The sequence below is a fragment of the Clarias gariepinus genome, chromosome 2, assembly GCF_024256425.1.
Source record: "Clarias gariepinus isolate MV-2021 ecotype Netherlands chromosome 2, CGAR_prim_01v2, whole genome shotgun sequence".
NCBI lineage: Eukaryota > Metazoa > Chordata > Actinopteri > Siluriformes > Clariidae > Clarias > Clarias gariepinus.
Genome location: NC_071101.1, coordinates 24,201,294 through 24,345,472, shown reverse-complemented (window position 1 = coordinate 24,345,472; position 144,179 = coordinate 24,201,294). Strand labels below are relative to the sequence as shown.

The window sequence follows — 144,179 nt, the reverse complement described above, 5'->3', positions numbered from 1 at the left end:
TCTGTAAAGATGAGGAAAATATGGTCATACCAGGAGAATATGAACTTAAAGGTGGCATGTGGTTAAATGTTAATTAATTAGCTTTATTTGACTTGCTACTAGAAAAGGAGGTTTACTTGATAGCGAACATGGATGGCATGGTAATTAGCTTTGTGAGACAGTGAGCCAGTGTTTGTGTTTTTCCATCGTCACATCTGAGGGCCATCTTAAATAACGTTTTTTATGTGTGTGCTATATAAAGTCTTCCTTTAAATAATGAATCGTAACAAATAAAAAAAATATTGTTTTCAGTACTCATTTTTGTATGTGAAAATTATAATAAGATGTATTTTGTGGCAAATGTACAATAAATAAAAACACAACTGACTTTAATGATCATACATACACAGGATGCACAGGATGAATAATTCCTGTAAATCATTTAGTCCATTTTACCATTTAATGAAAACAGAAGATCAAAGCATTTTTGTGTTTTCTTATTATTTTTCTCACGATTTACTTAATGAGAGGGATTGCTGTTGCACTACTAATCAGCACGACTGCCTATGGCTACACAACAACCTTGCTGATAACCAGTGCAAGAGCACAACTTCGAGTGTGATATTGCTTTTATACAACAGGTCTATACACAATTTATCAACAGATTGTGATTTGTTTGTATAACTAGTTAGGTTACTTGGCCAACCCACATCCTTACTCGAATGACGGAACTAACTAACTGCGACTGATGGAGAGCATCTGAAGGTGTAAATAAAAGGAATGAAACTAGTTTTAAATTCTTACCTGTACTATGTAGCCAAAAAGTAAGCAGGATATACCATGGAGATGTTGGACAGTTCTGTAAATCTCATAGGTTTCTCTTTATATTTTCACTTATTCCACTTGTAGAATATTAACTATGTTAAATTCCAGGTTTCAGGGTTAAATCCCAGATAGAATTAAGACACCTAGTGCACTATGTAAGGTGTACAATCATTTATAATGCATATTAAGTAGTTCCCTTGATAAATGGATGAGCGAGGGTTTTGGGATTCAGCCTTGTGTTAGGAGGTAGTTAGCTGTAGGTGTAGGTAGTTAGGTGTAAACAAAACAGCGCAGCGTTTTAGTGTAATGAGCGGTTATTAGAACAACTAGGATGTGGAGTGATGCATATAGTTAATCGACTATCACCACTCCTAAAATGTCTTTTGTCAATTAAAATTGCTCGATCAGAACTAATTGTTATAATATAAATATGATATCATAACATGATATGAATTACAGTTTCCTTCACCATATAATGTACACATAAATCGAAGTTTGTATTGTTCAATGATTACTCTTATATAGTAATGATACTGATATGATAATTGATACTGATGATACTGATGATAATTTTTTTAATCTTAAACAGCAAAAAGTCAAAATATTTTAATCGTATTTTGTAACAATTTTCACCTGTCAGGTAAAGTGATAATGAGAAGCTACAAATTAATCCTTTGTTATGCCACTTTTTAATGAAAAGTTGTGGAAGTTTGTATTATTCATATTCAAATTCAAATTCAAATTTTATTTGTCACATACACAGTCATACACAGTACGATATGCAGTGAAATGCTTATTATTATTCTTTGTTGTCCTTTTATATTGTTCAGACTTCAAAGCGTTTGTACCTTTTGTACCAGTTTTGCAACTGCACTTACAGATACTATGCATACAGTTGTTGCAGTTTTTCAGAATGGTCAGACCTTTATGTCTTAAATGAATGACTATTGTTTCTTTTTACTAAATTACATAAATCATTGTTTTTTTGTTTCATGTTTTTTTATGTCTTCTTCAGTATTGTACTACAATTTAGAAAGTAAAAACACAAATATAGAAAAAACGTTGAATTAGAAGGTGTGTCCAAACTTTTAATTGGCATTGAAACAGCATTTGGCTGGCTGTAATTGGGTAATTTTTTATTAGGCTCTAAAGAACATCTCTCACAGTCTGGGTCGCTTACTGTATATTTAAAAGCCTTCCTAGGGAACAGTAAACCTGCTCGACTTTAGGCACTAGTTCAGGATAACTGTAATATGATTTAGGTGGAGATGCAGCGGAATTGAGTCACATTAAGGCTCAGCAAGCCTAGTTTAGTTATGAGTGACCTGCTAAAAGATATTAATGCTGGAAGACAGACATTAAAGCCATCAAAAGCTCTGGTTTCTAGGCACCCAATCTCTTGTCAAAACCAAGATTGCTGCCAAGATAGAGATTATATTTCATTTTGTCTTTTATGTTATAGTTTTGAACAACAGGAGTCAGCCAGCACTACAGAAGCTCGATTGCGGATGGAAGGAATGGAGTTTAAAGAGGAGTGGCAGGATGAGGACTTCCCCAGGTAATTAAGTATTGAATAATATTTCAAGTTTTTTGTGTGTTTCTTCCAATGCTTCTACTGTAAATTTTGTGATGCTTTATTATATTTGATTGATACATTTTTTTTATTTAATTTACTTGTGTAATACTAAGTAGCAGTATATGTGTACTCTGTTTGAAGCCCTATATGTTAAACAAATATTTAGTTAATTTTTTCACTAAATTTGAAGACCACTACCTGAAGAAGGGGAAATACATCCTGATGAACATCTCTTCACCCACTCATCTGAAGAGGAAGATTCTGGTATGGGTCACAGACATACTGGCAGAATGTTTTAAAGATGTGTAATTTATTTATTTATTTATTTTTAGGCATGCCTTTTTTTAAATATAGAGATGTATTTTCAAGAGTGCAAATTTAGGAAACCCTAATGTAGCTCTAACAAAGCCACCTTATTAACACCAGCTGACACCAGTTAACATCAGACCATTTTTATAACGTATTATGCAACTTGATGTTTAGCTTTGGTCTAATAGTCATGCTTAAAATAAGTTAATGTCATGTATTAGGAAATTTATTAATAATTCAAAAAACAGCATTGTGAACATTCCAACACCAAAACTAAAAAATGTGGGAGACCATTTTTGCATCACTATAAAACATTAGATTAAAACAAAAAATAATTGTTTTCTTTTTTTTTTAATAATTAACAAAATAAAAACCTTGTAAGGTGTAATATTAAGTATCCTTACTATTCTGTAGCTCCACAGTATGAATCGAACAAGGGGAAGACCAGAAAGAAAAGACTGTTGGCCCCAGATATCAGCCTGAACCTTGATCGCAGTGAAGGCTCTCTGCATTCTGATGATCTGGATGAAAGCACAGAGTTAGATCTGGATGGCATGGACACCCCGTCAGACAACAGCAATGAATTTGAATGGGAAGGTAAGATTGTAAGATTCACTATTATAATTCCTAAGAATAGATAAAAGAAAAAAAAAAGAGTTCCTAAAAACTCAATTGCTCTAAGTTAGCTTTAGGTGTGACTCTAGGCTCTCATGCATTCCTTAAGTTCTTCTCAAGTGGTCTCTCATCACGATAGTGACTCCAAGAAGCCCATATATATTACCTCTTGGTTAAATAGTGTTCTTGTTTTGTGTTTCCACTCTGCTGCCATCTTCTCACTGTCCTGGATGGATTGTTTCCTCCTAGTGGTTGGGAGTAGGCCTCTGGCCTGCCCTCTGTGGTAAGGTTCCCTGGGTGACTGTTCATGCCAAATCCATACCAAGCTGATTTTTGCACATTCCTGTTAATTATTTATTTATTTATTTATTTATTTATTATTTATTTATTTTTTTCACATACCTGTTGAATGATTAAGCACTTGAGTGATTCCTAGTTCAGTCAATGGTCCATACTGATTTTCCCCCCCCATGTTATTAAAATGTATCACTGTTGCATGAAGGCTAATCAGTATCTGTAAATCATCCAGTAAATTTTAATGAATTTTAAGTTCATGAAAACAGTTGGCTTGGGTTCTGTCTGTTTTTTCAAAGACAAAATATGAAAAGTTCAGTTATGTGCAGCATTCTTTAAAGACAAATCTGTCATTAATATCAGTAGGTTTACACTAGTTATTTGTTCCTTGCAGCAGAGCTGAAAGCATTAGAAATTATAGCATTTCTTCTAAAATCCTTCTGAAGTGATGCCAGTTAAATGAATTTCCTATTGATTTAGGCAGCAAAGGTTTTATCGATTAGCAGATGTTTAAGCAAATTAAGTATTTCTTAGTTGTTAACTCTGTTAAATCTATTAACATCTATTTGTATACATAAGAATCTATTGTAGTGTTTGGGGAATTTGAATTTTTCATGATATTAAATAATAGCAGCAGTGGTTTATTAAGAAGTAGTAACTACATGAGAAACAGTTACAGGTAAAATCAAATGCACACACGCTTGTCTCTAACTTATTATCCTGCCTTTCAGATGATCTCCCAAAACCCAAAAGCACTGGCATGCTGCCAAAAGGAGTGGAATCAGTTAATGAATATTCAGCCTATGAGGAGCGGGATGATAGCCGGCACTGGAGGGTCTTCCGTATTGGAGAGCAGGACCACCGGGTCGATATGAGGGCCATTGAGCCCTACAAAAGAGTCATCAGCCATGGAGGTCAGTAATAAAATCTGGCTAAAAAAAAAAAAGGCTAAAAAAATTTGATATTTAATTATGTATTTATTTATCAAATTTCTATATCTCTTCTGCCCTCACAATTACCCTCATGGAGCACTTTATTATTTACACTATACTAATGTCAGTTTGGGGAGGGTAGAAGTATATTAGGTTTTCAGGGGGCTCAGAATCTGCCCCAATGTTGTCTATTCAGTTCAGATACAGTGAATAGGATGGCAACTGAAGACCACTGACTCTGATTTGCTAACAGATGCCCTATGTTTGTATGTATCATAAAGACATTTAAGGAAACTTTTCAAATCTAAATGCGTAGAGAACAGGGCCAAAAAAAAAAATTATGAATAAGCATGATTTCCTATTCATCAGACATCACTTTTACAAACCATCATGCTTCTGTATTCGGTATCGTGATGTGGGCTCGGGAACACTTTGGTAAACCTTTCTCTGTTAACACGTTTCTGCATTTACAGATGCAATTTAAGGTTTACGGTAGCCATACATCAATATGGTCCAGAGGTGTCAGATATAAAAGCCAGCATCAGTCGTTCTCTGGGGTGTGCCAGAGTCATGTTAATTTCTCATCAAAATTTCGAAGATTAATGATAGGAGAGTTTGACCACTTTGTGAAGCCCTCTCCAGCACATCTCAAAGATGTATAAAGATAAAGATGGCCAGTCCATGTATCAAAATGACATCTCGTACTCCTTGAACCGCTCTTTCTCGATTTGAGCCCGATAATCTGGCATTGTTATCTTGGAATATGCCCTTGTCATCCCGAAAGGGAAAAAAATCCATTGATGGAAAAACCTTGTAATTCAGTATATTTAGGTAGTTAGAGGACATTTTTTGGGCACATAAGGCTGCTGAACCTCGACATGGCAACAGAAGCAAACCCAAATTGTACTTTAGGCACTAGGCATGATGGGCTGGAACCATATTCATCACTTAAGTAATTATCCAATGAAAGGCTTTTTAACTCTTTGCTTAGTTAATTTTATTTATTTATTTCTGGCTGGGCAGTGCCTAAATGCTTAAACTGTTATTAACAGAAATAGTGATGTTACACATTGGTAAACAGTCAACTGTCCCAACCTTTCTGGAGGATGCAACCAGATTTGAAATTTGAAATGAGTGAATATTTTCAACAAACCAATTAAATATACATGGTAAATCTCAAACAATGAGTTGTTGTGGAATATTTGTTATAGTGTAACCTATATATAACCTTTTTTTTTTTTTTTTTTTTTACCAAATGCCATACTGTCTGAACTTTTTGGGAATGTAGGTTGTATTTTGTGCACAACTAGTAATGTACTATAGATAATTTATTCTGTCGTACGAATCGTTGGTAGCTATGTTCAGACTTGCTCCCAACTTTTGTAGGTTATTACGGAGATGGACTGAATGCTATTATCGTCTTTGCGGTTTGCTTCATGCCTGAGAGCAATCAAGCAAACTACAGATACATCATGGACAATCTTTTTAAGTAAGTTCATGTAAAATTATTTTACAACTAAAAGCAGCTAGTTTTTATGTGTTTTTATGCTTTATCAGTGTATTTGAGAATGCATTATGTGAGTTTGTGCATAAATGCCAAGAATAAAAAAATGTTTATTCTCTTGAAACCAGGTATGTAATAGGCACCCTGGAGCTGCTGGTGGCTGAGAACTACATGATTGTGTACCTGAATGGTGCCACCTCTCGCCGTAAGATGCCTAGTGTGGGCTGGCTGAGGAAGTGCTATCAGCAGATAGACCGTAGGTGAGTTTTGCTAATTCATTCTATCTGGTTTCAAAAGCTTTTCCTGTGTTTCAAAAGCTTTTTAAAAACACTTTTATCAAAGTAGAAATAAATTTCCTAGTGATGTGCAGTAAACATGTATAATAAAGTTTTTGCAGAAGAAGCCCTAATAATGCTGCAGTGATCAGCATGGTTTATTTTATCTCAAATTGTACGATTTTTTCTTTTTTCTTTTCTTTTTTCTTCTCCTTCCTCATTGTAAAGTGTCCTTGAGCTCTGGAAACTATATAAATGATAAAAAAAATATTATTTAACAATATTTTGTTATTTTTTCGTGTTCTTTGTGTCGTGTCATTGTGTTCTTTTGTATTATTTCTGTACTATATCCTTGTGTATAGATTGAGAAAAAATCTGAAGTCTTTGATAATTGTCCATCCCTCTTGGTTCATCCGCACACTTCTGACCATCACAAAACCTTTCATAAGGTTAGTACTTATTCCTTGCATGTCATTGTATTGGTTTACTTACAACATACAATTTACATACTCAGTCATTTCATTTTGTTTGTTTCTTTCCAGCTCCAAATTTAGCCAAAAAATAAAGTATGTGTACAGTTTGGCAGACCTCGCTGAGCTTGTGCCAATGGAATATGTATCAATACCAGAATGCATCAAGCAGTAAGTACATTATATAAAGTATAAAGTAAAATATAGAAGCTATGTTCTACCGTTTTTTTTTTTTGTTTTTTTTTTTTTTTGGGCTAATGGATCCTTTAGTTCAAGGGAAATTGAAATGCATTTGTGTATAACGGATGTGCACAAACCCACCAAGACCATCCCACAGTCAAAAACTGTCTTCTGCATTTCTTATGAATGTTTCCTTGGAATCATCTTGCCAAGTTTTTGCTAGATTAATGCTGGATCTGAATGATCAAGGTCATAAGTCATGAGGATCATGGTCATAAGGATCCCACTCACCTTAGGTATGTTTGGACACAATGTTATCCTTGTAGAACGTGCAGAGGGTGCAATGGTGACAATACAAGTAGCAGCAGCTAAGACTCCCTCTACTGGCATTTCTCTTAATAATACACATTCCTCACAGGGTGGCATGTTCATACAATAGACTTCTAATAGTTCTAGCTGGTTCTACCCTCATTTGTGTCTCAGTGGCATCATATTGTTTGCAGTTATTAAATTAATTATTTCTGATTGGAACATGGTTCAAAGAATAAAGACTCCAAGTTTTTTTTTTTTTTTTTTTTTTTACAGTGATAGACATGTGTCTGCCTGTGGTGTTTTTAATATAGCTACACTTTTTCAGAACTTTCAGAAGATGCTTTTTTCTCAATAGGTACCTGCGAATTTAAGATGTTCATGATCCTAGTGTACTTAATAAGAGCATTTTTCACACGCAGTTTTAATGGATTTATTCTGCAAGTGTGATAGTCGGAGAGTTCTGCTGCCTTTGTCCATCAATGGCAAGTGGTTAATAATTGGTAGTCCGAGTAACTCTATGGGTAAACAGTGAGCAGAATTACAGTAAGCAAGACCCACTCGGCCATAAATGTCACAAGCCTGATGCTTGTTAGATTGCAGGGTTTGTGGGACTGAGCCGTAGCCTTAAAAAGAGATAAGGGAATTCATCCATCAGCATGCAAAAAGGGTCAAGAGTTGGATTCCACTCAGATAAGGGAAAGTGGCCCCTTTTGTGCATGCTGATGATATCCATCAGATATAATCCAGGTGATATTCTCTGATCTGGTGGTTAGTATGGGTAAAGTTTCATTTAAGACTTGGCATATGGGCAAAGACTTGTTTTGCTTTTTTACTTTTATACAGTACTTCATTTAAACATAAACAATGTAAGCATAAATAATAAGAAGCCATAAAGAATTAGAAAAGCCATGATCTTGAAGAGTTTATCTGGCCTGCATCTATGTTTGTGATGCACATAAATTATTTAAGAGCTCAGATATGGTGAGCAAGAATTTTGGATTGCACTGTCAGTTTTAACCAGTTTTGTAAGTATTAAACATTTTGGTTAATCTGTGGAATGAAAGTCTTGTGGCATGTGGCGATATACAGTACTTGTTAACAAGCATAGCCACAAGCCATGTAACATGCAAGTGATGGGACGGATAGCATAAGAAAAACCCTTTAGTATACTATGACATTAGGTATGAACAGAATGGGTGGAATTCTTAGCTTGTGGTGTGGAAAATACTGCAACCATTTGTTTATTGCTTTTGTTCATGTATGAAAAGGTAACCAAAAGAGGAATATAACATTAAATGTTGAAAATCACTGTTGAAAGACTTCATTATTTTAACTTTGTAATAGCTTAACAGGAAGTCTGTGCGCATCTAAGAGCTTAAAGCAGCATGTCTCTTTTTGACAGTAGAGTGTGTTATTGTCTGCTGTTGGCTGTTTAAACATTTTAGAAGCTCTCTTGTACCTTAACCCTTCTCCCTGCCCTTCTTCTAAGGTTTGATGAAGAAAAAAATAGGAAAACACGTAAAAGGTATCTGTATAACTCACCCTAGGGCTTTTGCCATGTGTCCGTATCAATTACCTGCATTGCACAAACTAACCCTTACTGTTTTTAGGAGCATTATTAAAAATAACCACGCATGTCTCGTTTGCTGCTGGATGAGAAACCGCTGACTGTCATGTCCAGTCACTGCATGTTCATTTATAATGGATTATTCACAGATTTTATGTAATGCTGCTTTGAATGCTTGTACATTTTTTTGAAAAAAGTCTGACTTGAATCTGTTCTTATTTAACTTTACTGATTTATGGGCAAAAAAAAACAGTGTTGCAGAATTCCTTAAAGGGGCCTCTAAAGGTGACAGTGCAGACATGAAATGTAATTGTCACATATCACACCACTAAATCCGTATTTTGTAATACTTTTTTTTTTATTTTCATGAATTGCACACCATAATCTTTAATATTAAAACAAATTAAATTGTGAAATATTTTACTTGACGTGTAATAAATATAGAAATCTACAGGTTGCACTTGTTAAATTAAATTATGAAATAACCCACTTCTTTCCACAAGATTATTTATTGAGATGCACTGTGTATATCACCTTGCCCATCTTTTCTCTAAACAAAATATACAGATGTGGATGCTGACTTCATTTCCACAATGTAAAGTGTAGAGTGAATGGTATGTATAGTTGGAAAAAGAGTCTTAAAGGGCTAGTTTTATGTTTTCAATTGTGTCTTAAGTCTGTCATAAATTGTGGTGCATGTAAGTATATTACAGTCAGTCTTTTTGGTTGTTATAATTTCTTCTGCTCTGCACACCGGCAATGTAAGTAATCTTGGTCAAAATAAGAATTTTTAGGTGACAGATGAAGTTTGTAACCTGGAACATGAGTACAATGTAAGTAAAGTGATTTCACAAACCTTGTTCTATGCAAAAATGCATGTGTGGCTAGTTCTGATTAGCCATACGGCTAGTTCCAGGGTAAGAAAAGAGTTTAATTTGTTATAAATATACTGTAACTTTTAAAGATGCCAATTCGATTTAGAAGTTCCATATGAGTCTCAGCCGAACGTTGGAATGCGTTTTGCACAGAACGAGGGTTGTGAAATTAGGCCAATTACTTACAGTACATTGTACTAGCGCTTCGGGTAACAAACTTGATGGTCGGTGTGCAGAGCAGGAAAATTATGAACTATTGACCCTTTGCACATGACATCCATCATGATCCTGCCTAATTTCATTATTAGTTAACATTACCTGGCCATCATTTTATGAAGAGTAAAGAACAGCATATTTCGTTACATTGTTTCATTTGTAATTCAAACACCAAAGGAACTAATGCTAGCAAATGTACTCACATCCCGGAGAAATCACATTTGTACACCGTCTGAGATAAACACATTATGATAAAGTCCTGCAAATTAATTTTATTACTTTCTTTGTCTGTTTTTACACACTTATTTCTCTTTTGAATAAACTTTACTGCATAGAAACATAATCAGTAGAACAAAAGCTACCAATTGCTAGGTTGCTCTTTTATCTATTATAAGTCATCCGGTTATCATCAGCTAATCTTTATTTTTTTTACTCTGAAGTAATTATCAATGAAAATACACAGTAGCCTAAGGTTGGTTAACAGCACTTCTGCTGTTGTGAGTGATGTCATGATAGTAACATCATGGTGTCTGCAAAAGATCAGTTCTCAGTTCACTTAATTGCACCTCAATTTTGGTTTAAGACAGACTTGAAAACAACCCAAATTACGCCTTTAAGCAGAACCTTCGTCACAAATGGTACCTGTTGGTTTTCTGTCACATAAGGTATTTTTTTAAATTGCACACTCCACAGCTGGTTTGCATGCCTCACCTTTTAACAGCTCTACCCTTGCAGCCATCTATGCGTGTAGTTTCATACAGACCGTCCAATTCACCATGTATAGCAATAGGTTGTCCTCTTGGATAATCTGAATGCTTCTTTAACTGAACTGAACCACAGTAGGGTTAACCACAGTCATGCAAAGAGCACTGTTTTATATTCCATGCTCATGATTACTTTCAATATTTTGTCTGAGCAGGTCCAGTTAATGTCATGAATAGACCCTTTTCATGTGATTTTGATTTAGTAATATGTGATGGTCATCAGTTTTGTTTTGTTTTTACATTAATTTATTCATATTCGATTTCACATAGCTGCAAACGAAGTAACTGACTCTTAATTGCTGATATTAATCAGAACAAAATTTTATTTAAATAAGTGTTTTTCCAGGACTCAATACTCTGCACATGAAAAGGGTCAATTTAACTAATTATGTCTAATTATCAAAACATTTCAACTGATTTTTCCCATCTCTGCTTGTTTTGTACCAAGACACTTCTAAATCCAAAAATCAGCCCTGTGAGAACTAACATTCACTATTAAACAGCTTTGTCTGATTTGTTTTTAAATGCTATAATGTTAAAACAAAATAAATTTGACTGCTGTAGCTTTGGATGTCTATTTTCAAAAATGTTCATTCATGTAGTGTTAGATAACCAATGACAAGCATGTGATTGAATGGGAAATCTTCCCTACTCACATTGTAACTTTGTTCTTCTCTAGGATTGACCAAGAAATGCATGGCAAAGGGGAGATGAGAGGAGCAGAGTGAAGAATTTGAAGAGGAAATGAGAGGTGGAGGAAACTATTGGGGTTTTTGTGTCTCTCTCGACTAAAAAAAGAAAAAAAAAAAGAAAAAATTAGTGCCTTCCAAAACTCAATTGCCTATTCATGGTGGGACTTTCTATTCTTTATTGTATTAGTGTGCCAAACACGAGTTGAAATCTCAGTGCTGTGCTTTAAGTATTTTTATAATCTTACATGTATATGTTCTGAAGTAGTTGTCATTCTTGTCAGCAGTTCCTGTTGCTTCTCCTTGAGGTTCAAGACACTTGGTTTTCAACTTAGGTGATGCATGTTCTGCTATGTTACATTAAAAATATATTTATATACAAATGGTGATAAAGGATAAAGATTAATATATATATATATATATATCTTTTTGACAGTCCTTTATGGTGTTACTTTAATTTGTTGACATCTCGCATCACATGTTACTGTTTTTTGGTGCAAACATTTGGAGGAAAGTATTCTTCTCTCCCTCTTTGCCTTTAAAGAATGGTCCTAAATAGATAGATCTCTTCATAGGTTTACGGTTATAGTCACAGTTTGTGTTGTTCTCTGTTGCATACATTTGGGATGGGGTTTCTTTTCTGTTGTGCTTTGCAAGTAAAACTTTCACAGCACACAAAATGTCTTCCGCTTTGCCAGTGTAATGATAAGTACCAGCAGCTACTAGTACAGTATGAAATATAGGTTTTTTTGATGGTTACATGAGGAATGTTACACTTGATCACATCTAAGCTTTTAAAGATCATTGTTCACCAAGTAGTCATGCACTCAGTTTGAGTCCATATTATATTTAAAAAAAAATAAAAAGTAAAACTGATCTCAGTTTTGGCAGGTTATTTTGTTCCTAATGTAAAGTGTTTTACTTCTTTATGTTCTGACTCTTTCCTGTTGATTTATTTTATTGGTTCTGAGGATCTAGTCATTAAATAAAATGTAAATTAAATTTTAGCTGGACTGATGATCAATTTATCATTTGCAAGCAGTTTGATGAAAGATTTTTATAATAATTGTGACACTAAATCATAAAGAAACACTTTACTTAATCGCCACTTCAGCTTTAGTTCAGGTTGATGTTTAAAGTTTTCTCACAAATTCATGAATTTTGTAATGCGAATATTAAAGGTTATTTTCTCACTCCATGCACACATGATTTTTTTTGGTCTTCCTGCTTCTGTAGAATTACCTCAACTGTTAGTTTTTAGTTAAGATCTTCTTCGTCTTTGTTGTGTAATGTCCCTTCTTGTGCCTGACGCTAACTATGGCTACTTACCTTCATCTGTCATCAATCAAATCCTTCTGTTATCCGTGTTCTGTACAATGTTGCTGCATCATTGCGCTACTGAAGCATTGTGATAAATGCACATTGGATTGTTTTCTGTTGAACAGATCAGACCAATGAATGTACCACCGTTTGTGATATCCTAAAATTCTGTAGTATGTTTAAAGCACAATAATGTCAATAAACAAGTACCATTGCTTTATGCTAATTTTGGTGTTTAACCAAAGGACAGCGGTTGGAAAAAGGACAATCATGATGCAAAAATATCCACAATTGGTAAAATCATGTTCACACCAGACATGGATATTATTTTTGAGTCATCATTTTATGAACATTCTAAACAATTCTAGGATGTTATTCATACAACAACTTGGATTTTCATGTAAAGTCATTTGCATAATTGTAGTTCAAGATAATACACAGAGCAGCTATAAACTTAAAAACGTTTACAGGTGATGTAAAAAAAAAACATTGATTATCTCATAATAGTGACAATCGTCAAGCAGTGGGATATTTTATGTAGCAAGTAAATAATCAGTTCTCAAAATTGATATGTTAAAAGAAGGAAAAATGCTGAAGCATAAGCATCTTAGTGAATTTGATAAGTGCCAAATTGTGATTGCAACAATGTGTATTATAGGGTGTTCCTGGCATGCAGTGGTTAGCAATTACCAAAAGTGTTCTAACAAAGGACAATTGATAATTTGGTGACAAAGTCCAGGTGGCCCACGGCTCATTGACATGCATGAAGAGTGAAAGCTAGATTGTCTGGCCTGAACCCACAAAAGGGTGAGCTGGAAAAACAAGTCTGATCCTCAACATCAGTCTGGCACCCCCACTTACCGAAACACTTACAGAACCTAAAGGATCCACTGCTAACATCTTGGTGCCAGATACTACAGCATGCCTTTAGAGTGTCTATGCCTCCAAGGCTCAGAGCTGTTTTGAGAGAAAAATGAAGACTTGCACAGTATCAGGCATTTGGTTTTAATGCAAAGGCTGAGGGATATATATCTGTGTTTCAGGTGTTGTACTGTAACAGCAGACAACTGTTAAAGAGGCATGGGAAATTATTTTTTCTTGTTTTTTTGCTAAAGGCACAAAAAACATAACTAGCATTATTTTTACTTGACTTCTCCCTTTATTTTAAACATTTTAAAAAGGGTGTACTTTTTTTTTCTTTTTTTTTTTTTTTTACTGCTGCTGCTATTACCTGCCTACACCAGAGGAACAGAGCATTGTAAGGAAATATGCATTAGCATTTATTAGCAAATGTATTTGCTTGTCTGTCTTCACATGCATATGAATTTGAGTAACATCCACATCTTAATCCATAGGGTTTAATATGATGTAGTCTCACCTTTTGCAGTCATAACAACTTCACCTCTTCTGTGAAGGCTTTCTATAAGGATTAGAAGTCTGGTTATGGGAATTTTAGACCATTCTTCCAGAAGTGCATTTGTGAGGTCAGACACTGATGTTGGATGAGAAGGCCTGGCTCTAATTAATCCCAAAGTTGTTCTATTGGGTTGAGGTCAGGACCAAGACAAGTTCTTCCACACCAAACTTGTTCATCCATGTCTTTATGGACTTTCCTTTGTGCACTAGTGTGCAGTCGCGTTGGAAAAGTAAGGGACTATCCCCAAACTGTTCCCACAAAGTTGACCATAAAATTGTCCAAAATGTCTTGGTATGCTGAAACATTAAGTGTTCCTTTCACTGGAACTAAGGGCCCTAGCCCAACTCTTGAAAAACCACCCCACATCATAATTCCCTCTTCACTAAACTTTATACTTGGCAAATACCATTCTCCTGGCAACCGCCACACCCAGACCCACCAGTGGTTTGCCAGACAGAGAAGCGTGATTCATCACTCAAGAGAACATTTTTAGAGTCCAGTAGCGGTGAGCTTTACACCACTGCATCCAATGCTTTGCATTGCACATGGAGATGTAAGACTTTGATGCAGCTGCTCGGCCATGAAGACCCATTACATAAAGCTCTTAAAACACTGTTTTCTTGAGCTAATCTTAATGTCACATGAAGTTTGGATGTCTGTAGCTATCGACACCGAAGAAAGTTGGTGACCTCTGTGCATTATGTGTCTCAGAATCTGCCCTCCCTGCTCTGTGATTTTTTCATGTCCTACCACTTTGTAGCTCAGTGGCTGTTCTTACCAATTGCTTACACTTTGTTTTAATACGACTAACAGATGACTGTAGAATATTTAGTAGCAAGGGAATCTGATGACTGGACTCATTGCACAGGTGGCATCCTATCAGGGTACCACACTGGATTTCACTGAGCTCCTGAGAGCAACCCATTCTTTCACAAATGTTTGTAGAAGCAGTCAGCATGCCTAGGTGCTTGATTTTAGACAATTGTAACCATGGAAGTGATTGGAACATCTGACCACTGAGATATTATACTTAATAGTGTACAGTAGTAGTATAGTGTGTGGATATGTTGTACAGTATTTGTATACATTTTACCCCTTTTCATCTTATCCTACCTTCATTTTCTCATGCTTGTAATAGCTATAATATATATGAAGCCTCAAAACAAGCATTGTAACTGTCCCTTAGATTTTGTGCACATGACATAAACTTGGAAATTTGCACATAAGAAGGCACAATAAGACTTAGCCATGATTAAACATTAAACAAAACGATTAACATTTTACATTGTACCAGTTCTAAAATGCATTTCCTGTTTTAATTTGCAATGAACCCTTACCAAAGATGCCAATCTTTGCCAATATGGACTTTCCTGGACATTTTACTTACAGCTTGACATCACATTCTCTGAAATTGGTTTATAGGCTGGCTTTGTATCCATTACTAATTTTCAAGAATATGGTGTTTTAAATACACTGCAGTTTTTGACTTTGACCAGTAGATGGTAGATGGTGTGTTCTTACTAGTGGTTATACAATATACTGTACACTCACAGTCCACTTTCATGGGAAACATGTACACCTGCACATTTACGCATTCAACCAGCTAATCATGTGGCAAACACGATGACTACAGATCAAGAGTTTCAGATTCACATTACACATCAGAATGAAGAAAATGTGTGATCTCTATAACCCTGGAATGAGTGTTGATTCCAATATTTTTGAACTGCGAAAATAATAAGATGAAAAAACAGGCAAATAAAACAAAAAATGCGGATAATGCGCTCAGCTGATCGCACCACCTTCTGTAGAGCTCGGGAACAGCACCATGCAGGACAGACGAGCTCTACAGAGGGTGGTGCGATCAGCTGAGCGCATCATCTGCATCGAGCTCCCTGACCTGCACTCGATCTACAGCAAGCGGTGCTTGACCAGAGCCAGGAAGATCGTGAAGGACCTTAGCCACCCCAACAACAGACTGTTTACTCTGTTGCGGTCTGGGAAGCGATTCTGCTCCCTGAAGGCCAACACAGAGAGACTGAGGAGGAGCTTCTTCCCGCAGGCGATAAGGTCTCTCAACCACAACCACACCACTATGCAGAACTAACACAATCTTTTCATAATTGATCAAATCAATCAATCTTTTTACATCCATGGACACTATGGACAATTACACGCACACCTTCCTTCATATCTACACTACATGTTGTACGTTTACATCCTGGACCATTGCACAAAGACACTTTAATAACTTTGCACACCTACCTTCACAACTACACTACATGTTTACGTTTACATCCTGGAGCAGTGCACAAAGACACTTTAATAACCTCTGCACAAAGACACTTTGTTCTATGCATATTTGCACAGCCAGTACAGTATATTTCAATTTGTACAGTATATTTCTCAGTACAGTATATTTAAATTTGTACAGTATATTTCTATTTTTATGTACATCATATTTCTATTTTTATTTTTAGTTCTATTTTTCCTAGCACATTTCTATTTTTATTTTTTTAGTTCTATTTTTCCTAGTTTAATTTAAATTTTCTATTTAATTTTCTATCGTATTTCTTTTATTCATATTTATTTCTTATTTCACCACATTTCATACTGTGTATGACTGTGTATGTGACAAATAAAATTTGAATTTGAATTTGAAATTTGAAAAACAAAATAACTGAGTGATCAATAGCTTCTTTGGCCTCAGATTTTTGTACGTGGCTGAGATGAGTGGACCCTGACCTGGGTTTTATGCCCTGATGTTGTAGCTCATCGACCTCAGGATTCTATGTGTTTTATCTGCTGAGATGCATTTCTTCACACCACAGTTATAAAGTAAAACATGCTTACTTGAGTTCCTATAGCCTTATAATCTCAACATCTGATCTTTCTCATCTTTTTCATTTTGCAGAAACTCTACACATATAGTATTCTTTTTACACCATTCTGTGTAAACTCTAGATAAACCAGTCCATTGTTTCTAAAATATTGAAAGCAGCTCATCTGATACTAATATCCAAGCCGTGTATGGTATTGTAGTGTGTACAAAAATCAACAAATGGGGAGGGGGGCGGGGGAGTTGGGGGTACATGTTACTATTACTTTGTCTTTTCCGCTCATGATGAACTTGCTGGTGGAACAAGGTAATTGCACTCATGAGGTGAGCACTGTCACCTTTCACCTCCAATATTGGGATTTAAATCTTGTCCCTAGACTGTGTGTGTATGTTCTTCTCACACTTTGTGTTTTTCCTCAGGGTACTTCTCCTACAGTCCAAAGACTGTGGTTTCAACATTGTCATTTAGTGTATTCATATAGTGTGAGATTGGGTGTGTGTTTGTGTACCATAGGAGGTTCACAATTCTTTTTTATGTATGTGTGCTTGTGTCATAGGAGGTGCTGTTTCCAAATAGTTTGCTGTCTGATTGCCTGTAGTGTATGATTTGGTGTGTGTGTGTTTGTGCCCTAGGCTCCTTGGGACTGGCTCCTAAACACACACATGATCATGCACAGAATAGGGAAATGTGCATAGTTGGTAGGGCTGTAACTTAGTAGATAAGACTGTGTAAACAGTATGTACACAGTGATGTGGGGTGCCCAACCTGCAACCTACAGCACCCAAACAATCCTTTACTAGCATCCTTATGCCAGGCACCACAGCACACTCCCAGATGTTTTGAGAAGACAGGCACTGAAGGGTCAGAACTGCAGAGGTGACACGAGAGGAACCTACACAATAATGGGCATTTTTTCCCATTGTAATGTCATGGCTGATCACTGTATGCTGTCCTGTTCCTGCCTTGCCCAGTTAACATGGTTTCCTAATTGGCTGACATTTGCCTGTTGAATGTTTCTGATTCTTTGCGTCATTTTTTTTGTCACTTAAATGACTAAGCAGCATTTGTGTCCTCGATTACATTTCTGACAAACAAAAAGTGAGGATGCCTTCTTTTCATTTTATCTTAAGAGTTTAGAACAATTGTTTGTAAATTTCGTCACTCCTGAGTCATACACTGCCCAGCCAAATAAAAAAAGTCAACACATAGATTTAACTAAGCAAATAGCTATGAGCCTGCCATTACATAATTACTGCAGATTTACCCTGTTCCAGAGTGATAGGCACATCAGGGTAAGAAGAGGGAAATTAAGTTTTGCACCCATTACATGTAGTAGCTACTGTCCAAGCCAGTTATGATCTGGGATTGCATCTGTTGGTTATGTCTCGGCTCTCCAATGTTATGGGTAAACAAAAAAGCGGTTGATTGACTACCTGAGTATGCAGAATGACCAGCTTTTTCCTTGTACTGGAGAGCACTTTAGAAAACAGTCCGACCCCTCAATCCAAGAGTTTCCCATCAATACAAGAGTTTGGAGATAAATTAATGCAAGTCTGGATGGAAATAAATGTTGTGACATTGCATAGGCTTATCTAAATGATCCCATGAATGTGTGTGTGCTGTAATCTAAGCAAAAGACTTTTTTGGCCAGGCAGTGTGTTATTTTTTATTTTTTTCAGCTGTTGTGGTTGTTTATCTGCTTTGTAAAACGAAACAGCATTTCTTTGTTATAGTCATTATTTGTATTTGTATTTTATTTTAAAAATGTGTCACTCCTATGTAAAACTATGCAAACAATACAACAAAACTTTTATTCATTTATTTATTCACTTATCTTATATCTAAGATATTTGTGAACTATGTACGTGCCTTTCACATGTTATGCCTCAATGGTTTTATGTCACACCAGTTGTTATGTTTGAAGAGACACAATAAGACCAATGGGTGTTTGGTAACAAAAGGTATTTTCTAAATGCAGCACCTGCTGTGTATTCCCACATCTTATGAGGTCTACTTCACCTGGTGCCACCTTTATGAGATTCCAGTTTTACTTGTACTGTAAGATTTGTACCCCATCAGCTAAAATCAAGGTCGATGCTGACATGCAAAAAGCATTGAAAATGTCCATTGTTTAAAGCTTAAGAATATTATTTTGTAATATTTTATTCTTTGCTTGTTTAATGTATATTGAACATCTTCTTGGCAATGGAATTAATTCTGATTCTAATTCTGCTACGCCGTTGTGTAATGTTGATGAGCATGGTTCGGTGAGCAGATCTTTCTGGAACCTGATACAGTATATACCCGATGGTTTTGGCACTGGTGTGTAGTGTGTGGGGTAACTTAGGGTTGGCAAAACATGACAATAGGTCAATCAATCATTTTACATGGCAGTATATACTTTAAATTTTGACCACCACTATTTGATGACTGAAGGCATTTTAAGCTGAATGTCTGAATGTCGCAGGTGAAAATCGTTGCAGGTTACATGCTGGTTCAACCCACCGGCAGTAATAACGGTTTATAGAGTGTTTCTGTCAATGTTTATAGAGCTTCTCTTCGAAAATAAATAACTATTGTAGCTATTGTAATGTGGGTTTAAAAAGGTATGTATAGATGTGGTAGTTTGTTTTAAAAAGAACAGATTGTAGGTATGGTTCCTGTTGCTTCTCGGTCACGTAAGGTCACTTATTTTTACAAATGGCAAGCAGTACATGCAGTTGGTCTATAAAGAAAATAATAAAAGACTTTATTATTTTTACCTGACCTAGTACTACCTATCAACATTATTTGTGATGCTCTTCATGATCATCCAGTTCAAATTGTATTGTAATCGATTGTTCTCTCTTATAAATAAATATTATTTCCAAAATTCTTTATCTAAATAAAAAGTAAATGTTTTTACCTGCATTGTTAAAAGTGTTTACTGTTCTAAATTTACAACCAAACTGAAATTTGTCCAGTAAGTGTAATAAACATTTTGTTGGGATTCATTTAGATTTATTTTTATGAATTTTCCAGTGTGTTTCTGTAGAGTGGTAAATAACACTACTACAATTACTATGACTAATAAAAAGGATAATATTTTTTTCAATTGGGAAAAAATAATAAATATTAATTTATGGAAAAGATATTGTACAATCGGAAAAAAATACACCCTTAAAGTACAATCAAAATGAGGAAGAGTGTTCTTAAAGAGCATACCTACAGTCTTAGGGTAAAACTATAGTAATTCACCCAAGAAACTAAGTGATGTATTTCTTAACACCATATGATTTCATAGATTAAACTCTTTTGAACCTAACCTCTTTTTTGTCTTATATTACCTTACTAGTGTAAGTACCTGTCATTGATGGGAAAAAAGGTTGTAGAAATATATAAAAGGTTAAGGCTAAAAATAAGCTGATCAGCTTGAATTTAATCAGTGATATTATTATTGCAGGTTAAAGCCCATATACATGTCTGACTGTCTTTCTGTACGGTTAAAATGTTGTAAGGTTGAGCATCTTATGCCTTGTTTTTTTATTTTTTTTGTCGCCAGCCAAATACAATCCCTGTTCTGTAATCAGAGAGTAAATCACGGATGGCAAATTGTAAAACTGGATTAGATAAAGATCTAAAGGATAAAGTTTCCTCTTAAGATGACTTTAGTGCTTTAAAATTTACCTATACAACTTGAGCACTATTACTCCCATCGGGAGAATATGAAAGTTTTTGTTAACATTAAGCAAGTACTGTAGCATATTTTAATGTAAGTGATTAAATCTGGAACATAACTGTTCATAACATGGCTTTTAATCAACATTTTGATTTCCTTTATGGTGCAGGTTAAGCCATTTATCTGATTCAGTTTCCATAGTCTACTTTTCTTTCTTTCGAGTAAGCCATGTTATTGCACTTTTGTTTCTGTTTTATGAGAATTTGTGTATTTTATTGGTGCATTATGGTAGTTTCTATGTTATCCTCATACTCTGTGTACATGTCATAATCTATTATGTTGATTTGTTCTGTTAAGTGATAAGTATAGCCACGCAAACCGTGAGGGGGGAAAAATCTGGCAAACTACTTTGCATTTTATTTCACTTATGGTGCAGATTTAACTTCGGCAAATACCGAAAGACTAGCAAAGTTTTATTAAATTCGGACAAACAGAGAAATTATATGAGCGTCTACAGAATTTCATGCACACTAAATAAGCACTTTATTAGAACGACATGAAATTCTTAGTCAATTTTAATAATATAATATGATAAAATAAATATGAGGTCTAAGAAGAATAACCAGCTTGGGTTAGGCCAAAAATAAATTTTGGAAATCAATCTGAGATACAAACAAAGTTTTCTGTTTCAGTAACATACTGTACATTTACTGAACGCTTAGGAACACTACACTAATATTGATTAGGGGCTTCCAATGCTTTCATTAAGATATTTGTCCACATCAACATGATTGCATATTACACTTCCTACGGTTTTCATCATGTGCAATTCTGTAAATCTCCACTCCTATCACATCCCAAAGGTGCTTTATTGGATCCAGATGCAGTGACTGGGAAAGACCAATACCATAAAAAAACATAAACTTATTGTCATGTTCATTAAACCAGTTTGAGGTGGATTTTGCTGCGACAATGGTGGATTATAATGCTGGAAGTACCCATGAGAAAACGGAAAATTGTGGCCATGAATGTAGGGTCACGGTCAACAACAAAACACAAATAGGCTGTGATGTTTAAGCAGCGATTGACTATTATTTACCTGCCCAAAGTGTGCCAAGAAATTACAATTACAATCATTACACCACCTAAACCAGCCTAGATTGTTGCCACAAGGCAGGTTGGTTTAATTTTTACAATGTAGAAGAACAATGAAGACAATTTCAAAGCTTGAATTAACACATTGAACACGTGTTTCATTTTTGCTTAGATGACAGCTTTGTATACTATTGGAAACCAACAAGCTTTCAATGTACTGTATAAAGAAATGCCTTTAAGACTGCATAAAACAAATTCCTAATAACTAGATCATGGAGCTAGTTAAGAGAATGCTCAGTGTGTCCAAAACTGTCATAGCAAAAGTTGTAAAACATTTTTTTTGTTTGTCTACACTTTTTTGCTTATTACATAATTCTGTGTTATTTCATAATTTGTTATTCTGTGTTATTTCAAAAATGATGTCTTCCTGTGTAAGTATGTGTGTCCAAAGTTTGACTGGTATTGTATGTAATGGCAAAATCAAGGCATTCTACTGTAAATATCTAATCAATACACAATAATTCCTGTAATAAACGTAGGTGTTTTTTTTTTTAATACAGGTTGATAACTTAATTAAATATAGATAGTCTATGGTGCAGTTAATGCTCATTCCATGTATTTTGACATGAAGCTCTAGTTTACTTACTGTATAATCAGTATTTAAAGACTTCCTTCAAACTCAACAATTCACACTAAGAAAACTTAAAAATCACTAACAAAATTAACTTTGGTATATCATAAATAGCACTGTTTTAATATACATTGTTACCTGCCAATTTTAGTAATAAATATATCATGCAATGGTAGTTATGTATGATGTGTTTATTCTTTTAACAAATAAAGTCACGAAAATTTTGAATAAGGAATAAATAATGAACAAAGCAATGAGCAAAGCAACAAGTTTCAGCTTGATTAGTTTTAAAAATAGACTAAAAAGCTTATTAATAGTATGACTTCTATATTAAGGTTTATACACTTTGAAAATAGAATGCTTTCTTAAATTAACTACATTAGCATAAATATTGTAATATGTACAGCATGTGAAATGTACACAAGTGGTATTATTCTGTAAACAGGTAGCAATATTATTCATCTAAATTTGTTGTATCAATAGTTTGTAAAGACTGATCATAAATTGCTTTGTACCGTAAAAAAGCCTCCATGCATTTTATAGCAATATCATCCACTCCTGGGTCAAATTTGTTGGCAAAAAAATGTTTCTGCTTTAAAATCCAATTTAGGTCCCCTGCTCCATAAACACACACAGCATGTCTATGTGTCCCAGTGCATGGTGGATAGGGTGCTCCATTTTTAATGTTTCCCTCAAGATAACTCCACTTGACCAACCTGGCGACTGCAAGCATGTCGGACTCATCGTACTTTCCATTGGGTGGGTTGGAGCCAGGCACTGAAGGCATCCTCTGTAGTGTTGCCCACATGTGCTCATCTGGACTGTATGTGTCCTTCTCCCATTCCATAAAGTTCTGGATCTCAGGACTCTTAAAGACATATTCTACAAACGCTCTAGTAACGATGAAGTACGCATTCCCAGAGTACATAGGGGTGCTGATGGGTGGTGGGGTCTTCTTAATATTTGTTCGAGTCACAGTGGTTGTTACATTATGATGGTATTCCCAGCGTGCTCTTTTGTGTGCGACTGTGACTTCAGACTCCATACTATTCTTTCCATTAAGATTTTTCAAAGAACGAACCATTTCTATATTGGTTTTCAAGGGAAAATCTGCCCCGCATGTGTTAAGCAGATACCTCCATCTGACAGAAGACTTGAGAAGCTCCTCCATGCAGTTGATGTCTGCTTGAACTCGTGACCAGGAGGCATAGACGACATTCTCTAACTTACTGGCTACGAATACATTGGGCAAACAAGACACAATAGCCCTTACAGCCTCAGAGAAGATTTTAGGCGTCTTTTGGTCCACATGTACACAGTAGACATTCTGAGGAGTGTAAATAGCACGCAGAAGCCTCTCAAACATCTCAATCTTCTCATGAATAACCATGGAGTAAGCAATTGGAAAGTCTATTTCCTCTTTGCTCAGAGGAACTGTTAAAAACCCTCTGTCTCTGACAAAAGCTTGGCAGTCTTTCGTGGCATTTAGGTAAAAGGACTCAGGCAAAAGAGAAGTTTTTTTTCTCTCAGCAAGGAGTTTGCCAAAGTCTTTACTGTCAACTCCACCCATGTCGCCTTGGATGATGGCTGAACAAGCTTGCAGCTCTCCAACATCGCTCTTGATCAGGTGCTTCATGTCCAACCGCACCCCCTGTAAGCAGTCTTTTCTTGTAGAGATTATTATAAAGAAAATAAGTGCAAAACTTAAAAAAAGAAAAGAGAGATATCTCAAGAACCCTTTTTTTACAAAAGCCATTTCTTAGCTAAAATTTCTGTACATATCAGAAGTCAAAACATTCAGCTCAGGAAACCAGCAGATGACACTCAAAAAGTAAATGTGACTTTGCAGAAAGAAAGCAGCATTAAAATAGGGGAAGTGTGTAAAAACCGATGACTGGCCAGTCACAGAGTACAAGGGGCGGACTTAATGGAACATATTAGTTAATCTACAAACAGTATAGGTGTGGCTTGTCTTGAATTGAAAGCCTGTTTGTTCTTTAACAGGAATAAGACTAGTTTTACAGGACACACACACACACACAAAAAGGAATTTTTAATCCACTTATGTATATAAAGACAAAAAAGAAGAAAAAACTTTTAAAGTGTTTAATGTGACCTTTAAAATATACTAAAATAACAAGTCATATTTGTATAATACATAAAACAATAGGTATGTTTGGTAGGTAATAGAGAAAGTTTAAACAAACAAGAAGACAAAAAGTGACCGATCTAGTTTATTGTCAGTTATTTCATGATTTTGACTGCTGGGCAGTAACAACAACTGAAAAAAATTATGAAAGATTATAAAAATATATTTTATATATTATTTCAAGTATTAGTATTTCAAGACTTTTTCAATTGTGTTTATAAAACCTGATGTTACTGCCTAGCAGTCAGAATAATAAAATAACCAGATATGTTACATTCTCTTTCTGTGCTGTTTTTTTTTCTCATGTTCCTTCTTCCTTCCCTAGCCCTAAACACATTCTTAATTTTTTATGATGAGCCATGATAATGCATTATGATTATTCTTTATGCAAATTTATGTGAGTTGCCTTCCAAAGTTACAGTAACTTAATCAAAAAAAAGAAAGAAAAAAAAGCAGTGAAGTATCATGATCTTAAAAAAGCATTTTATTTAAAAAAAAACATTTTATTACCAACAGAACATTCTATAGTTGAAGTCAGAAGTTTACATACAATATAGTTCAATTTAAACTAAAAGGGTTTTTTTTTTTTTTTTTTACAATTCCTGACATGTAATCCTAGTTAATCCTAGTTAGATCATTACTGTATTCTAAGAATAGGAAATTTCAAAATAATAGTAGAGAGAAGATTTATTTCAGCTTTCATTATCTTCACAGTGGGTCAGATGCAGATAAATACACTCATGTAGTATTTGGTAGCGTTGCCTTTTAATTGTTTAACGTGGGTCAAACATTTCAGGTCGCCTTCCAAAAGCTTCTTACAATTGCTGGAATTTTACTGCAGACTCAAGCTTGTAGGCTTGCTCTCTCACACACACAAACACACACACATACTTTTTCAGTTCTGCCCAAAAATCTTCTAATGGATTCAGATCAGGGCCACTAATATCTCATCTTTATTAAACTTAAGCCATTTTGCCACAATGTTGGTAGTATGCTTGGGGTCATTGTCTATTTCGAAGACCCATTTCCAACCAAGCTTTCACTGTAACTTCCTGACGGATGTCTTCATCATGAGACGATGCTTCAATATATCCATATAATCTTCCTTCCTCATGATGCCACCTATTTTGTGTAATGCATAAAACAGTTACATTTTTATTTCATCAGTCTAGAGAACATTTCTTTAAAAAGTAAAATCCTTGTCCCCATGTGAAGCTGCAAACTGTAGTCTGGCTTTTTTGGCAATTTCAAGGCAATGGCTTCTTCCTTGCCAAGAAGACTTTCAGGTTATATCGATATTAATCTCGTTTATTGTGGATGAATACACCTTTGTACCCAGTTCCTCCAGTGTATTTAAAGGTCCTCTGCTATTGTTCTGGGATTGATTTGAACTTGGTGTTTATACTTGTGTAGTATTGTTGGTACAGATGAATATTGTACCGTCGGGAATTTGAAAAGTGCTCCCAAGGATAATGCAGACTTGTGAATACAAGGCAATTTTTCTGAGGTATTGGCAGATTTCTTTTGATTTTCCCACAATGTCAAACAAAGAGGCAATTCTTACCCATTAGAATTGTGATCCAGTAAATTATAAGTGAAATAATCTACTTGTAAACAATTGTTGGAAGTTTCATGCATGAAGAAGATGTCCTTACTGGCAAAACTATAGTTTGATTAACTATATCAGATGAACCTGATATTTGTTTTTCAAATAGGTCAGAACAGTTGCTGGAAGAAAACACATTAAGGTGTGTTGATGGACGTCCTGGTTTGTTCATTAAAATTCAGTTTTGGACTTCCTTGAAATAGGTTTAGAATTTTACTGGCAGCTTGGTATTTATACAATTAAGTTTTTATACTCTTCAAAGGTTATTAAAACCACTCATTTTCACATACAAAGAGGTAAAAGGCACAATATGGTTGTTGTTTACATAATAAAATATTTTACAATGAGAGAACATACACCCATTAGAATTGTGATAGAGTTATCAGTATTTGTAGAATTATACTGTAAGTGAAATAATCTACCTTTAAACAATTGTTTAAAAAAATTCTTGGTTTCATGCATTAAGTAGATGTCCTTACTGGCTTGGCAAAACTATAGCTCAACATGATTTCTGTGGAATGGTTAAAACTCAGCTTTGATGACTTTACCCAAAGTGTAAGTAAACTTTAGACTAAAACTGTATTGCTATATTTACCAGATGGAAACCTTGATAAACCTGATATTGACAGATGGAAACCTTGATAAACCTGATATTTGTTTTTCCATGTAAGACAGAATGGTTGTTCGAAGGAAAAGTGTGTTGCTGATTGTCCAAATATATTTTTTCAGTTTGTTCATTAAATTCAATTCTGCAAATAATTTTCTAGAGAAAGGAGGTTTAGATAAACAATTGAGTTTTTGTACCCTACAAACGTTTTTAATTAACCACTTAATTGTACATACAAAAAAGGTACAATATAGAAGTTGCTTACAAAAAAACATATTTTACAATAAAAAGAACATACACCGATCAGCCACAACATTAACACCACGGAATAACACACTATCTGAATAACATTGATTATTAATTATATACCAGTAAACTGGTAACAGGATCAGGCACACCCAAGGATCCTTGATGCCTGTGCGGACCAAAGGCCACGCCGTCTGGTCCCATCCGACAGAAAAGCTATTGTAGTGCAGACTGCAAAAAAGTCAGTGCTGGCCTCAATAAAAAAGGTATCAGAACACCTAGTTCTTCAAAGCTCACCACTTATGGGGTTTAGCATGCTAATAGTTAAAGGTTGTCGATCCATTCTCCAGATTCCTCAGATTTCCATCAAATCGAGCATCCATGGAATGTGCTAGACAAACAAGTTTGATTAATGGAGGCCCCATTTTTGCTAATGTCTTGATGCCAGACACCACAGCACACATTTTGTACAGATTTGCTGTAAGGGGTCAGAGCTGCTTTTTTGTCAAAAGGGGAACCAAAAACCTACAAAGCGTAGTTTTAATGTTGTATCTAATCAGTATATGTTGCATGCTTACCTCCTTTTTCATATAAAAATCAAACAATTACAATATTACATTTGACACCAACTAACTGCCAATCCTGTGAATTACCTTCCCAGGTAATCTTTATGCTCGGTTAAGCAGTGTGCACTCATTGGTTTCATCCACCTCCTCATCCTCAGGCTTATGCATGAATCCATAACGCCGATAGATGGATCCGTCTCGACTCGTGTATACAACATCTGCATCATCCCCGCTGTCCTCAGGCTCGGGAACTCCATGGGGCATGGGGCGTGAATTAGGCCTGGCACCCGCAGTCCCACTCAGCCTCTCATAACTCTGCCTCCAGCATAACTTCTTCTTGGCACGGGCCTGTGCCACTGCAAATATGATCAAAGCAAGGACTACAGCCAAGATCAAAGCAGCAGGCAGGGCAGCAGACGTGTGCTGATATATCCGAGACCTCAGATTCACGTCATCGTCCTCAGCCTGGTTATTTGGCGACACTGGAGGCTCCAAACACAAAGCTGTGAAAATAGCATCTTAAGAATTAAACCCAACATAATATGTTAAAATTAAACTGTGATAAACTATGACATTCATTATATAGGTCAGGGTTAGCTCAGTGGTTAAGGCATTGGACTACAGTTCAGAAGGTCCCAGGTTTAAATCCCATGACCACCAAGTTGTCCCTGTTGGGCCCTTAACCCTAAACTGCTCAGATGTATAATGAGATAAAAAAGTCGCTCTGGATAAGAGTTTCTACCAATAGCCTAAATATATATATAGACAAAATACAGTAGAAATATCTGAATACTGTAAACGATCATGGTGAAATGGTGTGTGTCAGAAATGAAACCCAGAAAATAAAGGCAGGGTGACACTGCAGACAAAAGGGGAAGAAATAATGATTGGACATATACAATTTAATTTCATCCTTATCTCTAAAGTTGTTAGTAGATAATTTGATGTGTGTGTATATATACTACCAATAAATAAGTAATAACTTTTTGTGCTTTCAAAATGTGGTGGGTAAGTTCAGATAAGAAGGCAAATATTAATAGACCAGATAGACCAGTATCACGACATGAGACAAAGTACTGTACATATTTTTTGCAGGGTGGCTTTTGGCAGATTCTGGCAGCAGTGTGATCAGGTTTTTTCCTGCATGGCTGAATACAATGTTCCATTTAAGACATGCATGTTAAAAACATGATGAACCAAACCGCAATGTAAGAAAAACAGAAATTAACTGTAAAAACTGTAATGTTTGAAATAAACTAGAGTAAACTTATTAACAATTATTTAATGATATTCAATGTGTAAACACAGCCTTGTCACAAATATACAATTCTTGTTAGAGAGTTAGACTGAGAGCAGACCTGAAGAAGAGTGACAAAGGCAGCAGTTCTTGGCTGGTTCGTCAGACTGGCAGCAACGCACACAGTGCCGGCTTACAGCATGCAGTCCAAAACCTGTGTGGCATGTCACACAGCTCTCTGGTCCAGGCCCAGAGCAGTGCTTACAGGATTGATCACAGGCCTCACATGCCTCCTGTTAAATAAAGTTCACAGACAAAGTTCGACTGCTTCATAAAATGAAGATACACTATAATATTTCACCAAACATACTTTATACTTTATATATTTATATGAATTCTGCAATAACCACACATGACATGTACATGCCATGCTGCAACATGACAAAATATGTTCTCTTCCTGTTTGTCTCTGTTTTTCCCCCTCAGTTCCATCTGTCACTCTTCTGCTTGCATTTGCTTACTGTTAAGGTCACCTTTGTTTAGTCTATTAATAGTTTTGACATAGCTTGTGTATACAGTCAACTCATGATTATTAGCACCCTAACAACAAATGCAAATCAACAATCCACTCAAACCACCATCCTTGAGGATGCATCATCAAGTCCCGTTTAAAATGCAGATTTTTGGTTTTTTTTTTTCATCTAACCTTTTTTCAAAACAGCTGTATGTTAACACTTTGAGCAGGTATTTCCCCTAGTATGTGCCAATGTTGTGCTATTGTGGATCATTTCAGCTTTTTCAAAAAAAGTTTATTATGAGGATAAAGAGTCAAAGTGCCATTAATGTCCTAATCGCTCCCGTCACAATGACATTTTATTTGCCTAATAAACACAAATTAAATAAATCACAAGCTCTAGAAGTACTGTACAGTAGGTGTTGCTTTGTTTGCCTGAATTTCTTACAAAAGATTACACTGCTATCATAAAGCCATTACTGATGTGAATTGCATTTGTTTAAACATGGCTACAAACATAGTACCATTTTATACTGCTAGCAATATTACTAAACAGCAGCAAGCATTAAAACACACACCCACACTGTACGCACATTTTGTGAGTAAAAGCAGCCTTCTTCACAGCGAGGATAACACACTCCTTCCTGTAAGATACTGCCCCAGTCACAAGTCAAACAGCTCCGAGGTGTGTTATCTGAAAACACACATACATTCACAAGAAGATAAACTGTACCATATGATTAGATAAGAAATTTTATAACTACGTATGAGGGGCAGTAACTGTAATGTTAAACCACATTACCAGTAAAAAACAGACACACCTTGTAATTCAGCGATAGATTTTCGACATTCTAGAACTATACTGATGATTTCTAAATTATAAAAAAGACATACAGCATTAGGTAAGTTGTTATTTTAAGACACGAATGTCAGCTGTTCTGGAATAGTTTTTGCAAGAACAGTATTGTCAAGTGCATTTGCAAAACCCATCAAGCACGATAATTAAACTCTCTCTCATGAAGCCCATCAAAGGTAAGCAAGACCAAAAATCACCTCTGCTACAGAGGAGAAGTTCATTTAGAGTTACCAGCCTCAGAAATCACCAATTAACAACATCTCAGATTAGAGCAGTTATAAAGGATTTACAGGTCATAAGCCACATCTCAATATTAACTGTTCAAAGGAGATAACTGTATATTTAAGATGCCTTTAGCATTGTTTTTTATACCGTAGATTGTGAAATAAAAAATCGTGAAAGGTGTGTAAAATGTTTTAACTAAAATTGTCTAAAACACTAACAAAATAAATCAATGTCAATTTTCTAAATGACAGAATTTAATTTCAGATTTCTTACATTATTATTATTATTATTATTATTATTATTAAATTTTTTAAATTATTAATTAATTAATTTATCTATTGCATCATGAAAAGTCCGAAGGCACATAAGCTTTAAATGAGACGCACACATATAGTAAAAAGTACTCAGATTTTACATTAGAACAAGTATAGTTGGTTTCCCTCGAGTGAATCTGGACATTAACTCACCACAATAAAATTTGTTGATTTTATATGTTGTATTTCACAACCACATGCTATTGAAACATTTGAAAGGAAACCCCCCCCTAAAAAATCACGAATGTAATTATAGTACACTAAGTGGCAGGTGTTTTAGAAAGGAGCAATTTGTATGTACAACCTTTAACCTGTAAACTCACTCATTCATGCCTTGGTGTCATCTGTCAAGCAACAATGTACAGGTTAAACACAGAAAGGGGGGAAACGTGTAATCTTAGCGACCATGACATGGCTTTAGCATTCTACAAACTGCTCATGTCTTGAGGTGTTTACACACAACAATCTTTACAGTTTACTCAGAACGGTATGAAAAACAAATCAACAAACATAAATTATCCACCGAGTGCCAGCTCTGTGGCCAAAAAAGCACATCTGGAATCAACAACCATGTCAAGTCTGATGACTGTTGGGAACAATGAAGAAAATTCTTAAAGTTTACCAGCAGTTAATATTTGTTTACAGTAGCTGAAAGGAAGCACGATTATTTGTGCACAAATAAAAATGTACACACCCACACACACCACAAATCCACACCCTCTCAGTAAGATTACATTTTCCTTAAGTCTGAAGTTAGATGTGAACATTATCCGAAGCTTTTGACCTCGTACAGTATCTGCATGATGTTATACCTAGTGCTGCTGACATGATAGAAGATTGACATGAATATGCAGATGTACAGATGTTCCTATTAAAATGGTTACTGAGTGTATTTACTGACTGCACTGTTTTTCATTTGCCTTTTATTCTCCCCATCACCCAAAAGAAACCGATCTATGACGACCACTAAAGCGTCATCACTTGTTATTGGACTAGTCTCAGCACAGCAGTTGTACTCTCTGTACACATACTACCATCATTTAACTTACATTTATTAAACCGCAGAAAAGGTTTATAGTCTCTATTAAAACAGATCCTCTGTATGCTACTACAGTACAAACAGGTATGAGAAACCTACCAGACAAAGCTTGTTAGAGAGGAGTTATAATATGTTACTATAGCAACATAGATAGTAGATAAGTTTTGTTACCACTCTTTCACTTTTATTATTCACAGTTTATCAATACGCAATATCCACTGTATAAAAATGGGTTCATACCCTGCTTGAGTCATGAGGACGCTTATACTGATCCTTCTCAAAGAGAATGTTAAAATATTACTAAACCAGGATTCAGGTCTGTATGCTTACAGGATCTTTAAATTATCTGCAGTCTTAATAAGCTGCCTGAAACTTGTACCTGTGCAGGTCTTGCAGCTAGTGTGACACTGCAAGCAAGTATGTGTGCTTTGGTAGAAACGGGAAGGGCAGCTATCCACACACACTCGAGTTCCTTGAACCTCCAGTAGAGGTGGCACACACACTGCGCAGGCATCCGGTCCCGGGCCTGAGCACATCTCACAGGACACGTGACATTTCTCACACCTTTGACCTGTACTGTAATACCTGGAAAGCAGCGATAAGTAGTATTACTGTAGGTCTACCACGTTTAAATTTCTGGCAGTCATTTCTAAACAGATTTTTAAGTTTAGTTAAAAAAAAATAAAAAAAAAAATATATATATATATATATACTGTATATATATATATATATACACACACACACACAGTACTGTGCAAAAGTCTTAGGCACTATATTATATTCTAAACCAATTTTGTTATATCATGCCATGTCTTCATAATTATGACAAAGTTACCAGACGAAGTCATATTCTCCAGCCAGCAAGCTCAGTAAAACCTAACAGCTGTTTTAAGTCATGAGTTTTTATTCCAAATATTGACTGTTTATTTTATTACACTTTATTAAACTTTATTGCTCTTTATAGAAGTTTCTTTTATACATAAATGATTTCAAAAGAATCTTCTGCTTATGCCATATTTTTGTATGTGTAAAATGTGGATTTTTGTACTTTTGCACAGTACTATAAGTAAAACAGTTGTTAGGTTTTACTGAGCTTGCTGGAGAATATGAGAATATTTCTGGTAACTTTGTCACACTCGCTCCTTTCTATTTTAATGCAAATCACAGGATCATACATTAGTTTTTTTCGTTTCCATCTGAAAACTGGTCTGTGTTGTACTATATATTTTCTTTACAGTCATGCTTATGTTCTTCTTTAATGTTATTTATTTATTCATTTTTAAATTATATATAGAAATACTGATTGATTTTGTACATTATTATGCAGACATGCTAAACTTATATAACAAAATTGATAGAGCATATAATATGGTGCCCAAGACTTTTGCACAGTACTGTATATACACTGTACTGTATACACACACACACACACACACACACACAATATACACACACATATACGCACACACCGATTCATAAAAGTGAGTACACCCATCAAAATTTCAGCTAAGCTCTACGGTAAGTGTCGAACATCCAGCAGCTCTGTAATATCATTAAGAGAATCCCAGCACAACATGTGCAGCTCTGGAGAATTCCATGCCAAGAAGGAATAAGGCCGTGCTAGATAACAATGGTGCTCAAACAAAACATTTACACTTTGGACACAGGTTTGACATGTTCACTTGAAATGTACTCATTTTCATTGCCAGTTATTTAAACAAGTCAGGTTAAGTTATTTTTAGAGGACAGTAAATCTATACTGGTTCACAAGCTGCACATTGACTACTCTAAAGTATATCAGGAAATAGAGCAAATTTCTGAGTAAGTGTTTCCTTAATTACATTGCTTTCATATTACTAATTAGGCAGAACTCAATGAACAGTAGAAAGGGGATCATCAGCTTATTTACCAATAAGCAAAAGAGTCACTCTGGGGTTCATGTTAGTATCAAATCAATCAACCATGTGCCAAAAATTCAAGAGCTTTAGTTCGTGTTCACATTGATCCAATGCAAGTCAAAATTCAAAACATCAGAATGATGAGTGTTATTTCTAGCTGTTACTTTAACAGTTAAAGTCTGGAAAACAAAACCTGTATCTATATTTTTAATCTCCAATGTCCCGGTTTCAATACGTCGATACAAATAATAGCCTCGAATTCCTGTTCCTGGCTGAGAGGAGTGGAACCTAATATGTTCTTCTGCTGTTGTAGCTCATTTACCTCAACATTCATTCTTTTGTGCATACTGGGATGCTTTTCTATTCACTAGAGTAATTGTTTAAGTTATTATATCCTTCCTGGCAGCTCAAACATAATCTAGACACTTTTTTCTGATCTCTTTTATTTCTACCCACAAAATGACTACTCGCTACTATTCTGCGTAAAGACAGCTCGTGTAAAAATTTCTGATGATTTATGTAAATGTTAACTGAAGGTCTTGTCTTTTACCTGCATGCTTTCATCCATTGTCCTGCTGTTGCATAATTGACTAAGTGTATAACTGCATACAGTAAATTGACAGGTGAACAGGTGTTCCTATTAAACCAGACAGTGAGTGTAAATAAGTTTTTTTCATTGCGGTGTCTTTTGTTATTAAAGAAGTTTCGATTTGCCTTTACTAAACTGATAACATACCCATAAAAGCTAATAGACAAAAAATTGTTGTTCACCACTGCTATAAATATTTAAAATAAAGATTGCAGGCAACTTAGTTCTACATACAGTATAAAAAGGGAAGCTTAGCAGAATTAATATGTGCCTTAATATGTGGCATTTCTTTTTTTTTTTTTAAGAATTCTTGTAAGAAACTCGCCTACATTCAGTCATCCAAGTGCGTCACAATGTTACACGGATGTTAAAAACTAACAAGGCTGTATACCTGCTGAGTGGCACACCAATATTTATCCAAGCTTACTCTTTGATTACAATGGCTACTGGCATGACATGACCTGAAACACAAAAGCTTTTAAAACACAAAAGAGAAATGATGTTTGCCCAGTAAAATTAATACAATAGAACACCTGTTATAAACTGGTCATTAGTTGACACTAGCCTCAGCAGGATCATGCTGACTTATAAAAGGAAAAGGTTTTTAAGAAACGTCTTGACACCACATCGCCCGTAATTTTTTCTTGCAACACACAGCAAACAATGTCACAGATTAGAAGTCTAATTAGTTTTAAACACTTTTAAATAAGTGTGCTGTAAAATATTGAGCCTTATATGTTTAGCGAGTGTTAAGTGAACTGAAGAAGTATGTTGTGTGGAGTGAGCATTACCCTGTGGGACAGTGGCGGACACACAGATGTGAGAGCAAGTGCAAGTAACCAGGGGAGCAGCTCAGACAATCTTTAGGAGATGCTCCAGAGCACATGGCACACACATGATCACATGGCATACAGAATCCCAGTTCAATGCCATCAGCTTCCTCATGGGCACTGTATGTGCCAATTGGACACTCAGTCATGCAAGAGCTGTCTGTGAAGACACAACATACCTAATATATCTTGTAGATAAATAGGTAAAGTATTATTGATAAAAGAGACTTTTTTTGGAGACCTTTATACTAAAAAAGGTCATTTGATTTCATATTCATAACAAGTAAATACAGTGGCGTAAAATCATAATCACACAATAGCACAAACATGCAATATACAGTACAGTGAAACCTTGGATTGCAAGTGATTTGGTCTGCGAAAGTTTTGCAAGTGTTTTTTTTTTTTTTAAATAATTTTAACTTGATAAAGGAGCAAGGTTTTACAATACAAGTACTGTGTAATAAGTATGTACGGCATCATACGTATACACTTTTTCTGCTGAGCACCACGTGATCACGACTAAGCCAATGGTATTTCTTTCTCTAGCACTGTGGGATTGTACTGTAACTGTCTCTCATACTTGGTCTCAGTGTGCATGCATCACTTGTATAGTCAACACCTGTGCGTGTGTACTGTTTACTATAATATTGTGACCAGGTGTGTGCACATAAAGCATTTTTTTTTTTTTGTGTCGAAGTGTACTCACTGTTCTTTAGTAACTGTACTGTAACAATGCCCCCTGTGAATTAAAAATGTAATTCTATTAAAACAGTTGTAACAGTACAGAAGATCAATCTGTTTCATGGCAATGCAACGATGCATTTCCGCTGAATATTAATATTTTTGGGTTCAACAACAAATCACTGGAGTGCTTTGGATTACAAGCATGCTTCTGGAACAAATTATGCTCGCAATTCAAGGTTTACCTGTATATACAATATATATTGTTACTGAGTGAAATTAATGTATTCTCACTATGGAGATATCGGGGCAGGGAACAGGTCTGGCAATCTGTAGGACTGGGGCCCTCACAGGACTGGCAGTAACGATGGCATGCCTGGCATGTAAATTGGTTGGAATGGAGGAATGTTCTGGGTGGGCAGTCTGAGTCTCCAGTCACACCACACATCATGGTGTTGGGGTCTAGGGCTAGACCTTTTACACACTGGGTGCACTGGGTGGGCTCTGGGCCCATACACAATGCACATGTCTGGTGGCATTCTAAAAACACAGTTTGGTTAATACTTCAAAATGATTCCTGCTAAATATGCAAATTTGAAACACACTGTTGACATGTTTTAACCATCTATTAATGTACAATTATCTCTTCAGAAATATATCATTCTGAACTCTGAAATGCACAACATATCACAAAGCATTATAATTTACATCTTTCTATACCTTAATGACTTAATCAGTTAAAGTTCAAATATTGTTGAGGGTAAATTGTAACACATTTTCCATGATTTTATACACTAATCAGCACCATCAAGGCATTATCAGCAGATATTGTCCTGCAAGTTTTAAGTTTGAGCCCACATGGATTTGACTTGCTGTAGAGCATGTCTCACAGATGTTCGATCAGATTATGGTCTGCGAAATTTGGAGGAAGTATTTATATATAAAGGTCTATCATCAGATCAGGCCACCTTCTTCCATTGCTCCCTCCTCTTCCACTCACTTCCTTGGACGCACCAGTTTTGTTAGGTACTGACCACTGCATACCAGGAATGCCCCATAAGACTTACTATTTTGGAGATACTTTGACCCAGTTGTCTATCCATCACAATTAGGCCTACCTAAAATCACTTGTCTGCTTTAATAGACCATTTACACTTTGTATAACATTTAAGGCACATTTAATTTTGTACTCACTAGCACTGTGGGGAAAAAGCACTTTCAGATCTATAGGTAGCACTTCACTGCCCAATCATACTCAGCTAGTTTAGAATCAGTGGGACACCCCGTACATATTGTACCCTCAGTCAAGCATGAGTCATGACCTTTAAGTTTCAAAATAAGTGATTTCAGCTGTATTGTGTATTTTAAAAATTAGGATAGTCCTATATTCTGCAATATCATATACAATATCATATGTCTTATTTTTCATGTTAATTATGTTGATTTATTTTGTATTGGTTGTTGACAGCAGAGAAAAGCACTGCAATGTATTAAGTCGCCTATGTATAGCTGTTAACTCAAGTATGGTTCAACACATTCCAACATTTGTAGTCATCTAAACACTTTCTTTACAGATGCATTAAGGATGTATGTTTGTTTGACAAGACTAGTACAAGTTATATTGGGTATTAGACAACAGTTAATAATAGGGATGCACCGAAATGAAAATTCTGGGCCGAAAACGAAACCGAAATTTTTGGATGCACTTGGCCGAAAACCGATACCGAAACCGAAAATGGCTTCATTAAAAAACATGTTTAAAATATTTTCTTTTTGTTTGTATAAAAAAAACTAAAAATTAATTAAGCAATCAAACTTTTATTGATTATAAATAACAGTAATAAGGCTGTTTAACAATAACAAAACTTGCTTCCAAGTGCTTCCAAACCGCCGACATACTCCGTGTTTGATGCGTAATGACAGCGCGAAACGAGACGGGTGGATGGGAGAGGCGTGGCGACAATTTCGGCTTTTATTTTCGGCGCTTTCTTACGTTTCGGCCGAAACCGATAATGCTATTTCGGCCGAAAATTTTCGGCGGCCGAAATTTCGGTGCATCCCTAGTTAATAACCAAACTGTCTAATTGGCAAGAAAGTGATAATAGACATAACAATCTCAAATCTCTCTCCAACCCCTGATTGAGGACACTACTTAGTGTGTGGGTCAAGAGATTATACACCCTAGTGCACTAGCCTAGGACTTTGAGAAACCCTGATCTATGACTTGGATGTAGGGGTGGACGATATAACCAAAATCTTCTATCATGGTAGAAGCAATTTTCTACCTCGATAACGATATATATCACAATATAGCAATTTGTATCTGAAAATGCATAAATAAAAATTCAAACACAAAGAAACTGTTTTACATTAATTTAATTTAAACTGTGAATTGCTGAGGTTTGCCACATTTTTTTTCTTTGGCCATATTTGTTTGGACTTAGATTTCAGATGATAGAAAAGGTTTGACGTGTTTCCACCGCTTGCTAAAACAGTGCACTTGCATACCTTGCAAATCACGTTCGTCTCATTCGTATCACTTTTCTTATACCCAAACCAATTCCACACCACAGACGATGCACCTTTACAATCTCCTCGTTGTTGGTTTCGTCACATGTAAGCAAACTTACTCCTGCTGAACCGTCTTCTTCCATTGTTGAAGTGTATGTGAAGCCAAACACATCAAAAGTGGGATGAAACCGTGGCACCCAATTAAGCCAAATATCTGCAAAGCCGAGTAAACAGCGCAGCGCGACTATCTGGATAGCGCAGAGATTATCTGGTTTGTTCGCGTGGATCGTGCAGCGCGGACCAACAGATTACAGTTTACCCACAATTCCCCGCTGTAGTTTAAAGTGCACAAAGTGGAAGCTGTTATTTTTCATACTTAGGCTATAACGATATTGGCAGACACTATAAAGTTGAACTTTATTAAATTCACTATGTTTATTTTTCCTTTATGGAAACTGCAGTGTTTGACGACAATTTATTTAAAATGTCAGGACTGTTTAATATTGTTTATGCCATGCCACGCCTGGTTTGTACGTGTGCTTCCCAGCGGGGTAAAATATAATTTTAATCTTAATCTCAACCGCGATTAAGACGATAGACCAAAATCTCTATTGGTTGAAAAATTTCTAACGGTTAATTGTGTCTACCGGTATATCGCCCACCCCTACTTGGATGTCTAATCACTGGAGGCTCAACCTTGGAATTAGGACTTAAAGGATCTGCTGCTAGTGTCTTGGTGCCAGATACCGAAGCACACCTTTCAAAGTGTCAGAGCTGTTTTGAGGCAAAAGGGGGACCTACACACTATTAGGCGGGTGGTTTTAATGTTATGACTGATCATTGTAAGATGGCCTAACCTAATGTGGAAAAATATATTTACCCTGACATTCCATGCTTTCAGTTTGGTAGTAGGTGCCAGCAGGGCATTCCTCTGAACATGTGCCTTCATAGAGCTTCGGAGCCCGAGAGGAGCAGCTCTCACAATCATCTGAGAGAGGCCCAGAACATGTAGCACAGGATTCATGGCACTGTACACACACACCCTGGTCCAAGTCTTCAAAATAACCCTCTGGACAGCTGGCTTTACACATGCCATTTAAAAGTAGGTAAAGAAAAGTGCATCCTGCAAAACACATCCACAAAGCATATACCGTACATGAGAAGAGGTGGCCTGAACACCAATAAGTCGAACACAAAGATAAATAGAGACATCACTTTTGTGTCCATAAATGTATTGATTGTTCCCTCACAAGTTTGATCCAATTACCATTCACAAGAACATTTTAGTTCATAACACAGATTCTAAATTTATTTTGCTGTATTGTATTCATATGGAGAAATCAGTAATGTTTGGAATAAATAGATCTCAATCTGCTGCAGTTGCATGTGTGTGCACTCACTGGTGCATGCGCTGCTGTCAGTGCAGGTGTCACAGTGAGGGCCGCAGCGTCTGCATGTGCCATCCTCAGCAGCATAGGTCCTCACTGAGCAGTTATCTCTGCACATGCCGTTTTCCAGGAAAAGACCATCTCTACATGTAAGACACTGAGTTCTGCTCCCATCACAGGTCGAACAGATGTCATCACAAGGCTCACACGTCCCTTCTTCTGTCTCAAAAAAACCACTGTGCAAACACACACCCATAAAAAGAACTCACATGCCATTAAATTAATTATTATAATTATAATATAATATAATAATAATTATTATATTAGTTTATCTATACTTTCTTGTGTATTGGACACTATGAATAGAGTTTCAGGTAATTTAAATTTAGCTTCCTATTTCCAGGTGGATTAGATAATGAATGTAACATTTGTTCACCCATCTCGAGCCGTGTTAAAAATCCCCTTTGCAATTATTACTCATCCTGTCAGCAATGACGACACCGGATTGCTGATACGACAGACTGTTAAACACTGCTTCAATTCATATAACTTCAATATTTTCCTAAAAAGTAGGCTCTACTGTATGTCATTGGTTAAAAGTGACATACAGCTAAATTAAGAAGCTGTTAATTACTCACTTTGGACACTCTGACCAGCAGCTGCCCTGGAAGAGAAAGAGCTGATAAGAGCCCCTCTGACAGCTCAAACACTCATCTCTGCTTTCACATGTCTCACAGTTAGGCGAGCACCTCTCACATTGCTGACTGGAGCTGTTCCCATAGAACCCTGATGGACAGTGCTGTACACACACTGCCTCCTGCTGATCCAGCAGGTACCCTACACAGAGACGGAGAGACACGGAGAGGAATTAAAAAATACAGTAGATCATTACAGACAACATAAATTAGCAAATCACACATTCAAATTTAGTCAATATAAAATGCAGCTATAGCCTGTTTACCAAACCATACAGGAATTAAAAAGTGAACCTTGTCTCCATTACCTGTAGCACAGGTGTTGCAGTTTTGCGCTGTTGGACCATAGCATGTCCTGCAGGCCACATCGCAGTAATGGCAGTCACTAGTGCCACCTTCAGACATAAAAAAATCATACATTACCAACTCTTCATGCTTCAATATGGTATTTTTTACTTTTGTGTTTCAGTGATACCAAAATTCTAATGTTGATCTAACGGCTGTCATTTTTAAATATGTGAAAAATGACTCGGTTAAAAAAATCAACACCAATATCTGAGATGGAAAGCAGCACGGTGGTGTTGTGGTTAGCACTGTCGCCTTGCACCTTCAGGGCCCAACCAGGCTTGATTCCCGTCTTTGTGTGCATGGAGTTTGCATGTTCTACCTGTGTTTGGTGGGTTTCATCTGGGTACTCCAGTTTCCTCTCACAGTCTAAAGATATGCAGGTTAGGCTAATTGGCATTCCCAAATTGCCCGTAGTGTGTGAATGGGTGTGTGAGTGTGTGTACAGTATGTGTGTGTGCCCTGCAATTAACTGGCACTCTGTCCAGGGTACTCTGTACCCTGCCTCGTGCCCTAAGTCCTCCTGGGATAGGCTCCAGGTCCCCGCGACCCTGAATACAGGATAAAGCGGTATAGAAGATAAGTGATAAAATAAGTCTGAGATGGACTGCAGGAAAAGTCCTCCTAACATCAACTAAAATATGGAATGAAACATTAAAGGATGTCCAGCAGAGGTCAGACTTGCACTATATGGAAATAAAATTTTTTTTTTTTTTTTTCGCCAAAAGTCAGGTGCTAATTATTGATGAGGCTTACTGTACCATGCTCACATATCTCTACAGAATACCATTTGATTTTATCTGCTCTGGCAGTCTTTTCAAAAGAACTGAAAAACTAACCTAGTTAACCTTAACCTTAACCTTAATTTCTTTTTTTGACAATTTTAGAACAGCAATTTCTTTAGTGTATGTCATTTCCACCTAATAAATGTACAAATACTGTATTTAATTTCCTTTTTCGGTTGGATAAAATGTAATACCTGATTAACAGGGCAAGCTTTTAAAGAATACAATGACTCCATATTATTTATCAGTCATATTATATGCTGAGAGTAAAAACTAGTATTTTTGTATGATAAGTGCTCTTATCACACTTACTATCAAAGTACTGGCCTTCAAAACAGCTGAAGACAGGACACGTCCCGTATATGGGCCGAGTCCTGCTTTTGCATCTGTCACAATCTCTAGGTCCTGGGCCATGACAGGTTAGACATGAGGCATGACAGGCCTGACAGCGCCATCCTCTGGTATCTCCAAATGTGTCCTGGGGACACTCATTCACACACACACCATCTAAAAGCAAAGAAAAGGAAACACATCCAAATACTGATCATGGTAAAAAGCAATACTACAAAGAGACCACACATTCAAAGATAATGGTCTTTCATTTATATTTTCTCTATTTTATGTTAATGCATGACTGCATGTTCCCATTGATGTATAAAATCCCAATTCTCGTGGATTAATTTCTTTTTTTGACATAGCATTACAATATTTCCACAGCACTAAACTATGATTCCACACTTTGCATTTTGCTCGTTTGCATCCAATCGTAGGTGTGGATTTCCAAGTCAAATGAATATCATGACCCCACCGCACTTGTGCACACTTTCACATACACACTTATAAACATGCCTGCTGGCTAGGGAAATCACACACATGATGCAGGATTCAATCAAAACATTGTTAAAAAAAATACAGAGCATGTAGGAAGTTGCAGACATCTGTAATGGATGGAAGGGAACTACTGTAGGTAAAATCACTCAGACTGATGCTATACGCACTGTGGAGGAAGTGGCCTGGCTGGCAGGTCAGACAGAGTGTCTCACTCCTGCAGTCTAAGCAGATCTCTGGGCAGCTGGAACACACACCCCTACTTGGCTCCTCGAAGCTCCTCTGGGGGCAGTGCTGGCGACACCGATTCCTGTACCTGCACACAGAGATGAGACAACAAACCTTTGTTCTTCAAACTTTACAATAATCGAATTTTAAATCTTTATGAAGCTGAACTGTATAACAGACATTACCCATTAGATTCACTGTTGGTATTTAATAGTTTATACTCATATCCTGAATAAAATTTTTTAAGAGAAAAATAAATAAATAAATAAATAAGTCTGACTATAAGGAGTTTAGCAGACATTATACGTCTTTCACAATGTTAAGCAAGTTAAATGTTCTCTGTAACAGTAAGCAGAAAGATGATTTTTATTTTAAAGGGTAAATGGCCAGCCCTCCTCTCCCAGGCTGAGCAGCACAAAGAGATGCCTAAGGCAGCCTGTTGAACTGGGTGAACAGTAACCAGAGAACACATACAGTCCTCCCACATACAGGAGAGCACACTCACACCTACTGTACTGAGCTACAGCACACCAACTTCACTACACTTCAAAGCTCAGTGTTTGCCTCTTACATAGTCTCATGATCATAAGCAGGGAAGTACAGTACATGTGGCCTACTAAAAGAATGACTCCTTCGACTCACTGAAATTCTACTGGCTATTGTGTTGCTGAACAGGCTAGAGGTTACATGAAAGAAAACAATGAATCCACGCACAATCACAATTCAGTGACCTAACATACGAGAAAATGTTAAAGATGGTTTCGCATTTCGGTTAGACTCGAGTGAAGGGAGAGCCTCAAGCGTGATGTAATGTCTGCTCTTTTCACTTCACCATGGGCAAAGACTCCAGCACTGCTTGGCACCTCCTGCTGTGTTGCCGTGTTATTGGAATTAGTCGAGTAAGAGCAGCCAGCACATCCATCTATTTTGCTCTCCACTGGACAGACGCACCAGAGGGACGAATCTCTTGGTGCAAATACTCATCTGCTCCTTGGATGAATAACATTTTTTTGCACGTTCAAGTTTCTTAAATGAAGCACTGATTTGTCAGAAAGGATATTAAAAGAATCAGTGCATGACATTTTGTGGCCAAAAAATGTGGTTTCTTCTGGTTTTTGATGTGAATGTGGTTTTCTTCACCTTTAACCAAACCAACTGTGTTGACTAAGCTTCCACAGCAACAGAGCAAGCACAAGACAAGCATGAGGAATGTTTGTTCTTCATTACACAGTGACTTTCAACTAAATAGAAAATAAAAAATAGGCAGGCAGATCTAAAAAGTAAAAAGGTTGTAATGAGAGAATCAGAGAGAATGGGCAGGTAAAGAGTGAGGCAAAAGCTTAACAAAGAGGCATGTTGATCTCGGGTAACCAGGCTTGACTATGTGCCATTGGAAACCTGATGCAGATGAAAGAAAAAGGCCATAACACCACGCAGAATCTTACAATCTGTGATTTGTTCGCTTGCTTATGCAGCGTGGTTGCTTTATTCCATACAGCAGAGAACAGTAAAAATACACAAACATCTAGACAGCAACAGGCTTCATATCTTCATACAAGTAATGAATCATCAACTCACAGTAAGTAGCCATCTGTGCAGCTGTTACAGGACTCTGGGTCACCTGATGTAGGAAACAAATTCATTACTGAGAAGCAAACATTTACAAAAGTCCATAATTATATCACATTACAGATATCTGCAGAGAAGGAACTAAATCATTACTAGTACAGAAACAAAATAGCGCTGGTTTAATAAGTAGAGCTACAGTAGATAACCTCAGTGAGACTGAGGATTGTCAGATTTACCAGGAGAGCAGGACTTGCACCCAGGCTCACAATCAATACATTCTCCTGAGCCTGGATCCTGGACCTGACCTGTAATACAATAGTAGAGATTGTAAAATAAAGAATGCAATACTTGTATAAGAAGTATTAATTATTTAAACACTTAGTTTAGACTTATTGAAATGTATATGCTGTAGTTATATATACAGTGAGGTCAAATAAGTTCTCTTACTTAGAAATCATGGAGGGGTCTACAATTTTTAGCATAGGTGCATTTCCACTGTGAGAGACAAAATCTAAAAGGAAAAATCCGGAAATCACATTGTATGATTTTTTTAACAATTTATTTGTGTATTACTGTGTCAAATAAGTATTTGATCACTTGCTTATCAGACAGATTTCTGACCCTCAAAGACCTTTTATTTTGCTTTTAAATAGTCCATATGCTTCTTACAGAGCCACTTCTTGGTTTTCCTGGCTGTGTGCTTTGGGTCATTGTCATGTTGGAAGAACCAGTCTCCATCCTTTCCTTAATACAGTGCAGTCGTCCTGTCCCCTGTGCAGAAAAACACCCCCAGAGCATGATGCTTCCAGCCCCATGCTTTACTGTAGGTATGGTATTACTGGAGTTAAGACTAAAAAGTTTTACTTTCGTCTCATCTGACCACAGGACTTTCTCCCATGACTCCTCTGGCAAACTTCAAATGGGCCTGGACAAGATTTTTAACCATGACGTATTAGTGTATTACTGATAGTAGCCTTGGAAACGATGGTCCCAGCTCTCTTCGCAGCATTGACCAGCTTCTCCCGTGTAGTTCTGGGCTGATTCTTTACCATTCTTAGCATCATTGATACCCCATGTATCTACTTAGACTTTGGCTGGTTGTGGGGTGCACAGGTGTCTTTATGACAGCTAACGACCTCAAACAGGTGCTACTAATTTAGAATCATGAGCAGAGTGTAGCTGGACTATTTAAAAGCAAAATAACAGGTCTTTGAGGGGCAGAAATCTGTCTGATAAGCAAGTGATCAAATACTTATTTGACACAGTAATACAGAAATTTATTGTTAAAAAAATTATACAATGTGATTTTTCGGATTTTTCTTTTTAGATTCTGTCTCTCACAGTGGAAATGCACCTATGCTAAAAATTGTAGACCCCTCTATAATTTCTAAGTAAGAGAACTTGATCAAATACTTATTGACCTCACTGTAGTTAACACATATTCGACAATTCAGATAAAATCAGTATCCTTTACAAACTTATTATTTGAAAGTGCATCAGGTCCCCTGTATTATTCTACATAGAAAATATTTCCATTTTAGAAAGTGTAGTCTTACAGCTAAATTGTTAAAATTGCACATTACTAGATGGCCCTACTGTGAAAATGCCACAATTTCCAATTAATAAAAAAAAAATAAATAAATTATCTGGAACTGCCTGCCTTGTTAAATTTTTTCATTAAAATAGAAGAATTTTCCACATCAGATTGTTCAATCAGATTTTTTTTTTTTCAATTTCTGATTGAAATTGTGACTCTGATTGAAAAATCTGATGTGGAAAATTCTCTTATTTCAAGGCAGGCAGTTCCACGTAAATAATCAGCGGGATGGGTCACTTTTAAGACCACCAAGGTACACACAAGGATGTGTACAGTATAATCAGCTTCAACCTCCAACCAATCTGGCCCATTTTACCCCCTACTCAACTCAGCAGTTCTTGCTCCACGTTCGTGACGCAAACATATAAGCAATGCAATCTCTTACCAACACCACAGGGCACTGGAAGACAGAGCCCACTCTGAACTTTATATCCGTCTCTGCACTTCGCACAGATGTTGCCATCCACACAGATGTCACAGTTGGTAATGCAGGGCAGGCAGGTGTACTGCTCTCGGTCAGGGTAGAACTCCCGCGGGCAGTGGGCTCTGCAGTGGCCCTGGTACAGGAAGCGCTCCCTTCCATCCTCATCTGGGAATGTCATTCACATCCAGTTAATGTTTAATATTTGCCTACTCAGTGATGCAAAGCTGCTGTCAAAACATGACCTACACCAGTGTGAGAACAGTAGCAGATTTTCTTACAAGAGTTAAAATAAGACATGGAGCTAAAGGGCAGTGTCTTCTCACACCCTAAGCCTTCTTTTGTAGTGCCTTTATCCCCCCAATTTCTGTGAAATATATGCTAAAACCTGGCTTCACATAGGTTTAAATGTTGTAAGAAGAAATGCCATAGGCAAGTGACAAAGATTGCCAATTCACTGAATGAAATAAGCACACAAACACCTACGATATTTTATTTAGCTCGGAAACTGTCATTAGTCACCACTGAATACTAAACACACAGTCAGAAGGAAATCATAAAACTGGCATTAATAAATAAGGAGCTTGATTTTTTAAAGTACAATGTTGTCATCTGTCTGTGTCAGTCATAAAGTTTTCTTTAAATAGCAACAGTGGGGGTGCTCTGCCTGGCAAACTGTGCCAGGACTGGAAGATAAGTAAACAAGGGCAATCAAGAGTGAATGCCATTGGCTGTGTGGTTTTTGTCTAGCAGTCTTAATGTATGGCCACCTGCCATGAATGCATCCTGGGGTATCTGAGAAAGCCTTAAAGCTATGCAGTCATTTTGAAGCAGGACTGCAATTCTGGCAGTTCTTTAAGGCTTCTTAAGAATAAGAAGAAACACAGTTCTGAATGTCCTGGTGGTTATTTATGGTCATGCTCACAAACTGTTGTGCCAGATACACTGGAGCTTTCAGATTTTTCGAGTGTTACTGACAGGCTAAAGATCTTGAAGGAACAAAATGACCACCATTATCTGCAACCGCTGTGAAACCACGTTTTTTTGCGTTTCTTTCCATTTTATTATATCACACTGGAATTAACAATTTAGGAAACTTTACTTTTAGTTGTTCATGTGCTTCTCTGATTAATGTCGCAGTCAAATAAACTTTATACAGTAAAAAGCAGAACTGAAATACTATTCATTTTATATGATTTGATTTGTCTGTTGTTTTTTAAGATACTGATAAAAACTGCAGAAAAAAACAATTGAGAAATGTATGGTCTTTCTATATATTAAAAGTCTTTTTTTTATGTGTTCTGTTTATTTGTTCAAGGTGCTTGGTGTGGTAACTGTTACTCCTTGGTAACCATAAGCAAATATGACTTTAAAATTCCAGTACGCTGTGTCACAGAATGAGTCTTAAATATCTTATCTACAGTTAGTTATTCATTTTTTTCTTGTAGGCTTCTACAAGAAAGAAAAAAAGATGAAGGCAGGTGCTCTGAGCAGCAGCACATACTAAAGTATCAGATACCCTGAAGGCTCTGCCTCTTACAATAGTCCTCTGTTTACTATTAACTGGACCGTTAAAGGAATACTTCAAGCTTGCTCAACCTAAAATATAACTATTGCACTGGTTATTTATTCAGTGATGAGAGAGTTGTATATTTTTGCAATCAAGTGTAAAGCGCTTTCTTGCTAACAGGTATTTGTCATGGAGTCCTTTTGACAGTAATCATTTTTCTGACTGTCCAATCATGCAAAGAAGTTGTTAAAATCAAGTATAAGATAACAGTGTAGGCACATTAAAATGTATTCAATCATTTCTGTTTCATACTAACACCCACATAAATGTTACACTTTATCAGAAGAACCTGTAAAACTGTACATTAATGAGGTTATCTTGTTAGCTTATAATAAAATGCAATAAAAAAGCAGCAAGACCTTATTATACAGGCTAACCACAACTGAACAGGTCTAAAAAGAACTCTCCACTCTGGATTAGTCTTTGCCAAATATTGAGTGAAACCCAATGTTTTCTTCTGCCCTTGTAGCTCATCTACATCTTGGTTTGATGCTTTGTGCATGCTAAGATGCTTTTCTGCATACCACAGTTGTAAAAAGTGATTGAGTTGCTAAATATTCCAAAAAAGTTTGAATCAATCTTGTCCTCTTTAAGGACAAGATTGATGTTTTTTCGCACCATTCTTTTTGAATTTAGATACAACTGTGTGAAATTCCCAGATCAGCAGTTTATAAAATACTTATAACAGCCGATCTGACACCACCAACCACACAGTCAAAGTTACTGAAATCAGTTTCCCCATTATGATGTTTGATGTGAACATTATCTGAAGCTGCTTCGCCTGTATCTGCAAGATATTTAAGCATTGCATTGCTGCAGTACTGTAAAATTGGATGATTACATGAATATGCAGCTGTACAGGCGTTCCTATTAAAGTGGACGGTGAATGCATTTTGCCCCTAGACTGCCATTATGAGTGAATTTTGAATCCTGGCTTTTCCCAGTTGAAGGAAAGGTGTTAAATTCCTGTTTATCATAACCAAACAGTCCTTGTCTCAGTCTATTACATATGCAATGGACTGAGACAAGGACAATAATGGTGGTAAAAGATATTTCTTTAAAGATAAGAAGGAAAGAAATGGGAAATTCCGACTAATTTAACACCTGCATTCCACTGTACATTAGAACAAGCACCGACACAATGATAAATTCGGACCTATTAGTACTAAAGACTAACAACAACAACAGAAAAGGGAAGGGCTCAGTCTCATTGTTTCGCCTGTGAATATATACAATAGTGATTTCCCTCCAAGTCTGAGAGGCAACAACCCCCATTCATCAACAGCTAAAAATACAAGTGGGCGAACTTTACTCACAATCTTAATACTGATCTGTGGCATGTGGAATTAAAATAGTCCTTCTGGAAAGTCTAAGTGTGTAAGTAAGAAATAACACCAAACATCCTCCTGCTACAGAGGAGCCTGCAAAGATGCACCTATAATTAAAAATAAACTATTTTAAAGCAACTATGGTCAGTTGTTTATGACAATGAGGAAACTTATAATAATAATAATAATAATAATAATAATAATACTGCATCGTGGAAAGACAATTAGTACGCTTTAGATAAAACAAACAAACAAACAAAAACAAACAAATCAGAAGTCTCGAGCGCATGCGCAGAGGAGTTCGGCAGAGATTTTTGCATTGTGCCCAACTCTATGAAGTTTGCAGGGGTAACACCTGCTTTACTCTTCCCTAAAAGACATGTTCATGAGAAACATCGCTGATGTCTTACCCGCTCCACACGCCGTACACTGGAAGAGCTCGTGGCCCTCGCACTCGGCGCAGGTGGGATGACACAGGACGCAGCGGCTTCTAAACGCGAACTGTCCGCTCGGACACGACACGGTCGACACCTCGGCTTCTCCGAAAATAAAAAGGCAACACAGTAAGAACAATAATACCACGTGTGTGGACACTATCCTCATCTTTTGCGGAGCCCTGAAACGCATTTCCACAGTGCAGAAATCCCGGAACCTCATACCGGCTCGGCGCGGCGCTGTGTGAGCTAACGCTCCCGCTCCATAACAAACCCGCCTGTGTGTGCACGACTTACAGCGGATTGGTCAGGGGAGTGTGTGTGTGTGTGTGTGAGTGTCCACCTCAGCAGTTCAGCCTGACTCGACAACACTCAACTTCACTTTCACACTTCACTTTTTAGCTTAAAATATAATAATTATTATTATTATTATTATGTAATTAGTATTATTAGATAAAAGATAATAATTAAGCTCTTGTACAGGCATGTGCAATCAAAAGTCTAGATAATTACTAAAACACTGCTACATCAGCGGAACATTAATTTACAGCTATTTCAATTGTCTTCATAAGTCTCCCTCGGATTAGATACAATTCACATTTCATATTAATTCATCATCTATACTGCTTATCCTGGGTACAGGGTCTCGGGGGGCATGGAGTCTATCCCAGGGTGCCAATCCATCGCAAGGCACACACCCCACAGTCAAAATACAGGGAATTTGAGAACACCAATTAACCTAATTTGCATGTCTTTGGACTGTTGGAGGAAACACACCAAGCACAGGGAGAACATGCAAACTTCACACACACAGACAGACAGACCCCTGAAGTGGGAATCGAACCCTCAACTCTGAAGGTGTGAGGCCACAGTGCTAACCACTACAGCATATTTATTTATTTTTTAACTAAGCAATTGCCTAATCCTTAATTGAACTCTTGTCGAACTTCAGGTCTTGCATGCCAAAACCTTAAACAGAGATCAAGTAATATTCATTAAATTTGCATATACTGCTTATCCTGTGTATTGTTCTCAGGGGAACGCCTGTATAGAGTGCCAACTCATCGCAGGGCACATACACACTCACACACTCACACAGTTATACATACACTATGGACAAGTTAAAAACTCCAATTAGTTCCAGTCAACACACTATTTAGTTGAACTGAGGAGAAAAACAGAATACCTGGAGGAAACCCACCAAGCACTAGGAGAAAATGCAAACTCCAGTCACACAAATCACACAACCCTCAGACCTAGAGATGTGAGGCAACAATGATATCCATCCATGATATATATATATATATATATATATATATATACACTAAAGCAGTAAATACAGTCCTCAAAAGCCGTAGGTAGGCTTCTCTCACCCCTTTTTTATCTAGGTACAATAAGTATGGTATTTTATATGATGAATTTATATTATATTTTATTTTCATAGAATGCCATAGGGCTCATGCAAAGTTTGGATTTGACTTGATTAACCTTGCAAGTCGGTAAAAGCCATCAGGTCACTTTATTGTTCGTTAATTTAAGTCAGTTTTTGCCACATTGTTTGTATCCTCAGTATATTGTGGTATAATTGTGTTTCCACAACATACAACTTACTGTTCATTGTAGTTGCTGCTAAATTAATTGGTTAATTGGCACATGAATTTCAGTAACATTCAATTTTTAAGCCATAGGGTTTAATATGATGTTGGCCCACCCATTGCAGCTATAACAGCTTTAACTCTTATGGAAAGAAAGACAATCAATCATCAGTCAGAAACTGATGTTGAATAAGAAGGCTTGGCTCATAGTCTCTGCTCTAATACATCCCAAATGTGTTTTATTAGGTTAAGGTCAGGACTCTGTGCAGGCCAGTCAAGTTTTTTTCACACCAAACTCGCTCATCCATGTCTTCATGGACCTTGATTTGTGCACTGGTGCGCAGTCATGTTGGTAAAGGAAGGGGCTATTCCCAAACTGTTCCCACAGAGTTGGAAGCTGAAATGGTTAAAAATTACTTGGTATGCTGAAGCATTAAGCTGTCCTTTCACCGAAACTAAGAGACCGAGCCCAACTCATCAACACATCCATTATTCTGCATGCTTAATTTTATACACCTGTAACCATGAAAGTGATTGAAACACCCGAATTCAATGATTTGTGTGGTTGAATAAATACTTTTGGCAATATAGTGTACTATAGGTTTGCCCTTGATAGGACAGCACAGGATTTAGGTTCAAGAGACAGGCATGGTCAAAATGGATCCTCCACATAATATCTTTTGGTCATTGCAGTCTGGTTGTGTGTTACAACAACAACCAGTGTTCCTTCTGCCTCAGACAGCAGACTTGTTGGTCTCTAAGAGCCTTTTGCCAACAACTTGGGCTGGGCTTTAGATACTTCTCCTCTCACATTTCTAAAATGTTTTGAGAAACAGACCCTTGAAGGCCAAAGCTGGTGACAAGACACTTGAAACCAAGTAAAATCAGCTCAAAGCATCTCTGATTGGACTAAATTAGATCAGGAGGTTGTGCTGGACACTCTCATTTTGGACCTTAAGGCCTCTTAAATTGGAAAAGTATACCCTATAGTTCTAAACAGGGGCTTCCATACAGCTTATGTCCTTAAAGAAGCAAGACACATTTTTTTTTTAATTCTAGATCCAAAAAAAAAAAACTTCTTGAGAGGATACGAAGTAAATAAATAACCTTTTTCCCCAAAAAATTCTAAGAGTATCAGATGTAGTTTATGTTGTACAAACTTATGACTGGTTAATGTCAGAGAAGCTATATAACAGTTACTCTCCTGTCCCCATCACCCTACAACACATATGCCAAACACATGTGGTAACAATAACAGCACAACACAAAACCATGAATAGCATCTCCCTTATGCTTATTATCACCAATTTATTCTATGTGCCTAGTATGGGACTTCCCCTTTGTGCTGAAGTCTGTAAACCCTGCCCAACCCCTTTACAAGACCATATAAGATGCTTAACTTAAATGGGTATTATGTTTAAAACCGCCTATTTGATAGTAATATCTTTGGCTAATTGTTGGGATATTGCACATTCAGCGAGTCAAATTTCCATGCATCAAGTTGCACTTAGGTGACTCTTGGCTAACATTGTGGTTGAATCTAGGTTTTCAAGGTCATATCACTCCGCCTTGTGTGTCAAATCTTGATTGTAGCTTTCAGTGAACGTGATCCTACAAGTGTGTTATTATATACTGTAGAAGAATGTTAGATGTCAACCATCCAACACTCGACCCACGGAGGCATGTCTACGCAAAGGCTGGCTCATAATGATGCCATGTGCCCTAAAAATCTTCTAGACAGCTGGCCTCTACTTTTAATTGCCATACTCTTAGAATTGCCTTCTACTCATGGGAACTGTTTAGAGGTGTACCATGTCCAGCTGCTACCTGTGTATTACACACCTTGCCCAGGTTCTATAAAGATAACCTTGCCCTTCCCTCTGTTATAAGTGTGTAAGTTAACTCTAAGCACTTTTTAGAGTAGAGGACAAACGAGACATAGATCAGTTTCACCAACCGTGGCTGGAAGAGGGTAAATACAGTGCTAGTTAAATGAACCTTCAATAACCTTATGGTTAAAACCTTATGGTTAATTGTATTTTGGTGCCTGTGCCAGGTTGGTAAGAAGGCTCTAGTGGAAAGCTTTTTAAAAGCAGTAATTGTTTCACATACTGCATCATATATCAATGTGTTGGAAAGGTTTTCAAGGTCATGTTTGCATGCACACAAAAGTTTCTAAGTTTTCTAAGCAGAATTGTGAAATACAGAAAAGTAGAAAAGAAAGGGTAAAATTTTATAAAGGTAAGAAACCTTACCTATCCAAATAACTCCTAAATAACCATTTCTTTCCTGAAAAGTGAGTAACTTTATCTGGAAGCAGAGGCATGGTCTAGGAAAGCAAGAATTAAAATTAACTGTTAAATCGATGCATTCTTAAACCCAGGGACAATGCGGCCTCTTTAAGCAATAAAGCCTTGCTGTTCCTGTGATGTTTGCATTGTGGTGTGGTGTATTTGTATGAATAAACTGGTCAGCAACAGTGTTACACTGTGTTATTCAGATGCTCTTCACTAAGTATACTGTAAGTGGCATCAGTCTGTGCATGAGAAACATTCCCCACATCATCAAGTTACCACCACCAGCCTGTACACATCAGAAAGATTGATCCATGTTGTTTTGTACAAATTTGAATCCTTTCAGTAGCTTGAAGCAATGCAAATCTGGGTTTGTCCAATCAGACAAATGGAAAGCCTCCATGTGATAAGCCTCCAAATGTAATATTCATAGGTCTACTGATGTTGTGCTTTAGTCTTCATCGGATTTGTAATTCATCCTTTTTGTTTCTGCTATAAAATATACCCAGGAAGCTGAATCTGGTCTACAGGAACCTGCTTTTAATTATATGAACAGCAGAGGGGGTGAGAGTGTTAACCTCACTGGTCCATGTCTTCTTTTCCTCTGCAAGTTTGTCACCAGTTTGCCAGGTTACTTATCTTATTTCTGTCTGTACAGCATACAGTAAATTCATAATAAATGCAAATAATTGGTTTACCATCACATCAACTTATCTTATCAACAGCCATGAAGGTCTTGTTCAATTTGTAATGCTATTTTAAATAAATGAACCAAGGATACTATATATATATATATATATATATATATATATATGTTATCCCCCCCCCCCCCCAAGTATACTTAGTATATTAAAGTATACTTGCATCAGGTTAAGCACTTAAAAATACACTGCCTGTTCCAAAATAAATAAATAAACTTGCCACACAATTAAAAAAAAAAATGTAATGACAAACTTTGTGGAGAAATGTGACATGAATGACTTAACATGAACGCTTAGTGAAATTGCATTGAAAGTGACTGAACTTTTAGAAATCACAGCAATGTTTAATAGCCTAACTGGAAAAAGGCTCAGGTTTTCTAGGAAGCATAAATATTGGACTTTGGAGCAATGGAAAAAGTAATGTGGTCTGATGATTCTAGATTTGCTGAGAGCAATATGGGTGGATCAGGGTAGAAAGAGAAAGGCATGGAGTAATGCATTTACGTGCATAAGGCTACTGTACAAGCCTCTTTAGGCAGTATTATGATCTGGGGTGACAATCAAATAAAGTTAGCAGACTAGATGAATAATCAGGTTATTACATCAATGTTTTTTTTTTTATCTTCCCTGATGGCACAAGCATATTTTAGGACCAAAGATTGTGCGATTTGGTGTTTCCAAATTTCCCGGCGGTCCTACCACAGTTGTAAAAATGGGAATAAATACAGTGACACGAATATATCATTAGCCTCCATGGTCCCTAGTTGGACTACATGGGTTCCTGGGTGGATGGAATGTATTTGAGTGTTTAAACGGACTTAACACAAATTTTGTGTAAACTTTCAGTACAAAAATACGCTTACGTCTTGATGTACGGTGAGTGAACGGAAATTGTGGCATCAGGTGAGAAGCGGTAGCGCTTTTACACAGTGGGCGTGGACTAAAATCTCTCACTGACGTCATGAGACGGAGCGGCCGAGTGGGCGTGGCTTTGACCCTGCTGCTGCATCACTGAGCAGCGTGAGGAGGATGAGGGGAGTATAGCCGCTGTTAGACGGAGAGACAGCTTCGGCCTGTGTCTTTTAACGCCACGTTTACTGGAGGGTTGATTTGTCGACGCGAAATGAGGACTTATGACTGATGAACGAAAGGTAAGAGGTGTTTGAAGGCTAACCGTGTGGTTGAATCACTGCGTACCCCAGGCAGGTGCACCTGTCTTCTCCTCTACGTGCTCGTGCCGCTTGCGCGTGCATCTTGCGGATATCCGAGGCTTTTCTGGAGCAAGTGCGCAGGAATTGTCGGTGTATTTCATTTTATTTTATTTTTTACAAATGTAAGGAGGACGCAGTTCCTTGTCGTTGCATTTGGGGAATCAGCCGGTAGCCGTCTTCTTTGTCTATGTAGACGTGTGGCATCACGGATTATCGGTGTGGCGTAACGGGGCAAAACGACATCGATATCATAAACAATGCGTTGTGCTTACATCGTCAGGGTTCAACATGTCAATCGCTTTTATTGCTGTCATCATTGAACAACATCATCTGGGCTTAGATTTCATTCTGCACTTATTGCACAACATCAGGTTGATTGGTCATTCCGCTTTGCTTTCATTATGCAGCCTAACTTCATCTCCTCTATAGATGCTCGAACATGTACCTGCTGTCTACCTGTAAATGTGCCATCAGTGAGCTGACAGCGTCCTTACCAACAGCAGATCTCAGTTATGCTTTGTCAGCATTACATGTGAATTCTGGCTCGTGTGAAGTTCAGCTGTAATACTGTACAGCCATGTCCATGCATGTAACATGACAGACAACTGATTGCACTGCCATCTGAATGCTTTTCTTACACCAGGGTGATATCTGGTCTCCTCCAGTTTCTTTAAAGTGTATCCAAAGAAGAAACATATCACAATTAAAGACTTGCCCTTTTTTTGGGTGAAAGGTAAAGCTAACCCATGAAAACCCTTACCGTAAGCACTGTAATGCAGGTAAGTGAGATTTACCCAGGAAATCATTAGTGTTTATTTACCTCTGGATATACACTGTAGTGTTAACCGAACTTTAGAGGCTATGTCATGTGCATTTGTTTTTGGCTTCTTTTTTGTCCGTGAACCACTTTGTGTACAAGATCTATGGGAAATATGCAGCATATGTTGAGGCTATGTGAGTAATACTTAGCATATGTGAGAGTTTGACCTGGAAGATCCTGAGTGACTCAGTTTCTCTGTGTGCGCTATGCTTTACCTTTCCGAATTGGAGAATTACAAGAGATTTAAAAGACTTCTTGACAGGGTGTGTAAACTTATTGGAAATTACGATGTTCACAGTCTGTGTGTCCGTTGCACAATATAACTGATGAAATAAACATAAAGTTTTATGCACCTTACAAATGCATATTATTTAGCAGTTTTACAAACACTATTTAAAAATTATACAAGTGGCACGAAAATCATAATTGCACAACTTGTGTACTGTATGGTTGTGTAACATGTTCTTTACATATAGTCTCTTGGCTCCACCTACATCTCTTTTTTTGTAATGACATTTAATTGAATACCATTAGTGTTTTATTAAAGCACATAAAAAGGATAGCTTGACCTGGGTGGCATGGTGGGCCATGGACCATGATTTGAACTAGAGCTTAGAATACTGTGTTTGTATGGAGCATGTTCCTTAATTGTTTGTGTGGGTTTTCAGCCAATAATATTACTCAATTGTTCCTACAGTAGGTGTGTGTGCATGTGTGTGCACGTGTTATCCCATGATTGACTGTCATCTCATCTAGTACAGTATGTATTCTTGCCTCATGCCTAGTGCTCCCAGGATAGACTCCACCATGACCCCAACCAGGATAAAGAGTTTACTGAAGATAAATGAATGAAGAAACGACCTTGACTTGACAATCTCTGATTTTATCAAACAGCCCAGTGAGACGTTTTGTCCCACACTGCCGGGGTTCCACTCTGCGTTTCTTATTTCATTACAGACAGAGATGAGCCGTCAGAGACATCACGAGACAGATGCAACAATCAGGGCAAAGCAGCAAAGCGGAAACACTGACCAGTGAGGTCACTGTAGGCCAGTGGGACCTATGCTGGGCTCCTGATGAGTTACTACATGAAACTCAGACATATTCAGAAACACTGAGCAAAAATGCTGCTGGTGTAGGGTTACTCAGTACTTAGGCCCAGGCATTATTACGTTTTCTTTTAAAATTCAATAAGCATAATTTTATTGTATAATTTTAATTACACTGATCTATATAAAAATGCATAAATTATATTGATATGCAAATATCTTGTATGTGATGGTTTTATCCCACCTCGAGTCTGTTTGCGTGCTTGGTGGAGTTCCTCCAGGTTCTCCAGTTTTCTTCCACAGTCCAAAGACATGGCGATTAAGATAAGTGGCATTACTAAATTGGCCGTAGTGTGTGTGTGTGCCCTCCAATGGATTGGCACTGCTCCAGGGTGTACCCTGCCTTGTGCCCAAAGTCTTCTGGGATTGGCTACATGCCTCTGCGATCATGAATGAGATCATGAATGCGATCATAAATGAGTGAATAATAGCTCAAAAGCTTTATGAATTAAAATATGAATCTTTAAAAATAGGTGCTCTGCAACAAATTAATGTCTCTAATATCTTTCATTTAATATTTGTGTGGATTAGTTTATCACAGTATCATTAACACAACTACAGTCATGCTGTGTATTTACAATATGGAACAGTTGTGTTGTATTGAACTAGTAACTCATGGCAATTAGTACATTTCTCTAACACATCGTTGTATTTTCTTTAAAAAAAAACAGAATGTCAGAATTATACATATGTGCAAAAAATACAGTGTAGGACACTGAAATGAAAATATCAAAAATGCAGATCATCAATTTATTTATGCATAATTGCAGAATCCGAGAGACTGCTCTCTTTTATTTTCACAGTGTGCCATGACATTTATGAACAATACAATTGAACTAAAATTCTCGTGTACTCTCATGCACACTGTCTCATACTGTGCCAGAATTAAAACACTGTTTGTGTTTTTATTCTGTTATTTGTAAAGAGTCTTCAAGGATTCAGTCCTATTTTTTTTAATCTGTGGTAAAAAAAAAAAATAAATAAAAAAACTGCTGATTTTCTTTTATGTTTGGTCAAATCAAGGTTAACCACACAGCAGAGTATGACTCTCTGGAGTGTCTGCGTATGCAGATATGAAATGATCTTGATCCTTTTTCCTCCCTTACACAATAAGTACAATCTATCACGGTGATGATCAAACACGCTTTAAAAGAGCAGCAATAAAAAGGCTGAGCTCATCGAAGGGAGAAACTGTCATTTTTTCTTCAGAGAATTCCATCTCCCTCCCACCTCATTCCCGGAAAGTTTAGTCCTCAAGATGAGATGAAATGAGTCAAGTGGCCCACAGCAATCAGTGCTCAATCACTGTATGGTGCTTTGAAGTGCTCCACATCCTCACAGGTGGGGAAGCAATGTTAAGTGCACTAGGGAGAGGTCACATTCAGGGCAGAATAATGAGCGGATAGGATTTGTGAACAAGGAGAGAGTAAGAGAAAGGAAAAGTGAGGGCAAACATGGGAAACAGCATTGTTTGCATAAATACAAAAAAGTCTTAAAACCTCACAGCTCCATAGTTTGATTGTACATTTTTTGCATTTCTACATGGATTACCTTTCACCTGCCAAAAACTTATTGGTTAGCTGATTGGCTGAAGTTAAAGACTTTTCTATAAAACATTATAGAGTTTATAATAATAATATCCCTGAGCCTTACATTTGATTACCACTAGGTGTGTATAGGTGTGGGAGTGTGTGTACTTGGTGTCTTGAGATGGCCTGACTTTGCATCCAGGGTGAATCTCACATTGTGCGTGGTGTTCCTGGGAAAGGCTCCGGATCCTGACCAGACGATGAGTGGTTGCTGAAGATAAATGAATAAATAATGCCTGTATGATTATTAGAAATTTTCTCCGGGTAAAGTGCTTTACCTTCATGGCTTAAATGAAGGAAATGTACTCATTAAATGTGATGCAAATTCTGTTTAATGTCTTTTATATACAAAACATTTGGATTGATATGTTCAGTTGACATATAAAAAAAAAAAAATATATGTTTGTGACTAAGTTTTAGGAGGGTGTTTTTGCTTTTCTGACCTGGCATTATTGTAGTTTCATCTTAGGAACACCATCAAGATATAGTTAGTTAATAAACACCATCATCAAGTCTTTTTCCTGGGGTTACAGGTAACACATTCATTGTCTATTTCACTTTATCACGTGTACAAGGGTTGCGGAGGCCTGGATCCAACCCCAGGAATTTAGGGCATGTGGCAGTGTACACCCTGGACGGGGTGCCAATCCATTGCAGGACACACACACATACACACACTTACTGTACACCCACTTATTCACACATTACGGGCAATCTGTTAACGCCAGTTACAGTATCCTAATCTACATGTCTTCGGACTGTGGTAGAAAACTGGAGCACCCAAAGGAAACCCACCAAGCATGAGGAGAACATACAAATTCCATGCACACAGAGGAAGGAATCGAACCCAGACCTTTGAGGTGCAAAGCAACAGTGCTAACCACTATGCCACCATGCTGCAAGCTCGTTCTTGTCATGTGATGTTTTATGCCTGTACATTTTATTAAATAATTCCACATTGATTTTTGTCTGTGTGCCCCATTTATATGTTCTTTTAGTGCAAGTTTTGACATATTAGAGGCCGTAATTGTTATAGATGGCAATGGATGGCAACTAAACGATCAAAAATATGATTACTGTGTCCTTGGCATCTGAATGTTAAAATCCTGGGCTCTTCATAAATGTCCATTATTGTACATATCATTATAATGTTTTCCAAAATCTGTTGTTCTAAGGTTATGTTAAGCAGCCTGCAAAATACAGGGTAAGGGTAATACTTTTGTCCCGAATATGAGAAACAATAAATTTATATGAATGCAAGAATGAAGGGATACACTGAACACTGAGACATTTTGGTAATTTCTACTAATTTTTGTTGGTAGTTTAAGAAATTTGGGAACTATTTAAACCATCTAGCTCATCTTTGCTCATCCAAATTTAATATATATGGACATACATTACTGTGCATGAGTCACATGCATATGCAGATAAATGATGTAGAGCAAGTATGCCTTAAAATAAAGTCAATATTTGGTGAGGCGATGCTGTGATTACCCTTCAGTATAAGGTACAATTGTGTACAATGTGCAGTTTTGTAAGAAAATTAGCTACCAATTTTTACTGAGCATCCTGCAGAACCAGGCACAGTTCGTTTCTGACATACAAGTATTTTACTTTACCATTTAATTTTGTGTTGGAATACTAATGTCTGGAATTCAGAAATGTTTCTGTACTAATGCAATAAAAAAGTCCTTAAATTAAAAAAAATTCATAGGAAGGTACATTTTGCACTGGATATGAAATTGGTAATTTTTAATATAACAGATACATACAGTGTGTAGTATGCCATGTATACTGTATGTGTATATACAGTATATATTAATATACTAATGTATATGCTATGTTGTCATGGGAATTGACTATTAAAACAAAACACTTAAAATATAAACACAATTGTCAACATAAAAATACAAAAACACGCTGCCTAGAACATGCCAAACCAACCATAAAGCCTGAAAAAAGCTATTACCAGGTACGTCACACTCCGACTTAAAACAAAGGAGCCAGAGGTCACTCTCACTCAGCTTTCACTGTCCACATGTAAACATGGAAAATGAGTTTCTGAAAAGGTCCAATTTCACTGACCCTCGAACACAGCATGTAGACAAGTAGTCAAACGCATAGAGAAAAAAGTTTGAAAATATCCATGTATAATAAGTGTGGGCTAGGCATTAGAACTGAATTCCAGTGCGACACAGACCGGTGTTAACTGCCAGCACAAAATGGTCTACTACATACAACCAACAATAAATACATACTGTACCTGTATAACCTTTGATTTCCCCAGTCCAAAAACATGCAGGTTAAGCTAAATGCCGCTCATCGTGTCTCTGCAGAGCATGCGTGACTGTCAGTACACCCGTCTTATTCTTTTAACCATTCACGATCGATTAATTTGTAGCGGACATTACACCTCTCTTATGCTACCACTCACATACCTGTTTATTCTGCTAGCGAGCAACTGTTGTACTGTCTAATTAATCTATTGCGGCTGGCATCATTTTTCCGGGCAGCCATCAATATACCTGGGCGGCCGGCCCAAGTATAGTCAATGTGTGGAAAACACAGAAGTCATACAGCACACTTCACTGATAATGTCATTCTAAATGTACCATTTGAAAGATATTTGAATAATAAATTAGGAACCATTTGCAAATCTTGATTTCTTGTAGAAATTTCTGGCATACTGCATTAATAACTGATTAAGTATGCTTTACAAGCTAAATGTACTGTATTCTTTCTATCTCACTTCATGCAACCTGGCTATAATATTATAATAGGCATAGTGAAACATTAAAGACTCAAGACAATTTGTAAGGAACTTGGGTGTGTTTTTTTTTTCTGGGCAAAATGTCTGTTTGTAGTCAAAATGGTTCTTCAGTTAGGGCTTCTAATTCCATCTTTACCTATTCTGGGTCTGTTTGTGTATGATGGTTTTGTGTCGACTGTCTCTAATTGCTAAACAGTTACAAATTAATTAATTGACTAAAAATTTCATTTAAAATAGATTGATAATTTTGATTATCATTTATGTACTGTATGTTACTCCAGGAAAACTTAATCATGTAAGGCACATTATCTTCCAGGTAGTGTGTGGATGGATGGATGCATTACAAATCTGCACTTGTGAGGGCCATCTAGCCTGACGGATCTAGCCTGTTTTAGGACGTTCTAACATGTTTAAACTAAGAATATATTTTTTTGGTTTATATGTACAGTGGAACCTTGGATTACGAGCATAATTCGTTTCAGAAGCGGGCTCGTATTCCAAAACACTCGTAAACCAAATTAAATTTTCCTATAAGAAATACCTTAAAAGTACAAGTAAATCCAGACAGATAAGTGTTTCCGTTTGTGCGTGCAGGCGCTGTATGTGTGTGTGAAGCCCCTCCTGTCCCGAGAGAGACACGGTGTCAAATTATGCGCGTTTAGAAAGAATCGCGACAGAGCAGTGTTTCTGTAAAAAGGAGAAAGTGTGTGTGTTTGTGTGTGTAAAGCAGAGAGGGGGTGTGAGACCAGGCACGGTGTGAAATTACGTGTGTGCACACACATAAGCTCACAGGCTGAAACAAAGAGGCTGAAGGAGAAAATGGATTTTTTACCTAATGAGACTAATGAGTCTAATGAGACTTTCTTTTGCTTTACACACGCGAACACGTGTATTTTAAAAAACAGTAAACGCGCGTTGTACACACGCGCTTACAAACACAAAATAAAATATGTTTTACACACACACATGGTCACAGTGTTATAGTAAACAGTACACCCATGCACGGATGTTGATTATACCAGTGAGAGAGCAGGGGAGACTATTATCCACAATTCTGCAGCGCAAGAGAGAGAAAAAACGTTGGCTCAGTTGTGATCACGGGACACTCGGCGTCAAAAAAGAAGCGCATGCGTGATACATGATACTCGGCACTCGTAAACCAAGACTTGCTCGTTTTTCAAGTCAAAATATATTAAAAATCTTTGCTCGTCTTGCAGAACACTCACAAACCGCGTTACCCGCAATCCGAGGTTTCACTGTATTTATATATTATTTGATTTAATATCTCCAACAGAAAAGTGTTTGTACATGTTTATTGTTTTCGCTGTTTATTTGCTGGTGGGACAGATTGAGCTAGACTACACTAAGTGGCATTGAGTTAAGACTGTCAGGGATGATGAGGAATGATTATTTATCATGCTTCCTACTTCAGACAGCATGTTGATTAGGAGCAAACATGTTTCCTGACTGAGTTGTTATTGGGATGTCACTGGGATGTCACCGGGATAATGCTCCATCGATGGAGTTCTAACAAAGACCTTTCAGGCTTGTGCTATGACTATAATAGCTCTATGCCACCTCTATTAAGTTCATATTATGTTTTTCTTGTGCTTACCATGTTTATGGTGCGCGTGCAGCAGGTTATTAGTACAGTATATCTATGTCACATTCATAGAATTTACTATAAATACTAGATCCAGATCCTTACACCATCACTGCCTGAAAAAAAGGACTGCACATGTAGCAGTATTTGTTCTAACCCACTGAACCATCCGACAACATTGTAAGTTCAAGTAAAGCACCTGGTAAGATTCGTCTGTTCGATCTGATCAGACATAGCAATAACGCTGGTCTGTCTCATATGACATGTTGAGCATGTGATCATGTGTGTGACAGGGACGTGGTTAGGAAGTAGTATAAACTTGATAAATGCATATTTTTCCACTTTGACCCATTGCCGCTGCGTTTTTCAATGTTTTCAGGATGCGGCGAGAACTTCATGGTCTCCAACACAGTGTTACGGGTCCTTAGGAAACGATGTGTCAGCTGAACCTGCTGTACAGTCTGTTATTGTGGGTGCCTTGTGTCTCCCTTTCCTTCCATCACAAAGCACCAAATGTGTATGAGTGTGTGTTTGTGTTCAGTATGGGTGTGTTCATGTTTCCACACCTGACCCTCTCAATATGAAGGTTGCACTCTGTTCTGTTTGCTCTGCACTGTGTATGAGACACGTGACATTGCCCTGCTTTTCCTGCAAACAAGGATCTGTCTGGTTTAAATGTTTGTTTTTCAGTTCCAAATAATAAAAAATATATATTTTTTAGTTTAGTGTGGTATGTAATGTAATAGACAATGTAATGGACATACATTTATGTGCAAAAATCACATGCACATGCAGATAAATGCTATAGGGCAAGTATGCCTTAAAAAATGATAAAGGCCAGTAAACATAATTAATGAAATAAAATTATTTGCCTAAATGCATAAGATTGATTTTTTTTTGTGTGATCAGAGATTAGGATATCCTTAGACTTTACTTAAATTTTGGGTTGGGTTAAAAAAAAATTCAGCATTTTCCAGAAGCACAGGAAAGCTCATCCTTCTCAAAGCTTCAGGGTCCTTGATTGTGCAAAGCTTTGCATGTCCACGCTGTGTCCGTGTTTGTTTCTTCCCACCTCACAAATAAGTGCCAGTGTGTGGAGTGACTACACTAGTTTCCACCTAGGTGAGAATGAGTGTGTGGATGTGTGTGTGTGCGCATGATGCCATGGACTCATACCCGGTCTTCTTGTACTTAGCTCCGGATCCAGAGTGTACTTGTCAGACAAAAGGGTGATATAATCCTGGTTCTGAAACCTCAATAAATCTATTTCTTATTTTATTAATGAATATCAAATAATTTCCTTAGTGATCTCTGAGTCGATTAATTGATCACAGCTAATTGTTTTTGATCGGCTGTGTCGATTGCATTCTAGCAGCAATAAAAACATTTCCACACAGATGCTAGGCAAAGTTGATAAGCCGTTTTTTGCTCCACTTTGTCTTCTGGAGATTACGAGTTTGAATACTGAACAGGCCATAGCCATCCGTGACCTGGAGCCGAAGAGAGCAAAATTGGCAGTGCTCACTAGATGGAAGGAATGGCATATTGTCCGCATTGTGGGTGTCTGTGACCTCATGCATGCATGTGGATGAATGTGTGTTACACAGTCCTGTGGCGTTGATTCAAAAAGGTTATGACAGGCAAGGGCTGACTAGGAAGCATTTTACCCTAAATCATGGAGAAAATTGGGGGACGCAATGTGCCAACGTAACTATTCATCTCAAAAGCAGCTGCTCAGAATGCACACTGAGTATAAATTAGCTTAGTACTCTAAGTAATAATGATTGTAAACAATAAAGTGAACAAATGGTATTGCTCCACAATGATTCCTTTTTAGGCCAGTTAATTCTCCTTCATCTCCAGATCACCGCTTCATTGAATGTTGTTCCCTGGGACAGTGCTGAAGCGTTAATTTTAAGTCATTCATGAAATTCATTAACTCATTGTCTCTCCACCTAATGAGAACACACTACACAAAAAAACTGAAAAAATTTAAAGTATCAGAATGGACAGTCAGGTTATATGGCACTGTTTACATACTCCCACTGTCAGTGAGATTGGAACTGATGTTCAAGATTTTATCTTCAGAGCTCAGGTTGACTACAAATTGGCTGCTTTTACTAGGCAGGTTAAATGAAGTAAATGCAAAATCTGCACCTTTTCTCTGTATTCTTCTTTGGTTTCCTGATGTCCAGTTTATCATTTAGTGAAGAGATAAAATAATATATTAAGATTTGTCTTGTAATTAACATTAGATGAGTCCTTTTGTCACAGCGAATGACAAGATATTGTTGAGTGTTTTCAAAATAAAAGACCAGGCTTTTTGACCTCATCTTCTCATCACAGCATGGCGTTTGTGCTACAGAAATTATCTTGCTCCTTTTTTTATATAACATTTATTCTGTAAAGGGTCAGGAAGTCTATCTAAGGATAGTCTGGGCATGAGGCGAGGTACACCCTGGACAGAGTGCTGATCCATCTTGGGGCACAGACAATTTGGAAATTGGAGATGCAAGGCCACAGTGCCAACCACTACATTACTGTGCCACCCAAACATTTATGTTGTTTAAAGTATTATTAAGTGCATATCTCATCCAGTACAATTATCGTCTAGTCAGTTTAGCATATTTTTTTTTTATTTTATAATAATGACAAAATTTGTATTGATTCATATTCATACACAGGAAAGCATAGTGGAGGTCCCTCCAGAGTGGCAAGAAATTATAAATCATATGAAAGGCAGGCTCTGTTAAGAACATACATAGTCCTATTGTCGAATTTGAAGTCAGTTGTTAGGTTTTGAAGAACAGACCTGTTTCTGAAGTGTTTTACCCACGCACATACTCTATGGAAGGATTGGACAGACACATCTAATGGGATTTAGTAAAGATCCAGTGTTGGACAGTAGTGTACCATTTGATGATTCTGTGTTTTGTTTCCAAGTGGGACACTGTGTTTGGTATCTTTGACTTAACAGGTAAGAACACATTTCTGCAAACAGACTTACTACCACACTAAAATATGTCCAGCGCTGCATTTGGAGAACTTGCTTGCTGATAGCAGGACTCTTAGTTCTAGAAGTATCAGCATTGCAGTTTCTCATGGTTTAGCCAACACAGCATGTACTGTATGCTGTAATTTTTTTTCTTTAGTGATCAGCTGATTATAGCTACAGAATTCTGTGCAGTAGTATTCAGGCCAACATCTTCATGCATGGTTTGGTATGGTGGCTCAAGGCAGGGTCAGTTGAAGATATCCAGCCTTTATCATGCAAGCAGTCGCCATCATGAAACAATAGCAACTTATTTTGGTTTCCATCACTGATGGACTTCTTCTAGAAACAAAAAGGAAGAAAATTTTTTTTACTCACTTTAAAAATGTAGTTTAATATGCATTTGCTTTTTTTTAAATTCATGGGTGCTGCAAGATGAGCTAATGCACTGAATAAAAATCTTATTTGAAAAACTCAAGTAAATTATGTTTAAATTGGAATTAGTTCATTTAATTGTAGTCAATTAGACATATCCATCTTTAAAGGCTGTACAAGGCCAAAATATTTTTTTATTGAGTGTGGTCTTATTTGCATTGGCTATATTGTCTAATAGGGAAGTGAAAAAACAGATCAATCATTAGTTAAATTTAGCAGACGCCCTTATCCAGAGCGACTTTCTTATCTCATTATACATTTAAGCAGTTGAGGGTTAAGGGCCCAACAGGGACAACTTGGTGGTCATGGGGTTTAAACCTGGTACCCTTCCAAACCGTAGCCCAGTGCTTTAACCACTGAGCTACCCCCGATCCTGAAATGACTGTAGCTCCTGCGCCTGCATGGTTTAATTAAAAAAATATTTACAAACTATATATAAATGATTGATTATGGATACATAATCTGTAATAAATGTGATTAATTGTACAGAACTATAGTGGCCACTAATAAGCATAAAAAATTCTAAGAAAGATATATGGTACAAAGTGTATCATAGACTTAAAGCTCTACTATACTAATGTAGGCGCAGTGGTAAAGTACTCACCCTATCATCTGGAGATCGCGGGTTCGCTTCCCGGGTGATGCTGTAATCTCTCGCAACTGGTGGTCTAGAGAGAGCTGATTGGCCGAGTTCCCTCAGAGGGAAGGGATGAGAGGTACTTAGTGCTCCCACATTAATCACGGCTCTACAGCCAATCAGGGGCGTCTGTCAGCTCAACGGTGCGTGAGCGAGCAGTTCGAAAAGATGTGGTCGGCTGGCGTCACATGGTCGGAGGAAACACGTGATAGTCTTCGGCCCTCCCGACTAAATGGTAGTAGTAGCCTTAATGTGAGAGCCCCCTAGTGACGGGGGGGGATCTTTTTGTCCCTTATCCTAAAAAATAATAAAAATAAAATAAAAGGAAAAACATTAAGAAAGTTTAGTAGAATTAACTGAACATGAAAAAGTTTTAACAATGTGTGTTTAAACATTTTAAGGATTATTGCAATTTTAGATGACATGCCTGCCTCTGCCTTTTTATAGAAGCTGTAATGTACAAATAAAACCGCACCCTCTAAAGCATACAGTGTTTTGCCTTAGCAAACTCAGTACTACTTATTGGAACATGCGGTTGTTTTGTCAGGTCCTGACTGTGGCGGTATGGCGGAGAAGTACATTGAAATGCTTCTTAAATGTTTGTTTTAAAGTGCTGTAGGGCAATAATGCAACAAATAAAGATTTGTAATCTCAGAGCCTCTTTTTTTATATTTCAATATTACATCTGAATTTGTTAACGATTAACATGTCAAGCTGCATGATCAATACAACAAAAATAGCATTGTACAGCTAGACAATATACTAGTTTACTATTTGGCAGACACCCTTATCCAGACTGATTTACATTATAATCTTATTATACATCGGAGCAGTTGTGGGTTAAGGGCCTTGTTCAAGGCCCCAACAGGGACAGCTTGGTTGTTGTGGGATTTGACCCTAGGAAATCCCACACTTATTATTTAGTAACTGGTGTCAATTCAGTAACTTACAGTCAAATAAATAGGAAAAGTGATATTTCTTAGTGTTTGTCCCTATTTTTTTTTGCGATTTTGACTTTTGTGTTTGAAATTATTTTATGTTGAAGCTTGTCCCAAACTTCAGTTCCCAGCATACACTGCATCACAGCCGACTTGTCTCGTACCTGGTTAAGTTTAATTAGCTAGACTATTTACACTCCCTGTGTCAGTAGCTCTTTATTTTGTGGATGTCACCTGATGTTTTAGCTGTTGAATTTTTTTACTATCCCTGTGTTTTTGTTCCTGATCATTTTATTGTTTGTTTTATGTGTTGTTGTCTTTATTAAAGTCTTGATGTCAATGCTTATGCTATGCTTGCAAACTCCCATTTCATGATAAAGTGCATGTAGGAGGAAATTAAAAGTTAACCCATTGCATATTAAGCCATTCTAAATGTTTTTAATATTTTTTTTATATTGAAGCCAAAATTAAGAGATGTTTAAAATACACCATATAAAAGAATAGTTTTTATGTGCATGCCTAAAATATAGGCTAAGGGCATTTTAAGAATGTGAAATTCAAAACTGAATATGCGTCTGACAGCCTTTTACTGTATATGCTTCCCTTGCAGCCCTCGGTGCAACTGAAAGCATCACCTTAAATATTTTCTTACTTGATAATTGTCATTCTGTCTCATTGTGTCTGCGGCCCTAAGGGAGCAGCTGGTGAAGACTTGTTTCCTTTTTGCGGATACAGGATGCTGGGAAATAGGACAGGAGTGAGAGAGAAAGAGAAAGAGACTCAGATCTGGCAGTGCTGCTTTGCCCCACCGCTGTGTTCAAACGTGTGTCTGCTCTGACTGTTCCTCTGCCAATCAGCAGAAAGCTGAGACATGAGGCTGTCTTGGAGCAGGGAAGTGCTTTGCTTTATTGCTAACAATTCTTTTTACTCATCATGCTCCCTGTGGCATGTGACTATTTCAGGTAATTCATTAAACATGATCCCATCACACTCACAGCTTCTTTCATGAATAACAATCCTGCATGTGCACAGTGCCCTTCTATACTAGTGAAGTGTGAAACTGTGAGTATGCAACTTATAGGACCGGTTTTAGCTTCTGGGTTGCAAGCAGTATATATTAGTCGGTGTCCCTGAATAGGTGTCAGCCAGGCATTAGTGTGAGGTGCTGTCAGGAGGCCCAGGGATCAGTTGGCCCAGCGAACACACCCGGCTGTGTGCGACTTGCATTTGCCAGCAATGACATGCAAACACACCAGCTCATAGGATTAACGTGTCTGACACAACACCAGATGTAATGGCTAGGAAGTCAATCCTATGCAGACATAAGTTGGAGTTGAATCTAGAGAACTAGAGCAACTTTAATTTTAGAGGAAGCTTTTATCGTTGCTGCTACATAATCCTGTATGATTAAATTAACCAAGAGCACTTTAATAATCATTGGCAAATAGGCATGTAATGTACCTTGGTTAGAAGTCACAGTTCAGCATGTTTTTTGGTACGGTCAAATGAAAAAGAAAGAATATTTCTTTTCATTTATTATGAATTTAAATTTTTACACACAAACTTGTATAAATTTGTAAACAGTGGCAAACTGGCAATAACTCCCTGAGCACAAAAGAGACTAGAGATGGGGGGAAAATTGATTTAGTTATGTTTCACAATGCTTTTGGGCCACAATTCATCTATTGCCACACTGACTCCAAATTTTTTTTTTCTTCTCCTCTGTCATCTTCTTATTATTTTATTTATAAATGTTTATATTCGAGGTAATAAAATGTTCCTCTAATCCTACAGTTGGTACATTTTAAACTATTCATACATTGGCAGACAGCACACATCCTTCGTGGTAGTTGGTTTTGTTTATGAAAAAATTTAATATTGAATCGGGGTATTTATAAATCATGTAGGTGCATGATGCACGCATGCATGGTGTGTCTGACTGAGGTTTTCTGCTTATTATCAGCAAAGAGCGCTTATTTAAGCTTTTGGCCAGGTGCATTGTGTCACGTACGTCCTGTACATCAAAAGAACAAAAAAAAGTCATAGACAGGCCTGGTGACAGATGATAGGAAATGCAACAACATTTTCCAGTTAAAAAGGTTCCAGCAGACACGAGCTGTTTGTATGTAATGTATATTCATCTGAACACGGGCTATAGGAACTCTTACCATTTAAGGAATCAGGAAGTTTAATGAGGGGGTTGTTTTATGCGAATAGATGCAAGGGAAAGTTCACATCATATTACAAAACCGTACAATGACTATACAGTTTACTATCTAAAAAGAAAAAAAAACATCATTTTGTTGAACATGCGGAAATGAAGTAATTCCAACCGACTGTAGGAATCGTTCATCTGGTTATTAAGGCTGAGTTTTTCTCTCATATGGGTTTTTACAGCAATTATGGATGCTTTAATTAAAAGTTTTAATGTATTTAAATATAAACATTAATGAACATGTAAATGTATCTCGTTTAGAACATTCGACAACTGTGAAAAAAACACAAATAAATAAAACAAATTTTTTGAGAGAATCGTCCTGGTAAATGTGTTGAACTCATTAAGTTTAAGCAGAAATGTCTAAGCCCTTAAATTTGCATAAAGTAAACTATATTTAAAGAACACGAAACTTCACCCTTCACAAAATAACACGACTCACTGATTTTAGTCAGTTATTATAAATTTGTGCCTCCAGGAAACTATTTTAGCTTAGTTAAACAACTGTGCTGAACCTAATGTCTTAAGGTTAGCTAGCATACTAATAACTTTGACACAAACTAATAGCTAGCAGTCACAATATAAAATAGCCTGATAAAGTCTGCAAAATATATATAATGATGTAGATGACTGTGATCGACATTACTCTTGTTGTCACATGTTAAAGGTTAGATTTAATAGGAATTTAGATCATTAGAATCTTATGACAAAGACACTTATCTGCTGAACAGTTAAGGTTGGTGTAAACAGCTTAGCACACTACACTTTTCATTAGGACTGTGCTTTGAAACATAGATTAATAAAGTTGAATGCAGTGCTGTGGTGTTTGACAGTGGATTAGATTGTAAAAACCAAAAGCAAGTAAAACTTAAGAAAAGATATATTTAAAAGCAAGCCAAACCACAGTAACAAAAAAACAACCCAAAATATGTAGTAAACTTGTTAAAAATAAAATGACTAAATGACTAAATGGTTCGATTCCCAGCCAGGCTCGATTCCTGTCTCTGTGTGCATGGAGTTTGCATGTTCTCCCTGTGCTTGATGGGTTTCCTCCGGGTACTCCGGTTTCCTCACACAGTCCAAAGACCTGCAGATTAGGCTAATGGGAGTTCCCAAATTGCCCATAGTGTGTGAGTGAGGATTGGCACCCTGTCCAGGGTGTACCCCGCCTTGTGCCTCAAGTCTCCTGAGATATGGGATTTTATAATAAGGGTGTTTATATGAAGCTCAAGCGTTTTTTTTTTGTTTTTTTTTGGTGTTATGTAAGAACTTACTCATTATAGTCCAGTGAACTGAAATTGATATTAGTCAGATTATTAATGTAGTAAATACTTATAGTTTCCCAAATTAATGGCTGTTTTTTATTCTGAAAATCTCCCACATGACATCATCACACTGGATTGCTGTAGATCGGTATTACAAAGGACAGAGAAAGTAACACGTAACATATCCTCTTCCTACTGCTCCCTTCCGGCTCTTTGCATCACTCTCAACACACACACAAACACACACACACTCCAGCAGCACAGGCCTGCCATTGTAGCTGTTAAAGGAGAGATGGGGAGTGAGTGATTGATTCCTGGTCTAAATAGCCTGTGCTTTCTTACACACTGCATTGAAATTCAGACACTGAATCTACTTCTCACAGGCAGGGGCTTTTAAAAAAGTATTTCTTTGGCCTCTTTTGCATTGTCTAACATTGTTATATTCCATTAGTGTTCCCTTTGTGCCATTTTTATTTCTAATTATGTACACTGACAACGCTACAATTATGGAGGAGGCAGGTTGCCATAAGTGAATGTATAAGCCACTGTCTGGTGGCATTGGGGAAATTAGAAAATTTAAAGTAATTTAAATGGATGATTTTTTTTTTTGAACTGTTACATTCCCAGGATATCTTCTAGCCAGGTCTTGTAGTTGAGGCTTGCATGACTTATAGTATGACTTATGTGTAATCGGGTAATTGAAAAATAAAAACCCGAAATGTGCTTTCTCTTTGCTGGCAAAAATCAGTCTATATTATACTGTACACCAGGTTACGCAAACAAAAATTTAGCAGTTGTATATTTCAGTGACATGACAACAATACGTAGAAAGAGTGAGGTAAGAGGAAACTGTTTAAAAAAGAACATGTTAGCTGATTTGATATATATATATACATCTATATACATATTAATTTTTTTATTTTATTTTTATTTTTTAAACTGTCTGATCAGTACTGTCGTGTGTAAATAACGGACACACCATTTTACATTCAGATATATACTGAAATCGCAAATTATGCATCCATTGCTGACAAAGTCTAACTTAGTCGTCAAGCACTTTGGGTTCTTCTTAACAGCATTAGTTCAGACTGAGTAACGTTTAACTATATGTACTACTAACAATCGTTTATTACACTGTCGGTCATATGTTTGGGTGTCAGTAGGTTTGTACGGACCGCAGTGCTGAGGTGAGAGCTGCCTGCTAGACAACACATCTGATAATGTTATAACATCTTAAACAACACGTTGTCTACATAATAATAGCTTCTAAGTCATTCTGAATGCTTTTCATCCTGTATATTTGCACGTAACATTTCATGCATGCACAAGTCTCCAAAAAATTATAGATAGATAGATAAATAGATAAATAGATGAATAAGAAGTTCAAAATCAGGATAATGAGCATAGAATGATGAGCAGGGGTTTCTAGATTATGTCAGCATTATCTCTTGCATGATTACAGAGGCTCATTAGCATGGCTTTTTAAATAAATTAATTACCGTTATCTGACTGAAAAATCATAAACACAAGACCTCCTCTAGTTGATTTAAAATAATTTACAGTTTATGAACAAACTTAAAAAAAATACAAAAGTTGCATTTTATGTTTTGATGATAAAGTACTGAAAGCTGAAAGTGATCCTGTCTGCTTAAAAAATACGTTTTTCTATTCTGCATTTTACATTAGCACACTGATGTATTATGTCACAAGATATCGTTTATTTTATTAATACAGTTATATCAGGGTATACCATGAATCCCAAAAATCTGTGATCTTACAGTTAAATACATCCCTAATTTAATCCATTCAAATGATACCATACGCCTAGAATTATACCTCAGGACTGCAATTATTTCCACATTGTCAGTACTATATTCTTTACTTTTTATTGTTTAGACAATAAGTACAGTATTTATTTAGATTACTGGGCTTGAGAAGGCACACTTTCATCCCTGCAGGTCAGTTGTATTTTCCGCTCAGTCTTTAAGCATTTTAAGCCACTGGTATATACCTAACTGTAGACTCTGTGATCAAACACATTCCTGCGAGTGCACTGAGGAGGAGGCCTGACCTGCACACAGTCAAGGGCACGAAGAGACAAGTTCAAGGAAAAGATAATTTTTAAGAACAGGTTTTCCCAGTGCTTTGTCTGGAGGGACTGTGAGATCTGATGCTGACTGCTTAACTAAGGAAGATTTTCTATGTGTAATCAAACACGGAAGGAATACATCATCATGCAAATAAAGTACATAGACTAGGTCATGCTATATGTACATCCTGAGCAGTAGGATTTCCCCTTTGTCCTTGTTCATGCCTCTAACAGAACACTGTGTTCTAGAATGAACCAAGCTGCCAGATAAATTGGGTTATGCTAACCGGTTATGTATTATACGTCTGAATAGCCCTAAAGAGTATACTGCTGCTTCTAGTTCTCATGGACTTGCATGGAGGACAGTTCACATAATCTTAAATCTAAGAATAAATGGATGAACAAATGGTTTATTATTAAGAAAACATATAATTTAGAAATTATATATATAATTAGATAAGATGTACAGTATGTGGAAGAAGTCAAGAGTGTCAGTGTTTGTAAAGCCATTTTTTTTTGTGCAAAGTTAACACATGTCTCAGAGGTCCCCAGAAGTCTGTCTGTTAATGTTCCAGCTTTAGATCATTTAATCTCAAAATCAAAAGGATTTTTATTTACCCTAAAGGGATTTTTAGATCTGATTTCTTACGGCTGTCTAAATGCACACATCTGATGTATTTCAAATCGGATCTGAGTCGCTTTCATATGTGGTCTTAGATTGGATCCAATACACGTTCAAGCGACTTGAAGGAGATTGGACAGATTGAAATCCATGCAGCTTTTTGCCCCTGCGCATGCCTAGGGCGCTGACGCTGTCAGTCAGGACGATTTAATAACAGTGTTAGCAATAGATTTTTATTTTATTTTTTTAAATAAGTAAGTGGTCTTACAAATGTGACAAGTTTTAACCCAGATGGTGCAAACAAAGATGCATCCATGTGTCTAGTTTCGGAGGACAGATGCATCAATGTTAGAGAAAGATAAAAGTCACTTGCAATTATGAATGTGAACGGTCATGACATGCAAATCTGATCTGACAAAAATTTTAATCGAACAATGATGCCTTTAATGCGAATTTAGCCAAACGCGCTTTATTTGACTTCCACTCCAAACCTGTCCCTGCCTATGAAAATTAGCCACTGCTGGACCACATCCCACGAGAGAACAGACATGCTCATCAAAAAAAAAAAAGGTCAGAAAAGAAGAAATATACAAGTGGTCTGTTTAATACCTGACCAGGACTTAAATGTATGTTTGTACAAACCCACTGGTGACTGTAAGTAAGTAAACAAATGTTCACAAAGTGACTACAGGGACTACCTTAAATGACTAAATGAACCACACCTGCTTATTTTTTAGCAATAAGTGTAAGTTAAAAACCTACAGTATGACGTAACAAAGGTAAGACATGTTATTCTTTCATAAATAAAGCAATGTAATTTTTGCTTATAAATGTTATATAAGAGGAATCAAAACATGTAATTTTTTATCTAGCCTTCCTGGGAGGATCTTCATGAGAGCCAGTTTCATCATGGTGCTTGAAAGGTTTTGCAAGAACTATTGACTGTCCTTGTTAATAACTGATGATCTAATGCCATATGTGTTACTCATAGTTTCAAATTTTCTAAAATGTAGAAAATGAACCACTAAACAAAAAAACATTGAATTAGAAGGTGTGTCTAAACCTTTGACTGGTACTGTATATTATGAATACAGAATTCTTAATATAAACCATCATTAATAATTTACGAAAAATTCTCTCATAGGCAAGTGCCTGCTTTTCAACCCAGTAGTCATCTAATTCAACTTCATTCATTTTAGACACTTCCTAAATCAGATCACAGTCTCTCTTCTCTCTCTCTCTCTCTCTCTCTCTCTCTCTCTCTCTCTCTCACTCTCCCACTCTCTTTGTCTACACAACATGAAAATGGACATGCCATTGGTCCGGAAGTGAGCAAGTGGATAATGTGTCAATACCGTAAGTCTGGGGATGAGATTAGCCATTACAGTAAAAGCTCAGACTGTTCAGCCCCTGACTGTCAGTTTAAAACCTGACCATCTGGTATATTTCTCTTGATGGTCTGTTTGCAAGCTATGGCACAGCCATCCTGCCACACATTAGTACAAGCGGAAAGGAGATACATTTTATAATGTATTTTAATTTGTATTTTATGTCTCTATGCTGAAGAATGTCAGGTAGATGGTGTAAATATTCAAATGCTTCGTTATTATTATTTGAGTAGCTAATCTATCAATCTGCAAAAAGTGAGTTTGGTTGCTACAGATTTATTTTGTAAGGCTCAGAGCACTTTTGAGCAGCACGTTTAATTTTACTTCTGTACTTCCTGGAAAAATGATTGCAAACTGTGATTTTTGTCTGGTAAAATGAAACAGTGCTCACACTGTAAGTGTTTGTGCTGTGATCCAATTGGATTTATTTGACATTTCCACTCTTGTTAATGAGGTTTGCAAAATTCAGTCAAACATTAACAAATGGAGTCATTATGCCATCAGCATTATTACACAGTGTTTTCGAGTCTGTCTGAAACGCTGGCACTGATCTGAGCCTGGTAAAGGGGGGATGATGCAGCATAGTGATCGTTCCATCTGGTGAGCTTGGCATCCAGTTGGTATCCGGTTCTATGCCCGGTGCAGCTCAGCCTACTCTCTTATCAGCAATCACACAGGCTGGGTGCCCTGTTTAACACATTCAAGACACAAAAGAAGAAGTAGAAGGATGATAGCTTTAGTTCTGCTTTAAGCCATTAGAGATTTGTGTGCATGGCTTACACAGTAATGTGCACGTTAAATGTAAGTAAGCAATAGAATTCATGCATTGTTTCTGATGGATGCTTCCTGGAAATGCATAAATTGCTTAGAGTATAAAATTTCGCCAACAAAAGGCCATCTGTATAAGGGAAAAAGTATGTTTGTTTGTATTGAGTCGACAACTCGTGAGGCGGCAATGTGCAGCTGCGTCATCGAGCATTATTACTCTGCAAAAGCCAGCCAGGTGCAGGAAGAGCGACAACTACGGAATCCTTCATTACAACCCACTTCCTAATCCTCCGCAACCCATTCCCTAACTCCCATGTAAAATGGTGCTGAGCATACTCTCAATTTATCTAGCCATTAAACAGTTATTTACATTTATAGCAAAGTGCTGTTAAATTTTCAGTTCCAAATATTAATGTTTAACTTTCTTTATATACAGTAACAGTACTAACCAAGTAATCTAAGTGGACAAAAGCTATTCCCTGAGTGATAGTTAAGAAAAGTAACAGCACGAGAAGTTTAACTATATGCATCACTCCACATTCCAGGTGTTCTAATAACTGTTTATTATAACTGTCGGACGCAGCATGAGTAAAAGTGGGTCGGTGCAATCCTCAGTACTGAAACGAGAGAGCAGCAGCCTGCCAAAACCAGACAAGAAAGCACTTCCAGCAAAAACACATCTGATCACATTATGTCATCTTTAACAACACTTTGTAGTCTCCTTAGCAGCTACGTCTTTATTTATACATAAGGCAAGCTACAAAGATAATTATTGAAAGATAAGGTTGAATCCCAAATCTCAATCCAACTCTTAATTACACTGTGACTCTTTAACTGTCAGTCCCCAGCTCCGCCAGTGGTTAGTTAGTTGTTAGTTAGTTGTCATATATAGACTTTGTCATATATAAAATTGTACATTTTATGGCTGCACTGCAACTAACCCCATTTCTCTTTTTTATTGTAATTTATATTTTTTTTATTTATGTCCTTTTTATATATCTTGTAGTTTTTGTCCGTCATTGCACTAGTAACACTGGTCAGTTCTCACATTACCCTGTGTATACTGACTGTATGTAAGATATACAGTGTGCAGTCTATAACCTGTCTTACTGTTATTGTCTCTAATGCTGCTGGATATCTGGAATTTGCTTTGAATATAGCATTTACGGCAGAGGAGTCATTTTAACCGTTTATTGCGCAACTGGCAACCCAGCCTGTTAGTTAAGAGGGCTGCGTTCCGAGCGGTAAGTAATTTCTGAGAAGTAGACTGCACAGGGAGCAGGAAGCACACTTTAAAGTACATTGCGGCACGAACAACTGCAATCGGCACTCCACTGCTCTTCCTGTGATATCCCGGATGTAAAGACGTGAATTTTTGCAAACTGAATTTTGTTACCTGAATTTTGTCACCTGAATTTGTAAGATTGAAAAATAATGAAGATTGTATTTTTAACACTTGAAAATATTTTTGAACTGCAATTAAGTAACTTAAATATTTTTGCATTGAATTTTAAATGCTTGAATTACATTTTTACGTAAAATATACAACCACAATAAATTGCAGTGACAAAAATTTCAAACATTGTAAATGCTCTATGGATTTTTTTCAATTCAGATTAAATTGCAATGCAGAATTTTTTTCTTCAGTTCATGTAATTCAACTTGCTATTTTGCTTTGAAGAATTTTGGCACTAATATACTTCCATACTTGGGTATTTTATTGTATAGCTAAAGGTCAATAAGAACATTAGCTTGGATGCTAAAAGAAAAAAACAGAAAACCACACCAAGATTTTAGCTGTGCGATGTTTGTACCACACTTACCAGTAACAGCATGGACAGTGGATCTTATCTATAATCTTAACTAAATAACTAACAAATAGTTCCTCTACATGTTTGTAATGCTGTGGTGATGTTCAAATACAGTAACACCATAGTTCACTTTTCCTGAAAGTGTGGACTGTCATTCCAAAAAACTATTTTTGAATTGAGTGTTTATAAAATAGCCAAAAGTACAAAAAGTACAGTATATGAACCTTCTATTTCTGTACTTGCAATTACCTCTACATACTCTGTGAGTTATGCTTTTTGCACTAGACAAAGCTAAAATATCATTAATCTATCGCTTTGAAACTACAGACAATGCAGGAGAAAAGGCTCACTGTGACATTTAGGCAACTGAGGTAAAAAAGAACCTGGGGCTTGAAAGTAAAAGGGCAGCAAAGAGTTGACAATGCCCGGATTCCTCCTTTTGATTTGGACTTTTTTTTCAGAAAAAAAGGTCATATATATTTTATATACTGTACAGTATATATTTTTTCCATAACAAGTTTACACAGGGCTCATAGATCCACAAAATGTGTTTGATAATGATTAAAAAAATTAGTTTTTAATAAACTTCTTATGGTATTAATGATTACGAACACACCTGTGTTTGTGTGTCTTTTGTCTTTGTGTAATGGTGGGTTGGTAATGGCTCTGTCCATCTTCAACCTCCAGCTTCATCTCCAAAACTGTTGGCCTGGTAAAATCTGTCCAGTTAGAACTCTGGATATGTTGGAAATGTTGTGGACTTGGGTATTTTATTGTATTCTCATAAAAAGGTCAGTAAAAGCATTAGCTTGAATACTTAAAGAAAAAGAAAAACAGAGAACCACACAGAGGTTTTGGCACAGGGCACAGATCCTCAGATAATTTTTATATAAGTTTTTATACCCCAGACTACCTCTGGGTCACTAATTTTCCAAACGTGATTGCCATGACCATGTAAATAAGCTACTGCTGAGCCATGCCCTATCAGAGAACAGTACAAGAGCTGAGCAACAAGCCGGGTGGGGCAGAATAACAAGTTGGGGAAGGGTTTCTTCTTATGAGGTCGCAAACCGGGAAAATCTAATTGGTTTGTACAAGATTAGGTTAATAGAAAAAGGGCAAAAGAGAGGGATTACTTTTTTGTTTTGCACATGCACATTGGAATCTTAACCTTATGTCTAAAAATGCTAGATATACTGTACATTGGAGAAAGTGACTTCTTTTCCTTTTTGCATATTCCAGTATAAGGAAGTCAAGGTCAGACCACTGCTTACAGTGGGTATGGCAAAAAAAAAACCCACCGTTTTAGTTTTATCTAGCTGCTTTTACTCAGTGCACCATTTAATATCCAAGTGAAAGATATGACGCCAACATGTCAGAAAAATTATAAAAAATAAAAAACTGAATCACTGAGTTGGGAACAGGATCGCCTCCTTGTGTCAGTATTTTGTTTAAACCACCTTTTACTTTAATTACAGCCTTTGTGTCTACTTACTTCGCACATCTTTTCTAATATTTGCTCACTCTTCTTTGCAGAACTGGTTAAGTTAAGTTAAATGTGACGGTGACTGTTTGTGGACTGCAGTCTTCAAGTCATTCCACTAAGTCACTAATCATTAATTTAAATGATATATTATTTTGTTTTCAAGAAAAAAAAATCCAATTTGATAGCACCAGGTGTAGCACCATAATTGGTGTTAAGTAGTGCACACAAAGTCAGTATTAAGTATTTGCTGTAATTAATTAAAACAGGTGCCAATGGGTGATATTGTGCATATTGTGATATTCTGAATAGAAGAGCACCCTTAAAAGCATGTAAGATGAGAATGTAATACAGTAATGATTGACCTCTTTAAGGCACTAAAAAGTCCTTCGAATCTAATAATAAATACATCAGAGCCATTGGCTTTTAGCACAGAAAAGGGGGTTTAAGGTAGTGCTAAAGTGTTCTCTGCCACATACTTTGCTAGCTAAATATTCAGATTTTCTGGGAGCAGGTGGCTCATCAGCAGCACCTTCTCCAAACTCCTTACACGATTCAAAATCACAATCCTTAAAAAGCAGCCATTCATTTCTGCAGCACAGAGTTGCTAGACTGTTTACCATGATGTGAGTCTATATGGGGACTGAAGTCACAGGATCTCAGGAGTGATAATAGCAGGCGATTTTCTACAGCTCATCATTATATTCAACTTTTTGTGGACTTTCCAGAAAGCCAGACACTGAAAAGCTTTGGTTTACTCACTTTCTGGCCCTAATCAAGTAATTGTGTACTTGTCAGAATCAATGTGTATTACGGCCACACACACACACACACACACACACACACACAAACCCCTTGTTATGCAGAAGCTATTTTGTTCAAGCCCCTTTCTAATTTAAAGAAATAGCAGGAGATCTTCCAACTTTCTTCATGTAACGTGTGATTGAGGTGTCATGCACTGTGTCTGTAGAAATCAAGTGCTTGTTACAAGCTTTGCCAGTTTTTATCATATCATATCTACGAAATTCCAATGCCCGTTCAGTCATTCTTGAAAACTATGGAAAAACATGTTTAGCACATAATATTGTTTTTCTGTTCAGAAAAAAGATCATTTTTATTAGCTGAATCAACTCAGCATAACAAATTAGTTTTTTAAATCCTACTTAAAATGATTTTTTATTTTTTTTGATAGTGTCCCCACTAGACCTGAAAAAGGCCTTGTCCAGAACAAAGCTTTACATTTTGAAATTACTAAAAACTATTTTTTTTAATGCAAAACACATTGCATGCTAAGTAAAATAAATACATATTGATTAATCACCTGTTATTAATGAAATAAATATATTTAATTAATAAATATTAATTCATTACATTATAACTCTATTTTTTAATATGCTGAATTTGTGTCCTGGGTTTCTGTCAACATCCTCAGATGTTTCTAAGAAAGAAATCTTTATTTTTAAAAAGGCAAGCTTGTGGCCAACTGAAACTAATAGGGAACGTCTATGACTCTCTATTTGTTCTATATAACCTGTTCAACTATTTAGGTCTTTGTCAATTTGATCATTTTTTATATTTTAAAGATTTGATATTTATACTGTTGTGGTCACAACCATAACATGTCCTAAAATGATATTAAATTATGGTAAAATAAAAAAATAATAATAATTATAAATTTCAAGCAGATAAAATATGCATGTATACAGAAAATTATGCAAAAAAAACAAACTGGCTTTTGTAAATTTCCTGTTGATATTAATTTATTGTTTTGTTTAAAAGGGCACACACACACTAAAAGTGTTTACCGTTGCATAAATGTTAAAAATAAAATTTGATAGTTTTGTATCTGTAAAACCCTTGATATCTGTGCTACCTGTGAATGGAGTGTGCAGTCAACTAGTTGCTGCTCCTCATGCTGCTCCGATGTTTTGACAGCCCTTACTTCTGATCCAGGATTTCAGTGGCCCTAAGCTCGGCCTGACTTTTCGCCACAGACAGCGTTGCCTACTGTTACATTTAGGAAAGCCTGTGACACGTACATGGTATGACACAAGAGCTGATAATTGCCTGTGATATGCCCACAACATGACATAAAAGCTGACTACCTGTGCAAACACCACTACTACTACCCACGGGCCATGCACGGCCTGCTGCCCACCACACAAACAAACATACAGAATCTTTGGTTTATATATAGATGTCAACATCGTCAGATGTGTGTCAGCACCGCCCGAGTGGAAATGTTTGGTGTTCATGTATTTATTTTTTCCAGTAAATTGTTCCCACAATAGCGTATTTTTAATGAAATATTATATATCTTAAGATTATGAAAGATTTTATTAATATTACTACTTTTTACTACTGTTTTTGGGGTAAAAAGCAAAGATGGATCTTTCGTAATAACTTATAGGAAGCCAGTTTTTATCTTAATTAAATGCTATTAAAAGTTGCTGCATTGAATTTGAAAATAATTATATAACAGCTACAAAGACACATGATTATTGGACAAAACCTATGTTTAAAAAAAATAAGTAGAATTTAGAAACATCTTTTAATGTCTGACGGTGTTGACAATAATCCTGTAATGCACTGAAAAGGTGCAATGCACTGAAAACGTACAAAAATGTTAACAAAAGGGAGGTTGTTCAAAAAAGTGTTTGATAACTCATGTCTCACGGTCAACAATATATATTAAATCTTTAGAAATTGTATATACAGTATATATATATATATATACTGTATAATACATTGGCCCCTGAGTGGCGCAGTGGTAAACTGCTCGCCCTATCATCCGGAGATCGTTGGTTCAGTTCCCGGGTGAAGCTGTAACTTCTTGCCGCCAGAAGTCTAGAGCTCCGCCGTTGCTAACCCAAAGGAGAAGGGTTGGGTGTTGGGCTAGCAAAAAAACAACCACTATGGAAACAGCGAAAGTCCTCTACAATGGAGAACTTTCGTTGCCCTATGCACCAATCGGTGCTGGTGGCCTTAAGGATATACTGTATAATACATAGTCTACTGACGGGCTAGTGTTTTATTAGGTTATTATTTTATAGTTTCATAGTCAGCTTGTTTTTTTTTATAGCATTATAAAAAAAACAAGCTTGACTATGTAACTATTAGGATTGAGCAGTGTATCAAATCACAAGTCTAATCAGTGGCATGTGAAGAATTGTGTGCTGTATTGTGCTTAGGCTGTACATTTAGAATCTCCATGATGATGGAGTAAATAATCCATCTTGTTCTCCTTCATTACAAACCCAATTTCACATGCACCTGCACTATCACTCTTTTTTTATCAAATCTTACAGATGTGCTGCTAGAATAAGGTGAAACATATTAGCCCAATTATATAGCAAAAGGGTGTTTTTAGTTGCTGTCTGTTTAACAGTTTACAGCACTGAGAGTGTCCTTATGTAAGACAATAACTAGAGTCATGGGACACGCTGAGTTACAGACAGGTTTGTGTGTGTCTGGGTGTGTGTGTGGGCGTGTGTGTGCTTTTGTAACCCACACAACCTCAGCTACAGTATGACACAGACTCACTTCCTCCAGAGGTGTGCTTCTGAATATAAACCAGGCCATGTCCTTCTGTGTGTGATGAAATTGTTCCAGTGAAGAGACTCATCAAACATGGTATTACTTCCACCCGCACACTGACTTGCAGTCATTTTATTAACCCTCATCTTCCATAACCGTCAATGCTCTCCTACTCATCTTACCTAGTCACACAGCCCATGATGGTTGTAGGTATGGGCTGTTTTCTACAAGGTTGGAGTTCTGTGGCTGCTTGAAGAGTGTGTTTGAGGTCGACGCTGCTCCGTGTGCAACTCAGTCCCCCAGCTCAGCCCTCTCGTGCTTTTATACTTTCACATTGTTTATGGCCATGTCAGCATAAACCACACTATCAAGACATGCTACGTTCTCTGCAGTACATTAGAGGGTTCATATGTGTGTCTGTTTTGACACAACTTTGAACTATAGTGTGAACTAGAAATCGTACTTTTCAAAATAGATTTCTTCAGATAAAACAGATAAGAACAAATCATGGTTGATGTAGTAATACACCTGAGTAGGCCTGTGCAAAAGATTTGCATTACTGTCCTAACACTGTGTGTAGTTATATAAATAGCATTAGCAGAAATGTTTCTCTGAAAGGACAGATTTACAGCTTAACTTCCAACTGGCAAGTAAACACACCCACCATCTAGCCAACTAACAGGGCCATCCATGGCTGTGTCTTATTCAATGGTTTTCCCTTGCCATGCCATGCACTCTAAATAGGCTATGGGCCGCTGAAACGGGGCACTTGTCGGCAGAGCTACACTAAAATTTAGTCAAAATTTAGTAAAAAGACAAATCCGACTTAAGTATGTGTGAGCAAAAGAAACACCCAACTGTGACTAATAAATATCATAAGAAGCTGAATGTAAGTTAATGACTTGCTGACAAACATGGTTCAACTGAAATAATTGATTCAGGAGCCAACAGATCTCAGAGTCTCATGTCCTTCACGAGAATCCAATGACAAGTTATCGTTCACACTTCTCTTTGGACATTGTCTAACTGACAGTGATTTAGTACTGTCTATAAATTAGCACTGTCTACATTATTCAAGAAAATAAGTTTAAGTCGGGCCGTTTGCTTACATCCTCCACTGACATGCTATACGCTAGCTGTGGTATCTTCTTCATTCATTCATCTTCTATAACCCTTATCCTGTGTACAGGGTAACTGGGGCCTGGAGCCTATCCCAGGAGACTTCGGGCACGAGGCAGGGTACACCCTGGACACCCTGTAAATCCTAGTTGTGGTAGCTATTTTTAAAATGATTGTTATCCAGGTTGTAGTGACTGTTGCTAAGCAACCCAGTACACCTAGTTTTTTTTTTTTTTGCATTATGCTACTCACAGCAGAATTCCTTATACCTCAGTGCAACTATATTAGTTACTTACTTAACTTACTGCTGGATAACATGGGGGATCATGGGCAAGTCAGGCTTTCCATCAGGCCTGCCATGAATGCCTGTATTATGTTAAAAACACAAAGCTATTAGGTGGACTCTGCAAAGTGCTGGATGCAGACGCGCTGGTCTTATAGGTGTTGCGAGAACTTCTGATATCACATTGATAATACTGTTGCAACACATTTTACTAACAGTATTGCAACACTCCAACTTTTTTTAATGTCTATAAAAGTTGACCTCTTATCAGAAATCTTACAGTCCACTTACAGTGGGAGCCACGTCAAACAGCCGCTTGGAGCATGATAGGTCCATGACAGGACCGTGACAGGACCATGATCGATCCGTGCACGGAATGTGATCCCCCGCGATGACGTAGTTAACGATGCCCCGCCCCATAAACGCCCCCATGCGCTTTCTAAAAAGATGGTTGCAATGCTGTATAATTCCGCCAGATGGAGCATTGACTGCTTCAGTTGACTGCAGTGTCCAAGCAGCCGGTTACTATATTTGATATATATTTATAACATAACTTACGTCAACATAGTTTCATAAAAAGATGATGTGGTAAAAAAGAGGGATAAAAAACGATTCATAAAACAGATTTAAATCACTCAATACACAACCCATGATGCTTATGCTATTTTTAATTAATGATTAAATTAATTAATAAAACTACTTATTGCAATATTTTTTACGACATCCTTAATAATACTTAAAGACACGGTAACATCTGTAATTTATCTATACCGGTCGTTGTAGGTACGGAATACAGATGCGGGCTATGTACAGTATTTTACATTACGGTGTATTTTATCTATTTCCGTTTAATACACTGGTAGATAATATTTTGCTGCAAAGTAACGCTTAAAATTTAACTCATGCTTGAGTTTGTTTTCGTTATATTTTTGATGTTTTCGCTGATGTTTTTTTTCGCTGATAGTCAAAAATTGGCAAAACAAATCGATTAATAACGCATAATATCTGGAACAAATATCTGTCCATACGGATCAGTATGTCTTTAGTCATTTAACCAGTATAACGTCCCCCATTAAAGATCTGATGGGACATTAATCACTTATCACTACAGTGAATAGATGCGGCAGCAGAGACAGATTAAATCCCCATAAACATTCACACTTGAACACAATACTAACAGAACTAAACAGGTCCAGAGGGTCAGCGCCTGTTATCAGGACAGGAATCACCTACAGGATACTACTGTAATTTTTACTGCTTATATATTTTTTGCCATAGTTTCATTTGGTTTTACGCGATTTCATGTTTTATTTGTTTGTGTGTACGTGTGTGTGTGTGTGTGTGTGTGTGTGTGTGTGTGAGAGAGAGAGAGAGAGAGAGAGCGTGCGCGCGGGAGAGGGCTTATACTGTGATTTATTCAAGGTTACTAAAGACTGGCTTACTAATACTAATAAAAATATTTCAATGTAACCCATGGGTCTCAATTACAAAATCAGCCAACGCTGTAAACGGATGACAAGACAAATTATATAGGCTACTCTGAAACGTTAATTTGAACATTAAAAAAAAAAAAAAAAAAATATATATATATATATATATATATATATATATATATATATATATATATATATATTACGGGGCTTCTCAGTCTTTCGTTAATTTTACTACTGACTCGAAACCAATGTGGCTTATTAAAGATGCACTGTTTTATTGGACATGGCTGTTTTGTAATGTTATGCAGAATAAACCCTGCCTACGGTTCGAATATACTGTGAACGTCTCAAAGTCACGTCTCTAGATCCTTTTACAGTAATGTTATCGTGGTGTAAATTATTAACGTATCGATGTATTTCACTTGCAGACAAAATAGTCTAGTAACGAAAGTAATGAATTCGTCACTACTCTTCTCTTAAGCAGCACGGCTAAAAAGATCATAAAAATGACACCAATCCTGCCATGATGCTACCCTGTCCATACACAACACTGGCTGGGGAGATGAACTCAGACTTTACAAAACTTACTATTATGTCATGAGATGAAATTAAGCTAGGATGAAGAGAACAGAAGTGAACTCTCCTCTGTGTAATATCTAAGTAGAGTGTAACTGGGGCAGCCACAAAATGCCCCCCGTGTAACTCTGATTAGGAAAAGCTCACAGACACCAAACCTGCAGCACTTTGGTGTAATTTTTATTATCTTTTTAGCCGTGCTGCATGAGAGAAGAGTAGTGACAAATTCGTTACTTTTAATAACTTGATGTTTGATTGAATATTATATAATTTCCAAGTTTGATAGTGTCGATTTTAGAGTGCATTATACGATGCGAAAAGGAAGTAAATAAACACGTAGCAATGCAAAGAGGACACAGCTGCGAACTATTTAAGCAATATAAATTCAACAAAGTGTGATCATAATGGTTGTTGTTGCTGCTGTTTATGTAATTGGTTCCATCGTGTTACTGAACGCAACTGTGTTCACAAAACCGAGCGAAGGGAAAGAAAAACACTCGCTAACGCGTTTGAATGAAAAGGGGCGGCGGCTTTTCTTTGAAGATAGCGATTCCGTGGCAGGGGGGTATAACACACCTCTGAACGTCCTTTGTCTTGTAAATGATTATATTCGTTCACCTTCCAGTCCCCCACAGCGCACACACTGTTGCTATGTCTGTTGGAGCACTTGGTTATACACAGCACCTTAATGTATGAAACACTTACTTCCTGGTTTGTTTTATTTTAAATATTGCTTATTACCTTTTCCCGCAAAATAAACATTAAACATAAACAACATGTTATCATTGTGTAAATTAACATATTGGTGTCTTTTAATTAAGGACAAAAACAGACCCTGCGCTTGTGTTTAGGACTGATGCTGAACAGCTGTGTTCTTAGGTTTAATCAACGATTTACAAGACAACAGTTAAAGCGTTTGTGGATGAGAGGTGTGTGTGTGTGTGTGCGCGCGCGCTCCTGCATTTCTCCGTTGGTTTAACACAAACATTTGGGCAGAGACAAGTAAGTCTGAAGTACCCCTCCCCCCGCCAAACACACACACACAGAGCAATTAGCACCATGTCATAGTCAGTATTCTCCACTGAGGTTTCTTACCTTCCAAGTTTGTCTTTGCTCTTTTAATGGATTCTTAAAACCCCCCAAAACATTATACTGAGAAAAAAAATGATTATGGGTCACAAACACAAACTAGCACAGATACATATGATCAAGTGTTTAACTGTTGTTTTCATTCGTTTCTATAACCAGTAATAATAATAATAATAATAATAATTATTATTATTATTATTATTATTATTATCATTATTATTAGCCTAACTCTTTGACTATTTAAAACAACGTCGGGTCCCATTTTTTGCACATTGAAGTTGTTGGTTTAAGTAAATGTATTTTTAAATACACAAACAATCCCCCAACAATTAAAACACGCACACATGACTTTAAAAATAAAATTTATTCTTTCAAAACTAGTCAAAAGTAAAAGTAAAAACAGATAATTTGTATAAAACAGGTGAAAACATGTTTAATTTTTGCTTAAAGGTCATTAAAATACCCGGATAACACCAGCTGCTTATCAGTCTCTATCTGGTTCTTTTATATTAAAATATCATTTTTTTAAAATATTAAAGATGGAACTGTTTAATTCTTAAAAACTGTTTAATAAAGTATTAGACGTTTTGCAATTCTATGTTCAGAATATACAGTAGACCTGACCAAACATAATTCTAAAGCTGTTGCACTGTGACGTCATCCCTCCTACAGCTCCCTTTAACAGCTTGTTCAGGCTCCTCCAGTAGCTCCAAAAGGCCAACCGTCATCCGTCTGACCCCCCAGTCCTCCACAGCGGAGCCCTGATTAAAGACAACAGGAGAATTTAGTGAAGACAAAGATAAATAAACTTTACAGAATATCTAGTTGTAATAAATATAAAAGATATTAGTAAACCTACACCACAGAGTGTGTAAAATACTGTTTTGGGGAATTCTGGAATGTAAATAAACTGGGATAACTTTAACCATTGAACTTTGTTAGTGTTAAGCCCGGTCTGTCTGTATTATCGTCTGCATTAAATTAAAATGCGCTTTTCATACAAATAAGTTAGGCGATATAACACTCGTATATATTAGTTAATCTCTGAAGCCAAACTATAACTACCCGAGTACTGAAGCCCCCCACACCTCCTCCCACACACACCTCCCCCCACACAAACACACACACACACACCTCCCCCCCCCCCACACTCCTTAACTGATAAACACTTCAGAGTTTTTATCCATCTCGGTAACTAAGCGCTCGCGCTACCGCGAAAATTCACGGCCAAATTGAGAAAAATATAAACCGGGTTATGAGCGTTTAGCTCGCGAGCTCCTGTACATCTATCCTCAGCTTGTGTCCTTCATGAACTGCATCACATTATATTCACAGATATAACCTGCAGATTAACTCTTACCCGAAGAATAAATAAATGCTGAATTAATCCAGACAACACGCGGTCAGATTCTAAAGGCATTTTTATAGAGCACAAACACTCTTCATTTGGTAGTGCAGCTTTTGTAATAGGGACATTAATAGTATTTTCGAAGCTTTAGTGTCTTTTTTAGTTAAAGAGGAGTGACATTGTGAGTTTGTGACACTGACAGTAAGCTGTAATGTTAACTCCAGACTTGGTAAACAGATCATTAAGTTATCTAAAGTCACATCTGACCGTTGCTGGTGCTGCCAGTGATTTTCAAAACGGCCGGTAAAAAAACTAAACTGGAAAATAAACTGTAAACTAATCCCAAACAAATTTTATAAATAAAAACACCACTTACCGCGAATAGTCCATTAAGCCGCCATCTTCATCTCTAGTGCAGTTTGGCAGCGTCAGTTCGGTGGGGGTGGGTTGGTAAAATCACGTGATTGCAACTCAGCGCAACTAAATTGCTGGCTTGTGTTAACGGGTCCTTGAGAACGAAGCGCCATCTAGTGGTGGAACCAGGTAACTGCATAAATAGGGCTTGAATGGGCGTGTTTACTGTGAAATCTTGACACGCCTTTCTCGAAGGAAAAGGAGGGGGGATTACGGCGTGCATAAGGCAGCCGTACGCCATTCGTACGCAATTCACACTTCCGCGGCTATTTGGCGTGGCTCCATCTGTACTCTTAGTGCTGGAGCACGTAGGCAAGTATAGTGTATACGGCATCCGTATGCTTACCTAGTGTGAAGATCAGTTCGATGTTATGTTCCCTATTTAATGATCGTGACATGATTGGTTCAATCACAATGCAAAAATTAGACCATATGCATCATTGAAATGTTTGACCTAACGCTTTATCCTGTATTCAGGGTCACAGGGACCTGGAGCCTATCCCAGGAGGCTTAGGGCACGAGGCAGGGTACACCCTGGACAGGGTGCCAATCCATTGTAGGACACATATTTTGGACTGTGGGAGGAAAACGAAGTACCTGGAGGAAACCCACCAAGTACGGGGAGAACGGGGAGAACATGTAAAGTCAATGCACACAGAGGCGGGAATCGAGTCTGGCCAGGAATCGAACCCGGACCCTGGAGGTGCAAGGCGACAGTGCTAACCACTACACCACCGTGCCACCGTGCAGGGTTCAGTACTGTAGCTCTGATATTATACTGTCATTATATAGCGTTATAAAAAGGTTGTTCAAGTCAAACCGGGATTTTTGCTGTTCCAAATAACAGAACACAGATATATGAGTAAAAACTCTCTTTATTTCTCTATACAATCCCCTACTACACTGATGCACTTATCCCAGCATTTCACTAGTGCTCGGATACCCTCAAGGCAGACATTTTTCTCAGTACGCCAGAGCCATGATCAGACTGCCTACTACTGTACACGTGTGAAACGCTGGCCTCCCAGGATCTTCTTTAACGGTCCAAACATGTGGAACTGGCTTGGTGTAACATCAGGACTGTACTGTGCAAAAACAGAGTAACTATAATGATCAAACTAGGTTTACATGGGAGCATTCTACTTCCTGAATGTTCCTGGGAACGACTACAGTGGGCCTTGAGCCACCTCGGCCAGGATCATCATTCACTGAAGTAGGACCTTCTTTAAAACTTTCTTACCATCACATGTTTTACTGCGGCTAAGAGTCTCTTCACTTTGATGAGAAGTGCTTGATGTCTTTTGTAAATGTTAATCTTTTCTTTTACACCGTCATTCACAAGAAATTTCATTAAAAGTTCTGGTTAGAATTGAATGACACATATTACAAGCATTATACATTATACAGTTATACATCCATGTCACAACACTTGAAAATAGCTCTTTTGTAGCTTTTCAAATAAGCCTTCAATGGAGCGCTAACTTTAGATAAAAATGATGTGTCAGGGGCTTCTGTAGATCCACAATAATTGTTTCACAAGAAGAAGACACATAGTGCTCTATAACTGCATGATACTTCATGTACCCAACTTTAAGCACTTTGATCTGGCACCCTATAGTTCTCTGAACTTTTATGTATGATTTCTGCTCCAAACACACACTCATACACACACACATACACACACACACATGCTTACACACGCTCACACACACAAACACACACAAATACATGCACACAGGCACACAATGTTCCATTACAGGTATGCATGGCACTTTCAGTAGGGTCATCAGAACTACTTAACCTGTGCTTATTATAGTCTCATTAAACAGGTTGCTGATTGAGAGTGAGAATGTTACTTTCACTCGTGTACAAGTATGTTTGGGTGTGCGCTTGTTTCAGCCCAAAGTGTTAAAGCTACAGTAAGTCGTTAATGCCAGCTTGCTGTTACATAACAGTCTTTAAATTCTAGTTTCAACTTTTTCTTTTCGCGAAAAATAATAATTAATAGATCGGATGTACGTGTTTCAAACTGCAAATCCATTCCGATTCTGATAGTCGATTGCAAGCATGTTGATTCTCACACCGCTCATGTTTTCAGTTTTGCTTAGGTGTGAAAACATATTTTTCCACCCCTGCCAGATGTCTGACTTTCTCAAAATAAATCTTCGTGGCTCAGAACGGAATAGCGGATGTCGCTAATTTAATTTTAGCTGTGGAAATGTTGGTCATCAGTAAGAAAATATGCAGATACGGTGAATCACTGCCTGAGACAATGTTGTCGACTTTCTTTTACTTGTGTATTGGTGATGCTGTTTCATATCCTGTGGAAAATAACGTTGGGCAGTGAGCTCGATCACAGTGTGGTGCTGGAGCTGTTTGTGTCTTTATCTCTCTCACTGGTTGTCCAACCTAATGTTGGCTGAAATCGCTCATTTTCTTCTATCTCCGTGGATGAGGACTAAAAAAAAAAAACATGGAGAGTTGCAGTCCAAAACATTCAGGTAACTGTAACTTGTGAAATAACCACAAGCCTAATCGTTTTGGTGTTTTGTTCGTAGCTACCTACCGTATGGGTGTATACAGTAGGTGAATGTGTGTAATGTTTATATGTCTTTCCCGATCTTTAAGATCTGCTGCAGCTTTTCTTATATCTTTGAAGACTTTGATTAAAAACCCAGGTTAAGTTTAAATAATATTTCTTGCATTCGTAGTATGAGTTAAAATAATGAATAGATATAGGATGATAAATTATGCACTGGATTAATTTAAAAACACAACTGACAATCATCTTAACAGAGATTTAGTGAAGACATGGCACCATGGGTCCCCGAGAGGATAGCAAGGACGGTAGAAACGAGGAAAGGGAGCTACTTTCAGTTTCGTTTTTTTAAAGCAGCTGGTGCCAAGAGGAATCATAAATTAAAGTTAATTAAGGTTAAATGTCTATTTATTTTATAATTTAACTTAAATTAATGTCATTTCTAAAAGTTTTGATTGTTTTATATGGAAAAATACGATTCTAGTGTTGGAAATTTGTATTTTTTGGTAATATTTTTGGGTGGCTGGAACAAATTATCCACATTAACATTATTATCAGCTATTTTCTAATGCTTGTGAATTAATCATTTGTAAATGACAGTTTGTCTGCATTTTGGATTACTGATTTACTAAAACATTTTTCTGCCACAGGCTAAATCATAAATAAAAAGTAACTGCTATTTATTTTATTTTTTTGTTTTTTAGTAACTGGAGGTTTGATGCTTATTACAATTATAATGTTAAACATTTATTTAATACAAGTTTGTCCTTTGTTACCATATGTACTATGTTTTTGGAGCATTGTAAAACACCTTAAGTTTGATGTTGCCACACTGTTTAAAGGTAGATGTTTAATCAGTGGTCGCCACATATAAGGTGGAAAAATGGCAGAGTTTTATGTTTTATGTAGTGGTTGCAGGAGTGCAAATACTTCAGAGTCTCTTGTTCTTCAATTTAATTGTTTTCTGTAAGTACAGTACCTTACGGCACATTGCTCCATAAAGGATTAAATAAAAATGATCATAGTCATTACCAGGTTTGTTTTGATGAATCTTCCACTAATGCAATACTGCTAATAAAAGAGAATGTTTTGTGCATGTACAGCGGAATCTTCACTGAATGGGCTGAGAAAATGAAAGTTGAGCCCTTTTTTTGTCCTACTGTTAGTGCCCATGAGACTAGCAGCACTCACTGGTGACATTCCCGGTTAAGACTATTAAAAGCAGTTCGTTGTCTAATTGGCGATTAGAAGTGGTATCTCATTCAGATAAGGTCACACATGAGGGCAACAAACTGGATTCCCAAACTTGTTATTGATTTCTGCTTTCATTAAGGGGCTGCCACAGCAGCCCAGTAGGTCCGCACATGTAACCTGGCACAGGTTTTAATATCAGATGGCATTCCAGACACAACCTTAAGGATTCCCAGCACCCTAGTGGGTTGGGCATTGGCTGGGAATCGAACCCGGGTACAAAGCCACCAATGACCTTTTGATGAATTAGAATCCAGTGACCAATTACCATTAAGACTGCTTTAACCTACTGAGACCCAGGTTCTACTATGGTGCAATTTTTCCTCACAGGCTGTTTCTCTTCATTAGCACCTGATAACTAATGCCATGTCCTTATATACTGTAAGGGGATTTGGGTGTAAGGAACTACCAAAACAGCAACATCAGCTCTTAAAGTGATTGCAAGTTTGATTCTGCACAATATGACGGAAAACAATGCCACTGTCTCAGTTATCTGCCTGGGAAGGATGGCATTAGTATTTCTCTTTTATTTAGATAACATCAGCTCATTTATCCAGAAGAGGGTAGTTAGTGCTTTTCTACAAGCATACTGAGCTCCCCTGCTGCATGTCTCGGAGGAAACATGAGGAACCAGAGCCCTTAGAGACTTGGTAGTACTTTTGCAGTAGGACAGAATTAGCAATTATCAAATCATCCATTGCAATCACTTCTTAAACTAGTGGTCATGGTGATTTAGGATTTTTCACTCAGCAGGGCCAATCTTATTTATTTCTGTGGCTCAACTTTATATGATTTTTCTGAAAAATGTCAAATCTGTTCCGTTCGTTTAGCCTGTAACGGCAGTAACAGGTTATGCAAATTTTAGCCAGGTGTCTACCTACCAACCTGGGGAGTCTTCCAGAGATGAGGTTTTATAAAGAAAGTCACTATTCGGCACAGGCAACAGTGACAAAGACTGCAGAGGGTGTTGTCTGCTGTGTTCCTGCTACCATGGGTACTGTAGTTAAGATGCTCGTCTGACCTGCATACATGCTTGTTTTCTTCCATGTTGTCTTGTTGCAGATTTTTGCCTTGTCTTGATGCAGATATAGCAAGATAGTATTTTTGTTGTTGCACAAGTTTAATTGAAAAAAGTCTTAAAATTAAGTAAGCTACCACAAAATATGCTTAGACACAGTGTGTGATATTGTTATTTTTTTTATTTGATTATTTTGTTATTGTCTATATTTCTGACATTGGTTTTTAATGTCTTAAAATTCCATCCTATACTATAATTCCTTATAAAGCTATAAGTCAGTGATTACTGTGTCTTTTGCAGTTACTACAGTGGAAGAAATGTGCAGTATATCGATATGAGACTGTGGTGTTTAGGGGAATATCAGAGGAAAATGCTGTGTAATATTCTAGAATGAGCACTCCTGTATGAAACATGATGCTGGCTAAGACTAAAGAGATTTCAAATCAATATATACTTTTATTTCAGTTGCTAAAATATGCATCACTATTTTTCTTCATGGGAATTGAGATCAAGATCCTCACATGATTCTTTCATGATTTTTATCATTTATCAGTTAATACTTTTGAACAGTTAATACTTTAGACAGTTTACAGTATAGAATTAATTTTTGTCTAAATTGTTGCCAAAATTCCTTAAAGCAAAATAGCATGTTGAATTAGATAGACTGAACAAATAATGATTGAATTTAGAAATTTGTCAATCTGAAATTGAATAGCCTTTTTCTTAGGTTATAAAAGAATTAAGATGGTATTTTTAACAAATGAATATATTTTCGAATATCAACTAAGTAAGGTCAAAATTGCTGCATTGAATTAGAACTTTCATTTAAAATATACAACCACAATAAATCGTAGTGCCGAAATGTTTTTCATTTTTTTTTAATTCTGTTCAAATTACAATGCGGAAAAATTCAAACCGTTTTATTGCGGCAACCTTTTGTATTATTCAACATGCTATTTTTAGTGCATGTGCATTTACCATATTCTGATAAAAATAATAATGATCTAAACTAACACATACAATAATAGAGTATAAACTAACTGCTAATTGCAACAGCAGTTAGGGACACAGAGAGCATCAAAAGGAACCAATAAGAAACATCAGAATAAACTCCCTCTCCAGACTGGCTGGTACTGTCCCTTCTCTAGCCTCTGAATGGCTGGATTCGAACAAACACTGTTGTGACATTGATTGTGTTCAGAGGAGAGAGTGGAAATACAATTTGAACATGTGCGACTGAGAGCTTAAACAAGAGCAAATAAACTCTGAGTGTAAAACTTGAAAAACTTCTATTCCAACTCCACAAAATACTGTAAACTGACTAGTCTTTTTAGGTCTGTCTCCTTGTTTCAAGTGACCTGGTCTCTATGACTGAATCATTGACTAATCTCTGGCCTGATTGTTGAATTAATAGTGCTTTGTTTTACACTATGTGAGTGTGACCAATGAGTGTGACTAATATAGCATCAGGGAAAAACATGCAACTGAATTGCTGTCATTTAGTAATTAAAACACTTGTATGTAGGAATCAAGATTGTAATTGTTTTTTTTTTTTGGCCTGGTATACTGCCCTAAAACAACCGAAATTTCTCATAGGTCCATTTGGATGCTGCATCATTTTTACAAACATGGAAATTTAATATTTCCCTTCCTAATAAGAATTCTCTTTAGTAAGGGAATAAGGGGTGTTCATGTGGCTCAGAGCTCATAGTAGTTGTTCCTGCGAACATTCAGCAATCAATGTTCACAGGATCAATGGATTTTTCAGAAGAGACAAATCTGTCAGTGGGAACTGTACACACAATACTCCATGAACACCACTTGCCCCTTACAGGAACTCGGCCGCGAGTTATTGCCACATCTCCATGCAGTCCTGAGCTTACTCCCATTTCTACGTGCTCCATTAAAGGAGCTCCTGGGAGGCCAGCATTTTAGACATGAGGCAGGCAGTCTAATCATGGCTCTAATGTATTGAAGAAATCTTTCTACCATAAGTGCATTAGTGTGGCAGGGGATTATATAGAGAACTAAAGGGAGTTTTTACTCTCATAAATGAGTTCTGTTATTCTGCAGATTCAAAAGTCTTGAATGTCCCTCAAATTATACACAGATAGAAGAGTCAGTGATTTAAATGCATAATAGGTCTAAAGTTAGTATACAAAAGTAAAATGTCAATAATAGCCAACGACCTGACCCTGGTTCGTCACTCTACCTGCATGCTTATGTTTGTCATTTCCTGGAGCTAAATACTGGTGTACTTCAGTCTTCAGTATCACTTTGTTTAGAGTTATTAGTGACTCTGCAAAGGTAACATTTAGCTGTAGCTTCAATTCTACAGTAAACAGTATGGTAATAATAAGAAATTTCCCTGCTGTGGGACGAAAAAGAGGTATCTTATCTTATAGCAAGGGGCAGTATACGGCTTACTGGAAGAAGACTCTGGGTGCAGATGGTCTGGGGTTTCTGTAGCGGTTGTCTTTATATGGGTACATTTCAGCTCACACGCTTGTTCTGTGTGCAGCAGGTCAGAGGGTGTTAGGTTGCTCTTGTTTACAGTAAGGGATGTACAGTAGGCATTCAGAAATTATAGACTGCGTTACAATGATTGATATGGAACAGAACAGAGGGGTTTTATCTCATACTTTTTTCACATTTACTTATACTTTTCCTGTTATTCTTTCCCTTTGTCTTAGGTCTGACTGTTACCTGAAGGCTATCCTTTCGTAGAAAACATGGATTAAAGAAGAAGAGTGTGTGTGAGTGTGAGTGTGTGTGTGAGTGTGAGTGTGTGTGTGTGTGTGTGTGTGTGTGTGTGTGTGTGTGTGTGTGTGTGTGTGTGTGTGTGTGTGTGTGTGTGTGTGTGTGTGTGTGAAGGACAGCTTCTGGATCAAACCATGGTGGTGAGGTGGCTGAAGACGTTGCGCTAAAAAACGAACAAAAAGTAAGACTATAAGCCTGTATCAGCAGACATATAATATTTTTAATAATAGTATGGTGTAAACAGAAGTGTATTTAATTAATATATACATGTACACTTGAATTTGAATGTAAATATTTATATACAATGCCTTTCATAAATGGTACATCCTAAAGATGAACTGGATTTAACTGGGAATTAGGTTTTTGCCTTAAGTGGTTGGCTTGCAAGGCCAAAGAACTCTTTTCTACTATTTTTTTGTTACTGTACTTGTATGTGTTTGTTTTTTAACCGAGATCTTATACTGATAAGAAACTCAAAGCACTCAGTAAAATCTTTTTCAGCACATTCCAAAGACTTCCAGTGGGGTTAAGATTAAGGTCACATGTTTGTCAATTAATGTGTGAAAATTATTCTTAATGATCCCAGAACCATCCATTCATAATTTGAGAATATTCCCTTGCCATCAAGTAAGAAAAACTCCACAGATGTGATAACCTGGTCATTTAGTACATTTAGGTCATCAGCCGACTTCATTTTCATGTAATGTTGCTGAGCCTTAAGCTGACCAACTGAAGCAACCCCAGACCTAGAGCTGCACGATTTCTGCTAAAATGTGAATAATGATTTATATCACCTTGGGAATTCTTTACCTTGGGAATTCTTTCACATGATTTTCATTTTTTTCCCTAACTAAAACAATTATTGCACTCAAAAACTTTTTCTTATTTTAGAACCATTCATTTTAGAACCAGGATTTTTATATTATTACACCAATACATATGCCTGATGCATTTCTCTTCTCACCCTGATGCCTCCATCATCTTGGAATATGGACAATCTGCACTTATCAGACCACATGACCTTTTTCCATTGCTCCAAAATGTAATCTTTATGATTCCTATCAACATTAAGTCTGTTTAAAATTTTTGTTTATTCGTGTATTAATACACTAATACATACACAGTTCTTAACCCAATTCCAGTAATTTCAGCAATTCCTTAGTTGTTTTCTTTGCTTAATGCACGTCAATAATTTGACCCATCAACACAGTAAGATATTTTTTCATGACACCTGATATCTCCTGTATGGTTGCTTAAGGAATAAAAGCGTACTTATTTTATTAGGGTTAACAGAATTGTTGCCAGCTAAAACATATTAATCCCTGCAGTAATTATCCAGTCAAAGGCTTTTAAGTATTTGCTTATTTAAATCCACAAAGCGACTCTTGTTTATGTACTTTTATAGCATATTTTGAACGTTATGGCTTCCTGACCTCAGCTGTGCTCCATAACTAGAATAAAACAGTATGTTTTATTGTAGAAAAAAAGAAAGAAATCATCACATATTCTTTCCAAGCACTTAGTCAATGATATGGGTACACACCACAGACCAGTAAAAGACTGAATCCAGGGGATTTTCCTATCATTACTTTACATACAATAACTTATCCAGTTAGGAATATTAAATAGTTCTTAACCTGTTTGTGGCTTGAAGGTTTATTGGTGGAAAATTCTATTGTCCCAGAATTTCAACATGGTGCCACTGAGTGACTCACTTGACATCGCTGATGCGAAACATAGACAACGAGAGGGTCGACTAAATCCTGTTTGACTTCAGAAATGTTTTATGTCAACATTAACCCCAGAGTTTATACCAGCAGTTTAAGCATGGGCTTCGCCAGAACCTTTTACTTAATAGCTTGAGTGCTTTTCTGAACTCATTTGCTTACATGCCATTGTACATACAACACAATGCAAATGGAGTTGCAACTGCAGTAACTGGGTCAGCTAATCTCCAGCTAAAGTGTAGCACTGTCTGATTAATAATGTATAGGATAGGGAGAAGAAATATCATTTTGAGCAAGCGATCCATATATTATTTTTCCATGTACAACATCGTCTTGTAGGAGGTTGCTTTTTGTGGAGAGTGAAGCTTGAAACTTGAGTCCTCTGATTTTGATCTATAAACAGAAGTGTTATTTTATAAGCTCTGTTTGTACAAGAAAGAATGGATTAGGAATGAACATAGATGTTAGACACCAAATATTTGCCTTTAAAAGGACAAATCTGCGAATTTATTTGCTGCAAGAAGGCATAGTTAATTTGATAAAGCGGCTGTGTTTATGCGACATAATATTTAACTCCTTATATACTTTTTTTTTATCTAGCATTATTTGTCTAATTGTGTTCTATGTTCTACCCATATGGAACACATAATGAATACATTTATTGTCCTATGTACAACATTGTGCATTATTTTGTGTACAGTGCTCTAGGGACAAAAAAAAAACCCTCGACCCCTCAACCACACCCCAATCACATATACATATACACATTTTATTACTCCATTTTATTTTATTTTATTGTCCTGATGTTACCCTATTGTTGTTCATAATTTTATAGTCTACTCACAGCCAGTGTTGACTCTGATTAGAGCAAGTAAATAAAAAAGTAAATAAATGTTTTGTTTCTAATCCTAGCTATTTATGCAAATTAATGCCGTTGAATTATAATTCCTATCAAATTTTAGTTATTCATTGGAGTTTATATATATATATATATATATATATATATATATATATATATATATCCTTTAAATTGTATAAGCTATGGAAGATACTTAAAGTGGATATTGTAGTGAATTGTGTATTTTAGTAATAAATAGGCTAGCTATCATGTGAGGTACATGGAGTTTAAAGGCTCCTTTTACAGGCTCGTTTTAACTTGGTACAAAATTACAATTGATATAATACATGTGTGTCTGTACTGTGCCTTGTTTCTGCCGTTATGATGGGATTTTCTTCTTACATGAGAAATTGTCAATACTGTCATTTTTTATTAAAAAGAAAGGAGACTTTTGTTGGTGTTTATCCCACACACATGCAGTACCAGTTTAATGTCCAGCATTGTTAGGTGATTTTGATATCTTTGTTTAATATGTATTTATTTAGGATGTTAAGCGTACTTTCTGTCCTGTTAGCCATAAACTTACCCAGTATTTTGAGGGTTGTACCACACACCTTGCCAAGTCATATTCAGATTATAGTCATATTCAAAAAAAATAAAAAAAAATAAAGAAATATTACCCTAGTGGTTACTCTGCCTTTAGGCAGCGTAAAGATCTGTTCATGCTCCACTGATTGCATTGTCCTCTCTTCAGCATCACCTCAAATAGATATCACACAAACATTAATCTTCAGTGATGGTTAGAATGAAAATATATCCTCATCAACAGACCTAATTTGAAATATTTAATTTTTAAAGGCCATTTCAGATGTTCTGTATCATTTTGCGGCACCAACTATACTGAATACGCACATACCTAAACACACACACACACACACACACACACACACACACACACACACACACACACACTTACACACCACTTCAGTCAGTTTACTAGTATATTTGTGTAAAAATATAGGGTGGGTAAAAAAATTTCCGCATATACTGTATTATAACTGTCACTGCTGTGCAGGTGTGAAAGTGTTACATCACGTTATTTGTAACTGCGGTGCAAGCAGAAGTGGATGCTCCAAGAAGAGCAGCATGCAGCGATTAGTTCTTTTGTGGTCTGAGGGTGTACCTGGTGCCGAACCAACTCACGGAAAAGCATGAACAGAACCTTCTGATGCTCTAAGGAAAGTAAGAGTTTCTTAAAGAGAATCATTACTAGTGACCAGGAAAAGTCAACCATCAGCTGGAAGATTGAAGTTTACAGTTTTCTGGGATTCTTAAGGGCCAATATTGGAACATTATCCAGAAAAAGGTTCAACAATCAACAGAGCTTGTAACAGTGAGATGCTTATTAAACAGCTGCAGCCTAAACTTCAGATTGCTATCCACGTGTGTAGTGATCTTGCATAACGTTGCATGTACGAATATTTCTGCCCACATGTCGACCCTGCAAAAACTTTGTTTTAAGGCATTAAAGTATCCTCCCTAAAGTCCTGATTTTGCCTCATCAGATTTTCACCTTTTTGGTCCCTTAAAAACAGCCCTATGAGGACGAAGGGTTACTTCTAATAAAGAAGTGAACACAGCGATGCATTCATGCCTCGCAGCTCAGTTTAAAACATTTTTAATAAGGAAATATGAAAGCTCGTTATCAGATGGTCAGGATGTTAGTGTGTGTAAACTGAAGAATTAGTATATACTATATAATATGAAATTAAGAGTAAAATCTCAGGCAAAACTCAAGTGCGTGATCCAAACATTACTTAGACTTTCTGTTTTTGCTGCATGACAAAAGTGATTACAGGAACTCAATGTAACTTTTAATGACCATCAGAGATGGAAACAGCTTGCTTGTTAGAAAGCTAGTATTGATGCAGTTGTTTCATGTTCTTTTATCACAGTCTGCAGTGTTGCATGTTATTTTTACCAATTAAACAGGAAACATGGTTTCCACTGTGCAGTTTCCTAGTAAAACTACAACTACTGTATGACCAATAAATTCATTCATGATGCAGACATAGATAACTGATTTCCGCTGAGCCTCTTGGTCTTTCTTCTCTCTTGACAGTATTGCAGACAAGCATCTTTGCTTCTTGAGCTTTGTAAAGGCAATTATAAAATACAATTAATATACATGCCAACCAAGAGGGTACTTGTACAGTCGAGAGCGAAAGCACAGGGAACTGAGCCCTCATAAGGGTGTATCTGTGGATGTGCCTGACTGTGGTGTTACCCCAAGTGGAAAAACTCTCGGCACAGCAGTGACGCTGCCATGTGTGAGTCAACCACTTATCATGTGATCAATGCTGAAGGCATACAAAATATGCAATAATCTTCTTTGAAAAGTTGGTAGAGATGTATCTGCTAATTTTTCTACTACTCTGTAAATCCTTCATAACGGCTCTAATCTAATTGTTAATTGGTGATTTTTGAGACTGGTAACTCTAAATGAACTTCTCCTCTGCAGCAGAGGAAACTTCTGCTCTTGCTTTCCTGAGAAGGTCTTCATGAGAGCCATTTTCATCACGGTGCTTGATGGGTTTTGCAAATGCACTTGACAATAGTGTTCTTGCAAAAACTATTCCAAAACAGTTGACCTTCGTGTCTTAAAAAAATAACTGATTGTTGTTGGTGTTACTTAATTACCCAATGCCATACAGTATATGTTAGTTCATGGGAATCTCTAGTATTGTTCAGAAAATCTAAAAAGGTGTCCAAACTTTTACTGTACACTAACTGGGATTTTGCTCCAATATGTTTGATTTTTATGTAAGTGTAGAGTTAAAATAAAATCCTATTTGTTTCATTGCACAACTTGTGGAAGTTGACTTTGATCACTGTGCTGTTTTGACCACAGACTGCTTTTGGGTGTTTTTAGCAGTATTTAAAACACCTAACAATGCTGCACTATACCAGTGTGGCACAGACTCCTGTATTATTATCTGTGTTGTGCTGAAAACCGTCACCAAACTGCAAATAGATGCTGTTGTTGTTCATTGATCACCATTTAAAAGGAGGTTTGATAAACATGAACTTTAGTTAGTTTTTAAAGAGTTATAGTTAGTTAATTAGTGTCCCTATACTGTATATGCTAGATCCTACCTATATGCTCAATTCACCTGATACAGTGACAAGAGTGTGTGTGTGTGTGTGTGTGTGTGTGTGTGTGTGTGTGTGTGTGTGTGTGTGTGTGTGTGTGTGTGTGTGTGTGTGTGCTCTTCATGGCCAGTGAAGCTGTTTCATCTCTGTGGGCACTGGGCAGTGTGTCTCACATTCCTCTCATTCTTATGTCACGCTCCATAAGTAAAGGCAGGGCAGCCAGCTGGCTCATGCACACACACACACACACCCACACCCACACATGCAGACAAAGGCTACTGTTATTGTAGCACAGCCGTAGGCGTTGCCCCTGTGCTCAGGAAGGCTCGGTTTGGGCACTTCTGACCTCATCAGAACCGAACAGCATGGCATTTTAGCAAGAACAAACACAAGGGTGAGTGTCCCAGTCAGAGTGGGCTCCTGCAGGATGGCACACACACACACACACACACACACACACACACACACACTAAGGATTGTTAGAGAAGGGAGTGATAATCAGAAAGTACTGTCTGAAGCTAAACTGGGAGCACAGACTGGAACATCACATCACCCTGCCTGCTGCTGCCTTGCATTCTGACTCATTCACACTGGCATACTGGCAGGGGTGTTTGTGCGTTTGTGTGTGTGTGTGTGTGTGTGTGTGTGTGTGTGTGTGTAAGAAAGAGAGAGATTGTGAAGAGGAGTGCTTGACATTCTCTATCTCCTACCTACCTTGCTATGGCTTTGGTCATCTGAGGGATACTGTCACATCTGATATCACTTCCAAAATACTTTTCAGACACTTCAGAGATTTGAGGGCTATAATTAACCTGTCTCCAGTGCATGAAAAAGTAAAGTGACGTTTGTCGTAAAGCCTGCAATAACTTTATTTTCATGAAATAAGATATATCTTTCTCTCTGTAACCTGTAGATGAGAGCGTGAAGCTCTGGCTACCACAAAGGCCACTGCTGCAGGCTGGACAGCGCAGCCACATGATCACATGACTCTGGACATGGACGCGGTCCTGTCAGACTTTGTTCGGTCCACAGGGGCTGAACCTGGTCTGGCACGTGACCTGCTGGAGGGTGAGTTTTTTTATTGTGGTTTTTAAATTAATAATTGATTGGGTTATGGTATTTTTTTAGTTTGCGATCTTACAAACTAGAGTGTAATGATAAAAGGATTGAGATGAATTCATTAATTTTAAATGACTGAAATGAGTCAAGTAAACCTACTGTGAATGATCAATTATAATTCATTATGAATAGATACTCATATAATTAATAACAGGATTAAGCCAGATTAAGCCTGAACAGTGGTTTAAACCTCAAATGATATCATGAACTTTATCAATCATTTCATCATTCATTTCCATTATGCAAATTGATAGAGTATACAGGAATATGAAACTTTTAACTTGAGCTAAACAAGCCAACTAGTAATTTTTTGTTTGTGGAAATATTACATTTGCGTATACCCTGTTTTGTTGTGCGTAGCTTTAAATGCAAATGAGCTCCTGCCGCCCATGCATCTTTGCGGAAGTGTTTTTTTCCAGCCAATCAGAATGCAGGGAATAGAACTTTTCTGTGGGAAACCTTGCGAACCAAAGGGGGCTATGCAAATAGTTTTCTTCCTCTTTCTTGTCAGGAATGATGTCATACCAGTAGCAAAATTGTTCAAGCAGATTTATCACCTACTATGTTAGAATTTGTTAGGCGGCAGGGAAACGTTGTGGCTCAATACTTTCCTTCGCGTACTTCAGTTTCCTCACAGTCCAAGGACATGCAAAGTAGGCTCATTTGTGTTCATATTTTCCTGTAGTGTGTTAGTAAGTGTGTGCATGTGCTTGTGCCCTGTGATGGACTGGGTCCCCAACCAGGGCATCCCCCGCTTTATGCTTAGAGTCTAGTGAGTCTAATCTCCATGCTTCCCACAACACTGTACTGCAACCCTGTATAGAGAATGAGTGAGTGTTGACGTACACACACACACACACACACACACACACACACACACACACACACTGGAGACCCACATACTGTACATATAAAAAATAAATAATGCATACCCTTTAATATACGTAATTTCTTGGGTATTAGGGGTGAAACCAATTTATTATTCAGTAGTTTGTATTATTTAAAACTTTCAGATTGTAAAAAGTAGTTTTTATACTGACACTTTGTAAATAGTAATGGATCATTAACTGACATTATGATTAGTCGCTGGAGAATACTTCCTCACTGCTGTCTGCATACTGAAAAGCACCCAGTGGCGCCTTTGTGTGTTTTGGATGTACTGTAATCATAGCAGCAATAAATGGCCTTTTTTATCCCCCCCCGCTCCACTCGGCTTTGTTCAGGTCGGTAAATTGTGTCGGCAGTGGGCTATAACTGTGGCAAATAGTTTCCTTTGGCTAAGCTAACAATAATGACCCATGTGATGCAGTGCAGGGCAGTGATGGATGGCTCTGCTTAGCTCAGCTCCAGAGACTTCTCCAGTGCTCTGACTGACTTCAGACCTCTGTGTGTGGGGCTTTTAGCTGCCCATCTGTGTTTTCTTGTGTGTTATTGTGGTTATAAATTTGAACCCAAAATGCTGCTAATCGTGAATTTGACAGGCTGATTGGAAAGGAAGAACTTGTGAGAATAATACGATTAAGAATAAGGCGAGTTGGGATGTTATGGTAGTTGTGTCACTGCTTCTTTTTTCTAAAATTCTGCTTTCTCATGGGTAATTTTAAAATTGCACAGAACATCATTCGGGTATCTTTGGCAAATTGAAAATTTGTTGTTCCAATATTGTGCATCATGTTTAGCTTTTTTCGGTAGAAATACTGTTTATAGGATGTTTTATCAGAAATGGCAGGAAGCAGGATGGCCTATTATGTTTTCATTACCACTTGACTGCTCCTTTAAAATTCCTTATATGTGTTTCATTACAAATAAATGATTTCAAGAAAATATCATAATGTTTTATTAATGAACACATCCTTTTGCTTATTTTTTTTAACCTCTGGACACCTCTGTAACACATAGAACCCTTTTTCACATCTGTGTCGGTTGAGTTGTTGTGTTTGTGACCCTGCTAATGTGAGCCAGTTTCTCCCGCGCTATGGTAGACTGAACCTTAGAGGAGTTCTCTGGGCATCTCTGGAGTAATGCCATGGCTGTCTGATTGTCATCAGGGAGGTCCTGGAACATCAAGCTGATTTAACACAGTGTGTGATGGCTTTACGAGTCTGCTCCCCTTGTGCCTGTTCAATGGAATTTATTCAAAAGTAGAGAGTTGCTGGCACTGCTGCAAAAAGCATGAACACAAAAATATGCACCCGTACTGAAAAAGACAAGCAGGAAAATAGAAATACTGTTGATGGAAAAATGCAGGAAGACATAAGGCTCAGACTTTCTTCTGGTAAATTAGTGGAGCTGAAACTGATGTAGTCTAGGGAATTAGGACTGTCTTTGCTTGTCTGTCCATGTCTTCACCAACTTGTTCTGACAATAGTCCTCTAAGATTGACTTTTTAGTGGCAAGTAGGAGTAAGGATATCAACATACCTACTAGACCTGAAATATACTGCTATTGTAGTATAGTATCTCTCAGGCCTTGGTCTCTAGCAGTACAGGTGACACTCAGTAAATATCATCTTTACTTGCCACAGCAATTCCACATCAGGTCAGTTTGTAGCTTTGCATCTGGACAGCCAGTATGTCTATAAGGACTTAACTTTATTTACTCAGTTTTTCATATAAACTCTGGACATGAATCTAAAAGTGCTGTCACAGTACACAGATACAGTATCCAAAAAGTAAATAGACACCCATAGATTTATGATAAATTGTATGCCCCAAAATGGTTATTTTTTTAAGCTACGTTTAGTTATTAATACAGTGGGGTAAAAAGTATTTAGTCAACCACCAATTGTGCAAGTTCTCCCACTTAAAAGTATACCTCAACTATGAGAGACAAAATAAGATTAAAAAAATTTATGGTGGAAAGTAAGTATTTGATTAATAACTAAATTTAATCTCAATACTTTGATATATACCCTTTATTGGCAATGACAGAGGTCAAAGGTTGTTTTGGCGCTGTCGCTGGGCAACACAGACCTTCAACTCCCTCCAAAGATTTTCTATGGGGTTGAGATTTGGTGACTGGCTAGGCCACTCCAGGACCTTGAAATGCTTCTTACAAAGCCACTCCTTTGTTGCCCGGACGGTGTGTTTAGGATCATTGTCATGCTGAAAGACCCAGACATGTTTTATCTTCAATGCCTTTGCTAATGGAAGGATGTTTTTACTCAAAATCTCATGATACATAGTCCCATTCATTCTTTACACGGATCAGTTGTCCTGGTCCCTTTTCTGGTGCAGAAAAACAGCCCCAAAGCATGATGTTTCCATCCCCATGCTTCACAGTAGGTACTGTATAGTGTTCATTGGATGCAACTCAGCATTCTTTTTCCTCCAAACACTACAAGTTGAGATTTTACCAAAAAGTCCTATTTTGGTTTGATGTGACCATATGACATTCTCCCCATCCTCTTCTGAATCATCCAAATGCTCTCTAGCAAACTTCAGACGGGCCTGGACATTTACACAGCGGGACACATCTGGCACTGCAGGATTTGAGTCCCTGGCGGCGCAGTGTGTTACTGATGGTAGCCTTTGTTACTTTGGCCCCAGCTCTCTACAGGTCATTCACTAGGTCTCCCCGTGTGGTTCTGGGATTTTTGCTCATAGTTCTTGTGATCGTTTTGACCTTGATCTTGCGTGGATCTCTAGATCGAGGGAGATTTTCAGTGGTTTTGTATGTATTTCATTTTCTAATAATTGCTCTCACAGTTGATTTCTTCACACCAAGCTCCTTACCTAGTGCAGATTCAGTTTTCCCAGCCTGGTGCTGGTCTACAATTTTGTTTCTGGTGTCCTTTGACAGCTCTTTGGTTTCGGCCATAGTGGAGTTTGAAGTGTGACTGTTTGAGGTTGTGGACAGGTGTCTTTTATACTGATAACAGATGCCATTAATACAGGTAACGAGTGGAGGACAGAGGAGCCTCCTAAAGAAGTTACAGGTCTGTGAAAGTCAGAAATCTTGCAAATACTTATTTTACGGAGAAATTTGCCAATTAATTCATTAAAAATCCTACGATGTAATCTTATTTTGTCTCTCATAGTTGAGGTATACCTATGATGTATTAAAATTACAGGCCTCTCTTATCTTTTTAAGTGGGAGAACTTGCACATTTGGTGGCTGACTAAATACTTTTTTGCCCCACTGTACATGATTTAGAGTATACTTTTACATTTAAATCTATGCCATTTGTCATACACTCTTATCCAGAGTGACTTACAGAAGTGTTTTGAACTCTCTGTTAATAAATCCATCTTGATATTGGTTCACTAGGACACATCCTTAGTCTTAGAGTACCATCAGTCTTAAACAGCACTGTTGGGGTTGAATCTCACCTCCAGTCTAGGTAAGTATACAGTTGCATGTTCTTCCAGTGCTTTTGCCCTGTGATGGGGTGGAACCCCATCAGGGTGTACCCTGCCTTAACTGTAAGGTTCCGTGGGACAAGCTCATCTAGTACTCCACACAGGATAAGTGGGATGGATGGATGGATCGATGGATAGATTTATGTACTATAGTAAAAGGTAGATCTTAAGACATACTTTGGAGACTGACAGTGACTCAGCTTAACATCTACAGGAAATTAATTCCACCTCCTAGGTGCCTGAGCAGAGAGTCTTGATGCATGCTTTACTTGCACCCTGAGAGATGGTGGGTGGAGTCGAACAGTGCTTGAGGACCGGAGGGAGTACGGGTCGTTTTGGGGTGTGAAAACTGTTTTGAGGTTTGTGGGTGTTGGCTTGGCTAGTTAGGTAAGCATTGGTGTTTTAATTTTAATACATGCTGCTACAGGAAGCCAGTGGTGGGAGTGTAGCATTTGGGTGGTGTTGGAAAATTTAAGTCGGTAAAGAAACGAGTCGTGCGGCTGCATTTTGAATCGGCTGCAGAGGTCGAAAGACGCATAGAGGCAGTCCTGCCTGAAGTAAGTGCAGTAATAAAGTCTCAAAACGACAAGAATAGAAATTAAAAAATCCTTCTGGCATTATAAAAGAGAAAGCATGAATGTGTCAGATTAGCGTGAAGAAAAGTTGATTGTCCATAGTTAATCCAGGATTGCGTGCAGTGACCAAAGGTGAGATCATCTCATTGTCCAGAGAAATCACAAAATCCTAACATGGAAGATAAACCTGGGATAAAGATCAGGTCAGTTTTGTTGGGATTAAGTTCTATCCATGATGCAATGTCTCCCAGACATGCTGAGATCTGAGCGGAAACATGGGTGTCTGGGGGAGAGAAGGTGTGGATGAGTGTCATCTGAATAGCAGTGGTATCAAGTTCTGAACCTTGTGGGACAATAGTGGAAAGTCTACAAGGAGCAGATATGGATCCCCTTCACGTATGGCTGACTTTCCAGGTAAGAAGCAAACCATTGAATTTATTGTGCCATAAAGTCCAAGACTCATGAAGATGGACAACAGAGTCTTGTGGCTCACTATGTTAAATACCTCTAAACGGTTGAGGAGATTGAGGACTAATGACATATTGGCTGATATAGCAGCTTTTCATTGATATCCAAAATGGCGATGTGATGCTTTGAGACCATAATAGATAGGGTTTTGGAGATTGTGCTACAGCAACAACTCCACTAGGTAGATCTTAAAACAGCTTGAAGGAAGTAATATTTCAAAAGGCCCAGGTGAACTAGAAGCGTTTTTTTCATTAGGGCCCCGGGAACGTTTCCAAGACCCAAAGTCTGGGTCATTTTGATCAGTGAGAACAGAATCGTTTCAGGCTTGGGAACAATGCTCCGAATCTGCTTGAAGAGGTGGATTTGGGCACGGAACATGACATCACTTCCGTCTGTCTTCTCCAATCTCATGCTCCGACCCAAATATCCATCGCCAATACAGTAGGAAGGCATACAAGAGTATTGAGTATTGGACGTTGTAAATACGCAAATTTACCCGAAAATGGAGAGCAAAAATAATGTCAATGCTGGCCAGCGGGTGAGTAGGGAGGTGGGGGCAATCATTCTAGGTCAAAGTACAAATTAATTATGCCTAATGTAAAAACACCCCAAGTAATGACTTTTTATGTTTTGCACTTTAATTGCAATTAAACTATAATTCTGTTAATAGTATAAATTCCACAATCGCTTGAATTTTGGTCAATGTGGAGACAAAATGGCTTTGACCAACATTGTGGCCCCTGCAAATCAGAAATGTTTTTGGAATTTTCCCTTTACACATAAATACACCCTTGCACTTAAATATATATCGGAAATGAAGCAAACAGGTAGTCATAATAACAGCTGCAAATGTGGCGCATACATTTTATCCTATGGGTGTCTAGCTACTTCTTGCATGTCTGTGTGTATATGTTTACACAGTATATATGTATACAGTACATATATAGATATTGCTGCAAACCTACAAAAGTGTCCACTGGGATTATGCAATATACTGAGTAAGATCGAGCTGAGCGTGCATGTACTGAAGAGGTAATTTCCTTAGTCAGCTGTGTTTTTTCATGTAACAACCTTTTCTTACCTTTTCAAACACACTCTTTGGAGCCTGCATATTAAATTTTTTGCTGCCTCAGTCTCTCTCTCATGGAGTCTTCTTGTGCACTGATCTAAGTGTGCCCTTGATCATACCATAATGATATGAGAGGTTACAGAACTGACCTGTGTCCTTTCTTAAATCCTCCTACTTAAAGCTGAGAGACTTTTGGCTGATGTTGTGCCTGCCACTGCTTATGATTAGTAATTTGTTAATTGGCTTTTAATGAGCCTTACTGCTGCCATTTCACAGTGAATGCAATTGAACAAATCAAATCCATGAATAAAAAGGCTATAAAATCATCCAAGGACGTCAATAAACATACCTGTAATATTCTCATAAGATTTTACATGAATATTAGTGCATGAGTAACACAGGGGTAAGAAGTTACGGTAAATCCGTATTATAACATGCCTTGGTTATATCTCCATGGTCATTTTTTATCCACGATAAAATGAGCATCATTTCCCATGATGCAAATTATTGTCCCCCACAAAACCAGTAGAAGCTTCATCGAGATGAGCCCCTTCCTAGAAACCATAATGCTAAAGTGTTGTTATTATCAAGCTTGCACCCTAGAGACCACAGTGGAAAGAGAAGGGGAGGGGGAGCATATACAATTCTTTGGCTGTGTTGTCATATGCACATGAGTCAGAGTGATAGTGAAGCACTGAGGAGAATAATGTGAATGTAAAAATGAGTTCACAGAGTGCACAGAGTGATCTTATTAGGCAAACCCTAGAAGAAAGCAAATAGCCTTACCTCTGTGGCCTGCACCACGAGCGGTAAGCAGCATCCCTTCCTACGCACACTCAGTGTAACATTACATTCATACCAGGACCAAGACTGTTACACCCAAGCTAGGGTATAAACCCATAGTATATTTGGCCTTCTTGAGTACATTGTGTACAAGTGTGTGTGTGTGTGTGTGTGTGTGTGCTCAGTGGGCTCAAGCTGGGGTTTGAAGAAGGCTCTGCAGGTCTGTGGGTGTTCACTAGCAGTAGATGTATGAATTCTCATCACTGATTACATGCTGGATCCCCCATGGAGACACAATCAAGAGTGCTGACTGAAGTCACCCTTCACTTCTCCTTGTAATCTTAAGGTCACCTGGAGCTTGTGGTGTCTTTCACTGGAGCTCTCGTTCTGATTGGACGTTTCACTCAGATAATACATAATCAATCTTGATTAGACTTCAGAGCTCACTATGAATGAAACAGACAATGTTAATACTGATCAGGTTGTGTCATGCTGAGCTTCAGGGTTCGTAGTATTTAAGGTGGAAAATCTAGTCTCTGCTGTCGCCACATTTTAGCTATCTTTGTCAGCATGAAGCATTGGTCTAGAATCAGTGCTTATTAGGGAAACACTGTAAGTATGCAATCAGCTCAGGCTGGGTTCCCCACACTGTGCTGTCAGATGCCTTATGGAGTGTATGGATTGGAGACTCACATCACGATAGCTGCCTCTAACTAATTGTATCAGAGAATTCAGTGCCAACCATTGGGTCTCTTGTCTCTCGTGAGCTATGCTGATTGTTTGTGTGTCGTTTGTGTGCAAGGCTGTTCCTTCCGGCCGAGGCTACAGACTCTGAGACACACTGTTCGTGTTACATTAGCACTTTTATCATTCTGTTCTGAGTTTGTATGCACAGTTGATTTGCTTTTAAAATAATAGATGAATGCTAAGAAGACACCAGGTTGTGCTTTTATGATGCAAAATGTTTTTTTTTTCCTTTTCGTTTCTTTATTTCGTTCAGACGAGGTGAACGTTACTACAGGGGTTTGACTACGTTAATCCTCACTGGCACAAAACTCTTTTTAATGTCTTCCTGGAAAGGGTGTCGTCACTCGATATGATATGTGCACTGTCACCCTCCAGTGGACTTCAGAAGTACTACAGCTCTTAAATGACTATTTTACACCACCACGGCTTTTCTCACTCAATCATCGTCTATACCGCTAATATATCATCTTACCGCCTGTAAACAGGTTTTTGGGGGGTCTGGAGCCTGTCCCAGGAAATTATTGCAGGGGTACGAGGTCAGGGTGCCAATCTATTGCAGGGCACACACACATACACACTCACTACAGGCAATTTGGGTGCACCAATTAGCCTAATCTGCATGTCACTTGACTGTGGGAGGAAACCAGAGAACCCGGAGGAAACCCAGAATGCACGGGGAGAACATGCAAACTCCATGCACACGGGGCGGAAATCGAACCTGGCCAAGAATTTAACCCAGAGCCTTGAGGTTCAAAGGCGACAGTGCTAATCACTAAGCCACCATGCCACCACCACCACCATCTTTTTATATTCTGTATCTCCATGCAAAGAAAGAAAAAAAAAAAAATATATATAAATTGAGTTTAGTTGAATTATACAACTTTATGCAATCTAGCAGTTATTGTTTTTTTTCCTCACTTGATTTTTTTATCTGCTAGATTAGGGTTCTTTGTCCTTGCATCTGTCACTTTTCGCATCGTTTTTTTTGCTGAAGAATCGTCTTTGCAAATCAAAAAGCCAGGGTTAGTCACTAAAGAAATATCATTTTGAATGTCAGCGTCTTTGAGCTGCTTCCATTCATTAGACACCTGAGCCTCCAAAAATGTGCTGTTTTCTTGTAGTCAGTATTTTCTTAAGTTGGAAATAAATGATTTTTAAAGTCATCTAACACTGATGTTATACTGGTACTTTCTGCAGTATTTATGTACTGTGATGTGCTTGGTAAGTTTATGATCCTGTTTGTGTAACATTGCACCATTCAATGTAAAAACTACGCAGAAGAGCTGTTAAGAGGTTTGTCCATGTCTTGAGACTATAATAATCCCCAAGCTTCAGGATGCATGTATGCATGTATTCAAAGTGCTGAATGGCCATTCGACTAAAGTGTAATTTCCCTTTGAAAAACGGCTCTTTGGCTCGTTGGCGGATAACAGAGATCTATAAAATGAACAGGATTTGCATTGATTCATGTGCCGTCTCATAGTTTGCATGGGGAGGGGTTTACATAGTTATTTATTTTTCTCTTTTTTGGACCGAGGTTGCAGAGATTTTAGTCAGTGACGCAGTGAGAATAATGTGTCTTGTTGAGTGGGACACTTAATTGGGTACGGTGACGTCAAGTCTGTTATGTTTCACACTAGCTAACATGCTCACACGCTGTTGTCTGTCTGAGCCTTGTGTTAGTTAGCCGCGTAGAGTAAAGGTTTCTCTCTGTAGAGTAGCGTGAAGGCTGGAGGTCTATAATAAGAGTTCTTTCTGACCTGCTTCTCTCTGCCCTGGAAGCACTGTCTGTCACAAAGATAAGAATGCAGCTGGAGGAGAAGGAGGGAGCAGCCGTGTGTGTGTGTGTGTGTGTGTGTGTGTGTGTAGAGGTAACTGTCACTTTCAATCACAGTGCCTTTTTTCTCCTCTACATCCTTACTGGAGCCTTAGCCATCCACATTCCCATTTAAATTAAGAGCGCTGCCTGATACAAACCTCTCTGTACGTATTCAAGATATTACTAAGTAGCCACTCTATCATGAAAGTGCAGGCTTTAATGGTCCGCATGATAAAGCAGTTACATTAGCTGTGAAAGCTAGCGTGAGTGTTTCTTCCTGTTCAGCGTGATATGAAGCGGAACTCTGTTGTCTGGAGTTTCATGAGGTCTTTAAGCATTTTAACACTTTTGCTGGGTGAGGAACTGGGTTTAGATTACGGGATATAGCAAGGCATGTGTATTCGTATTTATTTATCACCTGGCGATAAAAATGAACACAGTGTATTTCATTCTTGTGAAAATAACGCATACAGGGTAAAAAGGGGCTTTTTTTCACCCATTTAAGACATTTTTAGGTAACCCATTTTTGCCATTATCGCTATTATTAAATTTGTTACATTCTAGAGTGTGTAATTTGTTGGTGCTAGAGTGTGATCACACCAACAGTAGCAAGTCCTTACAGTGGGTTTCTTGCTATATGGTTGAATGCCAAGAAGTTAAAACATACTAATTTACTGCAGCAAATCATTTAAGTTTTACAAATTTCCCAAATCATGTCCAAAAATGTCACAATCACAAATAAATATTATATATTTTAAGATATTAAAATAAAAAAAAGATTGTATTACCAAACTATTACATTTGCATTTTCCACTCAGTGTGATATGGATGAATGAATGAACATTCTCGATTAACTCTAGCCTTCTTTACAATCTCAAACCTAATAAAAAGTTCCCTAAATGTGGTGGGAAATGTGTTTTTATGCCACTAGGTGGTGGAAAGATTACATTTTGGTGTTGCCCGTCCATCTGTCCATTTGCTCAGGTGAGATTAGTTGAGTGTTTGAAAGATGAACTTAATGAATTTTGGGAATTGATTTAAACATGGACATGGACAGGTCACAATTAGATCAAATATTAGAAATACATTATATCTCTTTAATGGTATCCTTTCTTTTAAGTATATTTTATGCATATATTCAAGGCATACAAATGTATGACATGAAGGGCTAGACTTGTTGCAGCAGATCCATCCCTGGTCACACTGTTGATATCCAATGAATTTCCTTACAGTATTTTTCCTCTTTTGCTTTCAACTATACAGTAGTTACAGTCCTTTTGTGTGGATACGTGTGTTTATGTATGTCCAGGTAAAAACTGGGACCTGAGCGCTGCTCTGAGCGACTACGAGCAGCTGCGGCAGGTCCACACTGCCAACCTGCCGCAGGTATTTAACGAGGGTCGTTACTACAAGCAGCCGGAGCGCAGTGGCACCCCCCAGCACCTCAACAAGCTGGAGCAATGCCTGCAAAAGCAAGAAGAGAACACTCAGGGTACGTCAAACAACCGCACTACTGCTAGCTACTGTATCAGTGGTGATGTAGATGAAAAGGTAAATGATGATAACAGTTCAGCATATTTATAATGCACCTTAATGCACCTGGCATGTGGTAAGTATTACGTTATTATGTTATTCATCCCATGAATTTTAAACATGAGGTTTGAATATTTGAAGGTTTCTGCCTCACTTATATGGTTCAGTTTAAATTTTTGCATACCACTGGCATGAAACAAGGATAGCAGAGATGTGTAATTCATAGCCGCAAGACAGTGTAAAGTATTACCATGCACTCATGTTATTATGTTATGATGATAGAAATAATTAAAATGGCCAAATAATGTATGTGAAGATATAATTTATTTACAAAATCCCTATTTATGTCAGTAAAGTGTTTTCATCATAAATCTAAAGGAAGGTAAACACGGTAAAAAAACTTTGTTTAAAAAAAAAAAAAGATGTCCTCACAAAAGGCAAAATGACCCAAATCATTCACACACAAACATTTAATGGGCTTTGCACTTTACGTATACAGGACTTGACAGATTTTTTCTATCCACCCCCCTCATCCCTCTGTTTCTGTTTCTGGTGCAACAGAGAAGCGCCTCTCTCGGGGTATCTCACACGCCAGCTCTGCCATCATGTCTCTGGCACGTATGCACGTGACAGGCGAGTGCACCAGGGAGCAGTTGCCTCTCGAGATGCCCATCTACACCTTCCAGCTACCCGACCTGAGTGTGTACAGCGAGGATTTCCGCAACTTTATCGAGCGTGACCTCATTGAGCAATCCACCATGGTGGCGTTGGAGCAGGCAGGTGAGGGTCTGTTCGAAACCAGCGACACGGCTTAGGCTCTGCTTAGGCCTGACTGCTATAGCACAGACTGTAAGCTCTGTTAGCGCTTTGTCTTCGAGTGATAAGCTGACGCTGTATTCAGTTTGCCACTGGTATTGTGCCTGTGTCCGCCCTCAGCCTCATCAAAAGTGTTTCTGACAGCATCTGTAACAATGTCCACAGTGTCCCTTTTGTGTGGGTGTTGTCTTTCTCTACTGAAGCTGCAGGAGTCATGTGCATGCACGCGGGCCTGAACGGAGCACACCAGCGTAATTTCGAGGCATTGTTTTGGATCAGTAGCAAAGTGGAGTTAAACTACCACATCAGTGCAAAGCATTCTTTAGCCAGAACCGACATGGAGCCACAACCAATTATGTTTGTGATTAAGATATTATCTGCCATCTGCCTTTGTCTTGGAGAGATTAAAATCCCTCTCAGTCACGACTCCCTGAGGGGAGTAGAGCTCAGTGCATGAAACACAGAACTCTACTTCAGCTCAAATTTCAGTAATTGTATCCTAAAAAGGAAATGCAGCATTTTTTGGCAAAAAATAAAAATAAAATTTGCATAATAATGAAAGAAGTAATTGGAGATTTGAGATGAAGCAGTTAGTCAACTGTTCCCAGAATGGACTATATTAAATTACCAGCTTCACTTTTTAATTTGTTGTGCACAACCTGCTACATGGTGTTAATCTCAGATTGTGTTATTTCATGAGGTGCCAGTGTGAGCATATTTGGCAGCTGTAAGTGCAGGATGTTTGTGGTGCAGCTGTGAGCCGGGTGCATGCAGTATGGCTTTTAGACGTCCCTGAAGCAGCACACCTTAAGCACTGTGGGTGGGAGGCTAGGGGACAGAATACTCTAAAGATGGCTCTATTCCCATCCCTGGAGAGAAGTGGCGTTACCTAGTACACTGTCATCCACAGTGCAGGAAAGGCAGCGATGTTATGAAGAGAATATCAGCAAAACGATATTTGTTTGAAAGTGCAGCCTCCTTGCAATCTTTAAGTGATAAAGCCAGAAATAAATGGGTTTCATTTTTTGGATTATTTATGAATTCTAGCAATATTTATAGGATTTGAAAATAATAGAGCATTTGATAAATTTATTATGTTGAATTATGAATTTAATGGGGATATCGTACGAATATTTCGTACATGAAGCTTAAATGCATGCTCTCACGCTTTTTCAGTCCTAAAATCTTATTTGTGTGATATGAGTGATTACCACAAACAGGGATTTTCATAATCTGTATTTTGCAGTCTGTCTTTTTTAAAAGCTGAGGTTACTGTATGTGTGACTAATGGAGATCTTAGAATTATATATTCTATCCCATTTTGCTAGTTCACACTAAAATATTGATATTCACTAAAATATATTTACTCTATATATTTACCTCTAAAAAAGGAAATATATTTAAAATGTAAAAGTGTTTTAATTGCATGAAAATTATGAGTCAGTATTTTAAAATACAGTAAAAGAATTTTCTAAAGGTGTGCATGGAGTTTGCATCTTCTCCCTGTACTTGGTGTGTTTCCTCTGGATATTCCGGTTTCCTCCCACAGTCAAAAGACATGCAGATTAGGTAAATTAGTTTTCCTAAATTTCCCGGTGCTTGTGTGTGTGTGTGTGTGTGTGTGTGTGCACGCCCTGCGATGAATTGGCACCATTTTTAGGGTGTACCCCGCGTTGTGCCCTAAGTCTCCTGTGATAGTCTCCAGCTTTGCAGACCCCCTTTGACCCTGTATACAGGATAAGCATTAGAGATGATGATTTAATGAATAAATTTTCTGATAGACCATAATGTACATTGAATTAATCTACACACTTAAAATAACGTAAGTGGTATCAAGTGTGATTAACTGAGATAATTAAGGGTTTTTCAAATTCCAAAAGGAAACACTCTCTTGTAGGATTCTACATAGGACTTTGCTTTGCTTTTATTACATGTATAGTTTACAACTAAGTGTTGAAATCCTTGAACATTGTGCATTATTGTTCTTGTGATATGACTTATGCATGCAATATATGACTGGTGTAATGAGCCGGAGTGAATCCAGTCTAGCTTTAACTTGGCTGTGCTTGGCAATTTTCCCTATTAATTTGATTAATTCACATTATAGGAAGAGGCAGGATATGTCTGAGCAAGATATTCAAATATCACAGGTGGGACGAGATTATTTTAAAACATACAGTAAGACAGCGTTCCATCCTAGGCACTAATTTCCGGGTGGAATTTCATTATTTCTGACATCAGTGTGTTCGAAAGATAAAGTTGGAAAGGAGTAATGTCTATTTTTTCAGTGATTAAGGTTTACCAAACATATATGACTGTACAGTATGTTTATTAATCTAAAGTGAATACATGTATGTACAGTATAGTGCATTTAAAGGTAAGAAGTTTTACGTTGTTTATTTCTGTAACTGTGTGCTGACATATTTGGTGTCACTCTGTAACCTGGTAAAAAAACAACAACACAGATTTGGAAATTGACTGTTTGTTGTGGTTGTATGTTATGTTCTGAAAGACTTGCTTCGCATTAACTTTTTTGAGAAAGCAGGGTTCAATGCAAAAAACTGTTGTTGTGCAAAAATAGTAACAACTCCAGCACCAGAAGCAAACGGTACAAAAACAACAGTTTAAAAAATATCCTTTAAATATGTCATACTTAAAAGAGCCATTGTTAGCACAGTTTGCTATAGATAGTGCTGTTATGATTGTTAATCAACTTAGCACCTGGATACCTAGACGTAGGTATATTTGATTTTGTTCAAGTTACATTCATTTTCTCTTCACTGTTCCGACTTAAAACCTAGGTACATCCAAAACCATAACTTTTGTGTCCTCTTATGTACATCCCTACCATGTATATGATCAATTACTTTGCAATGCATTGAGTATTTCTTAAAAGTGTAGTGAGGCTGAACGTGAATCGCTGTATTTCTGCAGGCCGTCTGAATTGGTGGTCCACCATATGTACAAGCTGTAAAAAGCTCCTGCCGTTAGCAACTACTGGGGATGGCAACTGCCTGCTCCATGCTGCTTCCTTAGGTAAGCTTTCCAAAGCAGTTTGTTTTAAAATACTTCCTGTAGTGTTACAGAGCACCACAACTCCTATTCACACAGTGTAAAAATGCCTAATGTAATAAACCATTGTATGGTGACAGAAATGTCTTTTTGTTTGTTTCCCAGGAATGTGGGGCTTCCACGACAGAGATCTGGTTCTCCGGAAGAGCCTGTATGCCATGATGAAGAACGGGGCAGAAAGAGAGGCTTTGAAGAGGAGGTGGAGATGGCAGCAGACGCAGCAAAACAAAGAGGTGTGATTCACTTGAACCACCATTCTCATAATACAGCAGTAAGGCTGCTTGTAATCTAGATTTGTTTCCAGAGAAAAATAAAACTTCCCCGAGAATATTTTTGCTTAAATGAAAAAATAGCACTCGTGACACCTACGATGTGCCTCTTATTAGCCATTTTATTGATTTATAATAATTTACTATGTTGGTCAGTAGCAGGCCTTGTAGTATAAATGCTTTGGACCTTTTTGATAACAAATTGTAAACCATTTTAAAGGCACCTGCTTTCCACATCACTCTAGCCTAGCATAGCACTCTAGCCTCACAAGTGCTTAATGGTTTCCTCCAGGTACTCCGGTTTCCTCCCACACTCTAAAGACATGCAGTGTAGGGTAATTTCACTCACTCATCGTCTATACCGCTTTATCCTGTATTTAGGGTCGCAGGGAGCCTGAAGTCTATCCCAGAAGACTTAGGGCAGGAGGCAGGGTACACCCTGAACAGGGTGCCAATCCATCGCAGGGCACACACACATACATTCACACACTAGGGAAATTTTGAAACATCAATTAACCTAACCTGCATGTCTTTGGACTGTGGGAGGAAACCGGAGTACCCAGAGGAAACCCACCAAGCACGGGGAGAGCATGCAAACTCCATGCACACAGAGACGGGAATCAAGCCTGGCCGGGAATCGACCACTACACCACCGTGCCGCCAGTAGGGTAATTTGTGTGTGTGTGTGTGCGCCCTTTTAGTGAATTGGCACCCCATCTGGGGTGTACCCTACCTTCTACTCCAAGGTCCCTGAGATATGCTCCAGGCCTCCCACCCCCCATTACAGAACAAGCGGTATAGAGAGTAAGGGAGTAAATGCGTTCTTCACCTGCCTTGGTACTTTCCTATGGGTTTGGATGTAAAAGGTGGTGGAACATGAAGCCCAAAAAAATGGCTAGTATAAAAGCAAGGATGCATTTATATTCATCCAGAGGTCGTTTGAGTATCTCTTTTTTCCTAGCCTCCTTAGCAATAATTAGTCCCTATTGCTACTGTAGATGAGCAACCGAACAATGTTCACTATTAAGCCTCAATCCTTATAATCAGACTTCACTGAAGTGGAAACAGATAACAACTAGTGCTTGTATGAGCCTTTCGTTTCTCCTTTTCATTTAATCCTGCATTGCCCTGAAAGCCGTGCTGTCATCATGTCATGTCACACTCATAAGCAGCGCGAGTGAATACCTTTGTCTGAAAAGTGTGGGTGTGCTGTGTGGTTTGCCTGATCTATACTGTAGAGAAGGTGGAGATGGTTCAATGCATGTGAAAGCGGAGGAGAGAATGTAGGAGTGGGTGTGTTTCCATTGGTTACCTTATTCACCCTTACCCACTGACTAACTCTCTTGCTCTTTCTATAGTCAGGGTTGGTGTACACAGAGGAAGAGTGGGAGAGGGAGTGGAACGAACTGCTGAAGTTGGCCTCCAGCGAGCCTCGAACACATATCAGCAAAAATGGCAACACCAGTGGAGGGTAAAGCTCATCAGCCCACACACAAACACAGGCTGACATAAATACATACACACATATCCCATTACACTATAGATATATATTCTTCCACCATTTAAACGTTCTTCCCATCCAACAACCTTTACACTCTAAGCATTATATCGCTCCTGTAGTGGTAAACAGACCACTGTGTTTGTCTATGAAGAACAGTGATATGCACACTCCTACATATCATTGGATCAACTATAAAATAAAAAAACATTCTATAACATTTTCATTGCAAGTCAGTTAAATACAGATTCAGATTTTGCATGATAAAATTATAATTTCAATTTATTTTGATGAAACTCATTCTTATGTGATCTATAACCTGTGATCAATAACACGTTGTCCTGTATCAGCTCCATCTTGCCAGGGGACAGTGTAAAGTCTTGCTTTTCAATTTTCTTACCAGGTTTAGACTGCATGTAATGTGTACAAGTAAGTCACAGTGTAAATCTTCTGTATTTATATAGATAAAAAGGACCAATTACATTTACAAATGTAATCCCAAAGACAAACAGAAGCATTTGCTAAAGATAAACACGATAAAGGTATTTATTGTACGTTTTAGCGCATTGTTGCATTGTTGTTTGCCTCTGTTGTTGAATTGAAACGAGTCAAGTAATATAAAATTGTGCTACCTGAATAAGTGCAGGTTGCAACTGGTATATTTTGAATGAAAAGGTTTTCCGTGGTATCCAGGTATCCTGTGAATGTTGTGGGAGAGTGATGTTACCTATTTTGTACTCGTCTAGGACAATTAATCCCTTAATCTTAGCTTGTGGTTTAGGAGGAGTTACAACACTAATCTGCGATAGGCAGGGAGGGGCAACATCTGTGCGTGCATTTAAGCTATTAAATTTCACAAGAGATTAGCAACATCTACTAGATTTAAATCCTTTATATGACCTCTTTATAGAGCCATGTTGATTATAGCAGTGTGTCTTAGATATGTAGACATATATATATATATATATATATATATATATACACTACGCACAAATTTAGCATGCTTCACTTATTCTAAAGTTATTTCTTTGCTGTATATAAGGAAACGTGCTCACCATTGTGAAGACCGGATTGGTAATAGCTTGTTTAGAACATTGCCCCCTGGTGGTCTGGTATGGCAAGTAACATATAGTGTTTAGCATTTCAGTGAAAAATGTTTAAGCAGTGTTTGTTATAATGATCCATCGTTGATTGAGTGTGTAGAATATCTGATGTGTGTTAATGCGTTCTGTTCTGAATTGCAATTTTTTTCCACTTTTCTAAGCAGTTAAATGTTTAAATCGTGTTTTTGTTTTGCTCCTCCAGATTTCTGTTAAACAGTTGAGCAGAGTTTACATCAGGTCATAAGGTTACACAGTGGAAACAGCGCTGTGCGTGTGAGCAGAGTGCGGTTTCACTTCGTTTGTGTTGTGAAATCTACACGCTCTGATGAAAAACAATGATATGTGCAGCTCAGGTCTTTGCTTTCAGTTTAAGCATGCTTTTGAAGTACAACGTACTCTGGACACATTTATACTGTATGCTACTGATAGAAAACTTTTATTTAGGGCCCTGAATCAGTTTCCTTTTTTTTTCTTCACACCATTGGCATTACTGTGCTGTGTAAAACCTGGATCATTGTTTAAGCATGATATTATTGTTGTAATCAAAATGCACAAAGTAGTGAAGATTACACAAATACTACTTTTCTATTATGTTTTCATTATGTTACCTATAAATTTTTTTTAGACATGTAAACGTAAAAAAAAAAAAAAAGAACAGCGTTTAAAAGCCTTTTCGTCAAATAAGGAAAGCAATAAGTACAGTACAGTTACATGAGTGATGAATTGTGCTGTGTGATGGTTATTAATCATGATAGCACAAACAGCAGCCTAGAGAGCAATGTGCATATAAATTGAATGATGGGGGAATTGCTTATTAAAAGACTCTTCATTAAAGTTTGGCAGCGCTGCTCTGGGAGTCTGTGTGTTTAGTGTGTTTGGGAGTGTTTATGTACAGTAGGTGTGTGCGTGTGTGGAAGTGAGGGAGGACTTCATTTTGTTAAATTCCCATAAGGGAGCAAACGGTGGCTGTATATCTATTCTCTCTCTCTCTCTCTCTCTCTTTCTCTCTCTCTCTTTTTCACCCCCCTTCTGCACCTATTATTATCATATACACACAGATGCAGCTTTTGTAGCTAAGCTTAGAGCCTTTTATACTTTACTGAATGTTACAGCCTGTGTTAGTCATCAGACATTCAGGCACGACCTCTAGTAAAGATGTCCACTCAGCACAGGGTGAAAAAGAGTGTGTGAAATATCGCTGTTTCATGTGGAATGCTGATTTGACCTCTACTTTGATCAAGAACTACCAACGCAAGGGCCCTTTGGGGTTTCGCTCATGCATCTTTTTATTTTTTTTTACAGTTTGTAAGATTTGCAACTCCAGAATTATCGGCATCGTTTTGTTATTGGAAACCCAACCTCCCTCCCCCCACCACTATGGTTGTAAAATTTCTTTGTAATCCATTACCATGAAGAAACACAAAAGAGACAGATGGTTGTTGACCCACACAAATTGGGTAATGAATATAAAAACACACACAGGCAGTTAAAACGATCATTAAGCACAAGTAGGGCCATAACAAAACAGTGGAACATTTTCCGTGTGTCCATAACGATGCAGTCCCTCCACAAAGCGAGAAGGATGGTGGAGGAGGAAACACAAGAGCCCAAAGTTCACGTTTGCCTTTTTCATAAAGCAATTGAGCATATAAACAAGAAACCTAAAAGAAGTGAAATCCCGATGATTATATCTTGTGTAACTTGTGTGACTTTGTGTTCTACAGGGTGGATAATTCAGAGGACCCTGTCTATGAGAGTCTGGAGGAGTTCCATGTGTTTGTGTTGGCACATGTGCTGAGGAGGCCCATCGTGGTGGTGGCTGACACCATGCTCCGAGACTCTGGGGGAGAAGGTGCCAGCGCACGCGCACACACACACACACACACACACACACACACACACACACGCATGCGTGTTAATACACTATACAACCATCCTGGCACTTAGCTTGCTTACAAACATATTTTTTATCTCTTACATTTCACACTTCATTCAGCTGATATGCATGATGCATTCTTTGTTGTTCTTTACAGCTTTTGCACCTATTCCATTTGGAGGGCTCTACCTGCCCCTGGAGGTTCCACCCAACCGATGCCACTGCTCTCCACTGGTGCTGGCATATGACCAGGCTCACTTCTCTGCACTGGTTTCTATGGAGCAGAGAGACCAGCAGAGAGAGCAAGGTAAGCAGCTGAGAAACCCCAATAAGTGAGAACTCATGATTTGTCATATCCTTTGCTAGGTTATATTTGCAGCTACAATTATTTTTATATTTAGGTACTGTACCCCTCCTTGTGCTCCTGGGCCCCCCCAAAACCCTGTAGTATAAATGATATAGAAGATGACTGAATGAATGAGTGAAACCTACTGTAGTGTACATAAAGAGAACTCATTCGTACAAGCAGATGTCTTTTACACATTATTTGCTGTCATGAAATCATGTGTGTTTCCTTTTATATTTCCAATGCAAGAACTTGTCCTGGCCTTTTGCTTACTATAACAGACAGTAGGCACTTCTCCTTCAGAAATGTTTACTTTCTTACATTATGATTTTTATGCCAAAGCAATCACAGCAATATACAGAATCAATTTTGGAAGTAAAATGTTCATTAGATTACTGAGAGCTCTCAGACTGGGATCCAGCCTCACAGACGCGCATGATGGATAAAGTGCCCTATAACTAAATGATGAAACTAGGGATAATAATCTAGCAAGCCCTAGACAGCAACATTAAATGTCTACGAGTGTTCCAGTCTCTTAGTTATGCTCCAGGCATATGTGGTGTTGGTTGGGTGTATTGGGAAGTGAGGGGGCAGGATGATGGCATTCAAGCATAGTGTTTACTACATTGTTCCTTTTCAAATTAGTGAACATGATTCAGGAACAGAAAATAAGATTAGGCCCAGTGTCATCCCCATGAATAATGCGTATCTGAGATCTAATTACCCGCAATCAATTATTCAGGAGACATTCCTTCAGACCTTAGTCAGCACAGAGTGGCCTTTAGGTAGAGAAAAGTGAAGAGAGAGAGAAAAGGTGAAATGGAGCAGGGTGATTTCTTTTTTGACAAGATGCTTGTTTCAAAGGAGGTCAGGGTTTTTGCTAAAAGACACAATTGACTGACTGGCGATTCAAATCGCAACTAAACTTCTCCGACTGAGGGTGATTTTTGCATCTAAATGGGCCTCTAACAAAAAACAGTATTAAGGAAGCATTATAGTCATGTGGTTTTAATCCTGTACTACACAAATAATAAGCCTTAATCACCTGGTTTATGTAATATTTAGGTTGCATATCTCCAGGATAATAAAATCTACACCGTGCTTCCCTTGTTATTTCCACAGACAGAATTTCAGAAACATGAAGGAGCATTGTTAAAGACAATATAAAACTCCCCTCAAATTTTACTTGTTATCTTATGAGTGACGATAACTTTAATTTCATTATTCAACCCTGCATTGTGCAGATGTAAAGCTGCCCCTGTTTATAATAGTTCAGAGGGATTCTTTGACATAAGCTTCATTATAACGGCATAAGATATGCAAACATGACAGTGTTATATATTAAGCATAAACATGAAGTGTATAGTATTATAGTAACAGTAAAGTGTTTTCCTTCTACTTAAACAGTAACAGTAACCGCACAGTTATTACATACTGAGTCTATATCTGTAATGTCTTAGAAGGTTGGAGATGGTTGGTAAGGATATTGGATCTTCTTTTTTGCACTTGAGGACTTTCTTTAAGGGTTTAAACTCCAGAGAATTCACTATATATTTATTCGAGCTAATTTTTCACAGTTTAACCATAACCAGTAATTCAGGGTCTCCAAACCTTTTGACTGGCAGTTCCATTTAAAAATAAAAAGTTCTTATGAGGATCACTTTTGTTAAGGCTTATGTTCTATATATTTGAATTTGCCATTTCTTTTTTTTTTCAGGAGTGCAAATAACTGTGTCATTGACTGTTAACATCTAGTTGTTAAATAGCTTAGATACAGAAGGGCTGGAGGACACTGGATTGCAGTGCCGGTCCCAAACACGGATAAATTGGGAGGGTTGTGTCTGGAAGGGCATCTGGTGTAAAACTTTTCTGTGTTGTGTGTGGATTGGATGTCAACCCCTTGACGGGAGCAACTGAAAGACAAACTGTAACAACAACAAAAGAAGGTTGGAGAAAGGGATTTCTGAATACAGGATAAAAATACTAAATGGAGATTCTTTAGACAGAGTGAATCTGATTTGTTAATAATATGGTTTTCTTCTCATTGTCTGTCTCGGGCAAACTCTCTGAGCCCATGCAGAACATTTTATTCTCCTGTGTAGTCTTCAGTTGGGTTGTGAACTTCAGATCAGACCACAGGTTTTCACTAGGTATCAACTCCAAAAACTGCACAGACATTCTCTTTAATGTTTACTTTCTTTATTGTTGTTGCTTATTATCTTGTTGAATGATCTATCTATGACCAGATCTAAATCTCCTGAAAGCAGCAACAAGGTGTTTGGCTGAAATATCCTGGCACATATTACAAAACACTCTTTACAAGTGCCTGTGAACTGCCCCGAAGCATAAAGGATCCAAAGGGTGTTTTTCCTTCCATGCAATCCCCTTTTGTGGCCAAACTAATGCTGTGAATGACCAAATTGGGGAGAGGTCAAAATACTGTACAATGGCATTTCAAAGCCTGATCACCACAAAAGTCAATTAAAGTGTACAATTTATACTAATCAGCCATACCATTGAAAATATCTGCCCAATATCATGTCGGTCGCCAGTAAGTTTCCCAGGAGAATGCTAGTGCATCCTGGTGCCATCTCTTACCCAAGTAAACAAGATGAAAACACCCAACAATCCACATGATGAAGAAATTATGATTGATCATACCAGGCACCAGGTTCTTCGATTGCTCCATGGTTCAGGTCTACAGCTAGGAGTGATTGACACATGAGGGTAGAAGAGAAGTACATGAAGTGATCATGTACCCATCATGCATAGTGCCCACTGTACAGGTCTCTGGAGGTGGTGTTAGGATCCAGTGTTGCTTCATTGGCTCAGGTCTAGGCTCGGCAATATTATGTAACAATGAAATAAAGTAAGCTGATGATCTAATTGTACTGAATGACCAGGTTATCACATAAATGGAGTTCTTCTTTTCTTGGGGACAAGAGTGCCAATGTTTGCTGGCTCAAAATGTAAACGAGTGTTTCAAGGAGCATTTTTACAAATGAGCTGGTCATCATGTGATCTTGATCCTTGCCACAAGTAAATGTGCTGAAGAAGAATTTATGGAGTGTTTTGAATCTCTTTTCATCAATACAAGATCTTGACCAAATTAATAGTAATATTTTTTTGTACAGTATGCGGCAGTATTAATGGCTTGATGCATGGTGATTTGTCCTGAATACAGTCACTATGCTTGGTTAGAATCCAGTAGATGGCAGTGTCTCACTTGCTCTGTGTAGCACGAAGCCGCACTTATGTGCCGTCAGTGCCTTGGTGCCCCTGTACAGTGGATGAATTTAAGGCTTGAAATTGGTGGAATTCAGTGCACTTGCACTGTTCTAGAATAAAGGAGCCTCCTACCATAGTAGCCTTCTGAACTGATGTCATCTCACATCATCTTGTTATTATTGCACCTCTATATGTATGTGGTGTGAGACATGTGAGAACCCAATACCTCCTGAGTTGGAGAAATCAATGGAGTAGTGTGAGCTTGACAGGGCAGATGCAGACAGTGTGAAACAAGTTGGTGGGTGTTAGTTTTCTTGTTTATTGCAGTAGAGTGCTCTATTCTCTGAGTTGAATGAGATCATCTGTAGCTGTAACAGCACAGATAGAGCTGTGAGGCCCCTCAAGCGCACAATCCACTCACACTTAAGTACTCACATGGAACCTGAGCTTCTTCTACTGACTCCTCAGACTCATTTTTCCCTTTATTTACTCCTAATTTTTACTTGCTCCGTCTCAGAGCTTGTCTTCCATTTCTAATTAGAGCAAATCAGCCCAAGCTAACATGTCAATACAATGCCGTGCTCTTAATTTGCCTCTCCACTTGTATGAAAGCTACATTGCGTCTTTCATTTTGGCCTGGCTCGACGATCTTTTCTTCTCTCCCTCCACCCTGTTTCTTCCGCTCAGGCATGCCAGCTAGTATCTGTCCATCCAGTGTGTGTGTTCAGGTGCCAGCAGCTTCCTCAAGAACACTGAGACTCCGTTCATCTCGGAGTGTGTGTGATAGCCCCCCCTTTCATGTCTTCCCTTCACATGCACACACGGTTGTGGCTGCACCAGCTCAGTGGAATGTTAATCTTGCGCCTCTTGTTTTTCCACCTACACTCATTTCAGGTCTTCATCTTGCTGACGGGTGTTTATACTCTCAGGTGTATCCGGCTGTAATGCAGACTCCCCTCCCTCTTTCTGGACCTGAATGGTGTCCCTGTGTATGCCTGCTTTAATCTGCCAATGTCATGTGCGGTAGCCAGTGATGTAGTCTCTAAGCGAGTGGAATCCACCCACACCAAACCTCAGCTGCTATTTCGAGAGGCATTTTAAATGTCCTGCAGGCTTTCCTTGGCATTGAAGATTGGCTCTTAAACTGATCCTCCTATAAAGGAGAACATTTTTGCGCACACTTTTATGACACTTCCTGTTCAACATCCAGGTTGCTTGCACTAAGCAATTAGTCTAATGCTTGACAGCAGGGGTTTTGTATACTGTGTGTGTGTGTGTGTGTGTGTGTGTGTGGGTGTATGAAGAGCATCTTGTGTGGCACTTGGAGTGTCTCTTGTGGGATACATGTGTCCAAGAAAAAAGCTCATATTCAGGTTATATTCGCAGCTGTAATTTAAGTTTTATGCCATTAGTCAAAGGAAGCAGGCCAAAGACAGCTCATATAAAACATTTGCACATATGCAGTGATTAATATGATCCACTAGAAAAAATAATGGCTTATGGCTTTGAGTTGTTTTGACTAGGATTATATTACACATACTTCTCATGACTGATCTCTATAGCTAATCTTTATAAACACTCCCTAAATTTTCCACAAGCAGCGCCACACTGTGCAGCGAGACACACACGCCATACGTCATCCCGTACCCGGGAACCACAGGAATTGAAAATTGCTGCATAATATCGAGTGCCGAATCCCAGAAGCACGTCATCTGTCAGCAACTTGTGTTTGTGTAATCCATTCACCTCTCACCACTTCCACTGTATCGAAAGCACGATGATGCTGGTCAGTCATCGCTGAATTAAAGCTACCTGACATTCTCATTCATTCTTTTCCATTTCTTGTCTCTTTGTCTGTGCTAATTCATGGCTGCTAATATTTCTGGAAACTCGGGGTTTTAGTGTACTGGCAACTTGGTGAAGTCAGTCAGGCGAGGTGAGGTAAGGACAGCTCTCTACTGCTACCAGCAGGGCCAGTAAATACAGTATGTTACACTGGGATCCCCTGCTGCCGAACTGGCAGAGCTGATGTTTGCTTCTGGAGTGGGATCAACAGAAACGCAGGCTGAGGCTGGGGAGGGAAGGTTCGGGATATGACCCCATGTCCAATGTCTTACACTGTTCTGGCAGAAATTGTGTGAGGAAAGTGGGTGTGTGCTTTGAAACACATCTTTGTTTGGGAGATATACTGTATGGAGAAATTCCTGCTTGTACTGTCCGTGTCCGCTTGTACACGTGTGCCTTATTCGTGTGTGTGTGTGTGTCATTTTGTCCCTTCTGCAGTCTACTTTGGCTTCTTCTCACATACTGGACTGCTGCCACTTGGAGTGGTATTACAAATCCATGGGCAAAGAATGTTTTAACCCTTCAGTACAATCTAAATATGTCAGAGATTATCCATATAAAATACATTTGTATCTGTCAATCTCAGTTTATAGGTCCAGTGTGTGAAAATAGTTTTTATTGCATTAATGATGAGATAGGATTCTTGTTATCTATAGTCCACAGTGTTAGTAGTAAAGCTCTTACCTTTGCAGTAACGTGTACATACTTGTATGGTAGTTTGTATAGTGTTAACAATTATTTGCATTTCAGACTGCGTCGTTAGAGTTTAGGTGTAGGGTTCAAGTTAAAATGGAATTGAGCGGGGTAGGAGTTCAGAAAGAGTGCAGTAGATGTGTCTTTTACAGGTGTATCTCCTTTTTTTCATTCTTGACACGCCTAGTTCTATCAATTTGTCTGTCTCGCACGCTGCTGTTCACGTGTCTTTCACCAAATGAACAATTACACCCATAATGTTGTTTACATGAGTCAGAGTGAGGCAACGTGTTCACTCATTACTGGTACACTATGAAACAGGCCAAGCACGCTTTTGGCAAATGTCAGCGCTACTGTGAGAGAAGAGACTGCATGTTCTATCAGAGAAAGAGAGAGAGAGAGAGAGAGAGAGAGTGTGTCAAAAACAGGGACTGGAATGTCCTGCACTTGAACATTCTTTATTTCCCTCCAGTCCCAGTTTCAGTTTCTTTTGATCTCCATTAACATCTCTGTATTTAACTTCCTCATCCTAATCTCTTTGCTCTTTGCTTGATAAACCAAATTTCCCAGTATTCCCCTTTTCATTTGTAAACAACTGAATATCTACAGGGCTTGACGGTAAATGCTCCAGGAAAGCAAAAGAAGTAAATGAGTGAGTTAGATTGGAGTAGAGTCAGAGGTTTTAAATGAATGCGGTGCCTTTATGCATTGTAGAGGTGACACACAATACAGTCAGTAGATGTGTTTGTCCTTATATTTATTTATATAAATATATATTTATACATATATATATTTTTATGTTTTATTATTGTACTTCATGAAGAAAAAATTCCTCTTTTCTCTCCATCACAGCTGTCATCCCTTTGACAGACTCTGAGCACAAGCTTTTAGCCCTGCACTTTGCAGTGGACCCTGGCAGAGACTGGGAGTGGGGAAGGGATGACAACGACAACACCAAACTGGCAAAGTAAGACCCTTCATTCCCTTCCATCTATCTGGCCCATGTCTTCCCAAGGGCTTAAGGGCTCTGTTGGCTGGCACACTCTGTCACCGAGTGGTTACACAGGGGAAGCTCTGTTTGTGCTGTGCCTCAAATAAGGAAATTTGTTGGAAAAAATCTCATCATCAGATTTCCAGTTGATAGACCGGGGAATGCCAATGTGCGTTAGGCTCCCTATTATTCTGGAAAAAAAGCATTTAGTGACCTGAAGATTTCCACCTATTTATATACCCCAATGGAGATATACAATTTTTTCCCACCATTTTCCTAAATGATTTAAGTGCAATATTTTATTTGTAAATAATAGACACAAGACCACATCAGCATGTACAAAGATATAAAGTAAGCGTTAATACTTAGTTTATGATTTCTTATTTTGTTTCCATACCACATGCTTTTAAAGCATCCTTGTAGTATATCTTGTGGTTATGTAATGTACAGTACTTGAAACTTGGCTATACTTTTAGCCAGTTGTTCATTAGGCATGTTATGAGTCTAACAAATTTACTGTAACTACTATATAATCTGTAATCTGTAAATTACTTAATTGAATTTGTTAAATTTTCTGAATTGCAAAAATTGCCTTGAAATGTCCCTGTCCAATCAGAGTGGAAAACATTCAGCAGTAGTCAGATACAGGTCATGTGTGATGTGTCAAATTGTGATAAATTTCACTTTCTCTTTTTTTTCATTTTAGTCTTATCCTCTCGTTGGAGGCGAAGCTAAACCTCCTGCACAGTTATATGAATGTAACATGGATTCGAATACCGTCAGAGACACGAGTGCGTAAAGATTTAATTTCTTAAAATTATTGGCCTGTTCATTTGTCATTGTTAATACAAAAGGTTACAAAAGGTTTGTTTTCATTCAGCTCTTTGTCTGATACTATAGGCTCCACTTGCTCAACCGGAGTCGCCCACTGCATCGGCAGGTGAGGATGTCCAGTCACTGGCTGAATCAATGGACTCGGACCGTGAGTCTGTCTGCAGCAATTCCAACCTCAACAATGGCAAGACCAGTAAAGAGAAAGACAAGGACAAGCAGCACAAGGAGAAAGACAAGGCTCGTGCTGACTCAGTAGCCAACAAGCTGGGCAGCTTTAGCAAAACTCTAGGTATCAAGCTGAAGAAGAACATGGGTGGCCTGGGTGGTCTGGTACATGGCAAAATCAGCAGGTCCACTATAACTAATGGTCGTGCTGTAGAGAGCAGTGAACAGAAGCCCAAGAAGAAGGACTCCAAAACACGCAAAGAAAGCAAAGAGGAGTCAGGCCAGTCTACCAGCACATCGTCCTCAGAGAAAGCAACAAGTCCATCTCCTACTGACAGAGCTTCAGGTAGCTCCTCTGGAGAAAAACAGGCCAGTTCCGGCAAAAACCCAGATGAGCGGACTCTGGATAACTGGAAGTACAGCACAGATGTCAAGCTGAGTCTGAACATCCTTCGTGCAGCCATGCAAGGAGAGCGTAAGTTCATATTCGCCGGTCTATTGCTAACCAGCCACCGGCATCAGTTTCATGAAGAGATGATCAGCTACTACCTGAGCAGTGCACAGGAGCGCTTCAGCACTGAGCAAGAGCAAAAGAGGAAAGCTGAAGCTGAGAAAAAGCCCCAGACCAACGGCACCCTCAAGAAGCCTGAACAAGAGAGCACATTCCAGAGAGAGCGCTCGGACAGCTCTCCGCCCGAGAGCTGCTCACCTGTTCTGCATCCCAGCCATATCCATACACTAAAGGGCCAGGGGAGGAATAGCCCTACCCTTGCTGCTTCCCCAATTCCCATCCCTAATGCAAACTCGACTTCTGTCCCTTGCTCGTCCATGTCACCCGTACCCTTCTCCTCCCCTATTCAAGGTGCTAAGCGACAGGAACCCATCCCGGTGTCTGCCCACTATAGCCATACACCGCCCATCCAGAGGCACAGCGTCATCCACCTGCGAGATAGCAACACACAATCCTCCAGTTACCAGGACGAACCCTATAAAATTCCAGTGGGGACGCTAAAGACCTGTGCCACATATCCGCAGCAGAACCGCTCACTGTCTTCTCAGAGCTATAGTCCAGCACGCATTCGCGCTGTCCATGGTGGAGATTCCCAGCCATACAGCATGGCTGGGGAGCACAAATCCCACACCTACACCAACGGCTTTAATGCAAGCCATATTCGGGACAGTCTGGAGTTTGCTGATGAAGAACTCACACCCCACTCCTGGCTCAGCCATGACAAATCCAAGATCCGCAGTGGAACCTGCCCCATGTACTGCTCTCAGCAGAAGCGCTGCAAGAGGGAGAACTGCTCGTTTTATGGCAGGCCAGAGACAGAGAACTACTGCTCCTATTGCTACAGAGAGGAGCTGAAACGCAGGGAAAGGGAGGGTAAAGGCCACCGGCCTGGATAGCCCTGCTCATACACACACATGCAGTTTTACACTGGTATGTGTGTGTGCCATTAAAAGAGCAGTGACATCATTACCCTCTGCATTATGCGAGTAATAGACAAATACTGGCATATCGTTTTCTAATCTATTTAAGAATGATCTCCTTGTATTCTTGTTACCTTTCTCTCAATAGCAAAATGACACTGCAATTTACAGCTTTGGCCAGAGATTGTGCTGTCATTTTATTTGTTGGTTTGTCTTTTTTGTCTAAATTTAAATTCTTTTACTTGTTCTAGAGTAAAAGCTCATGTCTGTGCATTTTGCTCAGTCTGTAATATAAAGTTTCTAGTTCTAGCTGAAAGAGCTGTAAAATCATATGTCAGTCTCCTCTGAGCTCTCCAAAAGCTACTGGGTAACTCATCTGAATGCAATACTTTCAATCAATATCTCAATAGCAAGTAACATATTTTTGCTTTGGAAATAATTAGAATGGGAGGAACAACCACTGATAAACGCGGAAGTTTTTTAAAAAGCAATAAGTTTGGTAATGAGCGCAGTCCCTCCCCTTTTTATCTATGCATTCTTAATGTCAGCCATAGTGTATTGTCTTTGTGCAAAAATGAGTGTGTTTTTATCTGCCTGAGTGTCAGAAGATTGTACTGAAATTTCATTTGTGGCAAATCAAAGTGTGCTGCATGGTGTGTAACATGCTTTTGATTGTGCAGCACATGACTGGACCTTGTGTACATCGGTTTGCATTCCATTTAAACTCTCCCCGGTACCATCTGATGCAGTACAGTGCCATTTATTCCTAGCTGTGTTTTGCAATATATCGCATTCTTGGTAGCAAATGGCTTCTGTAAAATAAACTACTACTACTTGTGACAAATTTATACAATGCAAGAGTAACAATATAATGGAATACAAACCTTTATACACCTCTGTAGTGTAGTGGACTAAACGTGAAAGCAAGTGGAAATCTGTGATCTTTGTCAATGTTGGTTACACATTGGTGTGTTTTAGGTAATCGCTGTTGCTCATCACTTGTTCTGTAACCCACAAGCACACACATACACACACTCATGCCAGGCTATCAACAGGACCACATGTGTTTGCCCTAAAAAAATATGTGCCAAAAATTGTTAAATATTTTAAATTCTCAGGTATTGTGTTAAATGTGTGTAGTAGTGAAATCCGCAATTGAATAACTTTAAACAAAATTTTAAATCACACCAGTGTGTTAGAACAAATTTTGATTTAAAAAATCATTAACATGTAGAAATGGCAGGTGACCATTGATTTTGGTGAGACAGGGGGACCTTAATAACCCATCTCATCAAACCAGGTGTTAAGTCACATTGTGGGTGGTGGAAGGTTGGCATGTTTTCAGATTCCTGGTTCAATAAGCCCCATTTAAAATTCAAGTTTATTACTGTATCATGTCCAGTTGCAGAGATACATCCATTGCGAGTTTGTTTATGAGGAGGACTTTAAATTAAATTTAAAATAACAAGAATAAATCAACAGAAAGTCTGTTTTTATAAAATTTAAATAAGGATTCAGTGATATAATAAGAACCTCAGCCTCATTTTGACACCATGATTTCCCCCAAAAAAAGTTTTTAAACTGGAAAATTCATGTTTTTCTATGACAACTGGGTTGTCAATCAAATGTTGTTTAAAGTAAGTTAAAACAAAGTTTAGGATTAAAACATTCTCAATTCTGTTGAAGGAAAATGTTTCTCACCAAAATTGAAAAAATTAATTATTAATCCTGATGAATTTTATGATGGGTCACATCATGGGTCATAAAACCAAGTACAGTTATAATGATTTCTGTTTGTGTCAGGAATAAAAAAAAACAGGAAAAAAATCCTAGACATGAATCGGGATCACTAATGATAAAGTTGGAACAGACACACCACAGAAGTGAGATAAACACAACCATACAACCAGAATTTAACTACACACACACAAATCAAGGACAAATGCGTAATAGGTGATGTGATGAAGGGCATGTAAATGTGAGCGTGACACAAAGGGGCTGGTGGTGGTTGTAGTCCTATACTAATAATAGCTCTCCAAAGACACATTAACAACCTAGCTAATTCTATAGATAACTATATAAAAAAAACTGCTGATTAAACTTGCTAAATAAATCGTTTCTAATCAGGGATGGACTGAAAACTATGGACTAAAAGATGGCAGTGTTCATTTTGATAACTTGCTTTCAAATGAAATAAACTATATATTTAAAAAAAATAACTGTTTAATGTAGTAATAGAAGTACAAGTGGAACAGCAACAGACATGGAAGAGGTAAAATTATTAACCTGTCCGCTGCTCCACCTCCACTGACAAACAATGCATTTCTAAAACAAGCATGGGGCAGAGTTAGTGTTGCCTCAATGGGCCTCAGTCCATGCTTTTTGTAGATGCCATTTTGACCACTAAGTGCAATAATAACTATGGAAAACTACAGTAAATGTCAACCGAGCACATTGCTCCAATATTGCATCCTGTCAAAAAAAAAATGGGCAAGTCGATAAAATTTGTTTATATCTTTTAAAAGCAACAATTATTAGTCACTCAAAAGCGGCCGGTCATATTACACCAACTATTGCAACAGATATATTTGGTTGGGTTCTGCCACCATTATTAATAAGAGAAGCAAAGGTGTTATATAAATGATGGAGAAAGCCACATCATAGCAGGCACCTTCTAACTCTAAAACTTAACTTGCTAGGAAGGCCTTGATTCCTCTGCCATTAAAAGCACTAGAAGACCTGACTGTATCATTACTGCTAACCCCTATGTCTAAACATGGGCAAAGTAAAATCCTCACCTAGGGCTTCTCTCTATCAGACGGGTGATGAACGCGGGAGCATTACTCACAGGTTTCTGGTGTGCATTGTAACAGTGAATAACCATGGTCACACTCAATGTGTCTGTCTCCTGGATTCTGTGTTTTTTTTTCCTACTGAGTTTTCTTCCTCCTTCCTTCTATGCCCTCCTCTTCCTTCTTTCTATGCGACAGAAACATGGACTTGCACAGTCTTAGATTTGTAAAATATGATTTTACGTTTATTTGACAGTTTTACACTAAATTATTAATTTGCACATTAAGTACTGATGTAAAGAGAAGGAGGAAACAGGAAAAGAACATAACAAGATTAGTTTGTTGTCTGTGCCTTCTTTTTATTGTATGCAAGTATGGTAGAGTGTGTGGGTGTTTATGTGTATGTTTTCCTGTGTATGTGTGTGTCATTATATGCAGTGTCCTGTAATTTGAGCTATGACGAGTGGCGGTTTGGGTCAATACAAGTTCCCAGATTAGAATGTCCGCTTGCTCATATAATTGATCACATGGAAAGAAAAAAGACTACAGCAGCACATACCCGGTGCATTTTGACTCATAATCCTGCAGGATTCCAGTTCATGTCTGTCAACTACAGTTAAGAAATGACACTCAGCAGCTGTCTTAGAGGTCACCTGCCTCACAACTGCCCTGTGGCTCAGTAGCTGACAATAAACTCTTTTCTCCATGTCATGCTCTGTGCGTAAATCCACATTCCAAACGTGCATATGGAAAACATGGATGGATTGGAATTTAAGACCCAAAGCTAAATAACACAGTGGAATATAGTGTCTTTGTTCTGAAACGCGTCCTTGCTTTTGCACCAGGGCCTCAGTTTGATTGGGTTTGGTCACTTGTCTCGCAGCCTAATATGCTAACTCAGAGTTAGTAGAAGAACCAGAATAACAGGCTTATGCACTCACGTTACAAACGCACTGTTGCCATGTTAAAGAAAATACTCAGATACTATAAGCATGCACTGATACACAAACATCAATCATGTGTTTACATTGAATATGCTGCAGTTCTATTCTGTAAGGCAGCAGTCCAATGTTTTAACAGCAGTTTACTGAAAGGTTCAAGAGAGACAGCGAATTACTCAATCATCATTATCGTAATTGGCTTAACGCTGCGTGACCTCACCGTCACCTCTTACTCATTAAAGGGTTTTATAAGGGCTTTAAGTGCACAGTCTTATCCATATGACCACTTATATCTCATATAGACACAACACAGATTCTATAGCAAGGAAGACACTTACAGTATGATGTAATGCAGTACTTGCAGACAGAGACTTGCAGGCTTGAGTTTGTGCTTGATAGAGTGCTCGTGATTTCAGCACTATAGATTTGATTTGTATGTATTTTCTATTTGAAATGAAGATATAATATGTTTTGAACTGCACACTGTTTAAGCATCAATGTACTGTATAGGTACCACACTATAGAGAACCAATGCAACTGCCACTTTGACGGGTAATCCGCGGAGTCTGTGGATTTGCAATGTCAGACAGTGGTTGCACATGAGGATGTCGTAACAAAAACCTGGTAGACGGTTTTATCAGCTTCCCACTGACAAAAGGGAGATTTGTGTCTATCACCCATGTAGTGGGGGGACTATTTTATTTCAGGTAGCATAACCAGCACGCAGGGATTAAACAAGGCCGGTGCCATGATTATTGTTTTATTGGGGCTGTTTAGCTCAACATTCCGTTACCATGTGTTATTTTAATCACTGCTTCCACAAAGACTAAAATTAGCTCAAATTCTCCCAGTATGGTTCTCAAATGTTCCCAGTTTCACAATCCACACTAAACAGATGATCACTTTAGTTTGACTACTTACAGTGACCTCATTCGCTTGTCAGTTAGTCTGACAGCACAGAAGGCAGAGTGACAAGTTAACACCAAAAAGTAGGTCATAAACCGATATGTTTAATGTAAGCAACTGTGCTGGTATTCCTTTTAAAAATACTTTGATTTTGAATAAATGATAGTTTCATGTTAAGGTCTGCAGATGACGTCATGTTAAATCTGCCAGGGCTTTTCTAGTGTTGTCTAAAGCAGAGGTTCTGAGCTCTGGTCCCGAGCATTTCCCTGCACGTTGTTGTTGAGTTGGGTGTGGTATCAAAGGGAAAAAACACTAAAATATGCAGACAGTAGTCCTCCATTAATAAGGACAGGAACCACTGCTGTAGAGGGTGTCCAATTATTAACATTTCTCAAAACACACAACTATCTGGCCATCATGTGTTCACTAAAATCTGTCTGTAAATTGAAAAGAAGATTATCATATTGATGGCAGTATCTGTGGCAGCCGTGATGGCCCCTACAAAACGGATGATGTTTTGATCCCAGATCACATGATTGCAAGCTATGGGACGCAACCCAAAAGTTGTGAGATGAAGGATTTTTCTTCCTTGCGGTTGATGGGTAAGAAATGAAACTCACAGGCACGAAGATGAAAGACCACATTGACCAACATGAACAAGCTGCGGTTTTTTTATGATCAGGTTTATTGTTATAGAATGACATCCTACTGATATCATGAACATTTTATGATAGGGACCTGAATGGTTCATCTGACATTGGATTTACATAGCTTTCAAATTTGTTTGAATGGGAATAGCATTCATTTACATGTCACCTCATATACAATCACTGGCCACTTCTATGTCTAATCAGCCAATCAACTGACAGCAACTCCATGCATGTGAGGAATGTAGACATCATCTACATGAGACGACAAGGAAGAAAGATGATTGGTTGGTTGGTGGTGCCAGAAGGCCAAGAAGGGCTGGTCTGAATATTTCGGAAACTGCTGATGTACTGGGATTTTTAAACACAACTATCTCTAGAGTTTACAGAGAATATCCAATGAGTGCCAGTTATCTGGGTGACAATGCCTTGTTGCTGCCAGAGGTCAGAGAAGAGTGGCCAGACTGGTTAGAGCTGATAGAAAGGCAACAGTAACTCAAATGACATATCGGTACAACCAAAGTATATAAAGAGCTTTTCTAAACAGACAACATGTCAAACCTTGAAGCAAATTGGCTACAGCAGCAGGAAAAACACATTGGGTGTCACTCCTGTCAACTAAGGACAGGAAAATGAGGCTATAGTTTGCACTGGCACAGGCTCAACAAAATTGGACAATAAAAACTTGGAAAAATGTTGCCTAGTCTGATAGACATTCGGTTGGTAAGGTCAGAATTTGGCATAAGCATGAAAGCATGAATCCACCCTACCTTGTATTAACGGTTCATCCTGCTGGCGGTTTAATTGGACCCCTTAGTACCAATTAAGCATTGTTTAAATGCCGCAGCCAACCTGGGTATTGATGTTGTCTATAGTCCACAGTCACCAGATCTCAATCTAATAAAGCACCTTCAGGATGTGGCGCAATAAGTGCTATTTTATGCCAAAGAATTAAGGTGGTTTTAAAGAGTACAGTACTATTGAGATATCCTTAATGAAGTTACCAGTGAGTGTACATCCCACCTTAAGTGTGTGCATGGGGAGTTTCCATGGATTACAATGGGAATGTTCCTTAAAGGGAAGTACAGATTGCAGGGACAACAAGCTGTCAACAATACAGAATCATCCCTAATGGTGCAGAAAAAAAATTGTCATTAAGTCTTACTAGGTGTATTTCAATATGAGCAATATGTTTGAAAATGTCCGGCTCAGGAAATAACAACTTACAGCATAAGAAGAGCTCTATTTCATTTCCTTAGCATATTAGTTTAAACAGATGAGATGGAACAATGTTTTCACTGCAATTACACTTTGCCTTGCATATACTGTAGCATATGCTCTAAAATGACAAAAAAAAAAAAATCTCCTTTAGATCAAATTGAGCTCATGTGGAGGTTCCGTTTAAACATCTGCCTGCTATATGCGTTGACTCGTGGCAATAGCAGCACACATTTTGTTTGACATTAGCCCAGGACAAAGTTCATGCAATATGTGAATTGAATGTGAATGAAGGGAAATCAGGGAAAGATAAGGTCATCATTTGCATGCCATAAGACCTTTCGCACTCGTGACAGCATGCATGCCTCGTCGGGTACAGTAGCCTGTGTTATATGAGTGAGTATGTCTCTAGTTCATTGTTGGAAAAGGGGCAGGGAGTGGGAGACAGTCTGGGGGAGGCATGCTACCATGTGTGCGTAGTGCAAACGTTACTGCAGGATCTCGTGACTCGGCTGCGGCTTTAATGAGCTGTGCTGGTTTGTGCAGTGCACAGATTGAGCACCATTGTACATAGTTCATATCACACTGAGCGGGGTCAGGGGGAGAGAGTCAGGTCACGCTTTTTACTACAAAAAACAAAAGTCTTTGTTCACTGAGAGGCTAGTGCTTTCATGACACACTGTTTACTAGTTTTCGGGTATGAGACGCGTCAAGTAACCAGAAATGTTAGCATAAAAAAGTGGACTCGACGCAACTACAGACTTTTAATGTAGATGTAATACTTGAAACCAGGCTTGTTGATGAAACTGTGAGAGATCAAATGAGATCCGCTGCAGAAACAGACTGTGTGTGAACCTGCTGACACTGAAGAGGCCACGTGGAAGAGGAGAGGAGAGACACAGTGGAAACAGCTAAACACTTTCTGCTGGGGTGTGTGTGGGTGTGTGACTGAGAGAGGAAGGACAGTGGGAGGGAGGTTTCATGCATACCCTCCCTTTGTATTTTTCTTTTCTAATTTATGGTAGACTGAGACACTAGCAGCAGACACAACACACATAACACACACTTGATAGGAATGACAATGAAGCACAGTGCGAGATCTCTGTTGCCACTTGTGCAGGAATAATTTCCCTATGAGTGCTTATCAAAAACACTAATTATCATCTTTGCTTTCATGTCAGTTGCAGGCACATCTGTCTCCGCTCTCACGTAACAAGACGAAAAGAGGAATTTAAATACCTCTGATAAATATTGATGCTTATCTGGCGCCCAGTTCTTCTTTTAAGCTTACGGAATGAAACATGAGGCCTTGGTGTGTTTTTAAATGAAATTCAGTGCTGCATGTTACAACATACAACATATCCTTGCTTTCACTTTCTGCCTGGGTTGTTGGAAAGATTTTGTTAAAATTTTAAGCACGTTAGAAACGAAGAAGTTCAATTTAGGATATTTATTCAGGTATTAATTCTTCCTACCTGGACCCATAGAGTGAGCAAGTAAGAAAGATCAAAGGAAGGGAAGAATAAATACTTAATGCGTTTTAATTTTGATAAAGACTTCTTTCTTGTGCTCTCATTATTTTCAGTATAAGTGTCAGTGTGTGTGTGCCAATGGCAGCCGGTGTCGCCCCCACACAGATTGAGAGAGAGAGGAAGCCCAGAGAGGTCACACTACAGCAACACCCACTGCAAGGCACCCACACACAGTCTGAACTCGAAGTCTGTCTGCCTGGTTGCCTCCCAGAGCTCTGGGCACCACCAACCTACCACTACCCACTCTATCTCTCTCTATTGCTCTCTCGCTTTTACTCTCTCAAATACATAGACACATGCACTTTCACACTCTCAGACTGCCCACTCTTTCCTCTTTCATCTCACAGGCTATAAATTCAGCAATACTGACTCAGGCCCGTCTTAGCCATGACACCAGATCTGCCTGACACCCCTAAAGGTAATTGAAATATTAATACACCTATTTGTTACCCATCTTGTGCTAATTAACTGCAATTCATCAGTTCAAACTCTACAACAGGCAGTGCTAGGAAATAAAAGAATAAAGCAGGAAAGCTATCCTTATCTCCTTATCTCCTTACCCTAAATCATGCGCACGCACACACACACACACATACACACACCTCTCCACCCACTTAGTCGTGCTCAGTAGAGGAACACCGTGTTCTCTTGGTTTGTAAAGCTGTCCTCACATGGCCCCTCCTGCTGCTGTGTACTCATTCACTGTGGAGGAGAAACTGCAGAGCGTGAGAGTTCACAGTTTGGGTTCTGATATAATCAACAGTCTGCTGTTTTTTGCCACACTTTTGCAGGTTATAAAACACAAGGTCAAACGGAACTACTACAAAAGTAGTATCCAGCACTTAGTACACCTATATTACTTTATGAAATAATCTGCATTATAAACTGGTATTATGTAATAGAAATTCATGAAAAACTAACTGTTTTAAATCAAAATGGCAAACTACTGCTGTAAACACCTTGTAGTTATGCAAGTTATTAAGAATGAATTATTAGCTGTTACCATTGCATTGGTATCTCAGCAGTTTAAGGCTCTGGGTTACTGATGAAGAAGTTAAAGCAGTTTAAACCCCAGCTCCACCAATCTGCCACCACTGGGCCCGTGATCGAGGCCCTTAACCCTGTCTGCTCCAGATCATTACTGACCCTGTACTCTGACCCAGCCTTCTAATAAAAGCTGGGATATGTGAAGAAAAGGAAAGTATATGTAAAAATTCAAGGTAATTTAATACAAGATACTTGATGTAAATATGGCTCAAGGGAGTTTTGAATTGGGTCTATTAATATTTTTTGAATTATACGAACTGTCAGGTTAATCAGCCTCAAAATAAGTTATCTAGATATAAAAAAGGCAAAGCATTACACTTAGTAAGGCGGCAGTAAAATCTAAGTCCAACCCATTGAATAAAAAAAGCCACGGGCATTTTTAGAAAATAGTAACAAGGGGGAAAAAACAGTAAAGTAATTCATCATAATAGACCCATTAGCTTTTTTTTTCTCTGCCAAAGCAGCAAGCAAACTTCATAACGAACCTGTCGAGTCAGTATGATGAGGCTAATACAAAGAAAATATGGTTTACTGTGAATAATGGATGCATGGATGTATCTATTAGACTTGCCGATATGGAAAGTGAACAGACTGACTCGGGACCGAGCAGGATAATCAAAGCTGAGGCAGTTATCAAATTATCATTATGGGAATTTTGTTTTGTTTATGCATCATAGTTTGTGAGGCCTTGGTGGTTCATCTAATAAATGCTCATCTTCATAAAAGACCTTGTTCACAACCCTATATATTTGAAATACTAAATCCTTCTTTTGAATGACAAACAGTATTATTAAAAATATAGCTATTAAACATAGATATACATCCATAAGCTATTGCTTTTTTCGCCCTCATATATATATTATGAGAACAATCATTACTTTATAGTAAATACTACTGGACTATACTGCTTTAGTAGGATACTTTAGAGGTGAAATAAGAAACAAGATTAAATAATAAATGCAAAAATAAATAGGCAATCATAGTAGATGATCATGAGTTCTGTTCAAAATCTTAGCTGGAAAATGATGTAAAACAATGCGTTGTACGTGAGCTACTCTCTAACACACCATGGCTTGTGCTGCAGTTCACTTTTCTTAGCCCATTTTTAAAAATCCATATATATATATAAAACCACTTGTTGACCTCAAGCCATTACGTCTTTTTTTTAACACCTTTTCTATGGCAACAGGACCTCGACTTAGCATAATGATTCTCAACTTTGGGTTAATTGTAGGTTGTAGGCTGGCAGCATACAGGAAGCATATTCTTTATTATAACAGTGTCACCGGAGGAAAGACAGCGAAGAAAATTCAGCTGCTTTGTAATTAAGACTTAAAAATATATTAGCTGTTATGGGAAAAACACAGAATCACCCAACCCCCCCGCCCCACACACACACACTTTCGTCTTACCCCACACACCCAGCTCTCTGGCATGACCAAGGCATGGACAGACAGAGAGACAGGAGGTGGGCAGACTGAGCAGGGAACACACCAACCTTCTCTCTGAATATTTTTAGCACATTCCTCCCTCCTGTTCATCTCCTAAGTGATGGAGACTAACAGGACAAGGATGAAAAAGTTGGTGGGTGGTTGAATGTGTACTCTATACCATTTTTCTTACATAACCAAGATAC

The 144,179-nt window shown here is 37.9% G+C and overlaps 4 protein-coding genes across 9 annotated transcripts in view; 2 read left to right on the top strand and 2 right to left on the bottom strand.

Moving 5' to 3' along the window:
• The window catches only part of bnip2 (BCL2 interacting protein 2), a 16,942-nt gene extending 4,014 nt beyond the window's left edge, over nucleotides 1-12,928 (top strand). Inside the window, exons 2-11 of one of the 3 annotated variants that reach the window (XM_053478730.1) lie at nucleotides 2,267-2,362; nucleotides 2,571-2,644; nucleotides 3,104-3,286; nucleotides 4,330-4,512; nucleotides 5,917-6,019; nucleotides 6,163-6,294; nucleotides 6,672-6,758; nucleotides 6,852-6,950; nucleotides 9,406-9,452; nucleotides 11,373-12,928. In XM_053478730.1, coding sequence (XP_053334705.1) covers nucleotides 2,267-2,362; nucleotides 2,571-2,644; nucleotides 3,104-3,286; nucleotides 4,330-4,512; nucleotides 5,917-6,019; nucleotides 6,163-6,294; nucleotides 6,672-6,758; nucleotides 6,852-6,950; nucleotides 9,406-9,418 — 970 coding nt within the window. In that variant the 3' untranslated portion in view covers nucleotides 9,419-9,452; nucleotides 11,373-12,928. Of the gene's footprint in view, nucleotides 1-2,266; nucleotides 2,363-2,570; nucleotides 2,645-3,103; nucleotides 3,287-4,329; nucleotides 4,513-5,916; nucleotides 6,020-6,162; nucleotides 6,295-6,671; nucleotides 6,759-6,851; nucleotides 6,951-8,760; nucleotides 8,797-9,405; nucleotides 9,453-11,372 lie in introns of all 3 variants that reach the window. The other 2 variants (XM_053478715.1, XM_053478723.1) reach the window with 2 other exon arrangements.
• A 9,655-nt stretch (nucleotides 12,929-22,583) lies between these two features.
• gcnt3 (glucosaminyl (N-acetyl) transferase 3, mucin type) lies at nucleotides 22,584-24,152 on the bottom strand. The gene has a single exon (XM_053487304.1). It carries the CDS (start codon nucleotides 24,097-24,099, stop codon nucleotides 22,798-22,800), a length of 1,302 nt encoding a protein of 433 aa, XP_053343279.1. The 5' UTR covers nucleotides 24,100-24,152; the 3' UTR covers nucleotides 22,584-22,797.
• Nucleotides 24,153-26,275: 2,123 nt separating this feature from the next.
• On the bottom strand, nucleotides 26,276-49,642 carry LOC128542752 (proprotein convertase subtilisin/kexin type 5). The gene is made up of 16 exons (XM_053512734.1): nucleotides 49,376-49,642; nucleotides 46,032-46,235; nucleotides 44,286-44,354; nucleotides 44,059-44,101; nucleotides 42,423-42,568; nucleotides 41,737-41,931; nucleotides 40,603-40,689; nucleotides 40,238-40,436; nucleotides 39,612-39,835; nucleotides 39,092-39,334; nucleotides 35,995-36,240; nucleotides 34,981-35,179; nucleotides 32,082-32,287; nucleotides 29,862-29,962; nucleotides 28,876-29,047; nucleotides 26,276-28,020 (listed from the first exon to the last, which is right to left on the bottom strand). The coding sequence occupies exons 1-16, from the start codon at nucleotides 49,620-49,622 to the stop codon at nucleotides 27,620-27,622; spliced, it is 2,982 nt and encodes a 993-aa protein (XP_053368709.1). The 5' UTR covers nucleotides 49,623-49,642; the 3' UTR covers nucleotides 26,276-27,619.
• Nucleotides 49,643-55,016: 5,374 nt separating this feature from the next.
• On the top strand, nucleotides 55,017-137,208 carry otud7a (OTU deubiquitinase 7A). 4 transcript variants are annotated; one of them, XM_053482637.1, is made up of 13 exons: nucleotides 55,017-55,140; nucleotides 97,035-97,282; nucleotides 103,733-103,887; nucleotides 115,070-115,252; nucleotides 115,855-116,073; nucleotides 119,044-119,145; nucleotides 119,287-119,414; nucleotides 120,809-120,921; nucleotides 123,776-123,903; nucleotides 124,085-124,234; nucleotides 130,892-131,006; nucleotides 131,737-131,821; nucleotides 131,931-137,207. In XM_053482637.1, exons 3-13 carry the CDS (start codon nucleotides 103,803-103,805, stop codon nucleotides 133,434-133,436), a joined length of 2,814 nt encoding a protein of 937 aa, XP_053338612.1. In that variant the 5' UTR covers nucleotides 55,017-55,140; nucleotides 97,035-97,282; nucleotides 103,733-103,802; the 3' UTR covers nucleotides 133,437-137,207. The 4 variants fall into 4 exon arrangements, with proteins under 4 accessions (XP_053338612.1, XP_053338602.1, XP_053338629.1 ...); XM_053482627.1 differs by lacking the exon at nucleotides 55,017-55,140 and adding an exon at nucleotides 91,726-92,034; XM_053482646.1 differs by lacking the exons at nucleotides 55,017-55,140; nucleotides 97,035-97,282; nucleotides 103,733-103,887 and adding exons at nucleotides 108,796-109,006; nucleotides 109,126-109,288 and having other exon boundaries at nucleotides 131,931-137,208.
• The last annotated feature ends 6,971 nt before the right edge of the window (nucleotides 137,209-144,179 follow it).

Bases quoted from the DNA above. Each gene is read 5' to 3' on its own strand.
- LOC128542752 (XM_053512734.1), bottom strand. From the start codon at position 49,622: ATGAGGTTCCGGGATTTCTGCACTGTGGAAATGCGTTTCAGGGCTCCG. The intron at 44,102-44,285 runs GTAAATCTGACA...TTCCTACATCAG, and splicing joins GTGCAAGTCCTGCTCTCCTG to GTGACCCAGAGTCCTGTAAC. The intron at 40,437-40,602 runs GTAATGGAGACA...GTCTCTGTGTAG, and splicing joins CTGCAACACCTGTGCTACAG to GGTACCTGCTGGATCAGCAG.
- otud7a (XM_053482654.1), top strand. From the start codon at position 103,803: ATGACTCTGGACATGGACGCGGTCCTGTCAGACTTTGTTCGGTCCACA. The intron at 119,415-120,808 runs GTGTGATTCACT...CTCTTTCTATAG, and splicing joins AGACGCAGCAAAACAAAGAG to TCAGGGTTGGTGTACACAGA. The intron at 120,922-123,775 runs GTAAAGCTCATC...TGTGTTCTACAG, and splicing joins AATGGCAACACCAGTGGAGG to GGTGGATAATTCAGAGGACC.
- gcnt3 (XM_053487304.1), bottom strand. From the start codon at position 24,099: ATGGCTTTTGTAAAAAAAGGGTTCTTGAGATATCTCTCTTTTCTTTTT.